The sequence below is a fragment of the Muntiacus reevesi genome, chromosome 4 (genome assembly GCF_963930625.1).
Source record: "Muntiacus reevesi chromosome 4, mMunRee1.1, whole genome shotgun sequence".
NCBI classification, from domain to species: Eukaryota; Metazoa; Chordata; class Mammalia; order Artiodactyla; family Cervidae; genus Muntiacus; species Muntiacus reevesi.
In genome coordinates, this window is record NC_089252.1 from 2,609,106 (window position 1) to 2,732,119 (window position 123,014).

A 123,014-nucleotide genomic window follows, 5' to 3' on the forward strand; every position below is an offset into this window, starting at 1 on the left:
TCATTTTAAGAGCCTGGATAACAGACAATAACGATGGGATATGTGTTTCCCAGGTAGCTAGAACTTTTTAGAAACAGAAGGAAGATCATTGGGGGAGATTATTCTGCAGGAACCAAGCTGGATAGAGGATTTCTTGGTGGCTCAGACAGTGAAGAATCCACCTGCCATGCAAGAGAATCGAGTTCAATCCTTGGGTCAGGAAGATCCCCTGGAGAAGGAAATGGCAACCCACTCCAGTATTCTTGCCTGGAGAATTCCGAGCACAGCGGAGCCTGGTGGGCTACAGCCCATGGGTTTGCAGGAGAGCTGGACACGACTGAGCTACTAAGCCCACATGCACACGAAGCTGGATGTGGGCTTCCCAGGTGGTGCAGAAGTAAAGAGTCCACCTGCCCAGGCAAGAGACACGAGACACAGTTTCTATCCATGAATCAGGACAGATTCCCTGGAGAAGGAAGTGACAACCTACTCCAGTATTTTTGCCTGGAAAATTCCATGGACAGAGGAGTCTGGTGGGCTGTAGTCCATGGGGTCGCAAAAGATTAGGACATGACTGAGCAGACATGCACAAGCAAAGTTGAATATGCCTGGGCATTCAGAAAGCAGACTTCTGAAAAGGAATGGGAAGGCCCCTGGTTCCAGTCTCACAGAGGCCCTGCTAAGTGTCAAATGTCCTTAGACTCAGAAACTAGCACAACTTGAAAAACAAGTAAAAGTCATAAAGTATTTCTGGTTTGAAGAGAATATTAATTTAAAAAATTATGTTAGCTTCCTACTCCAGGAAGATGTTAGTTCTTCAGTCGTGTCCAGCTCTTTCTGACCCCATGGACTGTAGCCCTCCAGGCTCCTCTGTCCGTGGGATGTCCCAGGCAAGAGTACATGAGTGGGTTGCCATGCCCTCCTCCAGAGGATCTTCCCTACCTAGGGATCGAACTAAACACCAGAAAAATGGTGTCCCCCCACAACCATGCAGGCAAAAGCTGATAGGCAAAGGCTGCAAGATACCCCTCATGCAGCCTGGGATAAATTCCACCACCCTGGCTGGGATGTTGTCAAGGAACTCACATGGGAGCCGAGAGGCTCATACCCTTCACTGAAAAACATCCCCTGCCTAGATTACAGACTTAAACGTAAAATTATAAAACTTATAGGAAGAAATAAAAACTTTGGCATCTAGGGTTAAGCAAAGAGTTCAGAGACTGACACCACAAGCAGCATCAATAGAAGGAAAATGAGATAAACTGGCAATTTCACCAAAGTTTAAAACTTTTGCAAAAGACCCCATGCAGAGGATGAGAAGACAGCCGACTGGGCGAGCGGTTGTCCTGGCAAACCAAGCATCCAATTTAGGACCAGCATCCTGCATCCTACAAAGCTGGGGGTGACTCGAAGATCAGGAGGATGTTTCTAAACAAATAGGATGGAGCTGATACCTACACAAGCCTCATCTTTCATAACCGTCACCTTGGGAAATTATACAAACCTTGAGGAGTTACGTGCTTGGAACAGGGCTCAAAACATTTTGAAGCTCCTCTGGGAATTACCTTCAAAAACAACTAACCATGAAGTCATGTCATTTCTCACGGAGAAGAACGTCAGCAATCCATCAACCTTACCTGTCCCTCAGGACTGCCCTGGTGGTCCAGTGGTTAAGCACTTGCTTTGCAGTGCCAGGGACTCAGGCTTGATCCCTGGCCAGGAACTAAGATCCCACATGCAGGTACCTAAGCCTGCGTGCCACAGCCAGAGAACTGCAACAAAAGATACCACCCGATGCAGACCCCACAGTCTGCGACTGAGAGCTGCTGCAGCCAAATAAATAGATATATTTAAAAAAATTTACCTGTCTCTCAAAAGACACTGCCAAGAACAGCCAGAGATTAGATATCACAGCGAATATATTGAAAAAGAGTTAAACCCTCCACAAAATAAAAACAGCCATTTTTTTCCAACTCATATCACACATAGCTAATTTCCCTAAGGTGGAATTTCTAAAAAGCATTAAGAAAAAGGCCAATAAACGCATATGAAAAAAGCGTGATTAGAGAACATGAACAGATAATTCATGTCAAAGGAATTACTAGTGTGAAAAGAGGCTCAATTCACAGGTAATGAAAGGTGCCCTGAGAACTCGCATTCTCCTCTCATGTCTGCATGTCAGAAGCTTGGTGACACAGGCGGACGGATTCCGACACAGGCACCTTGGAAAGATTTATCAATATGATGTAGGTACTGATGGTTTGTGGGCTTCCCTTGTCGCTCAGCGGTAAAGACTCCAAATGCAGTGCAGGAGATGTGGGTTCGATCCCTGAATAGGGAAGTTCCCCCTGGAGGAGGGCATGCAACCCACTCCAGTATTCTAGCCTGGAAAATTCCATAAACAGCGGAGCCTGGCTCATGACAGTGCACGGGGTTGCAAAAAGGCTGGGTACACGGGCACACACGCACACACTGTGGGTTTGCAGACCGGCCTGGGACACAGAGCAGGGAGCGCCCAGGCAGAAGTGAGAGGCCCAGGCCGTGACGGCAGGGGCAAAGAGCAAGCCGCTTACAAGGCTACTCTCCACGCCCGCCCCGTGCAGTCTCCAAGTTGATCCCCAGCCATCAGTGGGTCCGGGCCTGGACTCGTGTGAGTGACCTCAACCCCACAGCACTCTCCAAGGCTGCATCCCTGAACGTGGTCCCCGACGTGGGCCCTGAGGCCAGAACCCGCTTCCAGGGGGCAGGGGAGGGGTGAGGAGGCTGAGGGCCTGGGGTCGCCCGGGGCAGCTGGTGGGTTGGCCTGCAGTCACAGCCTCTCTGTGAGGTGATGACCTCTTCCACACACGTCCCTGACCTGGCAGCCACCCCACGGGTCCCTTTCCACATGTGCCAGGGACCCGGGGGTAAGGTATTCTGGCACGACTTGTTATAAAATGTTGGAAATAACCTACATGCCTCTCACTCACTATGGGACTGATAAATAAATCATGCCACATTGAAGGATATGGCAACCCCCTCCAGTGTTCTTGCCGGGGAAATCCCACGGACAGAGGAGCCTGGTGGGCTACCGTTCAAGGGGTCGCGAAGTCAGACACAACTGAGTGACTAACAATTTCACCTCTCTTTCACAAAAGAAAATTTTATGGGGGTGTTGTGAAATGAGTGTGTTCCTCCAGCACTAATATATTGCTGTCTGTGGAGCAGCTTCTAGGCTTTATATTATGGAGACAAGCTTCACATAAGGTGTCCAGGAGGGGAGAATGTATTTATCCATGCTATCTATACACGGTGTCATGTATATAAACAGTGCACACAGAAGCAAACACAGTCAGGGTGTATGTATTTCTGGAAGCATATGCCCCGGGAGGACTCAAGGCTGAGAAAGGACAATGAGGTTTCTCATCGAGGTGTTTCGGCATCTGCGCGCCCGTGAGCACTGGACTAGGCAGCCACACTCTTTGCTGACATTCTCTTCTGGGCCTTATAGCCTATGACTCAGACCAGATTTCAGGCAGCCTTTCCAAATGATGAGTTGTCACAAAGTACTTTAAACAATGTCACAACTTTTTGAATATTATATATAATCTCCCTGAGTGACTACAAAGGTCACATCTGTAACTTTTACATTAATTTTTTTCAATTGCTCGTGTTACTTTCGTCTCCCCTCTGTATAAACACATAATTCTTTGACATGGGGAAAATCAGTTTTCCCACTCTTTGGCTTTCAATTGTCGATAGACTAAATGACCATGGTAATATCTTTCAGTTTATTTCTCATTATAATAGGGCAGAACCTCAAAAAGATTATAACTGTAAACATGATCTCATGCACTGTAAATTAAACTCAAAGATTCAGAACTCTTTTATGATGTGTTCCTGTTTCTGTGAAAATCCAACTTTTCATGATTTTTCTGTCTGTATTACAGATTTAGTACTGTGGGCAACACATTCTCACAAATCACTTTCCAAATATAAAGCTACTAAAATTTAACTCAAATATGTTGTATTATTTCATTCAAAAAACATTAACTGAGTGCTTGCAAAATGCTACATGAAATTAATATTCTTTATCTACTCTCCCGAAAAATGACAATGTAGAAAGAGAAATATCAACCAATAAATAAGACTAACAAAAAATTCCAAATAATAGTGCAACCTTATACTGATCTTGGAAATGTAAATATTTTCCCACTCTTTTTTTTTTTATTTCCCTACTTTACATGCAATGATTCTCCTGGTATTTTCTGACTACTTAAGGATCACCGGGTGCAGAAAGCCACTCAAATCAGCTCAAATAAAACTGGATTTTATGAGCAAACATAAAATAATCACCTAGAAACAAAGTCTGTAATACAGCTGGACACTTGGGTGGTGGACTTGTCTTAAAACCAGATCTCTCTTTTCTTTCATTCTGCATTAGGCAGCCTGGGATGACCAAGGTGTCCAGAAGGGTTATTCCAGAAATTGATATTTGTGTCAATTGTTCATATAAATATTTAAAAGGTATTACATATTTTCCTGTAAATATGAACTCGTACTTCCTCACTTGTAACTTTTCAGTAGCTAGGGGTTATCCTCAGTGTGAACCTCAGAGTCCTAGATTTTAATGACCTTCCCTCTCCTCACCTACCCATCTTCATTCCACAACATTCCCCATCCCCCACTCCACACCCCCACCTTAATTCCCAGACATTTGTCAACCTGTAGTTATTCTTTGAACTGTTATCACTTTAACATCATATAAATTGTAGTGAAATACTTTTTCTTTTATACTTTTAAAAACACTTGCAGTCACGTCTGTCTGACTGTGACTGGGCGGTAGGGAGAACGTGGCACCAGAAGCCTGCCTCCTGCCTCCACACGCACCATCTTTCTCCATATTCGTGAAATCAAATCAGGGAAGATCTCACACCCAGTCATCCAAAATGAAAGTGGTTGATAAAGTGTCCATTTCATTTACCTCTCCCAGCGGTATTTGCATTTGATCATGAATCAAAGCTTTAAAATAAAGTTAAAATGTTGGACTGTTAGCATTGCCATCATCAGCCAGGAGAAAATCTATATTATTGGAAAGGCAGGAGTGGACCCCTCGGTGCCTCCTAATTCAAACCATATTCTGCCTTCATAAAAGGCTGACCTTGGCTGCACTCTGGTTGTCAAGAAAGTATATATCACACAGATGAATAAACTGAATTTCTCATAAAGCTGGCTATTATTGCATCTGCCAAGACAGGACTTCAGAGCTACTCATCAACACACTTTTCAAATGAATTTCCACAGTAGGCCAGCGATGATTTAATAATTTTTGTTGAACAGCGTTTGAAATTTTGCTTTTATCTATATTTTTTATAATAGTCAATAGAGAACAAATTGCATGCCTCTGAGAAAAGAATAATCTGGCATTTTAAAGAAGTTCCGGGGTGCATATTAGAACAAAAAACCACCCTGCTCCAGTGTGTCAGGCACACACAGCTCTGAGGCCACTTCAAATACTTTATCATCCAGCTTTTTCAAATGTTATTTTTTAAAAGCATCCAGATGTCTATCCTAAAGGCAATTATTACCTTAAAGTTCATAGAGAGTCAAAGGAAAAATACAATTTAACGTTTGTAAATTTGTCCCCCGGCAATAGAAGTTAAACATTAAATTCCACTATGACCCTAAAAGCAATAGGGGAAAAGGGACCATGGATAAATTTAGTCAAAGACTTTGGAAAATCTATGACACTCAAGAAAGCCTGCACAAATTCTCACATTTTCTTTCGAGACGTAGTCAGTGCCTCCCTAGGGATCAATAGGTTGCTCCTTGCCTAGGCTAGAGTGTCCAGGTTTTCCATCAAACGCTAACCTAGGTGTCGCTATAAAGATATTATGTAGACATGATTAATGGGTTTCCCATGTGGTGCTGTGGTAACAAACCTGCCTGCCAATACAGGTAGATGTAAGAGACTCAGGTTCAATCCCTGGGTTGGGAAGCTCACCTGGAGGAGGACACGGCAACCCACTCCAGTATTCTTGCCTGGAGCATCCCGTGGACAGAAGTCTGGCAGGCTACAGTCCATAGGGTCACAGAGAGTTGGACATGACTGAAGCAACTTAGCAGGCATGCAGACATGATTAATATCTTCAATCAATTAATATCTTCAACCGTTGACTTTAAGGAGATTACCCTTGTTGATATGGGTGGACCTCATCCAGTCATTTAGAAGCTTTCAGATCAAAAACAGAGATTTATTGGAGAAAAAGGAATTTTGTCTCCAGACCATCAGCTTTTGCCTGCTGGCCTGGAGACTTACTAGCACCCACAGTCTTGTGACCCAGTCCTTGAAAGAAATCTCTTTATAGGTGACAGATTGATCCATCCATAGATAAATATCTCCATCTCTTATTGATTAGGTTTCTCTGGAGAACCCTGACTAATGTACTTTCCATGTTATTTTGTTGTTCAGTTGCTCAGTCGTGTCCAACTCTCTGAGACCCCATGGACCGCAGCACGCCAGACTTCCCTCTTCTCCACCATCTCCCGGAGCTTGCTCAAACTCATGTTCACTGAGCCAGTGATGGCATCCAACCATCTCATCCTCTGTCATCCCTTTCTCCTCCTGCCTTCAATCTTTGCAGCATCAGGGTCTTTTTCAATGAGTCAGCTCTTCACATCACGTAGACAAAGTACTACAGCTTCAGCTTCAACATCAGTCCTTCCAATGAGTATTCAGGATTGACTTCCTTTAAGATTGACTGGTTTGATCCAAGGGACTCTCAAGAGTTTTCTCCAACACCACAGTTCAAAAGCATCAATTCTTCAGCACTTAGCCTTCTTTATGGTCCACCTCTAACATCCATACATGACTACTAGAAAGCCATAGCTTTGACTATACAGACATTTTCCAGCAAAGTAATGTCTCTGCTTTTTAATATGCTGTCTAGTTTGGTTGTGGATTTTCTTCTAAGATGCAAGGGTCTTTTAATTTCATGGCTGCAGTCACCATCTGCAGTGATTTTGGAACCAAAAAAAATAAAGCTTGTCCATGTTTCCATGGTTTCCCTGTCTATTTGCCATGAAGTGATGGGAGCAGATGCAATGATCTTAGTTTTTTGAATGTTCGGTTTTAAGCCAACTTTTTCACTCCCCTCTTTGACCTTCATCAAGAGGCTCTTTAGTTCCTCTTTGTTTTCTTCCATAAGGGTGGTGTCATCTGCTTATCTGAGGTTTTTTATATTTCTGCCTGCAATCTCGATTCCAGTTTGTGCTTCATCCAGCCCGGCATGTCTCATGATGTACTCTGCATGTAAGTTAAATAAGCAGGATGACAATATATAGCCTTGGAGTACTCCTTTCCCAATTTGGGACCAGTCTGTTGCTCCATGTCCAGTTCTAACTGTTGCTTCTTGACCTTGGAGTGAAAATATCTCCTGCCATATCAATAGACAAGAAATGTCACAGCCATCAGCTATTTATCTTCTCTAAATGTGACTGTGGGCTCCCAAAAATGCAATCCAGAGGATTCCGCTAACCCCCACAGTGATTGCTGAGGAGCTGGGGGACTGCCAGTCACTATACCTGGCAGTCCTTAAGCCGAGCAAGGAGACTGGATTGGCCCCAGAGAACTGAGGTGCTTTTGAAAAGAGCGAATTCGGTGAGCCCAGAGGCTTGCATTTTCCCATGCACAGAATGATAAATTCCTAACTTCATATCTGATCTTTGATGTTAAGACTGCCTGCTCCCTTTGTTGCAAACTTGCTTATAGCCCGACTCCCCTCCTGCCTCCTTGGAGCAGTTTTCTCAGGGCTACTGAGACACTGTCTCCCTGGCTCGGAGTCCTAAACATTCCCTCCAAATAAAGTAACTCTCTACCTTCAGGTTGTGACTATACTTTTTAGCAGACACCAACCAGTATCACAAACTTTAAGAGGTGGCAGAGTTGAAAGCCAGGAGGAAGCCTCATTCAGTAAACTCTCCACTTATCTTGCACAACTGAGCCAGAAGCTCCAAATACAAAATCATTTCCCCATAACTGGTGGTGGGTGGCATGTGTTTTATAAAACATACTCAGAAGCAGTGGTTTTTCCCTGGAGGCTGTTGGGGTATCTAATGTGTCATGTAACCCTAGTCCCTAGTCACTTGTTCTCTGAAGACTGAGGTTGTAGGAACACTAGACCCAGGGTCCAGGGAGACACATCAACGTGCCTCGAGGAAGAGCGACCAACAGGAGGGGCTCGGGCCCTCGTTTTTCATTAGTGCTTCACCTGCTGGGACCCCAGAGCTGTCAAGGGCAGGTGCCCGGGAGTGATGGGGCCAAAATCCCTCCTGATCCCGGAGAGGCAGCCCTGAGCAGTGGGTGAAGTAAGATCTTAATTCCCTGCCCAGGAATTGAACCTGGGAAGCCTGGGTAAAAGCCAAGAATTCTGGCCACCAGACCAGCAAGGGCTAAAGGCTAGTTTGCTCCCAGTGAAAAATGCAGTTTTCATGGAGGCAAACACTGTAAATGCAGGTACAGTTTATTATTGGAGATCCAGCCTAACAACAAGCAGAAGCGGGCACAGTTTGTTTAGATGAGATAGCGGCAAGGCAGAGATGACACTCGCAGAGGAAGGGTATGGGCGTCCTCCCCAATGCGGAGGAGCCAGAGAAGAGGCGGTTAAGTCATTTATATTCATCAGTTCTTCCAAGTCTTTGTTGATCATTTGCCAATTATTTGGTATCTTTTTCCACGCCTGACCTAACCTGGAACCCTCCCCAACATGTGTGCACAACTTTTTTCAAAGATGGGTTCCAGCCCAGAGGCCTGTGGGATCACATATGGAGCGGTGTCCCCTCCATTCTGACCCCTAAGGAGCCTTCCTGTGCATGTGAAATGTCTCTGTTGCCCCAACGATGGGAGATACATGACCTCCTGATGCTTTTCTCAAAGTTTAGCCTCTCTCTGTTCCTACCATGTTGTTGCTCAGTCGCTCAGTCATGTCTGACTCTTAGCGACCCTGTGGACTGCAGCACGCCAGGCTTCCCTGTCCTTCACCACCTCCCAGAGTTTGCTCAAACTCATGTGCATTGAGTCGGTGATGCCATCCAACCGTCTCACCCTCTGCCGTCCCCTTCTCCTCCTGCCCTCCATCTTTGCCAGCATCCTTTGTTATCTTCAAAGCGTCCTCAGCAGACAAAGCCTGGCTATTTACCCTGTTGCTGTTGTCACTTCCTTTTCAGTGAGCAGACAGGAGGCTGGTTGTAAATACCTATCCTGGAGCCCACCTAGCCCGTTTCAGGAAATGCAAACAGGAGGCTGGCTGTAACTGTCAAGACTGAAGCCCATCTTTTCTTGCCCCGGAAAATGTAAGCAGGAGGCCAGTTGTAAATGCCTAGCCTGCATCCGTCTCTGGCCTCGCTCCTACACCTGCACCTCACTGCACAACCCTGGTCCAGTGCTCTGTTTCTTAAAAAGTGAAAATCGCTCAGCTGTGTCTGACTCTCTGTGACCCCAGGGACTATACAGTCCATGGAATTCTCCAGGAGTGGTTTGTCTTTCCCTTCTCCAGGGGATCTTCCCAACCCAGCGGTCGAACCTGGGTCTCCCACATTGCACACGGATTCTTTACCAGCTGAGCCACAGGGAAACCCTTCTTAAAAAGGACTGCCAAATTTCATAGGCTTTGGGTCCCGTTGACCTTGGGGACACCCTTGTGCCCATAAGCACAAAAGAAAGTTAAAGGGTAGATGTTAATTTTAAAGTTTACTGTCTTTGGTTGGTGGTGGTTTAGTCGATCAGTCGTGTCCAACTCTGCGACCCTGTGACCTGTAGCTCACCAGGTTCCTCTGTCTATGGGATTTCCCAGGGAGCAATATTGGAATGGGTTGCCATTTCTTCCTCCAAAGGATCTTCCCAACCCAGAGATCGAACCTGCATCTCCTGCTTTGCAGGCAGTCTCCTGCATCACAAGCAGATCCTTTACCAATTCAGTCACCAGGGAAGCCAAGAAACACTTTCAAATGTGAACACAGATAACAAGGGATCCTTCTTTCTGGACGATTCCAACCAGTGTTCAAGTATGCTGTCCTTTCTCTCATCCTAAAATATAACTCTATTTTTCTTCCCCTTTACACAGACTCCCAGAGGGGGTGCCAGCCCCCACTGGGGTCCAGGCTGTCAGCGCTGGGTTTGGGGGAGGTGCAGCGACCCTCGCCTGCCCTAAAGGCGTATCCCCCAGGCAGCCCTCCGCCACCCCTTCTCCAGAGTCCCCTCCCAGACATCCTTCCCGCCCCCTGGCCGGTCCCCGCTCAGCCTGGTCTTCATCCTGGTGGGGTGAGTCCTCAGTCCTTTGATCTCCAGCTTATTCCCACCCCAAGTGACCTCAGCCAGTCTCCAGATTCATGAGGCACCCACAGAAGGGACAACTCCCACAAACCATACGTCCCACCTTGGCCGCTGACTCAAACACAAGCACCCACATCTGCCTGGACACCTAAGCAGCACGAGTGAAAGACAGTGTCTGACCTCCCCTCGTCAGGGCGACATCACCCTTCCCGCTGATCAGACCAGTCATCCTGGCCCTCCTGTTACACAAGTCCATGTGCCCCCCACACACACTGAGGCCAGACACGAAACATCGGAGCCTGGAGCAGAGAGAGGTTTACCGCAGGGTCATGCAAGGGGATGGGTAGCTCAAGCCCTAAAAAGCCTCCAGCTCCCCAAGGGTTTCAGCAAAGCATTTTTAAAAGCCAGTAAAGTGTGTGTGCTGGGGGCGGGGGTGGTCTCAGGGTTTGTGATCAGATAGGCACAAACCTCTGCTTGGCTGATGGTGAGTGAGCAGGGTGGGGTCACGGGGGTTGAGCTCAGTCCTCAGGCTCCAGGAGGCCTGGGGCTGTGTGCTCACTCTCATCCAGCAGTTACGATCTCCTGTTTGGTGGGGGGTTTCACTTCCGGGAAACCACTCAGGAGATGTGCATCAGATACTATTATCATCCCTCGGAGAGGAGCTGAGCAGAGGCCATAGGGGAGGGTCTGTCCCCGGAAGGCCCACCGGGTCCTGCTATTCCCTTGCCCTCACCCCACCTCCTGCCTCTCAGCCTGTCCCTGCTCTCCCTGAAGGAACACCCCCCCACCCAGCATCTCTCAGCGCCGGCCAGTCTCCACCCTGGACCACCGCACTGCTTCCTAACTGGCTTCCTGCTTCTGCTTCTCCCCACTCTGGTCTCCCTCCAAACGTCATCTCCCTGAGTGGCTGCAGTGGATGGTAAGGCCCTCTGTGTGCGTGCCCCCGACCCCTGCCCAATTCGAATAGCTAACCTGTTTCCTAACATTTTCCCTCTAGTTCTCCTCCCTCCAGCACAGTGGCTCCCGTGGTTCTCTGAACACGCAGGTATCCGGCCACCCCAGGGCCTTTGCACTTGCCACTGAGTGTCCTGGAAGGCACGTCCCCTGCCCCGAGACGGGCACAGCGACTCCCTTGCTTCCATGCTGAACTGCACGCCTTCCCCTCCAGCACTCGCTGCCCTGGTCCCCGCCTCCCCACACTGTCACCCCTCGCCCACACTTCCTGTGTCTTTCTGGGCCGACTCCCACTGGCTGTTATTAACTGACACAGAGGCAAGGCCTTATCTCCAGGCAGACCTCCCTCCTGTGGTCTTTCTGCCTGGCTCCCCACCCATCCTGGCACACACATAGCAGTGAGGCCATCACGGGGACGACGGGCATCAGGGAGACAAATCCTCGCAGGGGGATTGGGGGGGCTGTCACTGTGCAAGGGATCCCGGAGCTTCACTGAGTCCCCACAGCCAGCAGCTGGAGCAGGGAGGGCGTGGTGGGGGGAGGCAGCGGGCAGAGGCTGTGCCTGGGGGCTGGAGAAGGTGGCTGTTATCTGGGCTGTCCAGACCCCTGTGTGCAGCCTGACCTCCCTGCCGTCTCCATCAGACCTGCACATCATCTGCCTCCAGCTGGTGCCTCAGGCCTCCCCAGACCCTGGGAGCTGCGGGGATCAGGATCTCATCCCAGAGCTGTCGTGAGGACCAGGGCTAGGCAGGAGTTCCCTGCGTGTCGCCGGCAGCAGGTGATGCCAGCACCAGGACCAGCGGCCACGCCGCCCCTCCCCCCAGCGCAGGCCCTGCTGGACCCGCATTGGCTCCGGGGGCACTCTACATTGTCCCCTCGGGCTCGGGGCGGCTCTGTCCCTGCCACACGTGTCACACGTGCGTGCTCGGCACACACTGCCCCGTCCTGGCTCCTCCGTCCTCACCCCCTCTGTCAGGCCAAGCCCTACAGCCATCAGGCCGCTCCCTTCAGAAAGCCCCCCAGACCCCCACCTCTGGGGGCGCTGCCCTCCTCGGCACTCAGCCCCTCTGATCTCCTCCTTTGGCTTTAAGGACACAGATGATTTAAGTGCATCGTAAATAGTCCTGAAAACGTAAAAGGGGTGAAATGCTTGATCCATAAGTGTTGCTCAGTGAGACGCTGGCCTTCCTGGAGAAGGAGCCCGTGCTCAGCTCCTGGGGCGAAGTAAGCTGCAGGCTGGCCGGTGGCTCCCATCCCTCACCCCTCATCTCCCCCGGGCCCTGCCTTCCGTCTGTCATTCTGACCAGTCTTCCACGTACCACCGAGGCACCGCGACTTCCCAACCCAGTGGAGCAAAGCCATGGTGTCGATGTGCTCCCCGAATCGGGGTCAGGTGTTTGGGGAGCACATGGGGAGGATGGCTGCTTCCTGCTCTATGAGGCCTGGGAGCTCAGCCAGCGGGACCCAGAGGCCAAGGGGATCCAGGTTGGTTCCCTGCTGAAGGCGCTGGCATGTCCCTGGGCTGCCCTTGCAGGACAGGGGCTGGGCTCTGAGAACGCTGGCCCGGGAGAGGGCTGCACATGGGTTCAGCATCGCTGGGACCTCACTCCAGAGGTGCAGGGACTCCTAGGGCGGGACATCACAGGGGTGCACCAGGGGCACACATCCAAGTCACAGTGGAAGGAGAACGTGGGTTTTGAGGGTTTGCAATGGCTGGGGGCCATGTGTGGAAAAGACACCTGCCACACAGACCCACAGCTCATAAAGCATCTCCCTGTCAGCGCACTTGAGCCCCAAGAGCTCAACAGGGTGTTGAAAACACGCCATTCAAGGTTGAGATCTCACCAGAGAACAGAAACTCTTGAAGCAATTAGAGTGGGAGGATGATACCTATTGTGTGTGTACACATTTCCTTCAAAAATATGCTGAATCCAGAATATCCTTCTGTAGTTCAAGATTGACTGGGTCTTATGGAAAGCAGTTTGCTTTTATTTTTATTAATAAAATTAAGGAGCTATAGTTAAAGAAAAATGCTAGATACATATGCGTATACATATATATACACACTTTTGTATAACTACAAAGTCAACAAATTGATGGTAGAAAAAGGCATGAAAGATTTTTTTGTTTGTTTTTTCCCACACAATCAAAGTTGTACAAATCTCCTTGCCTTCCTTTTTTTCTTGGATAAAAAGTGAAGTGACAGGTGGCCTCTGTGTGTGTGTGCATGTAGTCAAGAGATCTCTTTCAAATATTTTCCTTGTTTACATAACTTTTTATGTTGCACGTTGTGGAATTCATGCACCTAATTTTCTGGCACTCACAGCTACAGTGGAGCCTGTTCGGTTATTAACTGGAATTTACGGCACAACGATCAAGCCTCAATATGTACGAGTAGATTATCTACTTTGTGGGTATTGCCAGCAACTATTCATTACAAACCAGAGATGAAAGTGATTCCAGGTCTTTCCTAAGCAAAAATATAATTCCAAAGATACCTCTATTGATGAAGGGAATTTTTTTAAAATCTCATGCAGTCGGGTCTCCTGGACATTATTTAGATTATTTTCCTGACTTCCTTCAGTGTGGGTAATTTAGAGATTTAACTGGACTGAATAAGAATGTACTGAGTGTATACCATGCAGTAAACTTTGTGCTCACTGCTCCAACATGAAATGCTGAAGGCTGCTTCCTCTCATTATACAAAGAACAGTGGGAGATAGGTGGAATGGTCATATAACTTGCTCAGAAATATCAGAGACAATGAGGGTTGGATAGTTTATCTTTTACCTGTCAAAAGACCCACTTCAATTTTATTGAAATGAATAACATGAACCTCTGTCACTGTGCTCACAGATGCAGGATCATCTTCATATGAAGTGTGACCCCACAGAACCACAGCTGGTGGTTCCTCCCACCAGCATGAGGGGCCCTCCAAACACCCGTTCATCACTTTATCGTGTTCCTTGCTCCCTCACGTACACTGTCCTTGAAGTTCCCATGAATCTGGGGGCATTACATCCCCAAATACATGCATGGTGGGATTTTATAAACACTACAAGGACAGTTTTAACTGGAACTTGGTAGGTCTGCCATTTGCAGAGATGGCCGCTGGCATCTGTGAAGTTTCTACACAGCAGAAAGCAGGGCAAACATTGCTGTTTCCCTGTGGCCTGGACTCTCCGGTGTCCAGCCTTCACTGACCTCTGTAGGTCAGAAAGCCGTCCTCCTGTTTCCTGGTCACCTCAAGAAGACATCTGGAGGAAGAAGATGAGATGTGGTTTGTGATGCTAAAGTGAAAGTCACTCAGTCGTGTCCAACTCTTTGCAACCCCATGGACTGTAGCCCAGCCAGGCTCCTCTGTCCATGGGATTCTCCAGGAAAGAATACTGGAGTGGGTTGCCGTTCCCTTCTCAAGGGGATCTTCCAGACCCAGGGATCGAACCGGGGTCTCCTGCATTGCAGGTGGATTCTTCACCATCTGAGCCACCTAAAACTGTCTTCCACGTGGAACCCAGTATATATGGGCGGGGGGGGGGGGGGGGGGGGGTAGGTTTAAGAGTGACTGGAGTCAGGGACCTGGGAGTCAGGGAGCATCCAGGGTCAGTCAGTGCCCTGAGCGTCCTTGGATTCCTCCAGCTCCTCTACCCGCACCCGGCCACCCTCTACTGCAAGGAGGGAAGGCCCCAGGGAAAACCGGGAAACAGGCAAACTTCTTCAGCACAGCCAGCGTCGCTGCTCAGCTGTCTTCCTGACCTCCCCTGTCCAACTCCAGAAACCCCCAGACGAATCTTTTCCGAGGAAAGAAGCAAATATTTCTGTGACGGTGCACACAGCCCTGTTAACATCACTGGCACTGGAGCGCGGCTCACAGACCCCCGGCTTGTGAGGGCTGCTAGGACAGGTGGTCCTGAAGCCACACTGGGAGCTGGCTCTCCTCGCGGCGCAGCCGGCCCAGGAAACCCGGGCTCGGGCTGAGCCTCGCCAGGGGTCAGACTTCCGCTCCTCCGGGTGAACAGTGACGGGTCCCCGCCGGTCCTGGGAAGCATCAGATCCGACCCCCGACCCGGAAGCTAAGTCGTGAGGACTCCAGCATCTCCGCCAGCGTCTCTCCCCACGCCTCCTACTTTTCCACCATCAGGAGGTCGAGAATCCGGGGGGAAGGGCCATCTGACTGTGCAGGTGACTGATGTCCAAAGGACAGTCTTCCTTCGGACCAAGAGGATGACACTGACCACAAGTCAACAGATGCTCAGGCTGCAGACCACAGGGCGCCCCCTCCCACTGTGGCGCCTCTCTCCAGCCGAGCACCTGTCTGTAGGCTGGGTGCACGAGGACCCCCGGGAGTTCTCAAGGGGTCAGTCTTGCGGCGGCCCTGAACCCCAAGCAGCAGAGTCAGCCGGGGCAGCAGAGTCGGCCGGGCGGCCGCGCTCGGGCCCTCGCCGCCCGCGGAAAGGGGCGTGGAGCAGATGCTATCGCAGGTCCCTCCCCGCGCTCGGGCGGGGTGGTTCGAGGCTCAGCCGCGAGCGGAGGCTCTAGAGCCGCAGTTCAGCCCGGGCCGGAGTCCGCGCCGCCCAGGGCAGCCCCGCGCGGGGCCCGCGTGCACACGGAGCCCGCGAGGCGGAGCCGCCGGGGGGTGGTCGGCGCGCGGGCGGCAGGTGGGCGGCCCGGCTCCCGTCGGCCGTGTTTACCTGGCTCGCAGGAAGCCCGGGAGGCGGGGGAGGAGCGGCGGGCGCGCCCGGCCCTCGGAGCAGCAGCCAGACTGCGCCGCCGCGCCAGCGAGGACGAGCCTGCGGCCCCGGGGACCCGCGGCCCCGACCCCGAAGGCGGCGCCGGCGCTCCAGGACCCCGCGCGCTTGGGGCCCGGGCGGCGGGAGGCGGCCCGGACCCCGCGGCGCCCTCGGCCTTGGAGAGAGGATCGCCGCGCGGTGGGTGACCTCGCCGGGGGGGCGGGGGGCGGGGTGGCTTTGTCTGCGCCCTCGGAGCGGGTACGCGGGGACGGGGCGCGGGGCTCCCTCGGGGCGGCCGCGCAGGTGGCGGCAGGTGGCACCCCGGCGGCCACTGTGCGAGGGGTGGACGCGGGTGTAGACGCCGATCCGGAGCGGCGGGGCTGTCCCCGACGGGTGTCCAGGTGTGGGCAACCTGGGCCGGGGCCGGGGTCGCGGGCAGAGCGTGGGAGGCGCTCGGGGTGGAGTTTTGGGTGGGAGGTGGCAAAGGTCAAGGAAGCCACACTGGGCGGTGCGGGACCGCTGCGGGGACGAGTTTTAGGGCAGGCCGGGATCTCCGCCGCTTAACGTGCTCCGTAAGGATAAGTCTGGAGCTTACCGCCGACTCCTGCCTGCCCCCTCCCCCAGTCCGGGCGAAAACCAGTTTCCCTTTGATTGCCGAGGGCGGCGACAGGCGACTCTCCGGGCTTCCGCCTTCCGGAGGCCGGGCCCGGCACCGCCACGCCGCCCGCGCCCACCTGCGCGCCTGGCGCCCGGGTGTGAAGCCCCTCTGGGTCTGGAGACTGGCCGAGCGTCCAGAGGGTGCCGCGTGCTCTGCACGATTCCCGGACACCCGGTGGCTCTGGCTCCTCTGGGCTGCTGGGGGCACTGTCTCTTTTCTCCCAGGGTCTCCTTTCTCCTCTCCTTTAGGAAGGCAGAGGGGAGTTTGGAGAAGCCTTAGAGATTCTCTGGGGATCTCAGGAGGTCTCTGGCAGGAAACAAGCGCCTTTGGGTTACTGGTTCTCCCTTTTCCAGTCGCAACAGGGTGAGAATCTACACCGTGAGTTCAGTTAACCTCTGCGGCCAGGGCTGGAGTGTGTCTGGGGAGACGCAGACCCGGTTCAGGGGCGCTGGTTGTTCTAACAGGGACTCCACACCTGGCCTGGAGAGATTCTCAGAGGAAGGGCGCTTTAGGGTGTGTCCGATTTAAGACCTGTGGCTTTTGGACAAGACCCCCAGCTCAGGGAACGGTTTACAGAGTGTGGCCCAGGAGTCTGGGACACCCCGAGTCAGGCTCAGTCCTGCCCCCTGCTCCCTGGCGGAGCCGCTGCAGAGTGCTGGGGGCCTTCGTGGTCCTGGGGAGCTGAGTGGGGTGCAGACCCAGCCGGAGCCAGGGCTGAGCAGCCCTTCAGGAAGGGATGGTCAGCACAGGGACGCAGCCTCACAGCTGTTTTTCTCCCAGTTCAGGGGAGTGGCCATCAGTCCTCCCATCTTTTTTTTTCCCAAATAGGATAAACCAAAACCTGAAAGGAGGGAATCCAGTTAAATATTTTGTAAAATGGTGGCTAATAGTAGCTCTAATGGTTTAACTGTTCTGAAATGACTACCTTTACTAACTCAGGGTTAAACAAAAGCTATTTGGTTCAAATTCACTTTAAAAACTTTCCAAAGTATCCCATTTCTGCCCAAAGACAGGAACACTTTGAGTCACTTGTGCTGTGATTTGGTGTTGAATCTCTCTGGCCCGGTTTGGGTCAGGAATGGCTCTGGCCACATGCCCCGAGGAAAAGCATCTGTGAACTTGGAAAAGGGCAGAGACCAAGCTTTCTGGTGATTTTTCTTTTTCCTCCTGAATTCTTAAACGTTAATGGGAGGTTATGTTGTTTGACTTTTAGTTTCTCTCTCGAGTCTTTAAAAATCTGATACTGGATCAGCAGCTGTCCTGGGCCTTTTCTCCCCAGGTATCCAGGTAGCGTTTCTGACCACTTCCCAGTGGCCAGGCTGCCTTCTGGGAGCCACATATCATTGCATTAACAGCTGTGATACCCTGCGATGCCCTCATTTGATGTAACTACCCTACTAGAACCCTCATTTTCGTTGAGTAGGAAACCAAGGCACAGAGACACCCAGGGGCGCCCAGGACTCAACTCCGGAAATCTGCCACCAGCCCCTGTTGCTGCCCTGCAGGGCGAAGAGGGCGCCGTGCAACACCCACCGAGCTGCCTTCCTCTTCTCTGTCTTTAAAGTTCCACCACTGAAGAGTGGCTACACCCAGCAAAGCGTGCTTCCTCTTCAGGATGGTGGGACTGGACGGCTGCTGTCACATCTGTTAGTCACCTTCTCCCTAACTTCCTCAGTAAAGTTGTCAATAAAGAGGGAAAGACAGTTCTCTAATGCCACAGCACGGCTTTTAGTAAGTCGTCCCTAAGCAGTGAATCACTTCACTGGTCCTTTAGAGCCACCCAAGGAAGCTTAAGTCAGCCTGAGCTTGGGGCCCCAGCAGGTGGGTTAATCAACAGTAAGTGTACAGTAATTTAACCAACAGTAATTGTAATGATGCTGAAGCGCCAGTATTTTGGTCACCTGATGAGAAGAAATGACTCATTGGAAAAGACCCTGATGCTGGGAAAGACTGAGGGTAGGAGGAGAAGGGGACAATAGAGGATGAGATGGCTGGATGGAATCATTGACTTAATGGACATGAGTTTGAGTAAGCTCCAGGAGATGGTGAAGGACAGGGAAGCCTGGCATGCTGCAGTCCGAGGGGTCGCAGAGTCAGACACGACTGAGCGACTGAGCAACAGCCACAGCTATACACAGGGAGACCCTGCTGCTCTCACGCCACGGATGCGCAGTCCCTAAACGCGTGGCCCTAGGCTTCAGCCCCAGAAACGGAACCAGCAGAGACACACACGCGTGACTTAACGTGAGGAACTGGGGCCAGAGGCCTGCAGGCCGCAGGCTGGCACTCTCGGGTGTGAGCTGAGGCCGCCCTTGGAGAAAGAGCCGCCCTCACCTCACACCCAGGCATGGATAACCAGCAGTGCATATTAGGAAGCTTTCAGCAGTGTCTGAGAGTCAATAACTGTTAAAAATTCATAAATATGGATCGGAACTCTGAGCATCACTAGTGAGAGGCTCTATTATAATAATAATAAAAAAGATGAATGCCTGGAGAGTGAGGATAGACAGACTCTGGTGAAGTATCTGGAATGTACCAAACATTCTAAGACTCAGCAACGTAAAACAAACCACCCAAGAGGAGAAGTAACTGAGCAGACTGGCCCAGAAGAGAAAGCCCAGGGGGGCTAGGAAAATGGGAAGGGATGTTTAACCCGCCAGTTCTCAGAAGCAGAAATCACATCAATGGGATAACTTCATAACCATCTGTGAAGATCTAACCATCTATGCCAAGTATTGAAGAAGATAAGGAGAACTGAGAACTCACATGATTGTGAGTAGGAGTATAAATAAAAACAGACACTTTAGACAAGAACCCAGAAAAGCTGAAGACAGGTGTTCCCTGTGACCCGGTGATCATAGTTCTGAGTGCACCCTCTAGGGAGAACCTGGGCTCAGTGCACAGGGCACACACAAAGGTTACACCCAGAAGCAATTTTTTAAAATATATATATATGTATTTTTTTATTTGGCTGTGCTGAGTCTTAGTTGCAGCCGGCAGGACTTTTAGCTGTGGCATGTGGGGTCTAGTTTCTCAATCAGGGATGGAACCCAGGCCCCCTGCATTGAGAATGCAGAGTCTCAGCCACTGGACTGCCAGCAAAGTTCCCTGGAAGCTTTTAAAAACCTTGTATTTTGAAATCATTGTAGATTCACATGCAACTGTGAGAAATAATAGAGCTCCACACATGCTTCATAACATCTTGCAAAACTATAGAGGACATCATGACCAGGAAATAAACGTTGGTGCGATTGATCGGAGGGGCTGAGATGTCAGATTTCACAGGTGACGTGCTCCCATGCGCCTGTGTGTAGTTCTCTGTAATTTTATGGCACATGGATCATCGTGTGACCACCCACGCAGGTGGGACTGTTCCATCACAAGGTCTGCAGGCTGCCCGTTGTGGCCACAGCCAACTTCCCCTTCCTCCACCCTACGCCCTTCGCAGCCACTGCTCTGTTCCCCATTTTCTGTAATTCGTCATTTTGACAATGCTGTTTAGGCGGAGTCATACAATATGCCCCCTTCTTTTTGGCTGGCTTTTTTCAGTAAGTGCAGTTCTCTCGAGATCTCTCCCAAGTTGTTCAGTGTCTGGACAGCTCGTTCTTTTTTATCACTGAGTAGCATTCTGTGGAATGGATGCCCCCCACCCGCCGCTCCTCTAGTTTTTTGGTTTTAACCGTCCACCCTTCGAGGGTTTCCAGCTTGTGGCTATTTGAGGGCACCGACTATGATGTACAGGTTTTTGCGAGAACACGGTTTTCGGTTTTCGCTTCTCTGGGATAAATGCCACTGCTGAGTCATACAGCGAATGTGTGTTTCAGTTCACAAGACCCTGCACTCTTTTTTCCGAGAAAGTCTGCAGTGTTTACATCCCACCAGCCAGGTGTGCGTGGCCCTGGGTCTCCGTAGCAGCATTTGCACAGCCATGGCTTGGTGTCTGAGCTGTTCTGACAGGTGTGCGCTGACACTTCACCATGACTGCAGTCTACATCTCCATCACAGACAGCCATGACTGTCTTTTCACGAGCGTGTCTGCCATCTGCACATCCTCCCAGGGAGCAGCCCGGTCTTGCCTCTGCCTGCTTTCTGATTGGCTTGCTTGGTCTCGTTAGTTCCTTGTAGATACGCTCTGGAGACAGAGCTGGTGGTTTGCAGTTCCTGTCAGGGTAGCTTGTCTTCAGCCTAACCATGGGTGCTTTTGCAGGGAGACACTTTTTCATTTTGATGAGATCCATCTATTAATTTTTTTCTTTGCGTCTTATGCAGAATCTCAGGTTACTGAGACCCACTGAATTGAAACCTGCATTGTTTGTTTATTTAATTTTGGCTGTGATGGTTCTTTGTTGCTACAAGAGCTTCCTCTAACTGTAGTGAGCGGGGCCTATTCTCTTAGATGCAGGGTGCAGGCTTCTCACTTTGGAGGTTTCTCTTGTTGTGGAGCATGGGCTCCAAAGCACAGACTCAGTAGCTGTGTTACACAACTTAGTGTAAGCCTAAGTTACACAACAGGCTTATTTGCTCTGCAATATGTGGAATCTTCTTGGACCAGGTATCAAACCCATGTACCCTGCTTTGGCAGGCAGATTCTTAACCACTGGACCACAAGAGAAGTCCTATTTTTTTTTCTTTTATGGATTGTGATTTGGGTGAACCCTTTGCCTAGTCTGGAAGATTTTCTCCTGGCTTCTTTCTTTCCCACAAGTTTTATACTTACAGTTTACACTAAAGTCAGTTGTCCATTTCCAATTAGTTTTTATATGATAAGTGAGGTTTAGGTGGAAGGTTTTGGTTTTGGGTGGTTTTTGTTCCTACGTAGGAATGCCACCTTGCCCCAGTACTCTTTGTTGAAAAGACGATCCTTCCTCCATAGACTTGTTTTTCCATCTTCATCTTAAATTGTGTCCACATTTTTGTGTGGATCTATTTCTGGGCTCCCTGCTCGGTTCCCGTGATGGAGATGTCTGCCCTGCCACTGGGATCACACGGTCCTTCTTACCAGGGCTGAAGGGTGACCCTGACCATCAGGTAGCGTGAGCCCTCCCACTTCCTTCTTCTTTATCAGAGTCCTGTTAGCTGGGCTGGCTCCTGTACCGTTCTGCACATTTTAGAGTAAGCTTTATCGTGCCTACAGAACCCCTGCTGGAGTATTTATAGAGTGTGTGTGTGTGCGCGCCTAGGCATGTCAAACTCTTTGTGACCCCGTGGACTGTAGCCCACTCCTCTGTCCATGGCATTTCCCAGGCAAGGATACTGGAGTGGGTTGCCATTTCCTTCTCCAGGGGGTCTTCCCGACCCAGGGATCTAACCCACGTCTTCTGCATTGACAGGTGGATTCTTTACCATCTGAGCCACAGGGAAGCCCCTGCTATTTCATATGTGTGTGTGTGTATATGTATACTCTTTTATGACGTATCTAAAAACCACTGAGTGTTAACTGCTCTGTCGTGTCCGACTCTTTGCGACCCCATGAACTGTAGTTCTCCAGTCTCCTCTGTCCGTGAGATTCTCCAGGCAAGAATACTGCAGTGGGTTGCCATTCCCCTCTCCAGGGGATCTTCCCGACCCAGAGGTTGAACCTGGGTCTCCTGCATGGCAGACAGATTCTTTACCATCTGAGCCACCAGGGAAGCCCCAAAACCACTAAGAAGCCCAAATAATCTGCCCAACTAATCTGCCCTGCCACCCAGGCAGACTTACTATCTTTCTTTCTCTTTTTATAGTTTTCGATTTTCTTTTTTTGTTTTAATTGAAGTATAGTTGATTTACAATGTTATGTTCATTTCTGGTGTACTGCAGGCAATTTACTTTTATATTCTGTTCCATGTTCTTTTCCATTATAGTTTATCACAGGATATTTAATGTCATCCCTGGTGCTATACAGTAGGGCCTTGTTGTTTATCTATTTTATATACAGCAGTTAGTATCTGCTAATCCCAAGCTCCTAATTTATTTCCCCACTCCCTTCCCCCTTGGGAACCATGAGTTTGTTTTCTGTGTCTGTGAGTCTGTTTCTAGACAGACTTATTTTCTGTAAGGACACAGGAAAACGAAGTGATGGTGTCCAGACAGGCTCCGTCAGCATCCTGGGGTCAGACCCTCCCCCCGGAGGTGGGGGCCCTCCCCCTGCCACGCCGATAGGGAGCCAGGTGTAGTCTGTGGCTCATTGCTGTCCCTCAGCGATGCTCTGAATGAGTGGCGTCCTCCTCTCATTACAGGCGAGGAGATGCGAATTCTCGGGGGTCAGCAGACCCGGGAGGTCCTGTGAAGCCCAGGGCATCCTCTGCTCTGTCCAGCGTCCATGTGATGGCCAGCGATGCCACGCTGTGCTCCTGAGGGCTCGGGAGCACATTTCCAAACCCAGGCGTCCCTACACCCGCATCTGACCACGTGTACCCGAGTCACTGTCCCCAGGGTGGGAGGGATGGTGGGCCACCTCCTGGCCCCCGCCGGCCCCAGGCCCCGTCCCCACGCTGCTCGCGAGTGTCAGAGACCATCCAGAAACCAGAGGCTGCTGTTTTTAAAGGGGTCACTTTTGAAGGAAAGAGTCGGTATGAAGACATGCAAGAGCAGCGTCTCTCTCAGCGGTGACATGACGGCCCACCTCAGAACTGCTGCCGGCTTTGAAAAGGGGTCAGTGGCTGAGAGCTGGTGACGAGGGGGCACCGCCCTCCGGGGTGCGAGGCAGCTTCTCCGAGGCCCGAAGCCACAGCCTTTCACAGGAAACGAGCTTCTGCTCGGAGCCCCGACCGTTGTTCTTGGGGAGTGACGCTTCTCCACGGGTCTGTGAATTTCAAGACCTGGGAGGCAGGAGCCGTTCGGCGTGTTTTAGTGAACACACTGGATTTTCGCGTTGTGCTGATTCTAATTACGTGGTAACTAGGCTTGGATTTGGTTTATGCCTCCGAGGTGTTAAAAGTCTAGAAAACAGTGAGTGGTGGTGATGCTTCTGAAAGTTGAGTTGGCCTGGTGGCTCATTGCATCAGGTTTTGCTTTTATTGGTCCGCGACATTCTTTTCTGACTGCCCCGCGGACAACTCTGAGGGACACCCTGGGATGCCAGGTCCCACCCCGGGACCCACAGATGACGGCTGAGCGCTGAGGTCCCAGCTGCCGGGAGCCCCTCGGCCAGCGGCCCCCCAGCTGGAATGAGACTTCCTGTGTGTGGCGATCGAAAAAGCAGGCAGAGATGCTAGGTTACATGCCCCGCTGTCATGGTGTTTTCTGAAATGTTTATTTCAGAGCATGACTCCTGCAGTCAACTTCCCCTTGTTTCATGGGACGAGGGGGTTGGGAGGTGGAAGCTGGCAAGGGTTTGACTTTTGTCAGAGAGTGAGAAGCCTGGTGGCCCCATCCTCGAGGTTTTCAGTCAAGAGAGGGCGCCCACTGACCCCCTCGCCACTAATAACTGCGCCCGCAAGTGTGGACCCCGCCTTTGGGGTATGTCAGCAGCAGAGGGTCTCCCCCAGACACATCCGGCACCCTCTGCTGCAGCTTGCGGCCCCGCCGGGCAGGGGCAGAGAGCCAGGGGCAGAGACAGCTCCTCCAGCAAAGATGCCAGAGCCCCAGCCTCCCCAGAGACAGAGGGCCTCCCCCCCGGATCCCGCGGAGACAGCGGGCGGGGGCCGGGATTGGCTGGGAACAGGATGCGGGTGCCCTAGCAGAGCCTGCAGTGGCCGGAGCCGGACCCCGAGTCTCCTCGGGGGCTGTGGATGAGGATGACGCCAACAACCACCCCCGCCTGGCAGCCACTTGCCTGCATGTCGGCCAGAGTGCTCATTAAGTGCAGAGTCCTAGGCCCCAGGGTCTGGACACCACTTCGAGTCTTGGGGTCTCGGCCTAGAAATGTGCATTTCTAGTGGTCACGATGACCACTGCTCAGTGAGAGGCAGAGACGGGTGAGGAGGGCCCCAGGTGTGTCTCGGCGACACAGGTTCACCTGAGCACACCTGCACGAGCTCCCGCTCACCCACTTTAGCACGATCGAGAAATTCTACTTCCTGGTAAATGACTTTCTGTTCAGAGAATGATTCATGGAAAATCACATCCTCTACTGGTGATGTGTTCTCGTGCGTATCGTTTATTTTTGATACTCTCTCCATTTAGGGGGTGGCATTCTGTTTCGTGCCTCTGAGCGCTGGCGTATCTAACAAGGAATATTTATGGATATTCATCCTCTCCATCCGGTTTCTTGGAGAGTTGGAACCTAACATTTTTGCTAAACTTGCTCTGAGACAAAAGCTCCAGAGCTGCGTTGCAGGCGCCCAGACGGGGCAGCTGCACAGTTGTTTAAATTCCCTGATTCTCCAGGACACTCAGAGGCCACACCGTACCCTTCCAGAGACCCTGCATGAAAGAGACGCAGCTCTGGCCCTGAAGACTATATCGTAGTGTATGTCATCAGGGAGCTTGGGGTCCTAAGACAGGTTTCCCAAGGCATTGCGTTTGCTGAGCACTTCGCAAGATGAGCAAACAAAACCTGTACAGGATTCCTGACTGGGGGGGAGGGGGGGCGGGGGGGACTGTGCCAGCAGAGGGCGGGGACTCAACGGCCACTTCTGACCCTCCCAGCAGCCGTGCGCCCTCTGCCTGCAGCCTGGCTGGGGGTGAGTTAGGGTGAGGACTGGGGTGAGGATCTGCATCTTCTCCAGGGCTCTTTCCAGGATGCCCACTTGCCCTGCCGGGCTGTTCGCAGCAGCAGCTCCGTCCCCTGGTTCTGATCACGTTTAGTTTATAAGGGGCTCAGCGCTCCATCCCGCACTTACTTTCTGGGAAATTTAGAAGTTTTCCTCGTCTCCCGTCATCCGCGTGGAGGTCAGGGTGGTGTCTGCTGCATCCCCGATGGCCAGTTTCACTAACCCTGATCATCGTCATCCAGCTAACACACAGCAGAGTCTGAATTCTGCACAAGTCACCTCCGATTCTTTGGCCACCTGATGCAAAGAGCCAACTCACTGGAAAAGACCCTGATGCTGGGAAAGATTGAGGGAGAAGGGGACAACAGAGGATGAGATGGTTGAATGGCATCACTGACTCAATGGACATGAGCCTGAGCAAACTCCTGGAGATAGCGAAGGGCAGGGAGGCCCTGGTGTGCTGCAGTCCTTGGGGTCGCAGGGAGTCAGACACAATTTAACAACTGAACAACAGCAACCACCACCACTGTCCAAGTCTATTCTTTACCAGTCAGGACATGGGACATGGAAAAAAACCGCATCAAACTGGAACTTAGACACAAATGATTCTCTGAGTGTGGTGGGGGTCAGGGTGTGCTTCGGTTGTTTTTATTCTGGTCCTTTTGGATGTCTGAAAACGAAATAACCCTGGACTGATGAGCTGAGACCAGGGGTTTACGAGGTGGGCTCCCATCCGGCGCCGTCTTCCTCCTGGAAACAGGATAAATTATATTTCAGACTCGAGCCCAAAGTATCACTGGTTTTGAAGGATCATTTATACGGCTGTATGGAAGATGCTGTCTGTTTTAAAAGGCAGATGATGATTACTTTATTCTGTCATTATCTATGTATGTCAAGACTCATTTTTGAAGAGAGAAGGATTTGAACCAGGTGTTAAAAGCTGGCCTTGTTCATTTCAGACAGTGTTTGGAAATTGGAATGTGAAGAGGAAAAGGGCATAGCGGTGCTGACTTGGCTGACGGCCTTTCTGAAAGGGCAGTGAAGTGTCGTGTTTAAAGCCACATTAAATAACAGTCCTAACAGTAAAATATGTGTATTTATATGGAAATTTTTACATAGGATTAGCAACACCAAAATAAAGTGTGTGATGGGAACTTAAAGCAGAGTTTAACGTGAAGGTAGATGAAAACCCGTAAAAATATTTATACTCTTTTTTAATAAAACCTCATTCGTTCATGAAGACAGGAAAGGCCCCAGCTGTCATTTTTGTGGGCTCATGTGGCACAATCACCTCAGAGCCTGGAATCTCTGAGGCTTAATTTTATTGCTTCCACAACATACGGGCTTCCCAGGTAACTCAGTGGTAGAGAATCTGCCTGCCAATGCAGGAGACACAGGAGATGCAGGTTCTGTCCCTGAGTCAGGAAGATCCCCTGGAGGAGGGCATGGATACCCACCTCAGTATTCTTGCCTGGAGAATCCCATGGACAGGAGCCTGGAGGGCTACAGTCTATGGGGTCGCGAAGAGTTGCACATGACTTATCATACATGTGGGCTTCCCTAGTGGCTCAGCTGTAAAGAATCCGCCTGCAACGCTGAAAACCTGGGTTCGGTCCCTGGGTTGGGAAGAGCCCCTGGAGAAGGGAAAGGCTGCCCACTCCAGTATTCTGGCCTGGAGAATTCCATGGACTGTATAGTCCATGGGGTTGCAAAGAGTCAGACACGACTGAGCAACTTTCACTTCACTAGCTTACATATACACACTCACACAGACAACATGCGTTGAAGAAGAATTTGACAAATGTACCCTGAACTCAATGCAGCATTTGTTTCTGGCTTTTTCTGCCTGAAGCTTCCCTCGGTGACGTGAGGTCTGTGATCTGTCAGAGCTCTGCAGGGTGACGGTCCCAAACGCCACTGTTTCTCAGGTTAGCCTGCCCATTGTGGAGTTTTCTGCAGGCAGCTCATGTGGGTTTCATGAATAATTACAGATGTTCCGGGGTGCGTGATGCAGAGCCTGGGAGGCAGGTGTAAAAACCCAGCGAGGAAGGAGACAGGGGTGTCATTCATCCCTCACAGCAGGTGTACCCGGACCCAAATGGGTGACACGGGCCACCAGGCTGAGGTCTCTGTACTGCATAGGCCTGGCTGCCTGTTGAGACCCCATCTGTGTAGCCTGTCTGCACAACTGACCAGCTGGTATCCAGGTAACCAGGCTGGAAACCAGGTAACCGAAAGGCCAGGCACTGCACCAGATGCAGTATGGACTGCCCTGGGTTCAGCAGTTTCTATTCCAGCCCTCAGTAGCTGCTCCCATTAGAGTGTGGTTCATAGTTAGCCCTTTGGAAAGGTGACTGGCGGCCAGGAGACCCTCAGGTGACAGAGCTTGTCCTGTCTCGTTTGGACCCAGCCCCCAGCTTCGGGAACCCAGCTGTCTGCGTGTCTGACATGGTGCAACAGCTTCACTCAAACCTTGTCTGGAAAGGCTCGGTTTTCAAAGCTCCTGGGGTTACCGGGCAGACATGGGGTGCCATCCCTGCGGAAGTCAGTGCAGCCCCCACCCCATCCCGCCCCCTCGCTTCCCCAGAAGGACAGCAGAGCAGTGACCTGTTCAGGGCCGCCCGCTGCTGGTGGTGGAGGAGACTAGACTCGGGCTTCCTGCCCCGTACTCCCCACTTCAGTCACCCTCTTGAGTTCTTCAAGTGGGTCCTGAACTGTCTTTGGATGTTATCCCCTTTTGACCCTCTCTTGGCATCAAATCAGAAATCGTTTATTCACAGAAACTGTGCTTTGGGGGGAATGTGAGTGATTAAGACCTCGAGTACAGTGTCAGCGTGTCACAGTTGATCGGATAAACACAGTATTGTAAATGCTCTCTGCCAAGATGTTTTCAGTTTGCATTTATTTCCTATAAAAGGCTTCTGAATAATCTTGATCGTGATGGAGAAATAAAACCATAAGGCCTCCACCTTGTGGTGATAAAGCATCCTTCTTAAAAGAAATGGCAACCCACTCCAGTGTTCTTGCCTGGAAAATCCCATGGACAGAGGAGCCTGGTGGGATACAGTCCATGGGGTAAAGAGTCAGACATGACCGAGCGCACGCGCGCGCGCGCGCGCACGCACACACACACACACACACACACACACACACACACACACACTGAAAGGATGCTGATCCTTTTAGGCCTTAAAGATGACACTTTAAAAAGCGTCAGACATGACCGAGCGCGCGCACACACACACACACGCACACACACACACACACACTGAAAGGATGCTGATCCTTTTAGGCCTTAAAGATGACACTTTAAAAAGCGTCAGACATGACCGAGCGCACGCGCGCGCGCGCGCACACACACACACACACACACACACACACACACACACACACTGAAAGGATGCTGATCCTTTTAGGCCTTAAAGATGACACTTTAAAAAGCGTCAGACATGACCGAGCGCGCGCACACACACACACACACACACACACACACACACACACACACACACTGAAAGGATGCTGATCCTTTTAGGCCTTAAAGATGACACTTTAAAAAGCGTCAGACATGACCGAGCGCGCGCACACACACACACACACACACACACACACACACACACACACACACACTGAAAGGATGCTGATCCTTTTAGGCCTTAAAGATGACACTTTAAAAAGCGTCAGACATGACCGAGCGCGCGCGCGCACACACACACACACACACACACACACACACACACACACACACACACTGAAAGGATGCTGATCCTTTTAGGCCTTAAAGATGACACTTTAAAAAGCGTCAGACATGACCGAGCGCACGCGCGCGCGCGCGCACACACACACACACACACACACACACACACACACACACACTGAAAGGATGCTGATCCTTTTAGGCCTTAAAGATGACACTTTAAAAAGCGTCAGACATGACCGAGCGCGCGCACACACACACACACACACACACACACACACACACACACACTGAAAGGATGCTGATCCTTTTAGGCCTTAAAGATGACACTTTAAAAAGCGTCAGACATGACCGAGCGCGCGCACACACACACACACACACACACACACACACACACACACACACTGAAAGGATGCTGATCCTTTTAGGCCTTAAAGATGACACTTTAAAAAGCGTCAGACATGACCGAGCGCGCGCGCGCACACACACACACACACACACACACACACACACACACACACACACTGAAAGGATGCTGATCCTTTTAGGCCTTAAAGATGACACTTTAAAAAGCGTCAGACATGACCGAGCGCGCGCGCACACACACACACACACACACACACACACACACACACTGAAAGGATGCTGATCCTTTTAGGCCTTAAAGATGACACTTTAAAAAGCAGGCAGAGCCGGGTCACACACACACACACGCATACACACACTGAAAGGATGCTGATCCTTTTAGGCCTTAAAGATGACACTTTAAAAAGCGTCAGACATGACCGAGCGCGCGCACACACACACACACACACACACACACACACACACACTGAAAGGATGCTGATCCTTTTAGGCCTTAAAGATGACACTTTAAAAAGCGTCAGACATGACCGAGCGCACGCGCGCGCGCGCGCGCACACACACACACACACACACACACACACACACACACACACACTGAAAGGATGCTGATCCTTTTAGGCCTTAAAGATCACACTTTAAAAAGCAGGCAGAGCCGGGTCACACACACACACACGCACACACACACTGAAAGGATGCTGATCCTTTTAGGCCTTAAAGATGACACTTTAAAAAGCAGGCAGAGCCGGGTGAGAAGCTCAGGTTCAAGCTGCAAGGTTACCAGCAGCCTCACGTCTGCCGTGTCTGTTGCTCTGTAGATACTTGTTGTTTATTCACTTACATAAGTCAGCACACTTTTTCGATAACAGAATTTTTTAAAAAGTTTGACTTGCGGGTCTCCCTGGTGGCTCAGTGATGGAGAATCCTCCTGCCAATGTGGAGACACGGGTTCCATCCCTCGACCGGGAAGATCCCGCATGCGGCAGGGCAGCGATGCCCGGCGCCACGGCTTCTGAGCTGAGCTCTAGAGGCCTGAGCACCTGGAGCCCATGCTCTGCAGCCAGAGAAGCCGCTGCTCTGAGAAGCCCGAGCTCCGCAATGAAGAGCAGGCCCCCCTTGCCGAAACTGGAGCAAGCCCACACTCAGCAACAAAGGCCCAGTGCAGCCGAAAATAAATAGTTAATTTTAAAAAAGATTCACTTGTAGGACGTACTGCTATAATGCTCCATCGTGCACTGCTGCTCTGCAGCCGGGAGTGACATCATGGGGAACGGCGGTCAAGGCTCCACCCAGGCTGCAGTTCTTGAGTTTTGAGCTGTCAGAACATACATTAAAACGTGTGAAATGAAGAAGAAGCTGCCCCTCTAACCCCCAGGCAGCTCTGATCCCTAATAAACCTGAGACTGCACACACTGAGGGTCCTTTTCCTGCAGAAATTCAGCGCCCTGCCCAAGTCACCAGGCCAGCCTTGAACCTGTGACTGTGAACTTGTGTCACGCAGACTTTCCAAACCTCGTGCGTCTCATCATCTGTGGAAGGAGGAGCGTTGGAACAGCACCCACCTCGGCCCGGACGGGAGCAGGTTGGGAGGATGCACGTCTGGAGAGGTCCCTCCCGCCCGGCGGGCAGGCAGCACCGCCATGCTGGCCACCCTCTGGGGCCTCCCGCCTCAGTCGAACCCTGTCCGTTGAGTCCTGCTCTCCCGGGACGGGTCCACCTCCCTATGCTTTGTCTGTACCTGCCTCCGGCTCACGTCCCTCACCCTCTGCAGTCCCGCACGCCCCAGTGACCATGCAGAGCCCTGACATCAGCTCTGAGCCCCGTGCCTGCAGGGCCGTGATAGGGTGATGACCACACCTGCCTTCTTTTCCCCGCTCAGCATCTGGAAGCTTGCGGGAGGAGCTCGTCTGGGAAGAAGGTGCCAGGTGGAAGACTGACCCTCTCCCTGGCACGGCCGTGGGGCTGCTGGTCTGAAGCCGGAGCGGTGAGATCGGCAGTCCCAGGATTCACTTGTCCTCTGGGTTTTCAGGAAGATGAGGACTCGGGCTGTAGGTCTCTTGACCACAGACCTCACGCCAACCTGCGGCCTGAGCAACATGTTCCTTCCCCACGCACAGTTATCAGGAGCTGTCACGTCTGACGCCAGGGAACATGTGAGTTGTTCTGGAGGTGAATTAAATACATGAGTTCCTTCCCCATGCAGTTATCAGGAGCCATCACGTCTGATGCCGGGGAACATGTGAGTTGTTCTGGAGGTGGATTAAATACATGAGTTCGACACGCCTCCTGCCCTTTTATCACTGGCTCTGACCTTGTACGAGGCCCACAACATCTTTGTTTCCTCTGTCTCCAGCGCCAGTGTCCTGGTTATGGGCACACCGGTACCTGTGATAGCAGCACGCATGTGACCTCCACTGCACTGGGCTAGTGAAATATTACCTGGTCATTTCCACAGCCCCTCCTGCAGTAAACATGTACAGTCTGGGACCAAAGCCTCAGAGCAAGCCGCAGAGAGCCTACGAGAAGGGGCCCCCCAGGGACTGGAGCTCTGGGACTGGCTCTCTGGAAGCCCCGCCTGCTGGCCCCCAAGTGGAGAGCCTGAGCGCAGTGTGGCCAGGGGGCCAGCGGGGCCGAGCCTGCACGCCCACGACCGAGTGAGGTCACAGGACGCCCCACCTGCTGCGGGAGGTGTGTGTCCTGCATGTGCCTGGGTCCACTTCCCGACCATCGGAGAGCCTGTGACTGTGGGCCTGGCGGGCCGGGGACCCAGCACCCCAGCTTCCTGGGAGCTGCTGTTTTCACGCAGAATTTCATGTCCTTCTCTTGTTGTTGTTCAGTCACCAAGTCGTGTCCAACTCTGCGACCCCATGGACTGAGGCACACCAGGCTTCCCTGTCCTTCACCAACTCCCAGAGCTTGCTCAGACTCATGTCCATTGAGTCAGTGATGCCATCCAACCATCTCATCCTCTGTCGCCGCCTTCTTCTGCCCTCAGTCTTTCCCAGCATCAGGGTCTTTTCCAACAAGTTGGCTCTTCACATCATGTGGCCAAAGTATTGTCTCCCTGTGAAAGCTATGAAAAGTTAAACATGTTGGCTAATGATATATGTGTGACTATATTTACAAGGCTTCCTAAAAGTCATCCTAACTTAAGCATTAATGAACTACCATTTGGTTTGCTGCTTTTTTCCTTCAAGGAAATGCTTTGTTATCACTGAGAAAGGTGATGTTATGGTAGCACCTGGAGCCGAGGACTCCACTTGCGTCCTGTTTTGGTGACGACTTTCCTGCAAAGTCAGCTGATGCCCGGGGACCAGGCACAAGGGACCACAGTCAGACTCCACAATGCTGTCCTCTTGGCGTTCTGTGATTTTTCCTTTAATGGTTTTTGAAAACTTTTAGGCAGTGTTCTTCCATACTGTAAATCTGATAAGCCTGGAGAAGATAGTCGCTCAGTCATGTCCAACTCTTTGCAACCCCATGGACTATAGCCCTGCAGGCTCCTCTGTCCATGGGATTTCCCAAGCAAGAATACTGGAGTCGGTTGCCACTTCCTTCTCGGTATCTTCCCGACCCAGGGATCGAACCTGGGTCTTCTGCATTGCAGGCAGATTCTTTACCATCTCTCAGACTGTGATCACTAGTTGTGGATATTATGTGATAACCCAGCGCAAAGTGTCCCATCCTCTCAAATCTAGAAGCTGGTTTCTTCTGATACTTCCTATGTGAGACTACAGGTGGTCTCGTGCTGGAAGCTTGAGGGCGCAAGAGAGTTTGGGGGGAGCCCTAGGATCTCAGAGGTCAGCATCACGTGTGTTCCTGAAACGCAGGGTGGTTTCTTGGGCGTCCCGCCCCTGTTCCCACCCTAAAATGGTCTTTCCTTTTGTCTCCTGCACATGAGTGTGTGGGGGTTTATTTGGGGTGGTTGTTCTGGTGATGGTGGTAACTGTTTACTATGTTCTGAGCACGGGGTGTTACAGGAATGTTTTTGACCTGGGAAATAAAAATGACTGTCTGCAGAAAGCAGGCATGAGCACTGGGGTCCTGTTGGAGAAGGGAGGCAGACGGATGGGGGTGGGAGGGGGGGAGGAGGACAGAACCCGACGGGGTAGAAGCCCTTGGTTTTGTCTCCTTCTCTGTTCGGGGTAGAAGCCTTTGGTTTTGTCTCCTCTGTTAGGCCCTTTGATTTTCTATGTGAGTTCCTTGCTCTTTCACACTTGCTGTCTGGGTTTTCCTTTAAAGGTCAAAGGAGCAGGCCTACTGTCTATCGTTCAGACTCCTTGCAGCCTCCGCCCACCTCTTCAGGGGCTGGGATCTGTGTGGTCTGTCAGGGTCCACACCCCAGGACAGGCTGTGCCCAGCACAGAAGGGCGGCTGGGAGCAAGCCAGCAGCTGCCGCTTGTGGGGTCCCAGGCGGATGCTGGGGGTGAGAGGGAGGCGGAGGGCCTGCCTTCAGCGCTGCAGCGTGTTCAGCCCGCCTCGCATTAGCGGCTCCCAGAAAGGAAACGCTGTGCCCCTTTGGCACGTCGAAGCCCCTTCAGCGTGGAGTTCACAGGAGCTAGGGGCCGAGAGTCATCTGGGTCAGCTCAGAGGCTAGGCGCACAGTGTGGCAGCAGGGATAGCAGTAAAGGTGTCACTTTACAGTAAACCTTAAAGACTGATAAAAAGCTGAGGCTCTGATACTTTGGCCACCTGATGCGAAGAGCCGACTCACTGGAAAAAACCCTGATGCTGGGGAAGATTGAAAGTAAAGAGAAGGGGGCGACAGAGGATGAGATGGTTGGATGGAATCATTGACTCAGTGGACATGAATTTGAGCAAACCCCGGGAGATAGTGGAGGACAGAGAAGCCTGGCATGCTGCAGGCCATGGGGTCACAAAAGAGTCAGACACGATTGAGCAACCGAACAGTGACAACAAAAACGCTAGGACTCCATTAAGGGTTAATACCAAAGTACATGGAACTTTGAAAGCGTTGCTTTAATAATGTTGAAAAGCAGAGAGAGCAGAAGTTAGCCCCCTGGTGGGGTTTTAATCCTGCTGCCAAAGCCCATGTTAATCCTCTCCCGGCAGGGCCGGCTGTATGTGGATTCCAGTGGGTAGATGTTAAAAAACATTGACTGTGGATTCAAGGCTTCTGCGTTTTCACACCTGACCTACCTCTGTGATCCCAGGCGACCTCAGCCTCTGGGTCCTTTGCAGCCCCTCCCTGCAGACGACATCCTGCTGCTGCTTGTAGCGTCAGTATTCACACGTATGCAAGTGCAAACAGGACAGAGAAAAGCTATGAATACTCTAAACTACTGTACGTGAAAAATTGCACCCAAGTCAGTTGAGAAACACAAATGGCCTTTGGCTCTCTCCTGATTATGAGGCAATGTATTCATTGAACATTTTTATTACAAGGAAGTTGAACTTTGACAGTTAAGATATCTGCAGGTGATTGGCCCTTCGGGGTCATAATTAACTCCTTATTTGTCTCATTCTGCTGCCAGTGTCTTATGTAACGTACAAGCCATTCTCTTAGGGAGAGAAGAGAGGCAGTTATGTTGTCGATGGATATGTTATGCTGTCGATGTCAGGGGCCCAGGGAACTCGAGTCTGTTACCTTACTGAATCATCTAAAGATGCACTACAAGTATCTGATTTGACAGTTGAGAAATTGGGAGCTCAGAGAACCAAATTTCTAAGCTCTGCAGTAAATAGTAATTGGCGGGCGGGCGTGGAATTAAAACCCAAATAATTCCTTGCACATACTTTTCACCAGCTGTTGTTGCAAGATATTCGACAGGAAATTAAGAAAGGCGCTATCATTTTCCTCATTAAGCTTGAGGATCCACGTACAGGTGTTCATGAGGACTGCAAACAGGTGTTGTGTAATTCAGCCATTTTCCCAAGATGACTTGCTAGAGCAAAGTCTTCTCTTTATCCTGTTGATGAACAATCTAGAAATGGATGATATCCCAGACCGTCCAGAACACTTTGGATTGAGGCCTCGTCTCTCCCGCAGTGAATCTATGGAGACGATGATTTCATGACAGTCCCATCGCCTGTGAAAATTCACTCAGAACTACTTCAGAAACAACCAGCTCAGCCTTTTGGTGTCCGCAGCCTCCCCTGGGTCACAGTCTCCCCTGCTTCTCTCTTCCTGCCGCCCTCCGTCACCCCCCGTCTGGTCTGGACCCAGGAGAAGTCACGCCATGTCCTGTGCGGGGCCGTCCGTGATGGAGAAGGGCCAGGGTTAGGACTGAGCAGGAGCAACGCTTCTGGGTCCCTGAGCTTCTCACCCCTTTCTCCTCCCCGACTTCGGAGTTTCAGCGCGGATGGCCACACATTGCAGGAGCCCATGTCAAGGACTCTGCGGAAGGTGTGCGATCGTAGATAGCTAGACAGCTAGACGGTCAGCACCCACCCTGGGCAGTCATGCCACCACCCCCACCACAATGACACAAAGCGTGCATGGGCATGAAAACATTAAGGAAATTCTCAGTCATCCCAGTGGCTGCTTAGAAATCTCATGTGGGCCTGAATTTGCACCTAAGGAGTACGGGCAGCCACTGTCACCTGGAGTCCACCCTGCTCCCAGCCCTGACCCTCCTCTCCCCCTCCCACTATGTTCCTTTCATATTATTTCACAAAAAGCTTCCTAATAACCCAGTGATGCTTCTGGCCTGAGTTCCAAGCACATTCCTCATGAATTTTCCTTTTTCTATCTGTTTGATTAATTGCAAAAATGGAATGGAATAGAGATGACCTCACACATCCAGCTCTTCCATTCACAGATGGCTCTTTTCAGCGTGTTACGGACACCAGCTGCAGGACGCCTCCATAAGCCCGCCGCCCTCTATCCCTGGCGGGGTGGGGCCGGCCACCCGGAGTCAGGTCCATGACCCATCATCGGAGCTGCGCCGCACGCCTCACGTCCCGATGGCCTCACTGATGAGGGACCCTGAGCTGAGAACGGTCACATGGCTTTTCCTGTCTTTTTTCCCTCTCAGTGTGAATTATGCTTTTAAGGCTAGAATCTGCCTACTCAAAATGAGCATAAATGCTCTTTCTGTTCATCTGAGACCGAGGGGAAGTTTGTACATACTCAGAAGTCTGACCTGGAATGTTTGTCTTTATCTTTTCTGTGCCCAGTAGTCTTGAGTTTTAAAAGTACTGATTAATGTATTTCGCAGACAGCCCTCCCAAGGACAACCTAAAGTTATGCTACGAGGGGTGATGAAGCTCTGGTCAGAACACATGGCCTGGAGGAAGCCTCCCATCTGCAAGGGGCAATGCAGGCGTTTTGTGTTTGTATCAGCTGTGCTTCAGAGCGTTTGGTCCAAAAACAGCTCCTCTGTGTCCACAAGCAACGCTCCTCGACCCCTGCCCCCATACTGACAGGTCGCACAGTATACTGTTAGGTTAAATCCTGAGGTTTGTGTCCTGGAAGGAGGGGACAGGGTGTCAGGATTTGCCTAATACCTGCAGGGGAGGTGACGGAGGAGGTGAGGGAAAGACGGAGGCCGGGGAGGTGCTGCCAGGGGAGAACGTGGATGGCAAAGGGCGGTTCTCTACACCAGGGCGGGGAACCCCAAAGTCCAGGCTGTCAGCTTGAGAAGAAGTTAACTACTTTTGCCTGTGATTAGTTTCAAATACAACAACTCTGTTCTTTTTTGATTTTGGAAATAACTATTTATATGTAATTGAAAAATTTTTTATATTTATATTTTATCACTTTTGTATTTGTATAAACTGAATAGTTGAAACTATATAACTATTTATGTATAATTATGTAAATTGAAGTATAATTGTTTACACTGTTTTAGTTTCAGGCATACAGCACAGTGATTCAGATATATAGACACAGATAGATTCCTTTTCAGGTTCTTTTTCTCTGTAGGCTATTACAGAATTTTGAGGGCACTCCCTGGCAGCCTCCACACTTTCACTGCTGAGGGCCCAGGCGCCACACTTGGGCAGGGAACGAAGATCCCATAAGCGGCATGATATGGCCAAAAAATACATATTGAATAAAGTTATCTGCGCTATACAGCAGGCCCTTGCCCTCTGTCTATTTTGTCTGTAGCAGTGAGTATCTGTTAATGCCAGCCTGCTAATTTATCTGTCTCCCATCAAACACAACAGAGAAATGGCTGCACAGATGTTTGATGCGTTGTATTCTGTGTTACATACACTGTGCCCATCATCACTAATCACAGCTCTGCATGGGGGCACAGAGAGCTGGAAGTTCAGAATGACCCCCGCTCCACCCCTGGGGCTCAGTCCGTCATCCTGCTCGGAGAACACACAGCCCTGTTCTCCGACTGCAGTTCAGGCCCCACGGGGACACCAGCGAGTCCTTCCTCCCTGTTTGTGCCCGTCTTATCAAGCAAACTGCCGTGTGTGCCTCAGACCTCCATTTCCCCAATGAGATGACCCCCATAGAGGTTTTTTGGGGGGTGATCCGTGTAAGTAAATTGGGAAGGTGGATGACAGAATACTGAAATTATCTGCAAAGGTCAACTTGCATTTTTAAAAGCATCCATTTTATTTATTTTTTTAAAGCATCATTTTTTAAATTTAAAAATACTTCATTGCTAAAGAATGCCAGCCATCATCTGACAATGCAGTTTCCACAAACCTTCAATTTATAAGAAATGCAGCATTCACAAACAGCAATAAAGCAAAGCACGATAAAACAAGATCCGCCTGTCCGCATTATAGGGCTCGTAACTGTAGCCACCACGTAAACACACGCGTTTGAAGCACAGGTTTTTCCACGCGCATGTCCTTATACATGACGCATTTGCGTGGTTCCTCTAAGTCAGCAGTGTTTTTATCGCCACTAGAGCCCCAGCTTTGATTTACGAGAGCACGCTGTCCCCACTTGGATTTACGTCATTTGAAGTTCAGCACTTAATCTGAAATTCAGATCTTGAAAGATCTGCCCCGGGTTCCACTTAGAAAGTATGAAGGCAGGAAGGGTTTCCACTCCGCAGGGGCTTGGTTGTCTGTGGTCTCCCCCGGTGACAACCCACTGCACCCCACACACAGGAGGTGACGCTGTCAGATGCTATTGCCCCCTTCTTGCCAGTTGACCTGGGGAAGAGCATCCAGCGTCCTTTACAGTCACTGAAGAGACACCCAGACATACAGGAGGCTTTGGGGGAGTTCAGATACTGGGCAGTCCCCTCTTCTCTAATGAGTGTCTTTGCAGGGACGAAACTTGCCTTTCATTGGGTGTATGAAATATTTTAGAAACCCTCTCCATGTTTAGAGGACGATTTATTTTGTTGCCTTTCAAGAAGAGCTGTTCCTTGTTCAGCTGGGAGCTGGTCCTCACATGTTCTTTGAATCATCACACGATGAGGGTGACAGAGGTTGAGATGGTTGGATGGCATCACTGACACAATGGACATGAGTTTGAGCAAGCTCCGGGAGATGGTGAAGGACAGGGAGGCCTGGCTGCTGCAGTCCATGGGGTGGCAAAGAGTCACACACAACTTGGCGACCAAACAAAGCAACCTGATGGTTGAATTTTGCAAAGGTTCTTCAAGACTGGTCACCTGAGCCTGGTGACAGAGCTAAGGTGATGGTGCAAGTGGTCCGCGTGGTTCCTGCAGGTCCAGGGATGCGAGCAGGAGAAGGGATCTGTGTGGGACGAGTTTGGCTGAATTCTTCAGTTACGTGCCTTTCTGTGGGAGAAAAACAGTACATTTGCTGCAAAAGTTTGGGCTAGAAAATACAAACGAGGGACATGTGCTTTTTTTTTTTTTAAATACAACTTTATCTTCCTACAAATTCGGCAGATTTTGGGGATGCTTGTCGGATAAGCAGCCCTTGGTCGGGTCTACTGTTTCTGTGCTTGCGGGATTCTCAAACCCGCAAGCGTCCTGTGTGTGTCTGTCGAGCGTCCGCAGCTTCTCCCCGTGTCTGTCCGTCTCCTTACGTCACCGAGCATGAAGTGTGACTCCATCTGGTTGTCGGGTGCCCGCGGTCTGTGGGCGCTCTAGAGATGGGCTGATCGAGGACGAGGAAACTCACTGAACTGTGCGTGTCCCTGGACAGAACCCAGGTCTGGGTTTTTGCAGGGATTAGAGGACAGCAACACTCCCTTGGAGACTTGAGGTGCCCCTTGAGTTTGGGGGCTTTCGTTTTCTTTCTTCAGAAATAGGTGTCTAATTTGGAACGGGATTGTTGTTCTGATTGAAAAACCATGTTGGAAACTCTGAAAGTGCCAATTCCAAGGCTAACGGCCTCTCTTTTCTTTCAGCATCTGAAGACCTCGGACCTCAGGATGGGGAACCACTCAGGGAAGCGGGACTTCGGTGCCGAGAAGGGCAATAAGGTAAGGAGTGAGCTGACCCCAATTCCTTCAGGTGCTCACACTTCTGTGGCCACCAGGGTTTTCCCCTAAAGCCACTGGCTTGTTACCCTCCTTCCTTAGAAACTTCTAGGGCTGAGATTGCTAGTCCTGCACAGACCAAGACCCGAATTCCTCGTCCAGGACGCCAGGCCCACCACAGTCTCACTGTGGCTGGTCATCTGGGGGCACCTGCCCGCACGTCCCTTTCTGCACTGTTGTTTAGGGTGTTTGGGAGATGCAGGAGAGCAAACGGGAAAAGATGCAAGTAAAAACTGTCAGAATCCCCCCAGCGACTCAGAATGAATCCTCTGTGGATTTTTAGGCTCGGATTTCCCATTCTCCACCTCATTCCATAGGCATTGGCTTCCCCGTGTGGTAAGGAGCCTCTAGGGATGACCTCTGGATCCCCAGAGGGACTGAGCCCCTCAAACCGATGACCCATCAGCAGGGCACCTCCTGGTTTCGTTCTCTGTCCACCGAGGAATCGTCTCAGATCATGAGGAAATAGTCTGATGTGTGTGTGTGTGTTTCCCCCTCCTCTGTAGGGGGGAAAGGTTAATTCTCCCATGTCTTTGGTCCTTTAACTCAAAACCAGTGACAGTTCACAGAATGTCATGATGCTGAGGATGGGCCGCATGTGCACCCAAGTGTTTCATAAACGCCCACTGGATTGAGTTACGTCATGCTGCAGCCCCCAGACCTCTCTGCTGAGGATCTGTAGTCAGGTTTCATTTAAGAATAATGAACTTTCTGCCATGGGTGCTTCTCTGATCTATATTTGGACTCAAACATTTCTGTATCAGCCAAGTGGGTAATTTTCCATAGTCTGCTTCCATGCCATTCATGTAAATACGTGATTACATTACTGTTTTTGTTCATATTTTATAAGGTGTTTCAAACACTTGAGAGAAAACATTGCTTTCAGGCCCAAGGCAACTAGAGGGGTTCACGTTTCTACAGGGCTGTTGGTTTGGAATTCTCCCCTCCCTGTTGACAGGAGGACCCGTGTTTTCAATGTGTAAACGTCCTAGTGGATACTCACTGGGGCTCCTGGTATTTCGTGTAACTTGCGCGAGAACTGATGCTTTCCCTGTGAAGACAGCGGTGACTCTGAATGTTCAGTTACTGTGGTCTGGGCGGTATCTGCCCCAGGAGCACAGAGGCCCCGCTGACAGTGAAAGTGGAAAAGTAACTCTTCTCAAGAGAGCCCCATCCTGTTAGTACCTGGTGTTTTAAGGCTCAGAGCAACTGATTTGCAAGTCTGCTTCTGAAAACCTCACTGTGGCTTGCAGTTTCTTTCCTGTTGTTGGACATTGTAAAACAGCAAAACATCCTTTTTGTTGGTTTAATTTTTACCAGTCAGATTTCTGAGCAACAGGAGAGCCCGTACTTAGGCTTTTGTTATCTGAAAGCTAAATTTTAACATTCTGATAATTAAAAAAAAAAAAAATTGGTCACTTTAGACCAATGGCTTCTGTGGGAAGTTGTTACATGTAACAGCCTTCTTCATTGTTGTTATTCAGTCGCCAAGTCCTTGGATTCTGTGACCCCATGAACTGCAGCATGCCAGGCTTCCCTATCCTTCACCATCTCCCAGAGCTTGCTCAAACTCATGTCCATTGAGTCAGTGATGCCCTCCAACCATCTCATCTTCTGTCGTCCCCTTCTCCTGCCTTCAGTCTTTCCCGGCATCAGGGTCTTTTCCAGTGAGTTGGCTCTTTGTGTCAGGTGGCCAAAGTGTTGGAGCTTTAACATCATTCCTTCCAGTAAGTATTCAAGACTGATTTCCTTAGGATTGGCTGGTTTGATCTCCTTGCAGCCCAAGGGACTCTCAAGAGTCTTCTCCAACACCACAGTTCGAAAGCATCAGTTCTTCGGTACTCAGCTTTCTTTATGGTCCGGCTCTCACATCTGTACATGACTCTTCTTTTAATTTTTTGTAACTTGATAGAAAATGTCTGAGGCCTTTTAGGGGGAGTGATCTGTGGTGTTACTTGGAGTTTCAGCTTAGAACAGAAAAGATCACTTGCATTCATGCCCCACTGTTTACCATCCTGCATGTTTCTGCAGCCATTCTGGGAGGCTTTCTTTTCACTTACGAGACAGTGGGTGGAGGAGAGCTTGTCCTGGGAGCAGTTGTTGACCTGTTAACAGGCAGGGGGCTGCAGGGAGAGTCACCCCGTGCGTCCCCCCAGCTATGGCTTCTTTGCTGCCCCTTTCCCCACTGGCATCGCCTCCACCATCAGCCCCACGTCCTCAGGCCCTCGCGGGCTGCCTTCCTGGGCCTTCCTGCAGGCCTGTGCTGGGTGAAAGAAGCAGCGGTTCTGTGTAGTGACCCCCTGCCCTGCTGGGCGCCCACCACCACCCATGGGGGCTCCCTGCCAGGAACACACGACCTCTGCCCCCAGGCTCCTCCCCGTGACACCCCACTCTTGGCTCACTGGCTTCTCTCTCCTGACGAAGCTGTGCTAGGATGCAGGGAGGAGCACGTGAGGGAAGGGGCTCCGGCCTTTCGGTCCCTGTTCCAGTCTCACGTGTCCACGTGTGGCCCCGTCTGGCAGCGAGGCGGTTGTGAGTGCCCTCCTGGCCCGTCAGGAGCAGAGTGAGGCTGGCGGGGGAGACCTGTCCACCAGGAGGACCAGAGGCCTTCAGGCAGGAAGGCTGCCTGCTCGCCTTCGGGTCCTTGTTTTCCTGCGTGTCCTGCAGGATTTGGTTTCCAGAAAGCCCCCCCTCGATAACTCACCGGCTCTTTCTCGGGCGGAGCATATTTACAAGGTCCTTCGGCAGAACGGGGGAAGAACTTGCCCCGGGTGACCTGTCCCAGGGGACACACAGTTCTCGGCGGCCCTGCCCGCAGTCTCCAGGAGGAAAAACCGGTTCCACAAGCTAAAAATAGCACTGCCTACCCCCTTGGGAAGGCTGTGCCCGGCAGCCCAGGGCCCGTGCGCAGGTGGACGAGACTCCGGCCCCTCTGGGTCCTGGGGGACGGGCGCCATCCGAGCCAGCCCACTTGACCCTCGGCAGAGCCCACCAGTGCTCAGGTCCAGGCCGGTCCCTGAGGCTGCTCTGCCGTCTCGCAGTGTGGCTCTGACTGCGGTCAGTCTCTCCCCTGTGGGTCTTAAGCTTTGTTTAACTTTATTTTTTGAACATTGACCCCGGTCCATGTGGGGATCATTGAAGAAAGGAGCTCTAAAATCTCATTGTGTCTTTTTCTCATATGAAACTCGTGAGGCTGTTCACTGGTTACAAGCATTGTTCTTCAGTCGCCCAGTTGTGTCCGACTCTTGTGACCCCGTGGACTGCAGCCCACCAGGCTCCTCCGTCCATGGGATTTCCCAGGCAAGAACACTGCAGTGGGTTGCCATTTCCTCCTCCAGGGGATCTTCCCAACCCAGGGATCAAACCTGAGTCTCCTGAATTGGCAGGTGGATTCTTTACCCCTGAGCCACCAGGGAGGCCCAGTTAGAAGCATTATAACCAGGAAACGAGAGAAATAAAAGAGCACTTTATCTTGGCATCCCCACACGTTTTCCAAAATGATGGAATCAAATGATGATCCATTCCAACTCTGGAAAATCTAACAATAATAACTTTGAAAGCCTGCTCTTCACCGGTGGGACCTCCTTACTATTCCTGGCAGTGGTATCTGGCCCACAAAAGTTCCCCAAAGGTGCCCGGCCATGTTTCTGGATTTTTCCATTTAATCAACTTAAGAAAAAAGATACCACACTGAGAAACAAGGTCGAGAGCAATTGCAGAATTCAGATGCCTGTCTGAATTTTACAGCAGGGAGTAACTGGTTAGTCTGTTTTGTGTTTCCAATTAAACTGATTAGCTCTTTGAACTGTTCCTCCAAGCCCAGTGGGTGCTGGCCGCCCCTCCAGGGATAATCATAGCCCTGGGGAAGCCGTTCGGTATTTAATCAGCAAACCCCACTGTCTGATGCGCCCCTGGGGTGCTGTGCCTGCGACACTCTGAGAAGTGAGAGGTGGAGTTTGCAAATACACACAGAAGCACCAAGCAGCTCAGCCCTCCCCACCAGTGCGGAGATGAAAACGTAGATTTGCCAGGAAAATACCTTTCCTGCAAACCGGCGGACATCCGGCTGTGGGACGGGCTCTCTCCCCCCGGGGTTTCGTGCCTCAGTGCAGTCCTGTATAGAACCGTGACCCAGCATCATCTTGGCCGAAGTGCTGGATGCCGTCAGCCGTCTTTCTGCTGCAGGAGGCCCGTACTTGCCACCCCGGCCTCCAGAGGAGGAAGCTGCCGGGTCCCCGCTGTCCTTTCTCCACCCACACGGAAACTAAGACCCCTGAGGCTCTGCTCACCGATGTGTGCGTCCTTGCCCCTCCTCAGTGCTGCTCTTGGGGGGATCCCATGCGCCCCCCGCCCACACTGCCAGCCCCAGGCCGGCACTGTTCACCTGGGGGTCCCAGCCCCGGGGCAGGATATCGTCCCCGCCACCTGCCCTGAGGACAGCGCAAGTGGGGCTTTTAAAACCCCAAGCCAGGGTGCTTTCTCCCCACATCAGGCTTCCTCCTGCGGTTCCTCCTGAACCGACCACCGTCGCCATGACTACCGCACAGCACGGGAAGCAGGTTTGCTAAGAGACTCTTCCATCGGGTTGGGTCGCCCAGACCCACGTGACGGGGCTGCCGTGTCTTTGAGCAGGGAGTCATTGCACCGTGTTGGCAACTGTCAGACCCATATTCGGGTAATTCCATTGTCTTAGGTGAGAATTGAATAATTATTTTTGGAAAACTCAAGTATTTACTAAGCTAAATAAGAGACGTTTTAAAGTTTAGAGGGCAGAAAAATAGAAAGTATTTCCCTGCAGACACTTACCAATCTGATAAGTCAATTAAGTCAATCTGGTAAGTCTGATACTCAGATACACAGAAACACCTAGTAAACGTCTAGTAAAGCCTTAGATTATGAGATGCGGGCACAGTTGCACTCTGATCTGTCTTCAACAGTCCCAGAGTCCTTTGTCTGTCTGTCTCCCTCCATCTCTGTTGGTGTGTCCATCTGTGTCACACACACACACACACACACACACACACCTGTCAAGAATCCCCCTTTACCTCAACGGTGGAGCATTAAACCCCCTTCCAGGCTTCCCTGGTGCCTCACTTGGTTAAGAGTCTGCCCGCAATGCGGGAGACCCAGGTTCGAGCTCTGGGCTGGAAGATCCCCTGGAGAAGGAAATGGCTACCAACTCCAGCATTCCTGCCTGGAGAATCCCGTGGACGGAGGAACCTGGTGGGCTCCAGTCCACGGGGTCTCACAGAGTCAAGCGACCAGCACTCCACTTCCCACACTTCCCTCCCGGTGGGCAGACTGTCCGGTAGCTGCCTCTCGTCGGTTCCTCGCTGTGCAGACCTACAGGCGGGTAGTCACATGACACGCGTGGCTGAGAAGCACGTGAAATGTGGTTGGTACAACCCAAGAACCAAATCTTTAATGTTACTACTGATTTTGAAAGGACTTAGATTTTAAGATCCGCATGTCTCAAGGGGCAGTGTGGTCCCACCGTGCTTGACGTGCCTACCCTTAGTTCCAGCGTCCCCAGAACCTGGCAGACTCTCAGGAGCTCCTTCTTTCTCAAAGTCATACGATTTCGTACAGCTGTGAATATGGACTTAAGGTAAAGTCCTCTGAAAACACACCTTCATAAGTACCAGCAGCTGCAGAGGTCAGCGCCGTGAGCTCCAGCCGCAGACCTCGGCCTGGAGGGTCCCCTCTTCCCGCCCAGGGGGGCCGCCTGCTGCAGGACTGGGAGACGCACATGGCAAACAGCATCCGTGTGGCTAACCGCTTCTGAGTTTCCTGCAGAGGCCTGCCCACCTGCCTTGCTTAGTGCTAGGACTTCAGTAAGCTCTTGAAAAGAGAAGTAAAATCATGTAGAAAACAAGCCTTTCAAGGAGGCCTTCCAAAATCTGTGAGTGATCAATAGTCTCTGATTACAGTCGTGGAGAAATCAGCGTGGGATCTGTACCTGACTTGAGGAGGAACCACAGGAGTATAAAAAGAAAGACCTCGTTCAGGCTGAGCTTGTGAAATCGGCACTGAAGGACCCAGAGCCGCCTCTGAAGGGGGTGCAGTCTCCCAGCCGTCCTCTGGGCCCCAAGGGGTGGCGGTGTCCCCGGGGAGGGTGACGAGTGTTGCGTTTGAGAGGCAGCCCTTCTCAGCAGCAGGAGAGTGCAGCCTTATGAAGTCTTCTGAGCTCGCATTTCACAGCCGGGCCCCCGACCTGCATGGTCAGCACCCATCTGCGCTCCGAGGGGACTGAAGACCATCTGTCGTCACAGTCTTGGGTGCAGAGCACAAGCCTACGCTTGATTCTGATTCGAAAGGACTATGAGTGGGCATTTTGTTGCCTCTGAAGAACTGAGGACACGTACACCTTTGTCAGACAGGTGACCACGGGCCTCACAAACAGACCTGAGTGAGGAGTGAGACACGGGTATCATTAGCGAGCAAACCGCCCCCTCAACAGCCCTCATAAAAATAATGAGGCAGCGATGAGGTGGTGCCCCAGGGAGCATAAACCAGCAGGAGGCAGCCCAGCAGCCCTGATTCATGACCCCGCCTGGCTGTGCTTCACCCGCCCTCAGCCAGCCCTGCTCCTCCTAGCGATGGCCTCGTGGACCCCCGCCCGGGGCCCTCCCTTCAGTTCAGTTCAGTCGCTCAGTTGTGTCCAACTCTTTGCGACCCCATGGACTGCAGCACGCCAGGCCTCCCTGTCCATCACCAACTCCCGGAGTTTACTCACACTCATTTCCACTGAGTCAGTGATGCCATCCAACCATCTCATCCTCTGTCGTCCCCTTCTCCTACCCTCAATCTTTCCCGGCATCAGGGTCTTTTCTAATGAGTCAGTTCTTCGCATCAGGTGGCCAAAGTATTGGAGTTTCAGCTTCAGCATCAGTCCTTCCAATGAACACCCAGGACTGATCTCCTTTAGGATGGACTGGTTGGATCTCCTTGCAGTCCAAGTGACTCTCAAGAATCTTCTCCAACACCACAGTTCAGTTCAAAAGCATCAATTCTTTAGCACTCAGCTTTCTTTATAGTCCAACTCTCACATCCATACATGTGTTTTTGTTTTGCAAAATGGAAAAACTACTGGAAAAACCATAGATTTGTCTAGACGGACCCTTGTTGGCAAAGTAATGTCCCTGTCCACCTGCTAAGCTTAGGGTTTAGGGCTTGAAAGCCCAGGGGCGTGAAGTCCCCTGCAGTGCACATCTTTTGTGTCCTGTCACCCTACCATTGGGCTTATTAGGGTTGAGCAAACTTATTTTCTTAAGAAACTCTGAGCAAATTTGTAAAGAACTGACTTTGGGCCACAAGAGTCGTTGAGTAGAAGTGACATATTGTCAAACGTTTCTGAGATGGATCATAGATTCTGTATTGCTTCTCCTCCAACTTGCCCTGCCCTAAACACACACACACACACACACACACACACACACACGCACTCACACTCCTAAATGGAAACAAATAAACTGGGAAACTATTAAGAAAAAGAAAAGTGACACATTTAACACCGGTCATTAACTATAAATGACATGACAGTAAACTTGTCCTCTGGGTGAAGCTACAGCAGAGCACCCCCCCAAATGGACGGCTCTCAGATGTTCAGTCCCCACCCCACCCTGCCATGAGCCTTCTCTGCTCACAGTCATGTTCTTGGGCCCCCCGCAGCTGATCACACAGGATCAGGAGCCGGGTGACCTACGACGCACCTGTTTATCGTCTTGTTTTCAGCTGGTCTCACAGTCCTTCCCTCCCTGTCCCAGCCCCTAACCCCTCTGTTCCTGTGTCTGTGATGCTAAATCATTTCTGAGAGCTGACAGGATGGGACGAGGAGGCCAGAGACGTTGGCCTGTCTTCAGACACGCAGCGCAGAACAAGATGAGGCAATGCTGACTTCAGTGAATAGTTTGTTTTCTTTTAAGTTGGGGAAGTATTTGAGCTCAAGATGGATCCACTTGACATGAAATACCATTCAGGTTCAGTTTGAGGTTTGCGTTTGATTGAGAACATGGTTGCAAGCATGGCACTGCAGATAAGATTTCATGAATTGTTAGTGACTTCATTCAAGCATGAAGCGGGTGGAAGAGTTACATTTCCCAGGAACGGAGAGTGTACTGAGCGCCCTCCTTTAGGGAGTCCGAGTGGACCAGCTGGGGAGAGGGTGTGGGTGGTGGATGGTTTTAATCTCCAGTCTCTTTCCAACTCGCCGCTTGGGGTGCCCATGGGCAGCTCCCGAGCTGCCGTTTCTGACCTTCTGCCAGGTAATTTCAGAAAGGCCACTGTGTTATTTTATCTTTGAGGACAAATTTATTTCCAACTCTGACAGTGAAAAGTGTGTCCTTTCGTATGAAAAACTCTGGACTTGCTTTGTTATTAAGGAAAAGCTTTTTTAAAAATTAATCAAACACTCTTGTAATGTTGTAAATGAAACAAAACTTAAAAATCCAGATTTCAAAGTGATGCTTCCTGTCCTTTTCACTCATGACTAAGGCAATGTGGCTTTAAAAGTTTAAATTTGAGAGATTTTAGAGACTGGAATACATTAATGAAAATTTATCTTTCTCTGTGTGTGTGTGTGTGTGTGTGTGTGTGTTGTGTGTATATGTTTGTGTGAGGGTGGGGGACATTTTCTTGTCCACCAGCCTCCAAACTGTAAAATACCCATTGGCGGTTGTGTGGACATCTTCTCAGGCTCAGCCCAAGCTCTGCACTTGGACGAATCTAACACACGATGGTCCTAATTGAGATTTGATATGCACATTAATTTAATTGTCATATGGTTAAACAGAAGTGTAGATAAACGGCATTACTGTTTCTGTGACTTTCGATACTTGAAAAACAAAGTCTTTTATTTACTACATCCTAAATTATGCTGTTGCACACATCCTATGTAACCAAATGTAAGTTGTGAGTTACAAGGCAAATTAAATAAGGCAAGTTGTTAATTACTCTGATTCCCCTTGGAGAGTGAGGGTGGCTGCAGCCCTGGCTATTCAAAGACATGTGTGTGTTCACACTTGACCTTCTCTGAGCTGCACTAAATCACACACAAAAAAAGTCTCAGAATTTAAAAATAAAATGTTTTCAAGTGTGTTGGTGGGACGGTGCCTCTTTCAGACTCAGTCGGCACAGTGTCCTTGCCGGCACACCAGGGGCCTGGCCCCCACCCCCCCGTCCCCCCAACCTGCACCCGCCGCTCCCCCCGCCTTCCACCCTTGCTGCAGACCCCCTCTTCCAGCTGCTCATCGTGTGCCCCTTGAGCTGACGTCCACCCACACCCCTGGGCTCATTCTCTTTCCCTGGCTGGCTCCCCTCCACCCTGCAATGCACACCTAGTGGGAACGAAGACCAGCCCGCCTGTGCCCGCGCCTCCTGGCCCCTGGCCCCTGGGCACTGGCACGGCCAGCGAGTCAGCGGGCGCTTCACCCCATGGTCGGCTTGGGTGCGGTCTGGTCAGTGGGAGGCATCCAAGCTGACCTCGGTAGTGAACTTCAAACCCTGCAGGGGCCCTTATTTATGCTGGAAATACCTGACTGCGTTTGCAGAGAGTGTCCAGCACACACTTTAGATGGAGCGAGACGTTGACCCCAGTGGTCCTGGTGCTTGGCGCCCGTCAGCCATGTGTGTGTCAAGTTCTTGAGAGGCACTTGGTTTCTTCATCAAGTTCAGGTGACTCATCTAGCTCTTGATCGGGTGGAAACCAGCTTTGGCCTGACTGTTTCTCTGATTCCTGGAGCGAGTCTGAGCAGGTTTTCTGTTTCGGGGATTTGCCTGGATGATCGTGCATACGAAACTCAGCCACAAAGAAAAGCACCGCAGAGGCAAGTGGCAATTCCATTTTGCAAAACAAGTGCGTTCCTTTCGAGCAAGGGAACCAGAACACAGGCGCAATCTGAGTTGTCTGTGAAATCTCTCTTCCTTTTATTTCTCAATCTTATTGCATTATCAGGCACATTAAAGCCTGATTTTTACTTACGAAGATTTTAGTTCCACCTTTACTAAAATGTGGGAAAAACCCAGAAAATGCATGTAGTAAAATCAGTAGTGATGAAGTCCAGCAGTGACCATACTAGCTGAGGGTCAGACTCTATCACAGTCATGACACGTACGGACTATTTCATGTTCAGAATAATCTAGGAACTACGTGGTGTCATTATGCCGGTTTTGTGTGGAAGGAGGAAACAGAGGAGGCAGAGGTGACGCTTATATTCAGAAAAATGGTTGGAACCTGATACATCAGCCTGTTTGTCCTTTGAGCAAAGATGCCTCTTCCAGTACTAGCCTTCTGCTCTTCATCCTGTCTGCATCTAGGAAGCAGTTGAATACCCACATGTAGGCTCAGAGCAACAAGTTCAAGGAAAGTAGGTAGGAGAGGTTTTCATTCTACAAAACTGAAGGATGTGAATTCACCTTCAGATGAAGAAAGTTAGAATTTTCCATTACCTTATTCTGTTTTCAGTGATGTAGAATATCCGTCTGTGCTAAATGAATGCCCTTCTGTGAATTAGCTTTAAGTGAATTTTAATTAAACTTTCGAGTCACCCAACCATCAAACTGTTTCAGTAAAAGAGCTCCACTAAAACTCACTTCCCTCTCCCCCCACCCCATGCCCTTCCTGTGTCAGCATCCTTTTTATTCTACTTAACCAGCTGATAGAGCAGTGACTTACAGAAATAAATAGCAGGATATTTGCATTCCTAAAATAGATGTTAGAATGTCCAGTTACATAACAGGCCTCGATAGACAGTTTTACTGTGACACTAGTTAAGGTTTATGTTGCTCTGACTTCTGAAAATCGGTGATGAAATAAAGTCCTGAGCTCCTTTCTTTGCATGGCTTATTTACAGAGCACTGCAATATTAATTCAGAGAAGGCAATGGCACCCCACTCCAGTACTGTTGCCTAGAAAATCCCTTGGATGGAGGAGCCTTGTAGGCTGCAGTCCATGGGGTTGCTAAGAGTCGGACATGACTGAGTAACTTCACTTTCACTTTTCACTTTCATTTGCTGGAGAAGGAAATGGCAACCCACTCCAGTGTTCTTGTCTGAGAATCCCAGGGACGGGGGAGCCTGGTGGGCTGCCGTCTATGGGGTTGCACAGAGTCGGACACGACTGAAGCGACTTAGCAGCAGCAGCAGCAGCAAAGATGTTAATTATGCTACTAAATGGTCTTCCAGAGAGGGTGGCTTTAAAAGTAAGTAGTAAAAGGATCATTTCCTAATCCAAGATAATAGGGTCACAAGTACCTCAGATGTGTAGTGCTAAATTCCTTTTAGTGATGCTACAGCGTTTCATTTAAACTGCCTGCAAACTAAGCATTTATGCTTTCTAAAATATCTCTATTGAGATGTGATGCACATGCCGTACAATTCACCTGTATAATGTGTACAATTCAGTGATATTTTTTAGTTTAGACATAGATGCTTGGAACTCTCAAAGCAGTTGATTTTAGTTGATTTTAGTTGTTTCTCACCTCAGAAAAGAATTGTACCCTTCAGATGTCACTCATCCCCTCAGCCTACCAGACCCTAGTCCTAAGTGACCAGTGCTTCTAGATTTCTGTACTCTGGACATTTTGTCTGAATGTCTGACTGTAACCATGGAATATGTGGTCTTTTCTCCCTGGCTTTCTTCGGGTGGTATGACATTTTCAACGGTCGTCCATATTGTAGCCTGTCATTCTTTTTAAGGTCAATAGTATCTCTTGTATGGATATCTCATGTTTTATGTGTCCATTCATCCATTGATGGACAGTTGGGTCGGTTCCACCTTTTGGCTACTATAAATAACAACCATTAAAAACAAAACTCACAGACAAGTTTTAGTGTGGGCATACGTTTTCATTTTTCTCATATAGCTTCTTAATTTTTAAAAATCCTAGATTTTTCATGTACTCATATTATCAAAAATTCTTCTTATGTTTTCCAGACAAATCTAGAAAAGGGGCCCTGGATTTGAAAGCTCATCTCATTGAGAGTCATAATGTCATCATTCTTCTCCTCTGGAGTCCACAGTATTGAGTAGGAAGCATTTTTGTTGCCTTTAGTCATAACTCTATTCAAGTTAATCACTCTAGCCATCCCCCACCCCCCACGCCCCAGCCCCAGGCCACCACTAATGTACTTTCAGCCTCTGTAGATTTATCTCTCCTGGACATTTCTTGTGTGTGTAATCATACAACGCGTGTGTGTGTCTCACTTCTTTCACTGACATAATGCTTTTCAAGGCTCATCTGTGTTGTAGCACGTGTCAGCACGTCATCCTGTTTATTACTGAATATATTCCACTGCAGGAAAAGCCTTGTTCTACTTATCCAGTCATTGGTTGGTGGGCATTTGGGTTGTTCCCACCTGTTGGGATTGTGAGTCGTGCTGCTGTGAATGTGTATGTGTTTTTGCACAGACACGTGTTTTCATTTCTCCTGGGTGTATACAGAGGACACACGTGCTGAATCAAATGGCAGCTCTGCTTTGGAGGGGCCAGTCGACTCTCCCACAGCAGCTGCGCCACTTTATTACCAGAGTAAGCAGTTTTCATTTTTCTTCCTGTTCTTTACTTTGATCCCATAAGCTTTCGGTGTGTTACTAGTATCTTCTGTTACTTGTCCAAATCCAGCCAAGAGCAAGAACAAGACTTTGATCCTTGTTTATTTTAAGAAATAAGCCAAAAACGTTGCGTAATAAGTGCAGAGTAATATAAAAGTATTTTATGTACTTCTTAATAGTTTACAAATAATATACACTTACATATCCATACTCACAGGCACACACACACTCAGACACACACATGTACAAACGCACAGATGATTTTTTCTGGTGCTTGTACTTTAGTACTTTAATGGTTTCAAACCAAGTTTATCACCAGACTTAAGTAACAGGAATGTGTGGTGGTGGTTTAGTCACTAAGTCATGTCTGATTCTTTGCACCCCATGAAGTGCAGCCCGCCAGGCTCCTCTGTTCATGGGATTCTACAGGCAAGAATGCTGGAGTGGGTAGCCATTTCCTTCTCCAGGGGATCTTCCCAACCCAGGGATCAAACCCAAGTCTCCTGCATTGCAGGAAGATTCTTTACTGACTGAGCCCCCAGGGAAGCCAGAAGGAACGCACAGGGCTTTTTCACCCACAGGAAACACCCTGTAGATTCGATCCTCCCCACCACACTCTGGTCCCTGAAGCCCCCGCATGGCCCTGGCTGACTGGTCATCAGCCAGGACAGTTTCCTCACTTCCCTGGCAGCTGAGGTCTCTGAGAAGTGACTGAGAGCACACGATGAGAATTGAAGCTAAACACGTGCAACGGCCAGCCCTACGGGGCCTCAATTTATTCTGAGTGTGAGAGGAACGATTTGCTTCTTGAAACAGAGAGAGGGAGTTTCCCTTAGGTTCCTCAATTTTCCTTGAAAACACAGTGTTTCTGGAGCCTGGGCCTGCCTGGTTAGCACCCTGGCTTCCGCCCCAGGTGCCCGCCCGACCCCCTCCGCAGGTCGCAGCTCCACGGGCTCCTCTCTCCACCAGCAGAGCATCTTCTGGGAGGATCCTGGGCCAGGGGGTGTCCTGGGTGACCCCAGTGGCCAAGCCTGCACCAGCTCCCGGGAGTCACGGGCAGGGACGGGAGCTCAGGGGTGTCAGAGGGCGACCACCCTGGAGCGGGGTGACATCCCGGCTCCAGGGAGGCGAGTCAGCCCCTCAGGATTCCCACCAGGGACGCTCTGCCTTCTGACCCCGGAGCTGCACCTACCCTCTGCTTGAGGCCCCGCTCGGTATCCAGGGAGAAAAGAGTGGGAAGAAACCTCGTGTCAGAAAGCGCGTGTGAGATCAGTGGCCCCAACGGAAGACAGTGTGCAAGGATGCTCCCTTGTTGCCCTCACTCTTTCTGTCTCTGGGAATTATCACCCCGGCATTTTAGGAAGTCCTCTCTACCTTTCCTCTGATGAAATCAGAACATTTTTAAAAATCCTCAGTTCACAGGAATTTTCCAATCACACAGCTAGAAACCTCTGCGTTATGATGTTCCTTCCATACTCAGGCAAACGAAGCAGAGGGAACTTCGATTGTTTTCCAAAGGTGCCCATCTTGGGGGTGAGGGGGCTGGATTCAGGTACAAGAAATGGTCCTCAGAGACCTGGTTCTTAGCTCTTGTGCAAATCATGATTTGGTACACTCAAGACCCGAGTCATTGGAAAAGACCCTGATGCTGGGAAAGAGAGAAATAGGAGAAGGGAGCAACGGAGGGTGAGATGGTCGGATGGCATCGCTGACTCAATGGACATGAATTTGAGCAAGCTCTGGGAGATAGTGGAGGACAGATGAGCCTGGCGTGCTGCAGTCTATGAGGCCAGAAGGAGTCAATCATGACTTAGTGACCAAACAACAACAACGCCCCCTCCATGATGACTAAGGTCAGAGATGCGCGTGGCACCCTGAGATTTCTCTGATGAGGGTTATAATGCTGGATGGTGCCTGGTACCCAGAGCTCTGTGGGTCCAACCAGGCTGTGTTCTGTCAGGCAAGCCCAAGAGGCTGAAACTTGGATTCGGAGTGTGGAGAATGTGCCGCTGCTGAACATGTAATGAAATCTCTGCTGGGTTTCTTCTTTCTGTTTAAGACAATGACGTCAGTCAAGCCTAAGATACGGAGGGAGCATCTGGGGGAGGGAGGGGGGTGACCAGTGAAACTTACCTTGCTCAACATCCGAGGAACTGAGTGTGGTGGATCACGTCTTACGTTTTTCCTAGGGTATCTCAGAAAAAGTAATCGTGATGCTCACTCAGCAAGCTGGCTCTCCCCACCCGGGACTAGTTTAAATGGAACTGATCTGGTAGCGACTGGCTGCAAAAACGTCCATTTTGTCTACAACACGGGAGCTCCCCAAGGAGGCCCATGTCGTCACATTCCTCACATCCTCAGCTCCTGTGACAAGGTCCTCGTGGGAATCAATGAGTGAATGGAAAAAGAATTGAGGAAATAGAACCAGATAAGACTTCCCCTGCATCTAAACCCATGATGCACACTCAAGTGTTATGGCAGTTCATGAAATGCCTTTTTTAAGGTACTGCACACTTCTCAAAACCAATCCTCACTTCTTTTTTTTTTTTGAAGCAATCTATAGTGTACCACGTCTCCAAGTCTAACATTTACCTAGTTTTGCAGTTTAGAATGTCACTTTTTAAATGTTTCAACACCTTTCCTCCCCTGATATGTGTTTTCTAGTTTGAATCAGAAGTTTTGTAAACTTTTTAGCTTCTAAAAAATGTGACTGCAGTGGGTTTTTTTTTTACCCCTCCCCCAGAGCTTTCTTGTTATTTGTCAAAAGTTTCTATAATGATCAGCAACATATCCTCCGGGTCATTCCTCCTAAAATTGCCACCCTGAGACTATCAGTCTTATAAAAAGGCTGAGCTGACTAAAAGCATCTTTTTTTCCATAATTGTATGTGTGTGTCAGTAGCTGTACCAAGTAGAAGAAAATCTCTAAAAATAACAGTGATGCACTTGAAAAGACAGGGTCTATGGCCAGGGGATTGGACATGATGGTTAGAATTATGATGAACATTGTGCCAATGTTGTTGAATAATGAATCTCATTGATAATTATGGGGGGTTTGCTTGTTGTATTTTCCCCTGAAATTCACAGGGGAAAGTAGGTGGAATCTTACACAGTTAGGCTGATGGAAGGGAAAACTGTCACAAATATTAAATGCACTTACAGCCACGGACACTATATAAGCACTGGGCCACACTGGGACAAGAACAGTCAGGGTCTCCATGTCCCGGGCCTGATTCTCTTACAGGCTGAGCCCTTTATCACATTTTATAGCTCACAGGAAGCTCTTCTTTATCATAGAAATTCCATTCTATTTGAGACACATCACCTTTATTTTCTTTGTATCACGTGTGGACATTTTGCTTATTGAAAATGTGTTCTTTATTAGGGATGTTTTTTATACTCATGAATAGTAACAGTACCAGGTCTCAGAAACAAGTTTTTTCCTTTGGACAGAAATTAGTCAGTAAATTTCCCAGGGCAGCATGTACTTTCCACACACCCTGGTGCTCCATGGTGTGGGGGAGAGATGTTTACTCAAGTAGAGGGTTGGTACGGAGAAGGGAGAAGATGGGGGGAGGAGGAGGAGGTACCTCTGTGGTCCTGCCTGTATCACTGCCCGGGGCTGCACCTGTGGGCGCTCTGATGGAAGGGAGCCCTCTTACCACAGCCCAGAGGCTGTGTGAGGCACGGTGTGAGACACGAAGCTTCTCTTCACCACGATGCCACTCCAGCCTCACCCATGGATGTGAGGAAGCTGTCTGACCATATCATAAACCTCCATTCACTGAAAGCACAGTGATTTGCTTGAAATATCAGGCTTTTCCTCTGAACCATCATCCCTGCCCCTCAGCACTGTTTTACTGAGTTTTACCGAGAAGGAAAATACTGTCCGTTCTAGTTAGAAGACATTGATTTTGCAGGAGCATCCTGACTTTAAAACTTGGGAAAAAATATCCACAATGATTCACAGTAGCAGCTAAATTGTATTTAATTAACCACTTCTCCAATAAAGCTTATTATTTTGCAGTTAGTGAAAGATATGATATTGATGGGTTTCCCAGATGGTGTTAGTGATAAAGAACCCACCAGCCAATGCAGGAGAGATTTGGGTTCCAACCCTGGGTGGGGAAGATCCCCTGGAGGAGAAATGGCAACCCACCCCAGTATTCTTGCCTGGGGGACCCCATGGACAGAGGAGCCTGGCAGGCTACAGTCCATAGGGTCACAAAGGGGTGGACATGACTGAGATGACTGAGCACGGCACCGGATATTGGTACCAGCATAGAAGGGAGATGTGAAACCAACACAAATAACAGGAATTTATAGCTGATGGAAGAATCTATCACAAAATTCTTTCTATTCCAGGTTTTACTCTCTTCTAAAAATAAATAGGTAGATACGAAAAAATACATACTACGTTACCTTTGGCTCCCTCTGCCAAAACAGAACTTAGCCATTTAAAACTAGTTTTCAGTTCAGTCGCTCAGTCCTGTCCAACTCTTTGTGACCCCATGGACTGCCGCACGCCAGGCTTCCCTGTCCATCACCAACTCCCAGAGCTTGCCCAAACTCATGTCCGTCAAGTCGGTGATGGCATCCAACCGTCTCATCCTCTGTCAACATCCCCTTGTCCTCCTGCCCTCAAGCTATTCTTAAACAGCATAAAATTGAAGCTTTCTCTCCAGCACTTGTGGGGGACCAGGCACTGTGCGAGGTTTGGGGCTAGAAAGATTTATCAGGCAAGGTCCCCATCCTCAAAATTTTACAGTGTTGGTGGAGAGACAGGGATGGGGCATATTGGTCTACAGTAGAGACCAGCTCAGATCTACAGGATGGGGGGAGGGGGGACAAAAGAAGGGGACTGGAGGTAGGGAAGCCACTGGCATTGGGGTGGGGCTCAGTGAGAACCTGAAGCCCCAGGCCAGGCGGAGGGGATGATCTGACAGATAGCATGCATGGAGCCCAAAGAGTGAAGCAGCAGGGAGGGGAGCTCAGCAAGGCGGGCTGCCCACAGTGTGGCCAGAAGCCAAGTTAGGCACTGTCTTTAAAAGATTACGGTTTGAGTCATTCAGCCTCCAGAAATGTGTCTTGTGCAATGCTGAGCAAGCAAGCAAGAATTAAGGCAGCATCAGTCCTAACAGGTCACAGGGTCCTGGGCAGGAGCCTGGTCACCTGGGAGGAGTGATACTGTGATGCGGGGCTGGGTCCCTGCTGACCAGGACAGTGTGTCCTCAAGGACCCCTCTCCAGGACTCCTGGTTCAGTGACAGAGCAAGAAGCAGAGCCATATCCAGAGTGTGGCCGCATTTACATAAAGACATAAAGGAGGAAGAAGGGAGTGAGCCTGGGCAATGGCTGAAATGAGCCCAGGCTGTTTTGAGGAAGACAGAGGCTAGAAGTTCACCCACAGGCAGGGTGGCAGCTGGGAGGTGCCCAGGGAGCCTACCCATTTCCCCGTGACCTTTTCAGTGCCTTTTGAATTTGATGTCAAGTGCAGGCTTTCCATAGGAAAATAATTAAATACAATAAAGTTGATTTGAAATAGAAACTGAACCACATCTATTCTGTGCACTTAAATTTTTAAATTCAAAAAGCACCCTGGGGGAAAAAAATTGACATAAGAAAAAAGACAAGGAGTACCCCCAAGCCCCCCAAAAAAGCACCATAGTCTCCATAAAAGAGCAGAGGGAGTAGGGGAGGGGAGGGAAGAAACTCCAACTCTGAGGGTGCAAGTTCCCAGAGGAGACAGGGCGGAGACCCAGCCAGTCCAGCCCCTCCCCTCAGAAGTCCAGGTGGGCCAAGGACGTTAGTATCAGTACTGCCCCCTGGAAGGGGCTCTCCCCCAGGGCTGCCACTGTTGTCCAGTCATTCAGTCGTGTCTGTCTCTTTGTGACCCCATGGACTGCAGCATACCAGGCCTCCCTGTCCATCACTAACTCCCGGAGTTTACCCAAACTCATGTCCATTGAGTCGGTGATGCCATCCAAGCATCTCATCCTCTGTCATCCCCTTCTCCTCCTGCCCTCAATCTTTCCCGGCATCAGAGTCTTTTCTAATGAGTCAGTTCTTTGCATCAGGTGGCCAAAGTATTGGAGCTTTAGCTTCAGCATCAGTCCTTCCAATGAATATTCAGGACTGATTTCCTTTAGGATGGACTGGTTGGATCACCTTGCAGTCCAAGGGACTCAAGAGTCTTCTCCAACACCACAGTTCAAAAGCATCAATTTTTTGGCACTCAACTTTCTTTATGGTCCAACTCTCACATCCATATATGACTACTGGTAAAACCACAGCTTTGACTAAACAGACCTTTGTTGGCAAAGTAATGTCTCTGCTTTTTAATATGCTGCCTAGGTTGGTCATAGCTATTCTTCCAAGGAGCAAGCATCTTTTAATTTCATGGCTGCAGTCACCATCTGCAGTGATTTTGGAGCCCCCCAAAATAAAGTCTGTCACTGTTTCCATTGTATCCCCATCTATTTGCCATGAAGTGATGGGACTGGATGCCATGATCTCAGTTTTCTGAATGTTGACTTTAAGCCAGCCTATTCACCCTCCTCTCTCACTTTCATCAAGAGATTCTTTAGTTCCTCTTCACTTTCTTCCATTAGAGTTGTATCATGTGCATAATTTAAGGTTCTTGATATTTCTCCCAGCAGTCTTGATTCCAGCTTGTGACTCATCCAGCCCAGCCTTTCTCATGATGTACTCTGCATATAAGTTAAATAGGCAGGGTGACAATAGGCAGCCTTGACGCACTCCTTTCCCAGTTTTGAACTAGTCAGTAGTTCCATGTCCTTTTCTCTCCCAGGGCTACCACTGGGAGAAAGTTAGAACCCAAGGGAATCAGGTTTGGTATCAATTCCATCCCATGCTTTCAGCTCACAATCCAAAACAGCGACCAAGTAGTCACGTTCCTGAGATACATGGGATGATGTCTAGCTTGTTTAATTTAATCATTTCAGTTTCTTCTGTATGAAAATACACCCTCCAGATGCTTGCATGCTCAGGCAGAGAAAAACAAAGCAGAATTCCACATCCTGTACAGAAATCCACACCCTGAACTGAAATTCCATCTCAGACTTTGAGGATGGATGTGAATTTGTTTATCAGTTTCAAACTGTGTCAGTAGGAAAACATTTTAGAGTATTTTAAGAGTTTATGTTGTGGTTTTTTTTTTTCTTCCCCCTTCCCAGGATAGTGAAACTCACAGAGGAGAATATGAAAAGAAGAGAAACACTCGTGACCTTTCCCGGGAGACCTCAGAAGACAGTGATGTGTTTGGTACGTAGTGTGAAAATGAGAAGATGTGGTTTCCTATGGTGATCGTGGGCAAACACATTCTCATTTGGAGAAGGTCTTAATTTTTTAATTACATGAGTGAACTGTGAATCCGTTATCACTGTTAGAAGAGCAGGCTGTACAGAAACCTGGAGGCTAAGTCCCCTCCATCCACCTCCTGAGAACACCGTGCATTCTCCGCCCCCGTGAGACTGCCCTGGCCACCCTCAGTGCCCGTCTCCATCTTGCTTGTGCTCTTGGTTGGGTTTCACGTGCTGTTTTATGCCCACAGACACCAGAAATTTCCCAGGTTTCCCCTTGCTATGCGATGTTTCTCTGATCATTTATTTGATCAGTTGGGTGTGGACATTAGAAGTGGTAACAGTGCACGTTAAAAATATCTAATGAGGAAGGACAGTAGTCCCAGGGCTTGGACATGCTGGTGTTTGTTTTATCTACCAAGAGTGACTCAGGAGGTGTTGGGAAATATGTTTTCTGTAAAAGTTTACTTACTCGTCGCCCTGGAGATGGAGGTTGCCTCTCACCCCAAGAGTGAACAGGCAGGTTCCCACCGATTTTTGTACATTCACTCTTGGGTCCCCCTCTGCTGCGTGATGGTGACCCTGGGTGACTCGCCCAGGGCCACAGGACAAGCTGGGGCTCGAGCAGGCCTGCCTGTAGGTATCGCTCCTTTCTCCACGTGTTCGTATTCCTAGAGGCCAGCTCCTGGTGGCTCGCTTATCAAAACGGAGGGACTGTTCTCTGGCTGCTAAGACATACCTTAGCCACTGTCAGCCCTGCCTGCAGGTCTGCAGTCACAGAGCCAGGCCTCCCCACAGGGTCTGGTCAGGTCTCTGCTTATTTCTAAGAAGAGTCTTTTCACACTGCACTTGTCAGGCAGGAAAATCCACCCCAGTTTTTTTAATTTTGTTCCCGATCTATCTGCTGTTTTTAAAAAATCCTTTCTTTTTCTGTAATCCCATCCTGTTGAGCAGCACACAAGAAGGATGGAACTAGACAGAGTACCACTGCCCACTTTATCAGTATCTTAAGCTTCCATGAAAATCAACCCAAAGGCCCAGAGACGAACCCCTGAGGATTAGTGTGGTGGAGTCAAGATAGGCAGGTGGGAGAGGAGCCACTGCTCTTTGCTGATTTCCATGGGGGTTTTCTTGGGGCCTGAACAGCCCAGCGCCTCTTGGTGGTGGGGTTTGTGCTGTATGAGGGCAGAGGAAGTTGGGGGGCAGCCTGCCTGGAGAGCAGCCTGCTTTCCTTAGGGTCTAGAGGGGGGCACAGTCTGTGAGTCTGTACAGAGCCTCTGAGTGTCAGTGACTTTAACACTAAAGCTGCCTGTAATCCTCTAGATTAAAAGGTGTCTTTAGTCTTCTATTCCAACTGCATACGTGTATAAACACTTAAAAAAATGACAAAACAGAAATGTCCATTTTAGGTTCTACATACAAAGAAGAGCAAGTTTTTAGAGTTGTTTTGGCTAAGCTCACTTATTTTTTAAAGTAAGCATCATCTTTATCATTATTCTCCAGGTTAGCTGCTTTTAGGATTATTCATAACAACATCAGCCTTTTCTTTTGCTATCAGCATGCCCACACACAGTTTTATTGATATATACATGTGTATAATGTCTGTATGACATGAAAACAATCTATTATAAGCCTTTTCCTTAAGTTATAAATGTGGTATAATTCCTGAAGTACTTTGAAAGGTAGCCCTCTTTAACCTTCTCCGATCCATCTGAAATTTGGAGAGTTTTTTATTATCTAGAGTTGAATGTGAAAACCAATGGAAGTGCAAACATCCCAGTCCAAAGCTAGGTTTGCTTTTTACTGGGAAGAATCTGGCCGTCAGCCAACTTCTGCCTGTCTTGCGACTGTGGGCGCCCGGTGCCTTGGACAGTAAGACCAGCTCAAATATCTGCTGATCTGAGGTTCTGCTCACAGCCCGGGCTGTCAGCCCGTCAGGGTGACTGGGGAGCAGTTCCCTGTTCATCACCCTCAAGGCGAGAGCCACTGTCACCGCTGAGTCACGGCCGGGGCGGAAGTGTGACCGCGGATGGGGGTGGCCCGGGACAGGACCCCTCCCAGGCTCCCCTGCCTCGTGCTCTGCCGTCCTGAGTCACGCAGATGTGGGCCCTGCAGGGCTGTCAGACGTCTGCTTTTGAACTTCATATAACCTCCCGATCCAAATGCCTTCCTGGGGGTCCAAAGACACCTGGCCTAAAGGTGCAGAGTGATGAGGAAGAAAGAGGCTGAAATAATCTTGGCTATCAGTCTTGACTATCTACTCTTGGGGGAAGTATATGTGAATTCTTGTCAAATTTCTGAAGTGTATACAAATGTCATTCCAACAAAATCAGCAACTGGGTCTTTCCCTGACCAGACAGACAGAAACTCCCTAAACACGAGAAGAAACTGTGCTCCCGTGATGCTCCGTGAGCCACGAGTCACCAGCAGCCCCTTAACCACGCTCCTCAGGCTCCTGGGTATCATTCTGTCCATGTGTCAGAGAACTCGGGGGTGGGTGAGGGGTGCGGAGAGGTCATCAGCCTTTTCCTAACCCGAGTCTGCGGAAGGCGTGTCCTCGGGGTCGCGGCGGAGGTCAAGGCAGCTCTGTGAGAGTCCTCCTTAGAGGCCCGATGGGGAGTTTACAGGCTCTGACCGGTGCTGACCCCACACAGGTGCTGAGTGCCGGGCTCACATGCCTGAAGCCATGAGTTGCACAACTCAAACCAGAGGGACTTCCTCTGTGTCTGGGGAACGCCTGCAGGCTTTCTTGGGTTCAGGCATGTCAGACTCTGTGACCCCACAGACTGTAGCCTGCCAGGCTCCTCTGTCCATGGGATTCTCCAGGCAAGAATACTAAAGGGGGTTGCCATGCCCTCTCCAGGGGATCTTCCCGACCCAGGGATCGGACCTAGGTCCCCTGCATTTACCACTCTGCCACCTGGGAAGCCCCAGACTTACTTATCAGTTATATTTACTTTTTCATTTCCTGGGAAATTTTTACTGAATGATTTAGATCTAAGTTAATAACTCATTGGCACACTCTTGGAAATCTTTCTGTAATTTGTCTTTGGGCCACAGGTGGCTACACTCGGGACTGTTTTGCCTGGTCACCCAGAGAGGAAGAAACAGTTTAGGACTCAGTCACCCTATGAGAACCATGTGCTGCCTGGGCTTTGGGGAACCAGGGTGTTCTGCAGTGGGACAGTTACTGGGCTTTTTTTAATCCCCACATCCACACGCTCGGCACAAACTAGCCTTGTGGTTGGAAATCCAGGCAGGAAAGAAGGTAGACGCTCACCCAACCTCCTCCCCCAGCGCTCACTAGTCAGGGGGCTAAAGCAGGGCAGCTGGTTCAGCCGAGGTGGGCAGAAGACTCGGGTCTCCCTGACATGCCCAGAGGACAGAAGTCTCCAAGAGAGGGCAGCCCTGCTCTTTCCAGAGTGACCGTGGTCCCTTCCAGACATGCTGCTCGTCTCAGAGGTCAGAGCAGACGGAGTCCTGTCACACTGGATGGAGCTAGTGCAGCTCACAGGGTCATGGGATCCTGAGAACGCACCGAGTCAGGTCAGATAATGGAGGTAGAATTGTCCAGGTTCAATGTCTAGGGGGAAAGTACTCATATTAGAAACATCTGAGTATATGTATATAAGTATAAGGACTTCCCTGGTAGCTCAGCTGGTAAAGAATCCGCCTGCAATGCAGAAGACACAGGTTCGATCCCTGGGTCAGGAAGATCTCCTGGAGGAGGGCATGACAACCCACTCCAGTACTCTTGCCTAGAGAATCCCATGGACAGGGGAACCTGGTGGGCTACAGTCCACGGGGTCACAAAGAGCTGGTCATGACTAAGCAACCAAGCACAGCACAGCACACAGAAGAAAAAAGTTACGAAGCATAGACATTGTGTATTACTGATATATATATATTTTTAAGTGGCATGCATGCCTGCTAAGTTGCTTCAGTTGAGTCCAACTCTCTGTGACCCCATGGACTATAGCCCACCAGGCTCCTCTGTCCACAGGGTTCTCCAGGCAAGAATACTGAAGTGGATTGTCCTCCTCCGGGGGATCTTCCTGACCCAGGGATTGAACCCACATCTCTCACATCTGCTGCACTGGCAGGCGGGTCCTTTACCACTATTTCAAGTGGATAGAAGTATATATACACACATATGTGTAATATATATGTATATATGTGTGTTTTTATTTTACAAGGCCAGAGTTAATTTACTCTGAGAAAGCACACAAAGAAATGAAACATAAAAAAATCAGATTGAGATGAAGTAAGGCCCCAGGTACATTTCTTGACTGTACAGCAGTTGCTGCAGTTGAATTTGACATTTAACCTGGAGCTTCCCAGCTGCCTGATGGAAGTGAGACCTCGTCAGCTTCTCCTTTTACACAGGAGGTGGTGTCGACTCCCCGCCCCCACCTTTTAGCCGCGTGTTTGGGGCAATATCCGTCCTCATCTATCTGTGTGTCGGCCTCCTCGCCAGCACGTGGAGATGACAACAGAGCCACCACGAGTGAATGCCCGGGGGCTTGCAGGTCCCCCCACCCTGGCTGCCGCAGTGACAGCTGTTGTTTTCAGACAGACGTCTGCGTGTGCTCCTCAAAGGAAGCAGAGTGTAGTTAGCACACTGCGCGGGTGTTTTCCTGTTTAAACTGTTATCGCAGGCGATCAGGTGACAGTCAGTGACCTCAAGGTAATTTTACCGCGTGTTGGTGATTCGTTTCATATGCAAATAGTGATCAGCTGGATAATGAGTTTCCTCCTGGCTCAAACTGCCCTTGGTGCCAGAGCCCACGGCCGCTCGGCTTCAGGGAGCAGAAGCGGGCTCCCCACTGGACGGGGAGGACTTGTGAGCTCTGTGCAGCCCGAGATAACACCCAGTCGTTTGTCTACTCTGCCGAAGACAGATATTGCCCTAAGAATTTTCATGTAGCATTAAAAAAAAAGTTGCACTTTTTTTAAAATTTCCAAGAACCTTCCACAAGAAAATCTTTTTGAGATGCTATTTAAGTGATGTGTAATATATTATGATGATTGGATTGAGTTACAAAATCCATAAGTAGCAGGCATTACTGATCTGAAGTTCTGTCTCAGTTCAGTAACGAACGCAGGTGAGGGAGCCTACTCTTTCCTGCCCAGCAGACTCAGCTCAGTCCCTCCCAGACAGCATCTGTGTCCTTCAGAAACAATCACTGCACAACCTCTTCCCCGAAATATTTGAGGGCAACCTTAATGAGCTGCTGACTATGAACCTGACTATGACTTCATATCTAGACAAGCGATAGAATCAGTATCCTGTGAGTGCATTTTTGGGGTAGATAAAAACCACAGAATCAAAGTCACAAGTGAAGAGAAGAGTGAAGAAGAGTGAAGAAGAAAATTGAAGAAAAGAAGTGAAGAGAACTCGAAGGAATGTTAGAAATCATCCTGTCCACCCGCTCACTGTGTCCATAAGAGTCTGACTGCCTGGACAGGGAAGACAGGTGGAGCGAGACACAGGATGGCAGCCCAGGGACCCACCCTGCTCTGAGCCCCACCAGGAGAACAGGGGCTTGTCTGGGATGGTCCTTAGGGAAAGAGGCACCGCTCATTTGACAGATTTGTTAGAGCAGTGAAACATCGTAGGTTATCACTTCTCTGTGCATTTGACTGAATATGATGATACCTTGTGTCTTTAAAGTACTCAGTTGTGTTCAATTCTTTGCAACCCCACGAACTGTCGCCGGCCAGGCTCCTCTGGCCATGGGATTCTCCAGGCAAGGATATTGGAGCGGGTTGCCATGTCCTCCTTCAAGGAATCTTCCCAACCCAGAGATCAAACCAGGGTCTCCTGCACTGCCAGGCGGATTCTCTACCACTGAGCCACCTGGGGGAGAAGGCAATGGCACCCCACTCCAGTCCTCTTGCCTAGAAAATCCCATGGACGGAGGAGCCTGGGGGGTTGCAGTCCATGGGATCGCGAAGAGTCGGACACGACTGAGCAACTTCATTTTCAGTTTTCACTTTCATGCATTGGAGAAGGAAATGGCAACCCACTCCATTGTTCTTGCCTGGAGAATCCCAGGGACGGCGGAGCCTAGAGGGCTGCCGTCTAAGGGGTCACATAGAGTCGGATGCGACTGAAGTGACTTAGCAGCAGCAGCAAAGCTACCTGGGAAGCCCCGTCTTTTAAGTACATTTCTCCTTGTAGTTCCCAGGCAGTCCTCTGGGGGCACTCTCCCCACTCTCAGTTGTGTTTATTTCTGGCTGAGGCCCCCCATTGAAAAAGACCCTGATGCTGGGAAAGATTGAAGGCGGGAGAAGGGGATGGCAGAGGCTGAGATGGCTGGATGGCATCACCAATGCAATGGACATGAGCATGAGTAAACTCCGGGAGTTGGTGATGGACAGGGAGGCCTGGCGTGCTGCGGTCCATGAGGTCGCAAAGAGTCGGACACGACTGAGCGACTGAACTGAACTGAGGCCCGCAGCTCCCAGAGGTGCTCGGGTGACGCCCTCAAGGTGAGCGGAGGTTCGTTTTCTGTCTGTAGGGTGTCAGGTCTGCTCTGCCGCCTCCACCCAAGCTGCTAGACTGATGTCCTGGCCTCTGTGATCATCTTGTTTCTTGAGTGAGGCTGCATCACCTGGCAGCTGGGAGTGTGGAGCAGACCTCTGGGCGGGGGGCTCAGCCTCTATGCGCTCTGGTTACCGTGTGGAAGGGACTCCCAGCACCTCAGAGCTCCAGGCTGTCGTGAGGGGTCATCAAAGTTAAACAGTCCGAAAGAGGCCGGGTCGGTGCCCAGGGCAGATGCTGAGCCAAGCAGGCAGTGGCCCTCAGCTCGTCCATCCGGGCAGCCTGCCTGAAGCCCCCATGACCTTTAACTAGTCCACATAAAAACGTGGTATTCAATCACATGTATAGTATTTAAATTAAATGGGTGTGGCTGTGTGTCGGCTCCCTGTTTCTGGGTTTTCTGCTCTGAGCCTCGTTTTCCTAAAGATGAAGTAGATCATCAGAGGAAAACAGCAGAAGAGAACGGGGCATCTAGCGATAACTCACCGAGGTCTCCAGGAGTCTGAGCACCAACTTGTTCCTTTGTCCCTTTCCCGCGAGGACCGGGTGGGCCATGTTGCTGTTGTGTTCTCTGCCTAGAGTGCTGGTCTACAGCCTCTAGCATCCGCATAAGCTCGTCTTGCTTACTCACTGTGCTGGGTGCTAAGTCACTCAGTCGTGTCTGACTCTTTGCAACCCTATGGACCATAGCCTGCCAGGCTCCTCCCTCCATGGGATCCTCCAGGCAAGAGGATTTCCATGCTCCTCCTGGAGTGGGCTTCCATGCCCTCCTCCAGGGGATCTTCCCCACCCTGGGATCGAAGCTGTGTCTCTTGTGTCTTCTGCATTAGCAGCAGTTCTTTACCACTAGCACCACCTGGAAAGCACTTACTGGCTGGCCAGCACCGACTTGGCACCTGTCAGGGCACGTGGTCCAGGCCGCCAGCACGCTCACCTGGATCCCTCCAGGAGCCTGGCCTCCATCCTCAGCGCGCCCCTCTGCGCTCATCACCCCTGCTCACAGCCCTCCCTGCCCCACCCCCACCTGCTCCTGGCTCCTGGGGCTCAGGGCCTTTGCCCGGGCAGCCCTTCCCCAGGCCTCTGCACCCAGGTGACCAGCCCTCTCAGAAGAGAGCCGCACGGGGAAGGGGGCTGTGCCAGCCCCGGAAACGAGCCCTCAGCCCTCAGCTCGGTGTCATCACTTGAGCTGTGTCACAGCCCACCGAGGGCGGGCTCCCTGTCCGCAGTGACTCGGGGGCGGCAGGCAGCTTTCACCCTAGGGCTGGGATCCGGGGCCACATCCCTGAGGGGATAGCGCCCTTCACGGGTACTGGGGGTCCGTGGGCCTGCTCTGGCTGCAACCCTCCAGTGGGGGTTGGCATCTCATGTGTCATCTGCCTCCCAGAGCCCGACCGGTGGCCCTCGGAAGAGCTCGGCCACCTGGTGGATGACGGAGGGGTGGGTGGGACCAAGGACACCGCAGCCAGTGTGACCGCCCACCTGAACCCTTTACACCTGAGGCTTTCTGCCCGTGGTGGGCTGCGGCTGAGCAAGTGGCTACTGAGGTGGGCCGGGGAGGGGGGCCTGGACGTGGGAGGGATCGTGGGGCGGCCTGGATGTGGGCGGAGTCGGGGGGACTGGACGTGGGCGGAGCCGGGGGGGGGGGGGGGCAGGTGACTGCCTGTTTGCTGGGATGTCCGAGCACGCCCCCTGGGGACCCTCAGCGCCATGCCCCCCGTGCCGACTGTGGTCCAGGCGGGAGTGAGGCCCCCTGTGCCCCGCGGCGAGCTGGCGGGGCCTCGGCCCGCACCGGTGGTCAGATGGGCAGAGGCCCGCGGCCGGCTGCCCGGGCACTCCCCCGCTGGCCCTGGCTTGTGGAATAGCGTGTGCTGCTCAGAGTCACTTGAGGCCACCAGACTCACAAAAGGACAACGGAACCATTTCCAGAACAAAAGGGGACACAGGCCACGCCGGCACAAATAGCCGCTGTGAGGGGCTGGCGGGTGGACGGCCCCGCATCCAGCCGAGGTCGGCGGCCTCAGAAGCCCCGCACCTCCTCGTGGCCCCTTTCCCCTCATCCTCGCCACTCTTGTGACTGGTGAGCCTGGTGGGTCTCGGGTCCCTACCTCGAAAGTACCCACGTTTGGTTTCCATCAGGAAAAGGGATCATGTCCAATCGCCACCTCAAGCTGACCTGAACTCGCAATGTGGCCTCGGGAGCTGGCATGTGGCTGGGGCGCTGTCGCCTCCGGTTCTGGGGTTAACTGGAGACCCTCCTCAAGGCTGAGTTACTGGCAGGGCAGGGTGAGTTCGCCTCTCTGGGCGGGCAGGCCTCCTCCCGCCAGTTCGGGAGGTGGCCGTGGCCTTGTCTGTTCTTATTCCCATGTGGGAAGGGCTCTGTGTCCTCCAGGAATCTCTGAGGGGTGGGTCCGCCTTCCCTCGTTCCCCCGAAGGCTGTTATGTTCAGTTCAGTCGCTGGGTCCTGTTGGACTCTCTGTGACTCCATGGACTGTAGTCCCCCAGGCTCCTCTGTCCATGGGATCCTCCAGGCAAGAGTACTGGGTAGCCATTCCCTTCTCTAGGGGATCTTCCCGACCCAGGGTTGGAACTCGCATCTCTTATGTCTCCTGCACTGGGGAGAAGGGTGGTGGGTGATCGCACACACTTTCGCAGGATTTTGCTCGCGCACAAGTGCGGTTCCATCTCGGCAAACGCTCAGGAGGAGCCATTACACCAGCCTCCGAGGCTGGAGCCATTACACCAGCAGACAGCTCCGAGGCCCCTAGACACCAAGGGACCCTGGATTTTTATTTCATATAAATGAAGTATGATATTTAGGAGATACACACATATTATCATCTGTAGTTAACGTGCAATCTGGCCCAGCAAATTGAATGTGCAGATCATTAAGTATTTTGAACATTTTGTTAACAGTGTGTATCAGTAAAGTGCTGTATGTCCCTGACATGAATGTTAGATCTGTGCGCAGGCTGGCCACAGACTCCTGCTTCAACTTTGCTGCTGGAGTTTCCAAGCGGTACCTTCCTGCCCCATGCACTTTTAGTAACGTGTTCTGTTGCTACCTCAGAATAAATATGTTTCAGTCGTTGCAGTTGTTGGGGAACGTGGGTCTCCTGTTTCCTACGTGTCACCCACTTGCCATCACTCAAGCAATTTCTCTCTTTGTGCTTTTTCTAATGGAAAAAGAGATTAAATTCATGAGAGTAATTTTTTAAGCTGACAGTGGCCTTGCTACAGAAGAAGGAATGTATTGAAAAGTATGGGATTTTGTGATTGTTTATCCCAGTGATCCTAGTCCTTGTGGGAACACTCTAACCTGCAGAGGTTGGCAGCAGTGACCCCAGAGGTCAGAGGTCAGTGATCGTGGTGCAGGCGCTTTCTGTTAGGAAACCTGTCTTTTAAGTGTCTCCATGGGGTGGCTGTCCTCAAGCCTCGCTGCTAGCTTGCTGTCGTCAGATACTGCCAAAACTGATCAGTTAATGCCGTGATCAGGGTTGCCTTGTCCGTGGTCTCTGCTGTTTGTATGGAGGTTGGGGAGGCCAGACCAGGGCCCTCTGTCTGCCTGCTGCTCTCAGAGACTGCTTTATCCCCACCTGTCACCTGTTTCCTCCAGCCATTGCTGTGTTCCTTCTCTAATGAGAAAGAATAAGCAGATTAACTCCCGACACGTGAGCTGATTACTTAGGACACACAATTGTAATATATCAAGAGCATATCCATCCACTGATCAATATATCCAGAGGTATCTTGTTACAAAGGGCATCCTTTAACCTTGGGAGTGCGTGTGAACACCTACACACCTACAGACACACACATACACACACACAGAAGATGACAACAACAGCAACAAAAATACAACCATCATGAGCACTGTTGTTAAGGAAACAGACATTTCCATTTCTTCGAAGCATATTTACTTAAAAAGAAAAATTACAAGTCTCTTTAATGAATGTTTTTCTTCTCTTCTTTTAGTTTAACTTGATTTTAGCATTTCAGATCTGATCTTGTCTATTGACACATCACATAATCCTGGGTTTCCTAAGGTGTGAGCAAGAACCCCCTCAGTGGAGATGCTGCAGGCCGGGTGGGGAGGTGAGCACAGCACAGTGGTAGGGAGGCTGCCCCCCACTCCAGGGAGGGTCCCAAGCAGGGACCTGGTCTCTATGGGGGGCTCCATGAGTCCTGGGGTCTCGCTGAGCCATCCCTGCAGTGTCAGACCAACCAACATGACCATTACCAGGTGTGGCCTCCGAGCAGCCTGGTGCCAGGAGGCCATGCACGGCACGGGGCTGGTGGCTGGATGCTGCGAGCAAGGCTCTCGAAGGGTAGGGGGGCCGGCGCTTGGAGCGCAGTAGAAAGGGGAGTCTGCACACAGTTTTTGTTTGGCCTTTGGCTCATCAGCAGTGGGTGGGCGCCGAGGTCTCCTCTGTCCTTGAGGATCAGAGAGGCCTGCCCTGGGGGATGCCGCAGATCCGTGACAAGGCTGCGGAGCTGCCGGCCGCAGGTGTGGAGGAGCTGTGAGGGCAGAGCTGGCCCTGGCTCCTCGCACTTGCCTTTCCAGACATTCCCTGGGTCACAGCTCCTCGCTCTGGGGCCTCACAGAACCATGTTCCAGGATCTTGCCTCCCTCTCTGCATCCTCCAGTTGCCCTCTCTGTCAGCCCCCTGGGTAGCACCCCAGGTCAGCGAGGTGCTGGCCCTGCGACGTCCACGGGGCCAAGGGGCAGGCAACTTGTCCTGAGGGGTCAGGGGTGGCTCATCAAGGTGAAGAGCCTGAAATGCCTCTGTCACCTCGACTTGAAACTGGGCAGCATAGCAGGTATGGTTGGCATCCACTGGTGTCCAGGGAGGGGACTCACACCCTAATGGGGTGGGGTTTTCATGGGGAGGGGACTCACACCCTGGCGGGGTGGGGTTTTCATGGGGAGGGGACTCACACCCTAATGGGGTGGGGTTTTCATGGGGAGGGGACTCACACCCTAATGGGGTGGGGTTTTCATGGGGAGGGGACTCACACCCTAATGGAGTGGGGTTTTCATGGGGAGGGAACTCACACCCTGGCGGGGTGGGGCTTTCATGGGGAGGGGACTCACATCCTGGCAGGGTGGGGTTTTCATGGGGAGGGGACTCACATCCTGGCAGGGTGGGGTTTTCATGGGGAGGGGACTCACACCCTAATGGGGTGGGGTTTTCATGGGGAGGGGACTCACACCCTAATGGAGTGGGGTTTTCATGGGGAGGGAACTCACACCCTGGCGGGGTGGGGCTTTCATGGGGAGGGGACTCACATCCTGGCAGGGTGGGGTTTTCATGGGGAGGGGACTCACATCCTGGCAGGGTGGGGTTTTCATGGGGAGGGGACTCACACCCTAATGGAGTGGGGTTTTCATGGGGAGGGGACTCACATCCTGGCGGGGTGGGGTTTTCATGGGGAGGGGACTCACACCCTGGCGGGGTGGAGCTTGCAGGGCCACAAGGGTGGCGCGAGGAGCGGCAGAGCCAGGGATTCAGAAGCTCGGACGCACCTGATGCCAGCAGTGCCAGGCAGTGGTGGGAGTCAGGGTCAGGGAACGTCCGGGTGGTGACTGAGCAGGGTCCAGACCGGGGAGCCCACAGGAATGGCGCTGGTTGACCTGAGGGATCCTTGGCCCAAAGGTCTGGGCGTGACGCAGGATAACACAGGGTCTAGACAGATGTGGACGGATCAGCCCCCAGGGGATCCGAGTCCCTCCTCCTCTGCTCAGGGTCCCCCTGGAAAGCCCTCGGATGAGCTCACATTTCTCACACCACAGCACGGGCAGCAGCTCAGTGCTCACCAGGTACAGAGCACTCACAGGGATTAAACGCTTTGTCCCTAGCAGCCACTTTCTAAGGATGACACTTCATGCACTGCATTTAGACACATGTAGAGATTCAGGCCAGAAGGAACATTGCAGCCTGCTCCAGACCTGCTTGAGCAGTGCTGGCCTGAGTGATCACAGGTGAGCGAGGGTGCTGGCCTGGGTGATCATAGGGTGATCATAGGTGGTGAGGATGCTGGGTGATCACAGGTGAGCGAGGGTGCAGGCCTGGGTGACCACAGGTGAGCGTGGGTGCTGGCCTGGGTGATCACAAGTGATGAGGACACTGGCCTGGGTGACCACAGGTGAGCGCAGGTGCTGGCCTGGGTGATCACAGGTGAGCGAGGGTGCTGGCCTGGGTGATCATAGGGTGATCATAGGTGGTGAGGATGCTGGGTGATCACAGGTGAGCGTGGGTGCTGGCCTGGGTGATCACAAGTGATGAGGACACTGGCCTGGGTGACCACAGGTGAGCATGGGTGCTGGCCTGGGTGATCACAGGTGAGCGAGGGTGCTGGCCTGGGTGATCACAGGTGATGAGGATGCTGGGTGACCACAGGTGAGCATGGGTGCTGGCCTGGGTGATCACAGGTGAGCATGGGTGCTGGCCAGGGTGATCACAGGTGATGAGACGCTGGGTGGCCACAGGTGATGAGGATGCTGGGTGACCACAGGTGAGCGTGGGTGCTGGCCTGGGTGATCACAAGTGATGAGGACACTGGCCTGGGTGACCACAGGTGAGCATGGGTGCTGGCCTGGGTGATCACAGGTGAGCGAGGGTGCTGGCCTGGGTGATCACAGGTGATGAGGATGCTGGGTGACCACAGGTGAGCATGGGTGCTGGCCTGGGTGATCACAGGTGAGCATGGGTGCTGGCCAGGGTGATCACAGGTGATGAGACGCTGGGTGGCCACAGGTGATGAGGATGCTGGGTGACCACAGGTGAGCATGGGTGCTGGCCAGGGTGATCACAGGTGATGAGACGCTGGGTGGCCACAGGTGATGAGGATGCTGGGTGACCACAGGTGAGCGTGGGTGCTGGCCAGGGTGATCACAGGTGATGAGGATGTTGGGTGACCACAGGTGATGAGGATGCTGGGTGACCACAGGTGATGAGATGCTGGGTGACCACAGGTGAGCAAGGTAGTGACAGTACCTTGCTCCACAGGACTTGCCTCCCTACCTGGCCAGGTTGCACTGTTCATTGTTCTTCCAACGCCTCAGAAACCAGGGTCCCTCAAAAGTAGTCCAGGACTTGTAACAAATGATGCCAGATTGTATCTGAAATGAAAATGTTAAATGTCACAGTGAGATTCGGAAAGATCAATTTTTATTCAGTTTCGCAGAACTTCGTAATACACCCATGTGTATTGTGTATGAATTTATTTTCATGATATGGAAATGTTGACTTTCTACATATGGTAATGTCCTTATGAAATTATCAAATTATTCAAAGTTATACCACACAATATAGATTATCATAAGCAGCTGTTTTGTTTAATTTCAGAATTTTCAGAAATGAGTGTTTTCATGTGTCTACCTTTATTGCATGAGTAGGCAGGGAATATTTTCTATTTCTTCAGTCAGATACTTGATAAAATGTACATGGTGTCTGATTATATGGTCATGATAAATTGTTTAAAAACAATTTCTGAAAAAGGAGCTAAACAAACCAAAAAACCATGAAACTGTCAGCACACCCTTAACTAAAACAATGTGTATATGTTGACAGTTAAAGCAGCAGATAAAGACAGTTTACCTGAGACCATTTTTATAACTGGTATCTTGGAATGTTTCCTTTATTTCCATTTATCTGTTACATCACTTTTCTTCATCTGAAAAATCATGTCTTACTGCCTGAGAGTTTTTTTAAAGTATTTCGCCGACCATTTCTTCCCTTGCAGAGTGTTCAAGTTATTTTTATCCTTAAAAAGAGCAGTGGCTGACACTGGCTGGCACCAGGCTGGCACTGGGAGGTGCTGGGAGGCGCCTGTGAAAGGCAGACGTTGTGCGAGGCACTGCCATCTCTGCCGCTAGACGTTTGACACCATTGTTCCCTAGGCTCCCGGGGACTGACAGGGCAGCGGGGCAGATCTGTGCCCGAGAGGAGACCTCGGCATCGCGCTCTCAGTTACCGAAACGCCCGAGAGAAACCTATCGATTGTGTTTTGCAGAGTGAGCCGTGGACGATGCCGGGCCCCTAGGCTCCTAGAGGCCACTCACTGGACCCTGCGGATGGTCCTTTCGTTTCTAAAGCCAGCGACATACTCCCCATCCTTCCTGTACCTAGATCTCTCTCCCTGGCCTCAGTCTCTGTCTCCAGATGGAGAAGACTCTGCCTTCCAGAGGCTCCTGTGGTTAGTGAAATAGTCCAGAGAACCTCTGCTTTGCCATAGATACACCTTATCATGTTCACGGGTCCCACACACACAGAGAGGAGGGATTATACAAGGGATTATATTCACGATTATCTTCACAATTGGGACCCATTCTTAGCGTTCTGCCCACACAGGCATGAAATGAATATTGGATGGATGGATCGATAGATGTGTGGATGTGTGGACAGATGGATGGGTGAATGTATGGATGTGTGCATGGATGGATGGATAAATGGATGGATGAGTGAATGTCTGGATGGATGGGTGGGTGGATGTGTGGATGAGTGGATGGATGGATAGATAGATAAATGGATGTGTGGATGGATGGATTGATGGATAGATAGATGAATGGATGGATGGATGTGTGGATGAGTGGATGTGTGGATGGTTGGATGTGCAGATGGGTGGTTGGGTAGGTGGATGGATGGTGGATGGAAAACTGGGATTTTCCACAAGGTATTCCCAAGCTACTTTTGCAACATAAAAATAATAACAGTGACAAAATCCCCCGGCATTAACAACATGTTGTTTTATGCTTCTCGCGTGTTGTCAGAACAATGACATGAGAGGGCACCACATATTAATTCAGTGTTGCAAATGAGATGCCCAAGGTTTAGGAGCTTAAATCACGTGGTCAAGGTCACATGGAAGGTGGTGGAACCATCAGAGCCTGTTGCTTTGACCCCAGCGGACTCTAGCCCTGCCGTCCCAGTTCAGTTTACCCCTACCAGCGTTAGGGGGCCTTTGCCAGCTAGTTTGCTCCCCGCCGACATGGCAGTGGTGTCACCTTCTCAGGCGTCCTGCAGCCGCGGGGGTCTGCGCGGGGTCACTGTGAGACGCCCCAGAGGCTGCACAAGGGACGGAGCCCTGTGAACACCGGGCCCTTCGGAATCACTGTCTTGACAGCAGCTGGGTTTGGGGAGCCGGGTGTGCGATGCAGGCTTGGGGAGGAGGGCGGGTGGCCTCCCACCCGCCCCCCTTCTGCTCCGGCTCTGCGTGGGGCTCCCTCACCCGTGACCCCATCCCCGCCGTGGGAGGGTTCCAGGGGCCAGCTATTTAGAGTAAATAAAAACTGTATGTTCTGTGTCCACAAAGGAGGCATTCGTGTGAGGTGGGTGGGCTGATAAGACGCGTCTGTGGCGGAGTTGTCAAGAAACTTCTGCAGGCGGCTGCATGCCTCTCATAGAAGCAGAGTCTGCCCCTGCACGACCACGGCCACAACCATGGGCCTTCTTGTTCCTCCGCCCTCCCTGGTGACCCTGAGCGCTGAGTGCCAGGGACAGAAGTATTCCACAAACAAGGGGAGTCCTCTTCGCCCTGGCCCACACTAGCAGATTCCAGGCTCCTTGGGCCCCTCCGGCCCCCCTGCAGGAGCGGCCGGGTCCCATCAGAGGCACGCAGGTGCCCGGGCCCGCCTGCTCAGGTGGGCAGCTCAGCACGCATGGCCACTGCCTGTGAGGAGCGGCTCCCTCCTGCCCTTCATCCCTCTGGACCACGCGCTTGTCCCCGTCCTTTTCACCTGAGGTTCTGTCCAAGGCCTTGAGCTCAGCCTGGTTTGTGGCCGTCGGTTTAAGGCAGCCCCTGGCAGGACAGGGACTGAGTGCCTGAGCCGAGCTCCGGTCCAGCCTGGCGGTCTCTCGAGCAGAGCCCGCGGGCTGCTCTGTGACGCCAGCACCTGGGGCCTGTCTCAGGGAGGAAGAGCATGGCATCTGTGTTTAACCCGAATCCAGCAGGCCCCACGCCTGGTGGCAGGGCGGTGCCTTCACTCCCACCGAGATGGAGAGGGTCCGGCAGCCCACAGACAGGGTGGGCAGGATGCTTACTTGTGTGGGCAGTCCCGTGAGGTGAGACGAGATGTTCTTCTGTTGGATCACGTGTATCGGCAGGCCCGGTGTTAGCCCCACTAAGAGCAAAGTGACCTGGGCATTTGAGCAGTTTCACACCATCAACCATCATCTGGCTAGGACCCAGGTCCACCAGACAAAACCATGTCTGCCTCCTTTACAGTCGCTTCCCTGGACTCTGTTCTGGGGAACAGATGCCTGCGGAAGAAGGCTGGGGTTCTGAGTGGTCCCTGCTGAACCGGGAGGGTGTGGGTGGGGTGGGACCACTCGTCTGCAAAACTCTGCAGTGAGACTCCTGCAATAGCACATTCAACCCATCCTCCCAGCACAGAAGCCAGTGGAGAATCCAAATCTACAAAGACCACTTGAGGAAGTCATGTTGTCCATCAGTTTCGAGTTCTGAGCTTCTGCTTGGTTTTTTCTGGGCTGTGGGAAATCTAGTCACCTTCTCTTGGTTTTTTTGGACCTAAGACCTCTTCTGCAATGGGCTGGAGTGTTGGATAACTTCTTGGGTTCCTCACCGTCTCTGTCTCCCTTAAGGTTTTCTTGACTCTCCAGAACGGTCTATGACCTCAAATGGCCTGCCCCCCGCCTTCTGATCCAGGTTGCCCACCCTGAAGGACCTGATCTAGGGGTCACACATTCAGTAGGTCACTTGTCTGAGTGAAAGAGGGCCTAGAACCATCATCTTTGTGCTAACCGGCATTGTACAGGGGCGTCAATGGTCTCAGTAATCTTAAGAGAACATTTGATGGAGGAAATATGGACAGAAAGTGTTAGTTGTAAAGCATGAGTGTAAAAGCACCAAGTGGAAGACCAGGTCCCCAAAGATTTCCTCTGCTTTTGTGGGTTCCACGCTGGTCCTCTTAGTGAGAAACAAAGGATCCGTATGAACAGTTACAACAGCAGCACCTTGTGGTCCACTGGGGCCTGTGGATTCCTTTCTGGAGAACACTTCCTAATGCGACTGTGAGCTGGGAAACCAGATGGCGAATCAGTACAGGAGAAAACCGCCGCGCGCCAGGCCAGGGGCCCCCAGCCGCTCTGAAGCCCGCCTTCGTGCATTTACAGGAAAGTGCCCAAGTTCCCCAGAACCCCGTGCCCACCCCGGCCTTGGAAGGAGAGGGTCCCATTCCATGCAGGGTCACTGTGTGACCCGTCTCCAGGTAGTTTCTGCCTTGGGTACCACGGACATTACAGCAGGGCGGGGATGGCAGAGCGGGGCCCCGTGGCCTCAGTGGGCCTCCTAAGCGCTGCCTGAGCTTCTGAGAACCCTGGTGCCAGCAGCTCGAATGTGAACTGTGTGGGCCTCAACAGCTCCTTAGACAGTGGTCTGCACTCGCCGGCACTCAGGCCCTGGGAGAGATACCAGGGAGCGATTGGGGGTGGCTCCCTATGGGGCGTCCACAGGAGACTGCACGGGAACGTGTGTCAGACCCGCCAGGGAGAGACGGCAGAGACGGTGGGAACCCATGGCCCTGAGCCAGAAAAGAACCTGTGCTGGGGCACACGCCTAGCAAGGCAATTCAATTGTGACTTTGGTTTGGGATTTTTTTCCTGTAATTTAAAACACAACCCCATGGACTGTAGCCCGCCAGGCTCCTCTGTCCATGGGATTCTCCAGGCAAGAACACTGAAATGGGTTGCCATGCCCTCCTCCAGGGGATCTTCCTGACTCAGGGATCAAACCTTGGTCTCCTGCACTATAAGCAGACTCTTTTTTTTTTTTACTTATTTTTCTTTTTTTCTTTTCTTTCTTTTTTTTTTTTTTTTTTACTATCTGAGCCACCAGGGAAGCCCTAGAATAAGAAAGTAAAATTACAGTCTGGGCTGTAAACTTAATTAGATATGCCACCCAAAGCTACTGTTTTAAAAACCAAGGTGAAAATATAGGTACAACCATGAGGTCTGATCCCTGAAAATGAAGAAGCAAATTTTATTTTCTATCTAAATATCTGAGGGATGTCATATGGGGGGGGGGGGGGGAAGTACATGTATATTATATGTACCAAAATCTCCTCCATGGGAAGCTGCTGGAGGTTAGTGGCAAAATGACGACTGTGAGTTCAGAGTGGAGTTCGGGGTTTGGGACTCCTGCACGGCAGTAGGGAGGGCTGTTGGAACTCTGGGGCTTCCTGGTATGTCCAGGTCCTGCCCAGAGGACCAGCAGCAAGGCTGGACTACAAGCCTCCCCTCGGTGAAGGCATGGGTGGACAGATGCAGGCTCTCGGCAGGAGGGTCAGAAAGTGACCTGAATGCATCCCTTTAATTCTGAGATGATGCCTTTCTTGTTCTTTTCTTGTACTTTCCCAAATTCCCTTTCTTCCATTTGTGTAGGCTAGTACATGGTAATTTCTTGTTTTCTCTTAATGTCTTGTTCATTTGCTAAGTTATGTCTGACTCTTTGCGACCCTGTGGACTACACCATGCCAGCCTTCTCTGTCTATCTCCTCGAGCCTGCTTAAACTCATGTCCATGGAGTCAGTGATGCCATCCTACCATCTCATCCTCTGTCGTCCTCTTCTCCTGCCCTCAATCTTTCCAAGCATCAGGGTCTTTTCCAATGACTCAGTTCTTTGCATCAGGTGGCCAAAGTATTGGAGTTTCAGCTTCAACATCAGTCCTTCCAATGAATTTTCAGAGTTGATCTCCTTTAGGATGGACTGGTTGGATCTCCTTGCAGTCCAAGAGACTCTCAAGAGTCTTCTCCAGCAGCACAGTTTGAAAGCATCAGTTCCTCGGTGCTCAGCCTTCTTTATGATCTGACTCTCAGAGCCATACATGACTACTGAAAAGACCATAGATTTGACTAGACGGATCTTTGTGTCTTAGCAAAGATGAAAGCTTCCCAGAGTTCTGAAAATGCCAGTCTGAAGACTTCACTTCTCATTTTTGCTATTTGACTGCTCCTTGAAGCCTGGGAACCTCCCTTTATATGAGAGTGATGCGCATGAATGAGCCAGCAATGATGATGTGTGGTGGGCTAAGCCTCTACTGTGCAGCTTTAAAATGTATTGTTGGCAAAACCTCTAATTAGCTGAGTGATGATCATTTTTATTGTCTCTAGCTTCATTAAAGATCTGGTCAGCCGTGAATATGAAATTTTATTAAACTTCCCTGATGAAATTATAGTTGCATGATCCCTTAGGTCTTATATTTCAAGCTATCTAATCACAGGAGTTAAAAAAATTAAATTAATTATAGTGAAAAGAAGTCCACCATGACTTAGATCTTGTCAATAGAAGGTTTTCATTTTGTTGTTAAATTTAATAGACGGACTCGCCTTCACAGAGGGGGTTTCTGTATGTGTGCTAGTCTAGTTGGAGGAGGGATGCAGTCCTGCTCTGACAAACAGCAGGTACTTTCTACTCGTGTGAGCCTGAGCTGTTGCACAGTCACCAAGTCGTGTCCGACTCCTTGCATCCCCGTGGACTGCAGCACTCCAGGATTCCCTGTCCTTCACTACCTCCCGAAGCTTCCTCACACGTCCCTTGAGTCAGTGATACCCTCCAACCGTCTCACTCTCTGTGACCTTTAGAGAAATAGGAAAACTCAGAGGTGAAGCCGCAGCCGTCCTCACACTGGCCTCTCCTGGACTCAGGAGGCCGTGAGCAGCTCCCGGGGGGTGGGAACAGAGCCGCCACCACGTCGGCCCAAACCTGGGGAAAGCCGTGAGTCCCAGCCAGACCAGCGCTCTCCCGGCAGAGGAGGCAGGTGCAGCCTTCCCTGAGAGCCCAGAGGTGGCGAACAGCAACACCTCCAGGGGCTCAAGCTCGTCAGCGTCTCTGACACTGACCTTCCCGGGTAGTTACTGGGCGTGGGTGAATAGCAGGTGTCACTGGACGCGTGCGGTGCTGGGTTAAAGGGTCAACCTGGTTATCTGGAGTAGGAATAGTTTGCTGGCCACTCCTCCCCAGCCTGTCAAAAAAAAGCAGAATTGGGGGCCACCCTGCACATTCTGCCTCTGGGTCTGGGGTGTGACTTGGCATCTCTATTGTTTCTTGTATGTTTATACACACACACACATATGGTTTTGATGCAAGTCGGTGATGGAATATGATTTCCAGGGATGTGATGGAAAACAGCAAAAGGTATACAGTCTAGGTAAAAACAGTCGTTTAAACATAGAACAGCACTCACTGAGTCATCACGGTTTATCTGAGACCATCTGGTATGAATACGTGATGTGTGTCATTTTCTGCTTACAGTGAGATGATGGGTAAGTGGCAGTTTTATAAACGAGCAAGGACTCAGAGCTTCCACGTGGTCCCAGGGTGACATGTCCACTGTCAGAGCTGCAATGTGATTTTCAGGATCCCTCAACTCAGCCTTTCTGGGTGTTCAACAGGCATTAGCACATTCTGCCAAGGACAGCTGGTGTAGTAAATTGTGAGTGGATGGTTATGCATACCTGTGGGGTGGGCAGGATGGGGGTGCGGGGCTTGGCAAGGCAGCCACTCCCACCCAGCAGAGCGTTGGGGGATCTGGGGCCCTGTTGCTCGCAGAGGAGGCCCTGGCTGGGCTCCAGGAAGTCCTTCCATCTCTCCCGGTCAGTGCCTGTCTGTTAATCAGAAATGTCTCGGCCATCGGTCATCTGCAGTTAATGTCACCCTGAGAGGCAAAACCTAGGGCCAGTTAAAGGCAGTTGGGGGCCCGCGTGGAGCACCCAGAACTGGGGGTGGTCTGCAGTTGGGGCCTGAGTGAGTATATCACCTCCTCCGTGGAGTCCTGCTTCAGCTTGCTCTGCCTCAGTTTGCTCACCTGAGTAAATGGGCTCGTAAATGACCTGCTCTGTATGGCTGCTGGTCACACTTATAAAACTTCCGGCGAGAGCTCAGCTTTCCCTCCTGGACCATCACCAGACACTGATCTATGGAAGGGGCGGCCCGGGGGGACCTCCAACATGCCCAGTCCCCGCTAGTGCTGCTACAGGCCTCAAGGTACCAGAGACAAGCATGTGGCCCCACCTCCCTGTTCATGACCACAGACGCCACCAGAGGCTCAGGACCCTCGGCTGGTGGGCAGGGGGTCAAGGTCAGCCTCTGGAGACCCTCCTGGTGACACCTTGCAGGCCCTGACCCTGCAGACGTGGCAGCCTTCCTCTGCGGTCCACATGGTCTGGTTTGCTGCAGACAGTGCAGCACACAGGTGGACAAACGACCTGGGAGATGAGCCCCGCTTGGCGGCCGCGCTCCATGTGAGTGACTCACCCAGCACCTGTGCTCAGCTTTGCACTTGGAGAAAGGCAGGGCAGGGATGCTAAGGGCTTTATCCGGAACCTCAAAGCCACGCTGAGGGGTTTCTCTGAACCTCTCAAATTGCCAGAAAGAATTCAGTTGTGCAGGTGAATCCATTTCTAAGCCAGAGCTCTCTAGACCCTTGCATCCAGCCTTTTGGGATGGAAAGAAATTCTCTGTTAAAAATGGTGAAACAGTTGCCATGCTGGGAACTAAGTTCTTCCAGCCGAGAAGAGAGCAGGGTCTGGGTTCTGTTGCTTGCTGCTGGAGTCCGGCCTGGGAGACAGCACTTCCGGGTTTAGTACCTCATGCCAGCCCAGTGACCCAAGGGGACAAGTCCGGCAGGGTCCCGCCCTTCAGGGACAGCACTGCCAGCTGGGAACAATTTAGGGGGACCTGAGGTGGTCCCTCTGTGAGGCTGACCATGTAGAAGCTGCATTGAGAGAAGCTCAGTCCAGTTGCCCTGAGCAGACCTCCCGGTGGGTGGGGGCTAGGGGGGCAGGTGTCAAGGTCGGGGGGACAGGGAGTGGAGCCAGGCGCTCAGCGGAGCCTGGGGGAGAACTGAGAGGCCAGAGCAGCCCGTCCTGGAGGGCGGGGGAGCATGCTCCTGAGGGTCGAGGCGGGGTCGGTCCTGGGAACAGTCAATGTCACAGTCACAGTCAAGGTCATGGTCACGCCAGAGCTGAGCGCCCAGCAGCTCCTGCTCCATAAACTGCAGGGCCCAGCAGGGCCGTGAGCAAACCCGGCTCAGGGCTAAGTAAAGAGAGAGACGCTGGTCAGGGGCGTCGGGAGGAACAGGGGAGAAACTGACCCCGGCCTGCTGGCGGCAGGTGGGGGAGGGGAGGGGCGGGATGCCAAGGACCCACAGGCCAGGTGGTCACAGCGAGACCCTGGGCTGGAGCCTTCCCGGGGCATGTGACACGGGTGAGTTGCTCCAAACAGTCATCACTGCCCCGATGTCACCGTCCTCGTCTGTGGGGTGGGGGGTGGGGGTGGGGGGGTGTGGGCGGGGGGTCTCTGTGCCCCAGAAACCACCTTCCAACTTACTAGGTCCTCAGCTTCTCAAAGACATTCGTGATTTTAATACCACCACCCCCAAAAGTGCACTTCCCTAAGTTTCCTGGAGTGGGTTTACCCATTAGATGGAGGTGTGATTTTTTAAAGATGTTTTCTTGCAATTTCCTGTAGAATCTGAACAGTAACTGAGAAAAGATTATAAATGCCTGTTGGGGTCCGGCCAGATCCGAGCCACTCATGTTGTGCACCAGAGCTCTGCTCCAGAATTACTGTCTAAATAAGAACTCTGCCCCTTCGATGAAAGCTGTTATGAATTGACAAATTAACACTGCAGTTGTCCTTACCCAAAATGCTGCAGATCCACAGATTTTAGCTTCTCCCTGGGCTCCTTGCGTCCCGGGAGAAGCAACTTCCAGGACACAAATGCCCTTCTCTGTGCCTCACAAATAACCATATTCAGGGACACAAAGGCCAACTGTTGTAAAAATATTAGTATTCAGATGAGCTTGTGTTTCGTTAATGCATTTAACCATGTACAATATAGCGATTGTTTCCCGTTCACATTTGCATTAATTTATATTAGCTACAGAATCTAAAGCACAGCAAGAAAAGCAGACCCTTTCTGTTGCAACCTATAAATTAGCGCTGAGTCCCTGTAAAAATGTACAGCCTGGTGCTGGCCACAGCATTCTGCAGGGTGCTTTCTCAGGACGGTGCGAGGCAGTGAGGGACCTGATACATGATAAATTTGAGTGCTTTCGTGTGGTTCATTTAATCAGTGCCATAAATAATGTGCCACATTTTAAGTGGTGGATTTGTAAGGCTTGTAGCATGGCTGGTATAAGGCACACCCTCTAAGGAGCAGGCAAAAGACCCCAGGACCCTGGGGCCTGACTGTTTGCCTGGTACTTGGTCTCCGACAGACATTTATGATGTCTGTACTCCGCTTTGGGAGCATAGGTCAATATATTGACTGCAGGATGAATGTCACCCATGGGACAGTCTCTTGACCCCTCTGATTTTGTTAAAGAAGTGTGCAACCATTCAGTTTTTGTTATTAATTTGTGGAAGTAGATGTTGTAGATGTAAAGCCTCCCCTGAATACGTGTGATGAAAGGAGAGGCCCTCCATGCAACCAGCATCCAGACTGGATGAGCCTTCCTGACGCCCCCGACAGGACCTTGTCGCTGCCTTGGCTCAGCCCCTCTTACCTGTGTCGCCCGCACCTGAGCTCAGGCTGAGTCTTCCTCTCCCTTGACGTCTGGTCCTGCCCGCACCCTGTTCCTTGACTGTCTCTGGGCAATTTCTGGAAAAAAAAAAATCCCTTCACCTCAACCCCTGAAGCCCTGCACAGGCTGGCTGGCCTGTCTCTTGAAGCATCCTCCCCTCAGCCCCTCCTCCCAACAGCTCCTCTCCCCGCCCCCCTCCACCGCATCCTGCCCCACCATCACCCCTCCCGGCCCCCACTGGCCAGCCCCGTCTCCCTCAGGTCGCACACCTGCCCCCCGGGGCTCCAAGCCTCCTTGCTCCCAGGTGAACACGCCAAGCTCCTTCCCAAGGACTGTCTTCCGGGCGTCCTTCTCTGCAGAAGCACATTGCCCCCCACCTCCAGCCCCCGAGCAGCCCACATTCTCACACTGCCCCTCAGTAGGTCGTCCTGACGAGATCGGGCGCGTTCAGGGTGGTATGACCGTAGACAGTAGGTCGTCCTGACACCCGTGTCCCACTTCCTTTGCTGGCATCACTCGTGTCTATGTCCTATGGCAGCCACAGCGAACGACCGCAAACAGGGACTTAACACAGCAGGGAAATCTTCTCTCCCGGCTCTGGAGGCCAGAAACCTGCACCCAGATGCTTTCCCTGGCGTCTCTGGGGAAGGTCTGCCCTGGGTCTCCCACCTCCCTGTGTCCTGGAGACCCTGTGTTGTGGATACATCAGGCCACGGTCTGCTTCCACACCACGTGGCCTCATCTCCATATGTCTGCATCCAGATGCCCTCTACTCACAGGGACACCGGTCAATGGGTCAGGGCCCACCCTACTCTAGTGTGACCCCATCTTGACCTGATAACATCTGCGAAGACCTAAGGTCCAGAGAAGTTCACATCCAGGGGTGCTGGGGCTAGGGTGTGGACACACCATCTAGAGGACAGTATCCAACTCGTGTTGTTCATTTTCATCTCTGTTCATGAGACAAGGACCACATTTTTGTTGAGCTAGTGCAGGACATCACGTTTGCTAGGTACTCAGTAAGGCTGGGTGGATGGATGGATGGGTCAATGAGTAGATGGATGGATGGATGGATAAGTGGATGCGTTGGGGGTGGATGCTGTTGGTAAATGTCAGTGAATAGGTTGCTGGGCAGTTAGATGGATGGATGCTGTTACAGGAAAGTGTGAGTATACCCACATTTTTTGTCAATGCGTCATAAACTTTGGAGAGGAAACAAACCCCAGGCTGTTCAATTATACCCACCTTTGTAATTGAGGGCAAGATGAGGGCCTGCCATGGTTGAGAGAAATGCTGTGTATTTTTGTGTAAAGGTAAGGGAGAGTGGTGTGCAACATGAGACCCCCCTTCCCACTCAAGTTCTCTGATCGTCACGGCTTACAGAGAAGCCCAACAAAAACATCCTGAATGAGTGGCTCTCTCCTGCAAGAGGCTTCTTGTGGACTCCGGGAAGTAAAGAATTCTAAACACCCCGTTTCTTTAAGGCATGAATTGGAAAAGATGTGGGAGTTTCCATTTTTACTGAGAACACTAAAGATACTTTTTGCCAAATACATGCTCCCAACACCCTTGACTTGGGCACCAGTGGCCGCTTAGATGATAAATGTGCCGTCAAGGTGCCAAGAACCCTGGAGCCTCCCAGGGCAGGAGTGGCAGCACCCAGGGGCGATGTTGAGCACGGCCATGTCTGCTCCGGGAGGCCAGGTGCCCAGTCCGGAGCCCCTTAGACGATCCCCAGGGCCCCTAAGATGCAGAGCCACCACCGAGAGAGAGGCTCGGGCCGGGCGGGTCCTTCCCAGGGCAGTCAGGGGCTACACAGAGCTGCATGGCGCCCACACCCTCGGTGGATTTTGTAGGAGACGGCCAGTTCGCCAGCCGGGAAGAAAGGGGCATTGTCCACGGTCCGCTCTGCACAGCCGCATTCACATCTCGCTGTTGTTTGCAGGAGCGGCAGATGTGGTCCCGAACAATGGGGCCCCCTCGCAGGACACGGCGGTGACAGACTCCAAGCGCACAGCGGACCCGAAGAATGCCTGGCCCGAGGCCAGCCCAGCTGACCCGGGGGGCCGCCCCCACCTGGTCCGCCTCTTTTCCCGAGATGCCCCGGGCCGGGAAGACAACACCTTCAAAGACCGGCCCTCGGAATCAGACGAGCTCCAGACCATCCAAGAAGACAGCGCGGCCGCTCCCGGGGCGGTGGACGCGATGGCGGCCCAGAAGAGACCCTCCCAGAGATCCAAGTACCTGGCCTCAGCGAGCACCATGGACCACGCCAGGCACGGCTTCCTCCCCAGACACAGAGACACGGGCATCCTCGACTCCCTTGGCCGCTTCTTTGGCACGGACAGGGGTGCGCCCAAGCGGGGCTCAGGCAAGGTGAGCTCCGAGGAGTAGAGGCGCACGACACGGGCGTCCCCAGAGGAGTGAGTAGGGCGGGAAGGGGACCCACGGGTGGACTCAGCCCTAAGAGGAGGCGCAGCGTCTTGCTGGAGATGCTTACGAGCCCCTCGGTCGAGGCTTTTGAAGTTCCCACCCTCCTCCCCCCACTCACCAGGGATGCAGTCGGAACGTGGTTCGGGGTGGAGAACATTCTGAGTTCGCATCTCTGGGGTGGCATGGGTGTGGGCGCAGCAGAAAGGGCGCCCTGTGCTGGGGTCTCCTGTGTCTCGTGCCTGGGGCTTGAGTGCTGGTTCCGCTTCTGTTCCCGCGCCCCCGGGGTCAACATTGGGCTGAGCTGGTTTGTTCTCGCACTCAGTGCCGCCAGCTTCGTGTTGCTTTGTAACAATACTGCGATTGAGGACTTTGGGACAGATTTAAATTTGCCTTGAGCAGAAGTTGTCTTTTGTCTGAGTCGCAGAGGGGAATAAATGAAGTGTGTCTGTGAATCAAAACTGTATGATTTTGTTACTCTGTTCGTTTGAATATAGAATTTGTGCTTTAATTATTTAAATGTTCTGTAGATAAAAATGTATTACAAGAGAAAATTGCTCCTTATTGTGGTCTGGGTTGCAGCAGTAGCTACTGGACTTGATGGTGAATAGATCTTTTATGGTTGACATTTCATTGAAGAGCTAATCCCCAAGTGACAATCGCATAGCAAATACACGGTATGCGTGGCACCTGATTTTAGAGTGTTGGATAGCTGGGGGATTTTGGAAAGAGTGAGGCTTTCCATAAAAGCCCCTGGTTTACTGGGTGTGCTCACAAAACTCCTAAGATGCCCTTTGCTTCTGGCTGTGTCCTGTGCTTATCCTGAAAGGCCCAGGGAGGCAAGAGGCTTCTGAGCCGAGTGTGGGCAGAGGCCCTGGACGTCCTCAACACTGGGGCCCTGGGAGTGCGGGAATTTCTCAGATTTGCTTTAGTCTCTAGCTACAGTTCTTAAAATGACTGACGATCCTGAGGTTGTTGAAGATAAAACAGATGTCAGCTGTGCCTGTATGGTGTCATGGTGTGTTGAGGTTTTCAGGCACCTGCTTGGAGCTGAGATCTGTCACGTGGCTTTCTAGTGAATAACTCAGTGTACCTTCCGGGCTTCTAGGTTATTTCCTGATGGTTTCCTTCTGCGTCCTGTACTTTGGGGCAGTCTTACCTCCCCCAGAAATGTGGGTGAGCTGATCCGTTTCTAATGCTAGTTTCAATCCAAGACGCTATCAAACCACACCGGATCCTGACTGCCTAACCCAGTCTTGCTATTATGCAAAGCACCCCACATGCATGCAGTGTCACCAGTTTCGAAACTTTAAACTATTCTGCTTAACCCAAAGGAAAAATACAGCTGCAGGAGAGTAAAGAGCTGGAGAGCATCTATTATGAAACAAGGTTCATTTCAGTGCAACAGGTTAAGCTAAAATCAGACTGTGAAAGCATTTATGTCAATTGTTGTGACCTTATCTCAAAATGACTATATTAGACATACATGTTTTTCTTCCTTTGTGTAAAAGTTCGACATTGATTGCATGAAGTCTCATATTCCTCAACATTTTCAAAGAAAAGATGCCTCAGAAGTAGACATCCATGTCGCAAACTAGCCTTGCTAGATTATCAAGGATCTAGATTAAAACATTTCACAGGATTTAAAAACTAAAAACAATGCTGAAATAACTGATATAGTACTTTATACTATTGATACTTTAAAGTATCACTTCTGTTCACCCCTGGGTCTTGAATAAAGAAGATTTTTAAGTGAACAGCTTTGCCCTTTGATGCCAATGAAATCCATTAGAATTTGAATGTAAAATCATATCCATGGTTGCTTATTACAAACACTGGCTAGGATACATTCCTGTCAAGTACCTTTGCTGAAAATATGCAGTGGGCCTTCCTGGAAATAGGCAGTGGGGCTTCCTGGACATACTTTTTAGCTCACCTGTTTTCCTGTGAATGCTTCTGTTCACTTTTAAACACTGGAGGTGTGAGCATAATACACTCTATACCCACTGACACGCCTGCAATGCCTAGAAGCCTGTGGTTTTTATTGGTGTGGGTTTGTTTCTTGATTTTGACTTTATTTTTGCTTTGCTCTGTTGATAAACCAGGAGAGCCCTCGTTTTCTTAGATGCTAGAAAGGTCTTTTGGACTGAAGCATGTGAAGCCGAATGGAGCTCTTGGCTTCTGGGAAAGGGGCTGTCTGTCGCTTGTCTCCCTCCTCCGAGGACACGTGGGGGCCCCGGGGTGAGCAGCGCCCCCAGTCCTGGGAATGCACCAACACACCCACCCTTTGTGTGGCCGGGAGTTGGCATTCAGGGAAAACACACACAAATTCCTTGAGGAGGCATATTCTTTTGAGAGCCTTAAATGAAGAGTGCATTCATGGAGACCATGCGCCTTTGTTGCGGGAGGAAAGAAAGACAGAGTTGTTGCCTTTAAGGAGCAGTTTTCCAAGTCCCTGGGCCACGGGGCCCTGTGAGGGCCAGCACTTCACCCTCAGGCTTCACCCCAAAATCACAACCCCTTAGCTTGGACAATAACCGAGGTGGCCGCAATGACCTGGGCTGCCCCCTAGAGGGACTCGAGGAGAAGGTCTATGTCGCCTTCCTCCAGCGAGCCCGCCCTCCTGCAGGCCTTGTAAAGCTGGCTTCGGTCCTGGCGGCTATACCTGTTTCCCGCTGCTGACTTCGTAGTCAGAGCTGCGTCCATGCACCGTGGGTCTCAGCACCCATGGCTGTCCGTGTCCAGCCTCCCCTCCCTGCCTCTGGTCTTGACTGTTGGGGGTGAGAACCTTTGCTGCCATTTAGGGCCCTGGGGACAAGCAGTCTTGAAAATTAGTCACAGTGTTCTGTTTCCTGCCTTTTCCCTTCATTCACATTTTAGTTGTACGGTAACTGCTAACTCCTCATTGTTAACATGGTACCCTAATGCTGGAGATGTCTTCTGTAGCCCCCGGCGAGGGTGACATTTGAGGGTGACATGAAGGACACAGCAGGAAGGGTCTGCGTAAGGTGCCCCACTCCGTGTGAGTCTGGCCCCGGGCTGGGGGCCAGTAGAGCTGCACTCACTCACCTCTGCTGGGAGTGAGTCCGCTCACATCACACGAACCGTGAATCTCAGTGTCAGTTTACCTGGCACCCACCCAGCCACTCAGCACATCGGTTTGCCGAGAGATTTGGCCGGAGACCTTTCTAGAGAAAAACCTCTTTATGCTGGGGTACTTGTTTCCGCACTCAAAGAAACACTTGCTGAGATTCACTACAGGAATTCCTTCTGAAGTATTCATGTCACTCTTCTGATCAATTATGGATCAGTTATTGATTGGCTCCCAGTGCTTCACCGTGTCCTCCTGCGGCCTCCACACCCTCAGCGCTCCGCTGTCTCTAACCAGAGGAGAGGTCAGTCAGAATGTGACACCCTGTGTGAGTGGCGATGTGCTGGTCCTCCGAGCAAAACGTTTGTAAATTGTGTTGATGTATTTAATGCTGATTGCCTTCTGCTGTCTGTATTCCGATTTGATTTTGTGATGACCTTTTGCTTTTTATATATCTCTCCCTTTTTATGCATTTATTAAACATTTTAACAGACTAATTCATTGCACGTGAGTTTTTTAAGTTGTCTTTTTTAATGTCCCTCCCTTACTAAGCATGTGTGACTGGTACTTCCGAGGCTTCCTGACACAGCACCCGAGCAACAGGTGAGTCTGGGGCCTGTGCACCCCCTCTGCACTCAGCTTTCAAGCATCAGCTTTACACATAGCTTTCTGTTCTCTGATCCTCCATTCTGCCTGATGTTGTTAGTGTTTCTTGAAAACACCAACCTGAACATGTGGGGGAGTGTCTCTACCCTCCTGTGTGCCTGGGACATGGAACCCTCAACAGCATTTATTGAGTGAGTGAGCACAGAAAAACGGCCTCCAGCTGGACTCCCCGGAGGGTGCAGACCAGGCAGTCAGAGCAACACTGGAGAATCTGAGGTCGGAGTGTGAGGCAGACAGTGAGTGAGTGAGGCGGAGGGCAAGCTGGGAGTCTTGGTAAGCCAGAAATAAACATGTATGCTGTGCTAGGGTGCTTCAGTCGTGTCTGACTCGTTTTGCGACCCCATGAACTGTAGCCCGCCAGTCTCCTCTGTCTGTGGAATTCTTCAGACACAAATACTAGAGTGGGTTGCCATTTCCTCCTCCAGGGGATCTTCCTGATCCAGGGATCGAACCTGAGTCTCCTACATTGCAGGCAGATTTTTTACTGAAATGAGACACCAGGGAAGCCCCACAAATAAGCATAAAGGCATGGAATTAATTTTTATTTGTCTTCCATTCATCTGTACCCATACCCTGCCACCAGACCCTCTTCTTAACTCGTCTCCTGTTAAACTCACTTCCACTTTCTGGTGTTGATTTCCATCATCGATTTTCCTTTTGGCAAAAGGAACGGCCAGTTCTTATTGGTTGACAGAGAGCTTCGCTTCACATCTGAGGGACTATCTCATCATTAGGAAGAAAACACACCCTCAGTCTCTCGTGCGAATCACTAAGGTACGGAACTAGAGAAGCCTCTTGTCACACTCTGGTTAATAGGTTATCTTTGAGTTTTTCCATCATGGACGTCAGCACACTTGAAGTGCCCAGAAATCATCCTGCTTCATTAAAAGCAGTAAAAGGCGGGGGAGGGGTGACACGTGATGCCTTCCTGCCTCTTCCCCTCCTACCCAGGCCTGCACCCCCACTTCTTCCGTGGAAATAACCTCCCCTTGACCCTGAGTGTATCTGGACAAGAGGCAGAGAACCCTCCTCGGCTATCATCGTCCCTCCTGCTGCTGCAGGAGGGGCCGGTCACTGGGGGGGTCACCCAGGGGACCGCCCTGTCTCAGAGCCTCGGGCCAGTCCCAGGCTCTGTGACCAAAACCCAGGAGTCCAGGCATGGCAGTGCGGGGGCTCACCACAGCCCCCAGAGCTGCCCGAAAGTGCTGCAGAGACAGCATGGTCATGGAGAAGGGACGCGGTCTGAAACAGAGGACCAAGAAGTTCCCTTTGTCTGTGGACCGGGTGCCAGCATGGACTTGTCCACGGGCCGTTCTGGAGGGTCTCACCCTCGGTGGGGGCAGCCACGCCGCAGAGAGGCAGAGAGCCCTCCCGCTCACCTGCCAAGGCGCGCTTCTAAACAGACACCTGGTGTCTCGCTCATTAAGCACCCAGTGCCCAGTACTGCTTGCTAGCACAGAGCATGCCTCTCGCCTGTGCAGAAAACTGAACACGAGGTACCCAGCCAAGCACAGGCTCACCACGAATTTGCCTCTGGAAATTCTACTCTGTTCACTTTGCAATGATATTTCTAGAACACCATTTCTAGAACCTGTGTCACAACTACCGCTTATTTCCATGCATAACCAGCTATTCACGTCATTTTTAAAAATCCATTTCATCTGTCGTCAGTATAAGACATCTCTTGACATCTATTACACTGACTTCATCTCTTGACCTCTGTAAGGCATCCGCTGTCTCTCTCTTTTTCTCTCTCTCTCTCTCTCTCACCATTTTGCCATCGCCATCAGAGGCCCTTCCTGCAGGCCCTGTTCTTAGTCCTATCACATCCCTCAAAGCTGCTCGATTTGGCAACTGTCTCATAGGTAACAGAATAGGAAAAATGCACTCAGAGCAAATACCATTGAGGAAGATTTATAATAAAGTTTACATTGAGTCATAACTCACGAAGGACTATTAAGTTCCTATTAATATTAGGCTCCTAAATGTCACCAACAGCAGAGAAGAATATGCAAGTGGTCTGCCGGAGGGACACTCTGTTGCCCTTACGATGACCTCTGTTTACTCCGGAGCAAACCGAGAGGGTCCAGCGTGACAGTCACGGTGACCCCCACAGAGCGGAAAAGACGTGTCAGTCCCGGGCAGAGGCTAACACACTCACTCTGAAAGGAAAAGAATAATAAAGTAAAACTCAGCGGCATGTCAAATCCGTTCCTCTGCGGACTTGGAAAGGCCCTTCCAGCTCTTGGCCTGGAGCTGTCTTGGAAATCCCATGAGTCTGGTGCCAGCGGCCTGTTTAAGAGGTGGCCACAAACCTAGCTACAGAGTAGGTGCTAGGGCAGAACGCTCCCCTGACCTCCCTCTCCTCCGGTCTGTCTGTGGTCCTGTCCTGTCGGTCCTCGGGGGCCGCCCCCTGCTGTCTTCTCGCTCCGCGTGCCCCCTGACACGCAGCCCCCGGCTGGCCCGCCTCCCATCCTCTCACCAGGCCGCGTCCTCCCATCCTCACCCCCGCCAGCCCTCTTCCCCGCCCGGGTCCGCCCCGCGGTCAGGAGCACGCCGCCGGAGGACGTGGGGCCCGGCCCCGGGCCCGCGCGGACTCAGGCGCCACTCTGTCCCTCTGGCAGGTCCCGTGGCTCAGGCAGAGCAAGAGCCCCCCGGGCCCCCAGGCCCGCAGCCCGCCCGGGCTGTGCAACATGTACCAGGTAAGACGGCTCCTCCCCGCCCGCGGCCACACGGCCGGCTGGCTGCCGCCCCGGAGCCTCCGAGAGGCACGCGGGTCTCACCCGCGGGGCGGCTCCTGGGGACGCGGCAAAGGAACACGTGGAGACCGAGAGGCGGGGCCTCGCGAGGGAGGCGGGGCCTCGATTCTGGGTGGGCGCCCTGCATGGCCGCGGGCGCGTGAGGGCGGGGAGACGCCCGCGGCAGGCCTGGCCCAGCCTGGGGCGGCCTGTGACTGTGGCCCATCTGCTCAAAGAACCAGCGCCTAACAGACTCTGCGTGCGCAGCAAATGCCAGGTGGATGAGCCCTTCCAGGCACGAGCCCAGTGAGCATCCTTGGGGGGAGGAGGAGCCTGTGGTCGGTCCTCCGTCTCAGCCGATCCTCAGAGCGCAAGATGGGGGGCACAGGGACCTTGGGGTGACCCCGGGGAGGCGCGGGGTGCCATCTGGCTCAGACCCGCTCCCGGGGGTCCCACCCACTGCCAGCCTGCAGGTCCCAGCAGGCACCATGTCCAGTCCCGGCGCCGGGCTCTCCACCCTGGGATGACACAGGAGGAGGACGCCTGGTGCTGGAACAGGATGCGGGGTGGGGGCTCAGGGACCCTCTACAAATGCACAGGGGAGGGGCAGGAGTGGGGCGGAGGCAGGTGGGAGGGGCGCCCACTGCTGAGACCCCAGAGTCAGAAGACAGGTTGTCACCCCGTGTGATGGTGGGGCCACAGGACCCCAGACCCGGCAAGCCCCAGAGGAGGAGCAGGTGTGCCTGACAGACAGTTCCAGAAAGCCGGTCCAGGAAGGCGGGCAGGGTGGCCACGGAGGCCCAGGACAGGAGGCTCAGAGGCACTGGGACCCTGGGCAGACACTGGGCTACAGGCTATGTGGGAGTCACTGTTGTCAAGCCCCCGGGGGGTGAATGGAACCTCCACTCCAGGCTACAGGGGATTGGAGGGGTGCTGCCCCCAGAGTAAGGGGAACCGTGTTTCAGGCGTGGTCGCCATGCTCCCTGCACAGAGAGCCCCCTCAATGGCTCCTCAAAGCAGCACCCCTGCCCCCAGGAAAGCAGTTTGGGCCCAGCCCCCTGGAGGCACATGTTATCTGCAGCCCTTGGGCCTCAGCTGGTTCAGACTCGGCCAGGAGGAAGCCAAGGCTGGCCCCAAACTCCTTTCTGGGGCGAGGGCATGGGGGCTGAGGTACACAGTCACCCTGCGGCAGGGATGTGGGGGCAGACAGGGACCCCCTTGCACCCTGAGCCCTGAAGCCACCTGGAGCACTGCCCTCGCCTCCACCGGTCACATCACCATCAGCAAGCAGACACACTCCGCCAACAGGCAGAGACTTTGCCAGAAATCCCAGACCCAGCACAGAGCCTGGGGAGCGAGAGGCCAGGGCTTCGGTGTTCAGGGGATAAATAGAAACTTTCAGCAGCGTTTGGCTTTTCTCTTTTGGTGGAACAAAGGCAGCAGGCCCGCGCTCCACATCGTCTTGCTAGATGCACTTGGCCCATGTGTACAAGCTGGACAGAAATGCATGCTCCCTCACCTGCAGGGGGCGCCATCCCAAGGCGCTGCAGACACAGCCCCGGGGCCGAGAGTTGGGGCCTCCAGTGACAGGCCTCTGCCTTTGCCGTGTCTTCACTTTGTCTCCCCCCGCACATCAAATTCTTCATTATTTCAAGAAAGAGGTTAGATCAAATTTTTAAAAACCCAAAGGTTTACTGACTTTTCTTTATTCCCTTAAAAAACATTAATGTAGTAATTACTTTCTTGACTTAAAAAAGAAAGAGGCTATGTTTATTTGAGAGAAAACAGCACCAGCCAGGGGAAAGGGCCAAAGCGCCCAGTGGCACTAAATGGTTTTCAGATACAAGAAAGGGCCATGAAATAAAGCTTGGAGGAGACAGGGCTGCCCATTGCGGCCACGCTGGGAACCGTGGTGCCAGGCCCAGCAACTCAGCACCGAAACGTTCCTCATCCTCCCCCTGAGGCTCAGAAACTCAGCTGGTGAGCGATGCCAGGCTGATGGCCTGCAGCCAGACCTTCCGGAACATTCCACCTTCTGTCTGTCTCTGCACAAACTCTGCAGGAAGGGTGAGAAACCCCCACTCACTGTTTGTCAAGAAACAAGCAGGCTCAGCGCCTTGGAGGCCCTTCCAGAACGGGGCTCCCACGAGGAACCCTTCGATTCCAGGAGACGCATCGCTTCTCTATTTTCCACCCCAGCCTGACTCGAGGGCTGACCTGAAGGTGGCAGGGAGCCCAAGTCCACACAGGAGCTGACCCAAGATGAGTCGGAAAAGCACAGGCTCCAAAGACAAACGAGGAGCAGGTGTACATACAGCACAGAAGACGGCTCCGTGGAGGACACGGGGCCTCCTCCTCCCGGCCCCCCATCGGGTCTCCTGGCCCCGCATGCTGGGCCTCCAAAAGGCGCATCACCCATAGGTCGTTTGGACTAAGGAGGCGGAAGGGCTCCTGGAGCGGGCAGCAGGGAGCCATGCCTGGCCCCGGCCCTGTCCCGCCCGCACCTGCACGTCCAGGCAGAGCCAGCCACGCCCCGCTCCCACGCCCGGCAACTGCTCTTACCGGCTTCCTTAAGCCCCCGCCTGCCCCTCACAGCCCCTGGGGAGCTGGTCCTTACGAACCTGCAGAGGCCACTGTGGGGCCACCCACCTGAGGAGTGGAGGAGCATCCAGAGGCCTGTCCAGAGCCGCCCTCCCCACTCTGAACTTGCACCAACCGTCCCAGGGACTGGGGCTTGTGAAGTCAGACTCCTGGCGCCTGGAAAAGCACAGAGTGTGCATGGAAGCTGAGGGTCTGCTCTCACCCTCCACCTGCGAGTGTCTGCTCTGAGCCTCCCTCCCCAGCCACTGGCAGCGAAGTCAGAAACAGCCGTCTGTCCTGCCGACGCCCCGGGACCCCAGGCTGATGGAGGGAAACGGGGGCACCGCCCTGGTGCCGGTAAACCGGGAGCATCATGGGTGCAGCAGGCCCCCTCCCCAGGGGCCCCACGAGCCCTCCCCACAGCCCAGCTCTGGCTGCAGCCCCTGAGCTGCCCTCGGGCCTCAGCATCTCAACGGGAGAGTCAGAGTCGGGGACTGTGAGCGTCTTTGTGGGGGCCGACCCACGGCCATTTCCTCCCGTCTCAGGGCCCTACAGCCCCCTCCAGCCCTGAGGCAGGTGCTCGGGGGCGACTCCGCGTGCCTGAGGCTTATACGACCTTGTTCTGTTCAGGGGACAGACCTCAGTCTGTCAGCCCCCAGCCCCAGGCATTGTGCTCACATGGAAAGCCTTCCAGACACTTCCCTTGTACTCAGTCTCCAGGTTTTCTGAAGCGATTTCTTCCTCATTTTCAAGGAAATGGCTCAGACCAGAGTTGGGTGGTTTTGACAGGCGCTGACGGTCTGGCCGTGGGGACCCAGAGCAGGTCGAGCTCCCTGGGGGCCATGCTGACTTGGGGCAGGCCATCTGACTGTCCTGGGGCTGGCCCTTTCAAGGGCTCGGGCCGGGGTCGTGCCTGGGGTCTAGTCCGCGCTCCCCACCCTGAGGGGCCGCCTCCCAGCACAGCTGCCCAGGGGACCATGGCCTTCAGTTTCAGGAAAGCATGTTGCAACTTGGCTTTTCCTCCCAAAATAAGCCTTCCAGACTGTGCATCCATCACACTGCCCGCTGTCGTTCTGCGTAAGGAGACGATTGAGTTCTAAGCCAAGGAAAGGTGTCCTGGGAGGCTGTTTGGTTTACGCCGCTACCAAAGCATTAGCTGGATCTTTACGCTAGGAAGTCATGTGCGTACTATAGACACACACTGAGGTCTTCCAAAAGGGGAGCAAAGAGAAAAGTTGGAGCAGTTAACGCCAACTTCCAGCCCTGCCTCCCGTGGACAGGAGACAAGGATGCTTGCGCGCCCACATTCAGGAGCGTCGTTGTCAGCACCAGCCCGCCTCCATGTTTGAGAAGCAGCGCTGAGCCCCTCCTCTGGGGACCGTGAGCTCCCCAGCACTGCCCGAGATGGGAATGAGATCTGGCTCCCGGCACAGTGAGGATCGCCCAGGCATGGCAGAGGGACCCTCCTGGAGGCTGCTGGCAGGAAGGCCCTGGGCAGCTACATATCAAGCAGTATGAGATGGCGGAGCTGCAGATAGAAATCGCAGTCATGGGCAACACCCTCATGGACCTGATAGCAGCTCCCAGCTCCGGCCGGGACCCCCCACATGGCCACCTCCTCCACCTCCCGGTCCACTCCCCGGGGTAAGGCCAGGCTGGAAGGCCTCCACCTAAGGTTAAGCCCCTGTCAGAAGCCAGGCAGCCACTGCGTGTTCACAGAGCCAGTGGACACGTAGACTGTGACGTGTGACACTGACTTCCCTCCAGGGTGACCTCACACCCACAGCCTGGAGATTTTGTTCCGTCCTTACCCAGAGGCCTCTAGTCCAGTCCTTGCATGGCCATCAACGGAGGCAAAGAATTGGTCCAGAAGAGGCTGGGGGCTTTGATTCCCTCGTTTCAGGGAAACATCGCAGAGGGAAACAGGCTGATGTGCCCCCCTCCCCTCACCCGCTGCCTTCAGTTTCAGGACTTGCTGAGAGTAGAAACTCTCCAGCTTGGAAGCCAGGCCCTCCAATCTCGGCCCAAGCAACAACTCCCAGAAAGACAGGCCACCTGCCGGCCTCCCCACTCTCTAATGGCCAAGAAGAAACTGTCATGAGAACAGGCAGCAGGCCACCTAAAATCTCCACCTAAACCCAAGTGCTGCCTGTGCTCCTCCTGCAACTGAGAAAAGCCCACTGCTGACATGGCACGGCTTTCTCTAAGGCCAGAGAGTCCACTGCTTTAATTAAACTCCATCGAGTTGATGATTCAGGAGCAAACATATTCTTAAACTTGCCGAGGGTGAAAACGCAGGGGCAGACTGCATGGATCATTCAGACTGACAAGAATTCTCTCCCCAGATTGCACAATCGAAATGCAGCAACCTTGCCAGAAAGCATCTAACGCCTCCCCTGAGGCATACCGGGGGGCTGGTTGACCAGAAGTGGAGCAATCACTTCCTCTAAAAAACTTACATAAACAAGATCGGCCTCGTTGTCCAGGGGTTTCTGGGAATGGCCGGAGCATCGCCGGGTCAGGGTGTTGGAGCAAAAACACGCCGTGGTCATTGGGGCCAGCTCTGAAAGGGGGCGCATTGCAGCTCCGACATTTTCCAGCAGATGTGTTATCTCTTCTGCAGGCTGTGACCTGCAGTTCACATGCTCTCGGAGATAATATTTAACCGGCAGCTAGCTCAAAGCCAGATGCCACAGGGGCACGTATCTGCCACAACCCTGCCTTCCAAAGACGGGCCGAGAGACGGGACAGCCGCGGATTAGAGTCTTTCAGCACAAGATGTTCACAAAGCTGCTTTTTCGGAAAGTCCTTGAGGAGGACTTCCTTAAGTCCTCCACTCCCTTCAGTCACCAGAACAAGATTTCTGGGGGAGTTTTATAAACCACCCAGAGAAGTGTGAGGCAAGAGGAAAAGGGCAGGAAAAGAAAAGTCGTTCCACCGTGACTACATTTCCTGGTTTTCAAATATAAAGACGACAATGTGGAAGGAGCATTTTTAGTTTTCTTAACACTTTCCCAAGAAGCAACTCTCTTCCTGATCCCAAGTCTCACTCTGCTGTTCTCCTTATCGTCGGCAGTTCAGGAAGACACCCGCACTGTTGGAGCATGTGGTTCCGAACTGGTAAAAGAGACGAGCCGCTGAATCTGGGCTTCCTAGGGTGCCGTAAAGCCTCAGGTTTTTATTTTGGAAAAATCAAAATGCAAATTGCAGTTTGAAAAAAGCGAAAGGCAAATTCCTTCACTCTCTAGACCACTGGTGGAACCATCTACCTTATGTATCTTTATGTTTCCTTATGTATCCTTAGTGCCGCTCTGTGGATGCAAGTGGAATTCTACCAGATTCAACCTGTAAATTAAAACACCAAGCTGTGTGTTTGTTGGACGGCTGCTTCGTTGGATGCTTTTCACCACTTCACACAGCCCCTTCAAGTAGCCATGTCCACATTTGTAAAATAAGGTGGACACAACCACGCGTCCACCCTGTAAAACACGGTGGGACCACTTTCCTTGCTCCTTTTTTATATCGGCTCTGTCTGGGGACACAGAGAGAAGTGTGCATTCCTAGAATTCACAGGATCGGCTTGACTAAGGAAGTGCCAGAAAGAAAACAGTCCTGCTTTTAGCCACTGGACAACCATCTGGACACATCTGAGGCTGATCCACAGAGAGGTCACGTCGGGCTGCATCCTTCTGACACAGCGCCTCGACCTGTCCCTGAGTGAGGCGGGCTGCAGGACGCGGGCCTGGGTCACCTCAAGGTCCCCGTCACAGGGATAGGTGCTTGCTGACGGGCAGACCCGGGGCGCCTCGGAGGCACCCATCCCAACAGTCCCGCAGATGGTGGGTGAGGCAGCCTGGCATGGGGGCACCTGCACGTGACCTCCATGAAAGTGCCCGATTTCACGTTGTGCAAAGGGCAGCAGTTTTCAAGCAGCAGCCGCACACAGGGCCCACGATGCAGAAAAGATGGAGCGGGTGTCACCGCCGCGCGCCACCGGACGCTTTGTGACTGAAGGGCCGAGCTCCCCACCGCCAGCGCGCAGGGAAAGAAAGGACAAGCGCAGGAACCGAAGTGCCTCTCACTACCGCCTGTGGCCTGAGGGGAGCCGGTGCGCACTTGTGAGGGTCAAACCCGTGCTCCCCTCGCAGCACACCGCGGGTCGGAGCCTTGGCTCTACAGTAGCAGGCGGAGAGCGGGGCCTCTGAAGGCTCATCTCTCCTGTGTGACCACTCCAAGCCGTGAGTCTGCATCTGGGCGGTCCTCAGACGCCTGTGCGCCTGGCGTTTATCACTGCTCTCCTGGCCCCTCCTCGGCACCCAGCCAGTGTCACCCATCCGGAAAAGAGAGGCCAGCAAACTCAAGCCTGGGCAGAGAGAGGGGAGGGAGCCAGGCTCTAGGGTCCAATTGTCCTCAGGACTGACTGGTTTGACTGCGTCTAGGGTGCAGAGCTCAAGCAGGGTGGACGCAGAGGGGAGAGGTGTCCCAGACCCAAGATTCACTCATATTTCCGCCACTGGCATTCTAATGGTGGATCCAGGCTGTTACTGCTGTTCAGTCGCTCAGTCGTGTCTAGTTCCCTGTGACCCCATGGACTGCAGCACGCCAGGCTTCCCTGTCCTTCACCATCTCCTGGAATTTGTTCAAACTCATGTACACTGAGTTGGTAATGCCATCCAACCATCTCATCCTCTGTCGTCCCCTTCTCCTCCTGCCCTCAATCTTTCCCAGCATCAGAGTCTTTTCTAGTGAGTCAGCTCTTTGCATCAGGTGGCCAAAATATTGGAGCTTCAGCTTCAGCATCAGTCCTTCCAATGAGTGTTCAGGGTTAATTTCTTTCAGAATTGACTGGTTTGGTCTCCTTGATGTCCAAGGGACTCTCAAGAGTCTTCTTCAGCAACACAATTTAAAAGAATCAATTCTTCAGGAAAGATTTTAAATTCTTCTTGCAGACAAGAACTGAATCAAGCTCTAGGACTCTGTTTTCCCATGAGCACAAACCCCAGACACAGTGAGTGTTCATTTTTTCAAGCTGCAGCATTTTCTTCTGAGGGAACAATTCTATCCCTTCGTCTCTAATCAAATCCAAATGCAAATGATGATGCAGACAAATGCCTCAACCCTATTTTCATAAAATAGCCATCAGAGTCGAGGGGAGAATCTTTACTCAATCTGATGACCATTGATCTTCACTGTGTCAGGTGAAAACTAATCTCCTGTTATTACTTGCAAGTTTGAGCAAATTGGAAAATAGTGAAAAATTCTTCATGGTGTCTGGAGATGGGACTGGCAAGCCAAGTGCACGCGCTCCCCCTACTGGTGAAGCACACATCATCACAAGTTGGGGGGGAATAAACCATAATTTTTCAAACAGGCTAATGGAAAAAGCAGTTTATGTTAAACATTAATGACCGGTTGTCCTTTATCCCATGGCTTTCCTTCCATAGTATTTAGATTTTTAGCATAATATCATTTTATTTGCCAACCAAGAAGTTTGTTGTTGTTTTGTTAATTGTTACGTCAAGAAAGAGTAACATGTCAGTGGCATGTAACCCTGGGTGTGCTGTGATCACTGCCAAGGTCCTGCATGACTCACATTGTCCTGTGTACAGAAGGCCAGGGCTGCCTGTGGTTCGTCAGCGTGTGAACAAAGCACAGCCCTGGGTGGTAGGATTTCTTCTACAAACTTCTCTACTTTATTAGAAATCCCTGTGTAATAAGTGCTATTTTTCTGAACAACTGAAGCTTTCATTTTTTAAAAGCAGGACTAATTTTCTAATTTCGTTTCCCAAATATTCAGCTCCGTGTACTTTGGAGAGAATGTGTTGACATCCTAACCTCACATGTAGACTAGCGTGGTGTGGGGTGGGGTCCCCACCTCTGGCCCTTTTTCCTTTTCTGATCTCTCAGGGTCGGGGGTGACTGCCGCTTGCCCCTCCCCACCTCCTCCACCCTGGCCCGGCTCTTATTTTACGGCAGGATCGCCCTTCAAGTTCCTCCTTTGCCCTTCCGTCGCCGGCAAAGTGGGCGAACTACTTGGAGCAGGATCAGTTCAGTTCAATTCAGTCGCTCAGTCGTGTCCGACAGTTTTCAAGCCCTTCGACTGCAGCTCGCCAGGCCTCCCTGTCTATCATCGACTCCCAGAGTTTACTCAAACTCATGTCCATTGAGTCGGTGGTGCCATCCAACCATCTCATCCTCTGTCATCCCCTTCTCCTCCCGCCTTCCATCTTTCCCAGCATCAGGGTCTTTCCCAGTGAGTCGGCTCCTCGCACCAGGAAGCAGGACAACTGTGGACAAAGAGACGCCAGTTCTGGCAAATAACTGAAAGTGTGAGTGGTTCTGGCTTTTCTCTGCTTTCTGAGCAGAGCGGAGGAGCGTTCACCCATCGGGGAGTGACTAACCCATCCTGAGTCAGGAGCCGAGTCCAGGGGTCTCCCGAGGGGGATACGTGTGCGCCACAAGCTCAGAGGCAGAGGCTGGGGTCCCCAGGGTGGGGGCAGAGGTGGGGGCAGGGGACCGGCTGAGGCTGCGGGGCGTCAGCAGCCAGGCCGTGCCCCCGCGTCCCTGCGGGGCTGTAAGGCTGCGGAGCCCCCTGGGCGCCCGGACGGCCCCGTAGTCTTGCCTACTCTCTGGCCTCCCCTCCCCTCCTCTCGCAGGACAGAAACAGACCCCCTTGTTTACCGTGAGGCATAAGGAAAGCAGTACCCACTCCCCGCAAATTGTGAAATCTAACAAGCCAAACCATGCTGCCTTCAAAGCACGCCTCCAGTACCGCCAGGGGCTCCTGCCTGCCTGGGTGATGAGGGCCGGCCCTGCCCTGACTGCGCACTGACCGCCGATGGCACAGACTGACTGCCGGTGGCCTGGCCGGAGCCTACCCACCCAGCACCCCCGGGCTGGACGTGAACCCCTTTCCCCAGCACAGGCGGGCCTTCAGTGCAGCCTCAGGGTCTCGGCCGACCGGCTCACGCAGAGTCAGCGATGCTCTTCAGGCCATGGGGGAAGGAGGCTGGGCCGCACCCCCAGAGCCGCCGGCACCACAAGGGCCGCACCCGGGCAGGCTGGAAACAACCGCGTGTCAGTCAGGGGGCGATGAGTGAACAGAACACGGTTTACACGGGCCCCGGGGATGGCATCTGAGCAGGAAGGAAGTTCGGACGCAAGGCACGGTGTGGCAGAAAGGAGCCAGTCCCCACAGGACAAGCACTGCGTGACCCCACTGGTCAGGGGTCCCTGGCGCGGTCAGTCACAGGGTCATAGGGTGGGGCTTTCCGGGAGGCCAGGACCGGTGATGGGACCCGGTGTCTGCTGGGTGCAGCATTGGTTTGGGAAGATGGGAAAGGGCTGGAGCTGGATGCTGTGATGGATACACAACATCGCAAATGTACTTAATGCCACCAAAATGTGCAATTAAAAATGACAAAATGGTAGGTTTCATGTTAGGTCAGTTCAATACAGTCGCTCAGTCGTGTCCAACTCTTTGCGACCCCATGAACGGCAACACGCCAGGTCTCCCTGTCCATCACTATCTCCCAGAGTTTACTCAAACTCATGTCCATCAAGTCGGTGATGCCATCCAGCCATCTCATCCTCTGTCGTCCCCTTCTCTTCCTGCCCTCAATCTTTCCCAGCATCAGGGTCTTTTCCAATGAGTCAGCTCTTCGCATGAGGTGGCCAAAGTATTGCAGTTTCAGCTTCAGCATCAGTCCTTCCAATGAACACCCAGGACTGATCTCCTTTAGAATGGACTGGTTGGACCTCCCTGCAGTCCAAGGGACGCTCAAGAGTCTTCTCCAACACCACAGTTCAAAAGCATCAATTCTTGGGCACTCGGCTTCCTTTATAGGCCAACTCTCACATCCATACCTGACCACTGGAAAAACCATAGCCTTGACTAACCGGACCTTTGTTGACAAAGTAATGTCTCTGCTTTTTAATATGCTGTCTAGGTTGGTCATAACTTTCCTTCCAAGGAGTAAGAGTCTTTTAATTTCATGGCTGCAGTCACCATCTGCAGTGATTTTGGAGCCCCCAAAATAAAGTCGGCCACTGTTTCCACTGTCTCCCCATCTATTTGCCATGAAGTGATGGGACCAGATGCCATGATCTTAGTTTTCTGAATGTTGAGCTTTAAGCCAATTTTTTTACTCTCCTCTTTCACCTTCATCAAGAGGCTCTTTAGTTCCTCTCCACTTTCTGCTATAAGGATGGTGTCATCTGCATATCTGAGGTTATTGATATTTCTCCCAGCAATCTTGATTCCAGCCTGTGCTTCCTCCAGCCCAGCGTATCTCATGATGTACTCTGCATATAAGTTAAATAAGCAAGGTGACAATATACAGCCTTGACGTATTCCTTTCCCTATTTGGAACCAGTGTGTTGTTCCATGTCCAGTTCTAACTGTTGCTTCCTGACCTGCATACAGATTTCTCAGGAGGCAGGTCAGGTGGTCTGGTATTCCCATCTCTTTCAGAATTTTCCACAGTTTATTGTAATCCACACAGTCAAAGGCTTTGGCATAGTCAATAAAGCAGAAATAGATGTTTTCTGGAGCTCTCTTGCTTTTTCAATGATCCAACGGATGTTGGCAATTTGATCTCTGGTTCATGTTAAGTATGTTTTACCAAAATTTTTTTTAAAATGTAAAGGTGACTCAGACACTGCAGGCCCCTCCCCGCCTCTGCGTGAGGGTGTCATTGCCAGCAACCAGGCGAGTTCTTAGTGCTTCTTCCTGTGCTCACCACAGAATCTTCTAGTGATGCGTAAACAGGGTCAGGACCAGCGCCAGGGTCTCAGCAAACAAACACCGGATACAGAAACCCCTCTGGAGAACTGGTTTGCTTCCCTCAGCTGCTGCTCTGACGGGTTCAGGTCAGCTCAGTTCAGTCACATCTGACTCTTTGCGATCCCATGGACCGCAGCACGCCAGGCCTCCCTGCCCACCACAAACTCCCGGAGTTTACTCAAACTCGTGTCCATTGAGTCAGTGATGCCATCCACACATCTCATCCTCTGCCGTCCCCTTCTCCTCCTGTCCTCAATCTTTCCCAGCATCAGGGTATTTTCCAAGGGGTCAGTTCTTCGCATCAGGTGGCCAAATTATTGGAGTTTCAGCTTCGGCATCAGGCCTTCCAATGAATATTCAGGACAGATTTCTTTTAGGATGGATTGGTTTGATGTCCTTGCAGTCCAAGGGGCTCTCAAGAGTCTTCTCCAACACCACAGTGCGAAAGCATCAATTCTTCAGCACTCAGCTCTCTTTATAGTCCAACTCTCACGTCCATATATGACCACTGGAAAAGCCATAGCTTTGACTAGATGGACCTTTGTCGCAAAATAATGTCTCTGCTTTTTAATATGCTGCTTAGGTTGGTCATAACTTTTCTTCCAAGGAGCAAGCGTCTTTTAATTTCATGGCTGCAGTCACCATCCATAGTGATTTTGGAGCCCAAGAAAATAGTCTCTCACTGTTTCCATTGTTTCCGCATCTGTTTTCCATGAAGTGATGGGAACACACACAGTGAGACTAGCTTGTTTATGGTGTGCAGGTCTGTGAATTCTCAGACGCACATGGCTGCCACCACCATAGGGATGCATCACCCCCAAACCTCCCTTCCAGTTCTCACCACACTTCCCTCCCCATCCCTGACCCCGGCCAACCCCTGCTGTCCTCACCCTCCCCGTAGTGCAGTCTTTTGAAGCCTGTCATGTGTGTGTGAGATCGTACAGTATGCAGGCTTTTTGGAATGCCTTCTTTCACCGAGCACAATGCCTTGGAGATGCCTCTGAGTTGTCAAGTGTATCAAAATCTGCTCCTTCTTACCGCTGCGCAGTATTGCTTCGCATGGACATACTACAGTCTATCACCTCACTCAGTGAGGAACATCTGGGTCATTTACAGAGTTAGTGATTATGAATTGAGCTGCTATAAACATTATTGGGCAAGTTTTGTGTGATTGTAAGTTTTAAGATTTAAATTACTTCCATCAAAAGAGCAGAGACAATACATTAATTATAAAAATGACTTCCAAAACCATGTAACTTTTCTTTTATCATTCAAAGCAGGAAGTGGGATTGCTGAGTCATATGGTAAGTGCATGGTTAACTTTATAAGAAACTCAAATTGTGCTACAGAGTGAGGATACCATTTTGCATTCCCACCAGCAATGCATGTGAAGTCCAGTTGCTTTGCATCCTAGCCAACACTTAGTATTGTCAGTATTCTTTACTTCAACCATTCTAATAAGGGGGATAGTGGTGTCTTTAGATGGTTTTGATTTACATCTTACTAATGGCTGATGATGTTGGGCATCTCTTCTTGTGCTCGCTTGCCTTCTGCTCATCCTTTGCAATGAAGTGTTTAGTCAAGCATTTTGTCCAATTTCTAAACCTGGTTGTTTGTTCTTTTCTACCACTGATTTTTTAGAGTTCTTTACATATTGCGGTTTCAAGTCCCACATCATATATGTGATTACAAACATTTTCTCAGTCTGTAGCTTCTTTTCATTCTCTTAAAAGTAACCTTTGCAAAAGTTGTAAATATTGATCAGGTCCAGTTTATCAATTTTGTTCCTTTTATGGATCATGTTTACAGTGTAAGGTCTGTAAACTTATTGACTACCTTCATATCATGGAGGTTTTCTTCTCCAGTGCACTCATTATAAAAATCACCAAGGTAGATGCTCTGTCTCTTTCAGCATTAGAAGCTGGTGTGTGTGGGTCAGGCGTGAAACATTGTTATTGTCCACACAGCACTTCATTAACTACAACACAGCAGAAATACTTTTAATAATATCAAATCTGCGTGATACTACTTAACATTTATTTAAAACCTTTTTGTAAAGTTTAAGAAACTTTCTTAGTTTAATCACAGAATGGGCCAATCGAAATACACAATGTTTCTGTGACAAAAATTCCAACACATCCTGCAGAAAAGTGGTGTATAAACACCAAAGTAAGCCTGCATTCATTAGCTCAGTTGTGTCCAACTCTCTGCGACAGCATGGACTAAAGCCCACCAGGCTCCTCTGTCCATGGAATTCTCCAGGCAAGAATACTGGAGTGGACTGCCATTTCTTACCCCAAAATAAGCGTTAGTTGTGCAAAATTCTGAGCTGTTTTCATTATTTTGGACCATTAAGGTGCTACCTAATAAATAACTTCACTTGCCAGATACACTGGATATTTAGACACAAAGATATTTTTGTGTCTAAACACAAAAGATATTTTTCTTGAAGTGAGTAACTTAAGGAAGATCTCCGGGAGGAGGGCACAGCAACCCACCCCAGTATTCTTGCCTGGAGAATCTCATGGACAGAGGAGCCTGGCGGGCTACAGTCCATGGGGTCACAAAGAGTCGAACAAGACTGAAGCAACTCAGCACATGTGCACAAATAGCTTAAACAGTTTCCTAGCTCATCTGTTTTCTTTTTTAATTCTTGGTTTCACATTCTTCTTCACTGGAGAAGAATGTGTAGGATTGGCCAGCAGTGACGGAATCTGATTGGCCCTGGGTGACAGACAACACAAGGGAGAACCAGATTACTTGCCTTCTGGCAGCATCCACAGAGAGGATAAGTTAGAGTCAGGAGGGCGGGGGTGTTTCAGCAGTTCCTGAAATGCTCCAGCTCCCCTTGTGGCCGACGTCTTCAATTCAAATGCCCACTGCATCAGCCTCCACCCACGCCATCATGCCCATGTGCTTGAGTGCTGAGTTGCTCAGTCATGTCCAGCTCTTTGCGACCCCATGGACCGTAGCCTGTCAGGCTCTTCTGTCCATGGGACTCCCCAGGCAAGGATACTGGAGTGGGTTGCCATTTCCTTCTCCAGGGGAACTTCCCAACCCAGGGATCAAACCTGAGTCCCTTACATCTTCTGCACTGGCAGGCAGGTTCTTTACCACGAGCGCCGCCTGGCAGAACACAACTCCCTGGGTTTCCTGCACGGGGAACCTGAACACCATGAAGCTCCCGGCCCCATGGGTGGAGGGAGGCTCAGCTCGTGACCCCCAGGCCTGGCTCCACCCTCTGAGGGAGGCTGTGACTGAGCTGCACAGGAAACAGGTCACTTGCTGAGCCTGCCCGGGGAAACTGAGAACTGCAGCCTGCAGAACGCATGGCCGGGGCATCGGGGAGGTGGGGTCTGGGCACAGTGGGGAGAGGCTGGGGGAGCAGGGAGCCTGGGCCCCTGCAGGACCCACAGAAGGAGGGACTTAGAACCTGAGGAGTGAGCAAGGCACAGAGCCACAGAAGGGGGACTGGAGGGCACGTGGACACCTCGTTCAAAGGACCACTCACAGCCAAGACAAGTTCTCAGAAAGTGGAGAAAGCCTGGACATGGCCGTGTGGTGTAAGCTCTCAGCCGCTCCTTCCGCCCCCCAGGCTGGAGAGAAGGGGTCCAGTTTGTGAGTAGACACAGAGGGTGACTGTGGAGGGGGGACAGGAGGTGCAGAGCATCCTCTCTTTGCAAATGAATCCGGGCGGGAAAGGGCGGGGCCGGCAGGGCTGCCCCAGTCTTGGCTTTGCTGTCAACGTGGGGTGGAGACTATTTTAAATGCACGGACTATTTTAAAGAAAAACCTATAAGGGTTGTGAATGGACCCAAAGGGGGAAATAGAGCAGAGAGAGAGGCCAGGATGACTGCAGGGCTTCCGACCTGGTGGATGGTGGTGGGAGGACCATCTGCAGAGTCATAGACACTGACGGTGACGTGTGTGGGAACATGGCCCTGTAACTAGTGCCAGTAACACCAGTGACAATCCAGACAAGAGTGCAAGTCCCAGCAGCGACACTGAGCCCATTCAACGCACTAAACTCTCGAGAAGCACACCCTAGACTTGGTGACAACAGCATCTCATGAGCAAGAAGGGTCCTTCTGAACTGCGCCCTGAGCTGGGGATGGAGGAGGCGTCCGCGAGGCTGCGGCTCACTGTCCCGGTGGCTTTCAGGAGATCCCCGTAAGATCTCCTCTGACCTTCCAGACGTCTCCCCCTGTCTTTCAGGATGGACACCACGCGGCCAGAACCACCCACTATGGCTCCCTGCCCCAGAAGGCGCAGCACGGCCGGCCCCAAGACGAAAATCCCGTAGTGCACTTCTTCAAGAACATCGTGAGTGTTGGCGTGGGGTGGGGGAGTGGAGGAGTGTGGGGTGGGAGTGGGGGCGCGGAGGGATGAGGGGCGCCAGGCCGTGCCCCCACCCAGGAGAGCCTAAGTGTGTCCCCAGGTGACACAGCTCCAGTCCAGGGGGGAGTGATCTGAGTATATCCCTGGGGACTCTAAGCTCTGATCCACGAGGGGTCTGAGTACATACCCAGGTGACAGCTCTAATCTGTGGGAGGGGGGGTCTGAGAATATCCCCGTGGGACACAGTTATAACCCTCGGAGGGTGATGGATTGGCTCACCAGTTGTAACAAATGAACCACACAGAATCCAGGGGGTGGGCTGTGCAGAGGACAGTAGGTCATGACAATGTTTTGCAATTGCTATACAGCTTTTCTAGAAACCTAGAACTGGCTCTAAAAAAAACAGTCGCAAAAGCACAGGCTCTAGTTATAGACCTCCTTTTTCATGTTGATGGGGGCTTTAGGGACCACACACCTGAAGGTTTCCTTTCCAGGCTCCTAGTATCTGGGGCCCTTGGCTGCCGACCCCAGAGAGGGTCTCTGACAATCAGCGTGTGACAGGGACTGTCACCGGAGTGCCGGCCACAAAGGCTTGCCCCGCTGAGCGCAGAGCCCTGGGCGTGTTTCACATCCTCCCAAACACTTTCCGAGTGCCCTGGACGACCCGGGTGCCACTGGGTGATTTCAGATCCTCAAATCCTGTTTCTCCCTCACCTGGGGCAGAATAGGGTCCCGAGGAGAGACCGAGTGGGTGGCTTCTTATACCATTGGTGCCAGACCCTCCCAGCAAGCAGCTCCCTCTAGCTGGGTGAACACAGGGGTGACAGGTGACCACAGGAGGCCCTCTCGAGGCGGTCAGGGCCGCTGTGAAGGAGGGACCCACCCGCCCAGCTCACCATTCTCCTGTGTCTCTGCAGGTGACACCTCGCACACCTCCTCCATCGCAAGGAAAGGTAAGAGCTCTGAATGTGCTGAGTCGCCATCGCTTAACACCCCTGGAATCCCTAAATGGGCCAGACAGGGGGTTGGACTCAGAGCTCCCTCATTTCCCCCCAAAATGTTTTGCCACGTGGAGCCCACGTAGACCTAGAACGGGCTGAGAAGCGCCTGGCCCCAAGCAGACAGCATTCCTGTCCCCTCCCTGCCTGGATCGGAAGTCCTCCGGGGCGGCGCAGGGATGCACTGAATCTGACAAAACCTACTTCCTGGCTCAGCTCGGTGCTGTTCTGACTGCGTGTCCTGTTGTATGAAAGAGCGCCGTGCCTGCACTGATCCCTGTGTCACTTTCTCTTTCTCTTCCTCACGCAGGGGCGAGGACTGTCCCTCAGCAGATTTAGCTGGGTAGGTGCCGCGCGCCCCGCCCTCCCCTCGCCTCCCCTCCCCATCCTCTCAGCTGCTCCGCTCGCCCAGTCTCGGAGGCTCGCGTCCACATTCCTTCCATCCTCCCGGCTTGTGCGCCAGCTGCTTCCCCCGCAGCAGGCCCTTCTTTCTAGCTGAGCTCACGCTCCTGTTTGCTCGCCCCGGGGCCCAAGCACCAAGGGGCTCCTAGGAGACTCTGCCCAGGCAAGGAGGACCCCCGTCTTTGAGAAAGTTCCTGACTTCCTTCCAAAACGGCAGATGAGGAAGTCCAGTCCCTGCCGTCTGCCTGTGCACCTGTCGGAATAGCTAACCCCACCCCCTCCAGGTGTTGACATGCTGTTGAGAAACAGAGATTCTGCTAACAAGACAAAAGGATGCTGAATTCACTTATTCAGTTTATAATAACCTAAGTGACCCAAAAGATTTTGGTTTGGGTTTTGATGTAGTAATAACTAAAGCTTAGATATCAAGCCATCCAGAAAAACCTTTTTAGGAATTTCTGAGAACAAAGTGTCCATGAAAACTTTAAGGGGCTGACTTGTTCAGCTTCTAGTAAAATTTGGTGTCTACGCCAACTTCTAATGCTGATCTGTACTTTAACCAAATTACCTTCCAGTAAGGGCTTCCCTGGTGGTTCAGTGGTAAGAACCTGCCTGCCAAGGCAGGAGCCACAGGAGACTCAGGTTGGATCCCCGGGTCGGGAAGATCCCCTGGGGGAGGGCACGGCAACCCACTCCAGTGTTCTTGCCTGGAGAACCCCATGGGCAGAGGAGCCTGGAGGGCTACAGTCCATGGGGTCTCAAAGAGTTGGATACGACTAAGCAATCAAACAGCAGTATTTACTTATAAATATTAGATACAGTCTTTACTTGATCACATTTCCAGAATAAAAGGAGACCCACTAACCTCTAGGCCAGGAACTGTGTCTGTCTTGGAGACAGAACCACATTCTCCAGTGTCCTCTCTCTAGCACAGAGCCTACATCTCACTGATGCACAGTTAGTAGGCAACATAGAAATGAATGCATGAATTTAGACAGAAGGAGAGAAAGAAGGAAGGGAAGAGGGAGGAAGAAAGAAGGAAGAAAGGAAAGAGAGAGGGGGAAGACAGAGGGGGAGGGAGCGGAAGGAAGGAAGGAAGAGGGACTGCTTCATGTTGATGTTCGGCAGAAACCAACACACTACTGTAAAGCAATTATCCTTCAATAAAAAATAAGTACATTTTTAAAAAAGAAGGAAGGAGGGAGGGAGGGAGGCATCCACCCTCAGAGAAAAGGCAGAGGAAGCTTCCGGGAACCGCTCCAACACATGATAACTGCAGTGAGAAGTGAGATGTTGCTGGGACATTTATACAGATACACATAAGCCTTTTTCTGATCTGATGAATTTGCAAAAAGTGCCGATAATGTAGAGAACTGACACAGGCCAGCGGTCACAGCCAATTAATGACGGACTTCTTGTGCCAGCAGGAGAAAAACATGATACTGAAGAATGAAATCCATTTCTGACCCAGAAATCTTACTTCAGTGACCACTCAACCTGCCTCTTAACTTTCTAGGCGAGGGGGAGCAGGGCCGAGCCGCTGATGACTGGGAGTGATGGGGGGAGGAGACCTTCTTTCTTCCCGTTGTTTAAGGCCCTTCCAATCCGGCAGCTAATAGAATGCCTTTGCATGCCTCTCCATGTCTCCATTTTTGTTCCCACTAATCAGTTAATTTTCTCCTTTTTCCAAAGCAAAATTCTGCTCTGTGTTCCGTGAGCCGGTCTATTGGTTTCCGAGATCCGCATGACTGTCTTCCACTTGGAGATCCTGAAAATCTCACTAGTTTTCTAAACTATGTTGTATGTTTTTCTGGCAAATTTTAGGTTGTCCAAAGATAAAAGTGACCACAAACTTGAAAGGAGAATAATTAAGCAGATTATCAATCAGAAAAACAATCCTTGAATTTTATTCTCAGAAGCACTTTATTCTGGAGAAAATCAGCAGAGTCAGAGCATGACAGGCTCACGTGGGACCGCGCGGCTCTCTCCCATGCTGGTCCATCCTTCATCGGCTCTCTTTAACCGTCCTTGGCCTCTGCGCCCGTGACGGAGGGAGTGTGTCCGTGGAAACTGTGGGATGCGAGGGCAGCAGTAGGCCTCCCTTGTGTGTAGTCCCCGAGACTCACGCACTCGACACCCCTTGAAACCAGATTTTCACGTGAAAGTGGCTGCCTCGTTCTGAGTGGCCAGCATCTATTCCCAGCATCTATTTCTGGCTGAAAGTGAAGGAACCCACAGAAGTAGGGCTGGGGCGGGGCGGGGGGAGGGTGGGGGCCTAGACAGGTGGCCCTGGTCCAGCTCCAGTTCAAACACAAGAGAGCTGGCCTGCAAGATCCTTGAAGCCCACCTCCAGCACCTCTGGACCGGAGGGATGGACTCCACACTTCCCAGGCCCCACAATACCCTCTTGAAACCGAAAAGGACCACAAGCTGAGGCCAAGGGCTCTAGAGCTCGATCAGAGATGGTTTTACTTCATTTGTAGAATTCTCAGGAGAGGCCCGGACAAAGAGAGTCCCGCTTCTTGTTGGCAAAATGTGAAGTGAGATCTCAGAGCCTGTCCGTTGCACAAGATCTGTGCAAGGGACATGCACCCCAAGACGCTGACGCTCACTGTGTCTGAGCCCCAGAGCCCCCCTTCCTTCTCATGCTCACAGGGCAAGGTCCCTTTGAAACTAGAGCTTATGGGAATGCAAACTGGCCCCAGAGACACATGCCTTTACATTACAGTAACTGTGTGTCGTTGCTACCTGCTGGAAGCCAGCTTTCTCCATCTTCCCTGAAGTGAGAGGGGTCCCCCCAGAGAAGCTGGAGGCAGAGGTGGGGCTGCCTGAGGAGCCCCCTCCCATAACAACAGCAAGCTTGAGAATTCAGAGTCACAAGCTCTGGTCTCAGAGCAGGTTGTCCATTATCTCCATGTTACAGAAGAGGAAACTGAAGCTCAGAGAGCTTCCGACAGTTGCCCAAGGTCACACAGCCAGGGAGCCGGGTTGCTGAGACCCACCCCGGTTGCCGGCCCTGGGACTGTGCCCAGGTGCACACCTGGGGATGCGGCTTCCCAGCCTGCCTCCTCCCTCTACAGTTACCAGCTCGCAGCCCAGAGTCCCAGGAATAACCCTGGTCCATCCACACTCAGGGCACCCACAGCACAGCCAGGGGAGCTGGTTCTGGCCTGCGAGAGGCCCCTCCAGGCTGGAGAGTTGGGAATTGTGCCTTTGCCCTTTAAAAACGTATGAGCCCCCAATGCCCCAAGTGTGAAGGCTGCTGAGCCCCAGGGGAGCCGATGTGAAGGGTCTGTGCCAATGGCCAGAACAGTCCCAGGGCCGGGCGTTGTCTCCTGGGCTCCTGTCAGGGGCACGGCCTCACCCATCCTTCTCTAGCATGGTCCAGGCGCCCCTTCCCCCGATGTGTGCGGGCAAAGACTCTGGAGCATGCGTGTGTGACTCTGGCTGATCCGCCCTGGGACCCGCTCGGCCAGGAGAACGGTGGCCACAGCCACAGGGAAGGTCCCACCTCCGGCCAGAGGCGCCGGGCACCCAGTTTGTGGCTGAGCAGCCACTGAGACCAGATGGACATGGACCGGGGCGGGCCGCGGGCTGTGGGCACAGACCGCGAGCCTCACCCTCTCTTGCAGGGGGCTGAGGGCCAGAAGCCAGGATTCGGCTATGGCGGCAGAGCATCTGACTACAAATCGGCTCACAAGGGACTCAAGGGGCACGACGCCCAGGGCACGCTTTCCAGAATCTTCAAGCTGGTAACGTACCTTCTCCACGTGGGAGGCGCTGGGAGGGGTCTGGGGATGAGTCTGGGACAGTCTGGGGATGCCAGTCTCCAGCCCCTCCACCTGCTGCTTCTCCGGAGTTGCTCCTGCCCAGCCCTTCGGGGCGAGCATTTCTGCAGCGCTCACCCGAGCAGCTGCTGCACCGGATGCCAGGCCAGGGTCCCCCAGGGAGCCTGAGGACAAGCGGGGTCGTGGTGGGGCCCGAGAGGCTCGGGGGCCTGGAGGGCACCCCGTCCGGAAGGACAGGTGGCTTCCTGACCGGGGCAGCAGCGCCTTGGTCCCTGAGGGTGACGAGACGGAAGATGGCTGCATGGGGAGACACCCTGCAGACCTCGGACATCTGCCTTCCCGGCTCACATCCGAGCCACACGCCCAGGTCCTCCGGCCTCCCTGAGGCTCGGTCTCTCCTCTGTGAGACGGGAGGATGTGTGGGGAGCTGCTCGGACAGGAGGGGTACCGTGCCATCTGCCCGGCTCCCTGCCCAGACCCCCTCGAAACAGCCCGGCATCGCCAGGGACATGTCAGCCCTGCTCAGAAACCTGAGATCTCAGGAGGGCTCTGATGGGGACAAGGCACAGCCACCCCAGGCCTGAGCCGGACGGAAGAGGGAAGGGAAGGTTCTGGACTCGGGAGGGCCAGGCCCCGGGCAGTGACCCCTCACACCAGGCCCCTCAGACTCCTTCCTTCCACAGCTGCAAGCAGGCAGAGCTTTCCTGGGGTGAGAGGGGTGGGTGCCCAAGTCCGGAGACCAAGCTCACCTGTGAGGAGATGAAACACCCTGGAGACAGAGGCCCCAGAGCCAGGACGCCCGAGGGCTGCGCCAGGCTGTCGTCTCCTCAGACAGAGGAGACGCGGCTGGCCCCGACCGGCAGGGCCCAGGTGCCCGGACAGGCCTCGAGCAGATGGAACCCGGTAGCAGGCTCAGAACTGGAGGGGCTCGGGAGCAGAGATGAGCCTGTGGAGCCACAGCGAGCCTCTCGAGCAGTTGGGGCCATTTCCACAAAGATTCGAGGCTCCCGGAGGTGCTTTTCGTCCCTGATAATGGAACCACATTTGCACGGCAGCCTGGCAGGAACAAACGTCACCAAATCCCGGTCCTGCTGGTTTTCTCATTAGAGCGTCAGCGCAGCTGCCACCTTCACTGACTCTTGACCCAAATGAGGCCATGACTTCCCTGCTGACGTCCAGCTACAACTGCAGTCCTGACTCTTACAAGGATCTGGTCAGCTCCCCTTCCAACCGGAAGAAATGTCGTGAGGAAGACAGATGCCAGCAAGGAAGGGCAGAGTCCCCCTGTTACAGCAGGGGCAGCCTCTTGAGGACGTGGTGCTTATGACGCCCTCAGGGCCATGGGACCGTCCTGCACCCTCAGGCATCGCGGTGCCAGCATCGCAGCCCTGCTCTCACCCCCTGTGCAGCTTCTTCCACCTGTGCCCCCAGGCCAGCGGCCCCCCGGGGGAGACCTGCGTTTCCACAGACCCCTTTCCCAGCTGTCCGTGGTCTCGGATGAGACCAGGAGTGTCTCCCGAGGCTCACCCGCTGGGTTACGGCAGGTCACAGCGAGATTTCACCCGAGAAGCTCCTGCAGTCCGTGGCGAGGCTGTGTCACCAGGAGACCGACAGCCCCACGTGCCCTGTTCAAGGGCTCAGTCCCCACCAGCAAAGCGTGATGGCTCCTCAACCCCAATCACCCGCGGAAGCGTGCTTCCTGCTAAGCTCATTGAAATGTTGCGGTTTTACAATTTACGGTGAAATGGTTTGGTCAGGAACACAGACACTGTAGGGTGGTCACCTAACCTTTAATTCCATGTCCAGTCCCGTGTGTGTGGCGCACCCAGTGGTCGGGATACACAGACACAACGACCTAGGCTCTGAAAGGTGCTGGACTCTGAAGGGTGCTGAGAAGCAGGACTCGGCTTTGAGGAGACGTTTAAATACATGAAGTGAGTGGTGGGTGACCCACTGCTAAGTTGGCTGGTGTCAGATTCAATGTGGGCAGGACTCAGTCTTCAAAATGTTGATCCTGAGGCAAATCTGATAAGGAGATAAATACTACCTCAAATGTCCAAGAAACAGAGAGCCTTACAATATACGTGTCTTGATTCTGAAGTGAGAAGGTGACGACGCATATCCCGGCGGGGCTCTGGGTCTAAACCCGGAGCTGCAGTGTTTCCATCAGGTCACCTGCAGCGTCCAGACCATTTCTGAGTACCCCAAGACTTCCGGACCAGAGCGACCAAGGGCAAAACCCAGATGTCTGCAGTTGGGAAGATGCCCGTCCTCATCAGAGTTTCTAATGCGAGCTCCCCTCTGCTGGCTGACTTTGGGGAAATGACTCAACCTCTCTGAGGAGCTTCGGCTCCTTCAACTATCAAACGGGAATGCTAAGAACACCCCCACCCCTCCAGGCTGGATTTGTTCACAAGAAGAAACAGACGTCAGAGATTTAGCTCACAGCAGATAATGAATTGTAGGCACAGTAATCAAAAAGAAAAGCCATAAACCTGCCATCTTTCATTCAAAGTTGCCCTCGGGGTGTTCAGTGGTGTCTCACGTAAGCTGCTCGGCAAACAGGGTAGGAGGGGCACTGAGCCCGTCTCAGCGCAGACGTGCTTGGTCAGATGGGGCGGAGGTCTGCTCCTGTGCACGACTAAATCACACTTTCCAGGAGGCTCTAAGGTTAATCTCGCTGAAATTCAGGACAAGGAGGGGCCAGTGCTGCCTGGCTCAGGGCTACTCCAGGACTGGCTCTGAGGATCAAGTACCCAAAGCCCAGCCAGACTCACCCGGGACCAGACCCAGGTCCACACTGAAGGGCTCGTCCCCCAGGCTGGGGAACAAAGCCCCTTTCCTGCAGGGGGAGCATTTCTGAATGATGCCCGACACCTCCAGAGGCTAGAGTTCCACAGACTTCCCCACATGTGAAAACAAAATGCCTATAGTGAATCAGCAATGGAGGAAATGTTTTGGGGAGAAAGCAAAATTGCAAGAAATCAGAGCCATCATCTCTCTGTTGACCAAGTTAGCTATAAGACCCAGGGCCTCATGCTTCCATTGCCTAATCTCTGGGTCACGTGGGGGATGCAAGACATGGACGAGGCCTATCTGTCATTGGATCAATAGCATATTTCACAATCATCTTCTTTTCCAGGGGCTCATAGTCTCAAGGGGATCTTTGAGAGATCAAGTTTTCATTCATAACCTACGAGAAAGGGGAAATCCAAAAAGACTAAAATTTGAATAAGAATTCAAATGCAAAAAAAAAAAATCAACCCTCCTCCGAGTTCATCTAAGTGGCGCCTGGGGTGACAGCTGCCTTCTCCAACGGACGCCTGGACAAGCTCCCTCGTCTCCGTCATCCCCACCCACTTCTCCACCTCCACCACTGCCAGCTCTTCTGCAAATTGTATTTGTCAACTCTTGAAAACATGTCAACTCTTGTTTTTTTAAGACCCTGAGGTCACAGTTTGTGGAGGGCTCATCTGGGAGGCTGGTTTCCTTGGTGACGCAGGAGAGGGCTTGCAGGTGGGGCGGGGGCCGCTCCCTGGTGGACCAAGTGGGGCTGCGCTTTCGGCATCTCAGCCTCATGCAGATGAGCCCGTCCTGGGCATCATTGATGGACCACTTCCTGCGGCCCCTGGGAATCTCTAGTCTAGATGTCAAGACGACTGTGTAATTTCCTAGGCTCTGTCTCCTCACGACAAAAATTTGAAGTGACGGACATTAAAGCCCTCGGCGCATCACAGCTAGTGTTACAGTGCCATGTTACAGCTCGGTTTTATTTAGAAAGTAAAGGAAAACACATCCTCGAGATGTGAGGGCATACCGACACAAAAGACGCGAAGAGGAGAGAGTGCGTGTGTGCGCTGGAGAGAGACCCCCAGCCCTTTGGCTCCGCTTTTTATATGCTTTTTCCTCCCCCTGGGCCTGCCCTGTGTAAACTGGGCTAGCCAGGAGTGCTGTTTGTTCTACCTGAGGTCCTCACTCCGGTCCTCAGACCTTCCTTTGTTCTACTTTTGCAGGCTTTTCCCTTCCTTGTCTTTTAGCCACCACCATTCTGGACTCCTGTTTCCTATTCTAACTACCTGACGTTCCCCCCTCAAGAGATGGGAGGCCCAACTCTTTGGGAATAGGGGCATCGAGGTCTTTCTGGCTACTTCCTGCTGAGCTGGGACAGCGAGGGGCATTGGGCCTCCCATCTCTTGAGGGGAGGACGTTAGGAGAAAACAAGCCCTCCTTTGAGACATAATAATGTATCCGTTGAGCTTTTCACCCCCAGAAACGCACAGGCCCTGTCCTGTTTGTACTTGGATGTGCAGTGAGATAAAGGATACTGTGAGGCGCCGAGTCAGAGACCAGCCCCATGCAGCTTCGTGCCTAGGACAGACCCCGAGGAGAGAGGCCCTGCATCTGGTGACCACTGACCACAGGGCCCCAGCCCTCCTAACTCTCCATCTCTCTCTCTCACAGGGAGGACGAGACAGCCGTTCCGGGTCCCCGATGGCTAGACGCTGAAGCCCAGCTCCCCTCCCAGAACCCCGTCCCCAGCTTCTTAATACAACCGCCTCAACGCTAACCGTTGTCTAAATTCCCTAGTGCAGCCGGCGTCCCCCCAACCCTGGCCACACGTGCGTCCTGCGGGCTCCCGGCCAGCGGCTCAAAGCGAAGACGGTGCAGCTGTCAGCTCACCCTTGGAGATCAGCGAGGTCCCCGAGCGGCCAGGACGGGCGACCCTCCACGCCCGCTTTCTGCCCTGGGACGCTGCTGGGGGACGTGGCCGCCGGACCCCCACCCAGGGTGTGGAGACCGACCTGTGGCTCTGAGCTTCCTTTGGTTTCTTTCCCGCCTCCTCTCACCTCCTAAAGCGCTTCCTTTCCTAACCCATCTCAGTGGAGCGGCTTCGCAGCGGAGCTTTGGTACGTGGCAGGCGGGCGGGCAGCTGGGAGTGTCCCATGTGGTGGCCGCGGCTCACACCCCGGAGGAGCCGGATCGGCGCGTGCGGAGAAGGGACGCGGGGCGGACTCGGCCGGGCCTCGGGGGGTCCCGCGACGGCGCAGGCGCGCGGGGACCGCAGCGGCCCCCCGCCGACCTACTTCCTACGGAGCCCGGCTGGAGGGCGGAGGCGGCGCAGCTCAGAGCGGTGGCAGGACGTTCCGGGAGCCTCGCGGTGGCCGCAGCCATCGCGAGCGCGAAGGTGACAGGTGGCGTGGTCGGCACGGCGGTGCGCACAGCGAACACTAACCCCAGGGGGGAGAGAACCACCCCACCCGCTTCCTCCCGGAACCCACTGACTCGCACGCATGCTTTTCCGGATCACTGCCGGACTGGGCGCCGGCCCCAGTGAGGACCGGGAGGGGTCCTCCATCCCACTCTTTTCTAACCCGAGCTGACATCTCGCGTGCTCCCCCCATAACTTACTGATTCCCACCTTTTGATTTCAGCGTCTCTCCCACCAGCCCCCCACGAAGTCCCCACACTGGCGTCACAACCCCCCCTTAGGATGAAAATGAGGAATAGTCAATATAATGCCCAAACGCGGCCCTTTAATCCCCTTCTAATTCTGAATATTTCGCGTGGGTTTAATATAATGTCTATTAATACATAGCCTCAATGATGAGAGGGTAAGAAAAAAAATTCAGAAACAAAATCTCCAAATTGCTCGACACACACACTGCGTCTTTGAGCTGGTTGTGACTGAGTGACCTCCGTTCGTGGCCACACCCAACAATGAGAGCTGTGACCACGGGTCTCAAGGAAAGTATGCACTGTTCTTGAATATTGAAATAAAGTAATACACTTTTAATGATATCTGCATGGCTTGTATTCCGTGACTTTTATTCTGGTCTGCAGAATGTGAGTGTGTATGCCAAGTCACGTCAGCTGTTCCCAACTCTTTTCGACCCTATGGACTGTACCCACCAGGCTCCTCTGTCCATGGGATTCTCCAGGCAAGAATACTGGAGTGCGTTTTCATTTCCTTCTTCAGGGGATCTTCCCAACCTAGGGATTGAACCTGCGTCTCTTAGGTCTCCTGCATTGGCAGGCAGGTTTTTTACCTGTAGCCACTGGGAAGCCCAAGAGGTCTCCATCACCCCAAAGCTGCAGGAAAGTTCGTTTCCAGGTGGAGCTCTGAGTGGGGGGGGTATGCTAGACCCCCAGCCACATGCTCCTCCATCTTTCTGTGCTCACCTGTGGACCGTCCCACTGAGTCCAGAGGTGCTGGGAGGGTGTATCTGATGAAGGAAGCCTCTTCCCACCAGAACAGAACACCAGGGTGATCATGTTTTCTCAGATACCATGTCGATCTGCCCAGCTGCCTCTGCACCGCGTGGTCCAGACCGAGAACCATCTGTGGGCTCCTATCTGTCCCCCCAGGCAGAGGACAGGACGGTCGAGGGGCCCCAGCACCAAGCTCTGGGAGAGCAGGCCAGGTCAGAGATCAGGAGCGGGTCAGAGGTTAGCAGAGAGGATGTCGGCTCCATCTAGCGGGCTGGCTTTATAAACCAGGTGCGGGCTATGAACTGGGTTTGGGGTTTATGATGACAGAAGAGGGCCTGAGAAAAACGCTGAAATGGGGCGGTGGGGTGGGGGGAGCCTCTGAAAACGAGAGCGCCAAGCCTTCCATGACCCCTTGGTGCTGTGTTAAGTTGGGGCTGTCATAACACGACACCAGGACTGGGGGGCTGAAACAATACAAGTTTTACGTTCTCAGGCTCTGGAGGCTGGACGCTCACCGCCAAGGCGCCGGCAGGGAGTTTCCGGGGAGGCCCCCTCCTGGGCCTGCACACACTGCCTGCTGACTAGGGCTCACGACACCCCGTGGTGCCTCTCCTTCCTTGTAAGGGCCCAGTCTCACCCTCATGACTGCATTTAAGCGGTACTTAGCTCCTGGAAGTCCCGTCACATCAGGAGTTAACACTCCAGCAAATGCATCTGGGGCACCAGGCAGCCCACAGCAGGGATGTGTTTCTCCTGCAAAGACAAAGGTTTCCTAGACCCCCCAGTTGGCAAGAGTTTGATTAAATTGCAGAGCTGAGGAGAAGGGGGTGTTTCTCCAGGGTGAAGAGGAGGCTGGGCAGGAGGGCTGGGTGCCTGCACTGGGTCTGCTGCATGGAGGTCTTAGGCTTCACACTTCGGGCAACGCTGGAAAGCAATCCCTAGAGGAGAGTCTAGGAGGGCTTCTTTGTCCTACTCTTGCAACTTCACTAAAAGTTGGAAACCACTTCACAGAGTTTGCACAAAAAGCATCAAGAGTTCAGATGACTAAACTTGAGAAAGATAATTCAAAGCGAGCCTAGAAAAAGTGCATGGTGAGGAGTATCTTGGGGAAGACGGCCAGCAGCGGTCCATCCTTCTCCAGGATGATGGAGGAGCTGGCTGAGGGCACTCGAAGAAGAGCTGTTTTGTGTTAATTTATAAGAATTTTTTCCCCTGGAGCTCGTTACCAGGGTAACCTACAATTACTTTGTTCTGATGCTAAAATAGTGGCATAGAACCATCTCTCTTGCTTGAGTCAGGATTTAAAAATCAGGGAAGTATCTGTATATCGGCAGAAAGGAGAGTGTGGGGCTGTGAGTGTGGGCATAGAAACTGCCGTTTCTCCATTTTTCCTTAGAGACTAAAGGGATTTAACACTTTCACGGTACTTGTTTTAGTCGCTCAGTCATGTCTGACTCTGCGACCCCATGGATTGTAGCCCATCAGGCTCCTCTGTCCATGGGATTTCCCAGGCAAGAATACTGGAGTGGGTTGCTATTTCCTTCTTGAGGGCATCTTCCTGGCCCAGGGATTGAACTCATGTCTCTTGTTTTTCAGGCAGATTTTTTACCACTTAGCCATCTGGGAGGCTCCTTTAAAGTTACATGACAATAAAATCTCCTCAGTGATAGAAATAACATTATGGATGATACCGAATAAATTAATTATTGGCGTTTGTAAAAAATACTTCTATTCATTTGATGGTTTAGCTGCTCAGTTGTGTCCAGATCTTTGTGATCCCATGGCCTGCAGCACGCCAGGCTTCCCTGTCTTTCATCATCTCCTGGAGTTTGTTCAAACTCATGTCCATTGACTCAGTGATACCATCCAACCATCTCAACCTCTGTCGTCCCCTTCTCCTCCTGCCCTCAATGTTTTCCAGCATCAGGATCTTTTCCAATGATTCAGCTCTTTGCATTAGGTGGCCAAAGTAGTGGAGCTTCAGCATCAGTCCTTCCAATGAATATTCAGGGTTGATTTCCTTAAAGATTGACTGGTTTGATCTCCTTGATGTCCACAGGACTCTCAAGTCTCCTCCAGCACTACAGTTTTAAAGTATCAATTCTAAGATGTTCATTCTTCTTTATGGTCCAACTCTGTTTCCCAGGTCTGCCCATGCACAAAATGGATTGTAAACTCACGCCCTTAACTGTGTTTAAATATCAGCAATCTTACATCATCAGAAAGCCAAACATTCTGGAAAAACTCAGCTGGGCCATTTTAAGTAGCTGAGGCAATCGGTGGTAGAGGCAGCAGATGAGCCATAATCTGGTAATTTCTAGACAACAGCCCCCTCTCCCCACCTGCCGTACTTCAAACACCAAAAGAACAATATTCCTCCTACAGACAAGGAGGAAGGAACAGCAGATTCTTTATCATTCCCTCTGAGCAAAGCCCAGGAGAAAATAAAAACCACCTTAGCTATTTCAGTCAGTATAATTGCATGAAGTGCCTACTCTGTTCCAGGAGTAAGGTGAACAAAGAAAAAGTTATCTTCAATTCACTACTTTAACAGGACAATGACTATAAACTATGAATTTATGAAAGTTTGGAGATGCATCTTTAAAAGGGACCAGATGCTGTAGTATCAACTAACTCCACCAGTATTTCTGGGAAAACCCAATGTCCTACATGTCTACATGAATAGAGAAGTCGGTATTATGACTGATTTTCATTTAAGGCACCTTAAAATACCTTACTAACAAGGGAAAAGCGGAAAATACCCTCAAGGATGGCATCAAGATGTCCTCAGAGTGTTTGAGCCCCATGGATCTGAACTCACTGCAAATTCAGCATTGCATTTTTGTTAACCTATGCTGAAAATGTTACCTAGAGAAAACGTCTACTTTTAAACTTTTATAACTCACCCCAAACCCAAATAAGTAAATATATAGGAGTTTTAAGATTATACAAAACTAACTTTATTATTCTTAAAGCCAGCACAGTGACTTTTGGAGTAACTATGCATTCCTAACACAAAATTGTATTAAATAAATGTTATCCAATGCAGAAATAGACCATGGGACAATTTTGAAGATTGAAAAAAAGGACTCTCCTGTAAATTAAAAACAATTAACTTTAAAAATGTCCATTAGTGGTGAATCAAGAATGAATCACTGTCATTTTAGAAATTTGCCAAATAAATTTTGGCAAATTTGCCAATAAATCTTGATTTAACACAAAAGCCTTCATGCTGTGAAGCACTGCACATAAAAAAGATTAAATAGAACATTTTATGATCACTGCCTATTGTTCCTGTCACTTACTCTTTAT

The 123,014-nt window shown here is 51.8% G+C and overlaps 1 protein-coding gene across 4 annotated transcripts; it reads left to right on the forward strand.

Moving 5' to 3' along the window:
• Positions 1-15,770: 15,770 nt before the first annotated feature.
• On the forward strand, positions 15,771-119,291 carry MBP (myelin basic protein). Of its 4 annotated transcripts, XM_065932274.1 has the most exons (10): positions 15,790-16,170; positions 39,585-39,659; positions 59,460-59,547; positions 85,622-86,052; positions 92,488-92,565; positions 108,182-108,289; positions 109,222-109,257; positions 109,613-109,645; positions 113,337-113,456; positions 117,954-119,291. In XM_065932274.1, the coding sequence occupies exons 2-10, from the start codon at positions 39,609-39,611 to the stop codon at positions 117,996-117,998; spliced, it is 990 nt and encodes a 329-aa protein (XP_065788346.1). In that variant the 5' UTR covers positions 15,790-16,170; positions 39,585-39,608; the 3' UTR covers positions 117,999-119,291. The 4 variants fall into 4 exon arrangements, with proteins under 4 accessions (XP_065788348.1, XP_065788349.1, XP_065788347.1 ...); XM_065932276.1 differs by lacking the exon at positions 92,488-92,565 and having other exon boundaries at positions 15,771-16,170; XM_065932275.1 differs by lacking the exon at positions 109,613-109,645 and having other exon boundaries at positions 15,789-16,170.
• The last annotated feature ends 3,723 nt before the right edge of the window (positions 119,292-123,014 follow it).

Coding starts and splice junctions, on each gene's coding strand:
- MBP (XM_065932274.1), top strand. CDS start 39,609: ATGGGGAACCACTCAGGGAAGCGGGACTTCGGTGCCGAGAAGGGCAAT. Junction 39,660..59,459: donor GTGCCGAGAAGGGCAATAAG/GTAAGGAGTGAG, acceptor CCCCCTTCCCAG/GATAGTGAAACTCACAGAGG. Junction 92,566..108,181: donor GGCTGTGCAACATGTACCAG/GTAAGACGGCTC, acceptor CCTGTCTTTCAG/GATGGACACCACGCGGCCAG.